This window comes from Cnephaeus nilssonii (genome assembly GCF_951640355.1).
Source record: "Cnephaeus nilssonii genome assembly, chromosome: 5".
NCBI lineage: Eukaryota > Metazoa > Chordata > Mammalia > Chiroptera > Vespertilionidae > Cnephaeus > Cnephaeus nilssonii.
The window spans coordinates 25,567,908-25,703,889 of NC_137076.1; the positions used below are offsets into that span (position 1 = coordinate 25,567,908).

General features: G+C 53.1%; 10 protein-coding genes and 1 pseudogene across 15 annotated transcripts; 7 read left to right on the forward strand and 4 right to left on the reverse strand.

Moving 5' to 3' along the window:
• The first annotated feature begins 4,476 nt into the window (after window positions 1-4,476).
• CDC37 (cell division cycle 37, HSP90 cochaperone) lies at window positions 4,477-15,029 on the forward strand. Its single transcript, XM_079773360.1, has 8 exons — window positions 4,477-4,677; window positions 10,618-10,899; window positions 11,235-11,343; window positions 11,435-11,550; window positions 11,635-11,757; window positions 12,820-13,002; window positions 13,111-13,182; window positions 14,481-15,029. Exons 1-8 carry the CDS (start codon window positions 4,576-4,578, stop codon window positions 14,628-14,630), a joined length of 1,137 nt encoding a protein of 378 aa, XP_079629486.1. The 5' UTR covers window positions 4,477-4,575; the 3' UTR covers window positions 14,631-15,029.
• Window positions 15,030-30,802: 15,773 nt separating this feature from the next.
• On the forward strand, window positions 30,803-50,760 carry TYK2 (tyrosine kinase 2). 4 transcript variants are annotated; one of them, XM_079771580.1, is made up of 26 exons: window positions 30,820-31,065; window positions 31,754-31,931; window positions 32,254-32,469; window positions 35,502-35,625; window positions 35,746-35,893; window positions 36,242-36,405; window positions 38,286-38,652; window positions 39,084-39,302; window positions 39,391-39,548; window positions 41,273-41,381; window positions 41,472-41,661; window positions 41,741-41,844; window positions 41,940-42,122; window positions 42,193-42,280; window positions 43,157-43,284; window positions 44,085-44,220; window positions 44,304-44,458; window positions 45,606-45,756; window positions 46,434-46,531; window positions 46,645-46,837; window positions 47,124-47,242; window positions 47,661-47,833; window positions 48,029-48,146; window positions 49,021-49,131; window positions 49,233-49,404; window positions 50,657-50,760. In XM_079771580.1, exons 3-25 carry the CDS (start codon window positions 32,274-32,276, stop codon window positions 49,365-49,367), a joined length of 3,567 nt encoding a protein of 1,188 aa, XP_079627706.1. In that variant the 5' UTR covers window positions 30,820-31,065; window positions 31,754-31,931; window positions 32,254-32,273; the 3' UTR covers window positions 49,368-49,404; window positions 50,657-50,760. The 4 variants fall into 4 exon arrangements, with proteins under 4 accessions (XP_079627704.1, XP_079627706.1, XP_079627705.1 ...); XM_079771579.1 differs by lacking the exon at window positions 50,657-50,760 and adding an exon at window positions 49,593-50,649; XM_079771578.1 differs by lacking the exon at window positions 50,657-50,760 and having other exon boundaries at window positions 30,803-30,919; window positions 49,233-50,649.
• A 624-nt stretch (window positions 50,761-51,384) lies between these two features.
• LOC307099706 (phosphoglycerate mutase 1-like) lies at window positions 51,385-52,921 on the forward strand (annotated as a pseudogene). Its single transcript has one exon. The product of its transcript is annotated as a phosphoglycerate mutase 1-like (transcript).
• A 5,163-nt stretch (window positions 52,922-58,084) lies between these two features.
• ICAM3 (intercellular adhesion molecule 3) lies at window positions 58,085-65,295 on the forward strand. The gene is made up of 7 exons (XM_079772844.1): window positions 58,085-58,357; window positions 58,987-59,250; window positions 62,915-63,220; window positions 63,549-63,836; window positions 64,150-64,425; window positions 64,538-64,786; window positions 64,872-65,295. The coding sequence occupies exons 1-7, from the start codon at window positions 58,276-58,278 to the stop codon at window positions 65,066-65,068; spliced, it is 1,662 nt and encodes a 553-aa protein (XP_079628970.1). The 5' UTR covers window positions 58,085-58,275; the 3' UTR covers window positions 65,069-65,295.
• Window positions 65,296-65,472: 177 nt separating this feature from the next.
• RAVER1 (ribonucleoprotein, PTB binding 1) lies at window positions 65,473-81,389 on the forward strand. Of its 2 annotated transcripts, none has more exons than XM_079772843.1 (13): window positions 65,473-65,873; window positions 67,462-67,528; window positions 70,461-70,930; window positions 74,176-74,367; window positions 74,542-74,671; window positions 75,009-75,103; window positions 76,038-76,122; window positions 76,434-76,645; window positions 76,740-77,048; window positions 78,862-78,936; window positions 79,390-79,530; window positions 79,936-80,019; window positions 80,109-81,389. In XM_079772843.1, exons 1-13 carry the CDS (start codon window positions 65,604-65,606, stop codon window positions 80,253-80,255), a joined length of 2,277 nt encoding a protein of 758 aa, XP_079628969.1. In that variant the 5' UTR covers window positions 65,473-65,603; the 3' UTR covers window positions 80,256-81,389. The 2 variants fall into 2 exon arrangements, with proteins under 2 accessions (XP_079628969.1, XP_079628968.1); XM_079772842.1 differs by having other exon boundaries at window positions 76,035-76,122; window positions 80,109-81,387.
• A 166-nt stretch (window positions 81,390-81,555) lies between these two features.
• Window positions 81,556-85,937, forward strand: FDX2 (ferredoxin 2). Its single transcript, XM_079772846.1, has 5 exons — window positions 81,556-81,804; window positions 81,900-81,954; window positions 82,141-82,247; window positions 85,158-85,245; window positions 85,523-85,937. The coding sequence occupies exons 1-5, from the start codon at window positions 81,660-81,662 to the stop codon at window positions 85,677-85,679; spliced, it is 552 nt and encodes a 183-aa protein (XP_079628972.1). The 5' UTR covers window positions 81,556-81,659; the 3' UTR covers window positions 85,680-85,937.
• Window positions 85,938-86,448: 511 nt separating this feature from the next.
• Window positions 86,449-88,898, forward strand: ZGLP1 (zinc finger GATA like protein 1; the record flags this gene model as incomplete). Its single annotated transcript, XM_079770333.1, has 5 exons — window positions 86,449-86,594; window positions 86,831-87,205; window positions 88,079-88,152; window positions 88,506-88,599; window positions 88,769-88,898. The coding sequence occupies 5 exons, from the start codon at window positions 86,449-86,451 to the stop codon at window positions 88,896-88,898; spliced, it is 819 nt and encodes a 272-aa protein (XP_079626459.1).
• Window positions 88,899-91,943: 3,045 nt separating this feature from the next.
• On the reverse strand, window positions 91,944-98,583 carry ICAM5 (intercellular adhesion molecule 5). The gene is made up of 11 exons (XM_079771590.1): window positions 98,023-98,583; window positions 96,832-97,101; window positions 96,336-96,656; window positions 95,902-96,189; window positions 95,376-95,630; window positions 94,974-95,222; window positions 94,245-94,487; window positions 93,877-94,155; window positions 93,558-93,797; window positions 92,909-93,175; window positions 91,944-92,304 (listed from the first exon to the last, which is right to left on the reverse strand). The coding sequence occupies exons 1-11, from the start codon at window positions 98,102-98,104 to the stop codon at window positions 92,030-92,032; spliced, it is 2,769 nt and encodes a 922-aa protein (XP_079627716.1). The 5' UTR covers window positions 98,105-98,583; the 3' UTR covers window positions 91,944-92,029.
• An 871-nt stretch (window positions 98,584-99,454) lies between these two features.
• On the reverse strand, window positions 99,455-100,833 carry ICAM4 (intercellular adhesion molecule 4 (Landsteiner-Wiener blood group)). The gene is made up of 3 exons (XM_079771589.1): window positions 100,362-100,833; window positions 99,938-100,243; window positions 99,455-99,796 (listed from the first exon to the last, which is right to left on the reverse strand). The coding sequence occupies exons 1-3, from the start codon at window positions 100,753-100,755 to the stop codon at window positions 99,678-99,680; spliced, it is 819 nt and encodes a 272-aa protein (XP_079627715.1). The 5' UTR covers window positions 100,756-100,833; the 3' UTR covers window positions 99,455-99,677.
• Window positions 100,834-101,031: 198 nt separating this feature from the next.
• On the reverse strand, window positions 101,032-112,139 carry ICAM1 (intercellular adhesion molecule 1). The gene is made up of 7 exons (XM_079771588.1): window positions 111,937-112,139; window positions 109,497-109,757; window positions 104,104-104,412; window positions 103,452-103,739; window positions 103,120-103,374; window positions 102,688-102,936; window positions 101,032-102,598 (listed from the first exon to the last, which is right to left on the reverse strand). Exons 1-7 carry the CDS (start codon window positions 112,001-112,003, stop codon window positions 102,429-102,431), a joined length of 1,599 nt encoding a protein of 532 aa, XP_079627714.1. The 5' UTR covers window positions 112,004-112,139; the 3' UTR covers window positions 101,032-102,428.
• Window positions 112,140-122,511: 10,372 nt separating this feature from the next.
• On the reverse strand, window positions 122,512-129,680 carry MRPL4 (mitochondrial ribosomal protein L4). The gene is made up of 9 exons (XM_079773275.1): window positions 129,415-129,680; window positions 129,264-129,330; window positions 129,027-129,177; window positions 127,228-127,279; window positions 125,982-126,099; window positions 124,935-125,041; window positions 124,723-124,832; window positions 124,570-124,646; window positions 122,512-123,470 (listed from the first exon to the last, which is right to left on the reverse strand). Exons 1-9 carry the CDS (start codon window positions 129,469-129,471, stop codon window positions 123,325-123,327), a joined length of 885 nt encoding a protein of 294 aa, XP_079629401.1. The 5' UTR covers window positions 129,472-129,680; the 3' UTR covers window positions 122,512-123,324.
• Window positions 129,681-135,982: the final 6,302 nt, after the last annotated feature.

Genomic DNA, 135,982 nt, shown 5'->3' on the forward strand with positions numbered 1-135,982 from the left:
AATCAATGGAAAAATACCCTCACAGGATTAACAACAAAAAAATAACTCTTGAATGAATGAATCCGGTTGACTCCATCTTCTTTGGGTCTCTGCTCAAAGTCATCTCCTTCCAGATCCTTCCCTGACATAGATGCCTCCCTCAAAACCATTGTTCTTTGCCTCTCACTCAGCCTTTTCTTCTTGGCGCTCATCATCCCTGACATATCTTTATGTTCCTGCTTTCCCCAACCCCTGAGTTTCATGAGGGCAGGGATTTTTTCTGTCTTGTTATAGCTTTATTGAATACCAATTCATGGACATGTAAACTGTGCTGTCCCACAAGGCCTTACAGTTAGAACGTTGAAGGCTCTGCTACCACCTTGAAATTCTTCATAATTTTGAACAGGGACCCTGCATTTTCATTTTTCCCTGGGCTCTGCAAATTTTTCAGCCAGTCCTGGAAATATCCCCAGTGCAAGGAACAGCCCATGGGAAGTGCTCAAGGACTTGTGGAATGAAGGAAGGAAAGGAGGAGTCACAGCCAGAGGAGCCGCACAGGCCAGGGAAGAGAGGCGAAGACACTCAGGCCACCATTGTCTGGATCCCTGTGCACATTTGAAGAAATCAGTCTTGGCAGAAAGCTGGACATGGGAGGCAGGGCATCAGCCTCTAAGCCTGCTTTCCCCTCCCCTGGGCAGCAGGCAGTGTGGGGATGGGGCGGGAGGGGGAGTCCAGATGGCAGAGCAGGCCACTCTGGGCAGCTGGCACCAGGCTCAGGCTGAGAGGCCTTTCCCCCCACCTGACTTGTCAGCGCCAATCAGCAGCAGTCCAGCCTGGGAGCCCCTGGCTGGGCCTGGAAGAAGAGAGCTGGCTTCACCCAGCCTGACATCCCACCCCCACCCCCACCCCCCTCCCTCAGAAGGATATGGGGATGGGTGGCCAACAAGAGGGAAGGCAGTGAGGATAAAGGCCTTGTCCAAACCTTAGCCGTGAGCATCCAGGCCTGACAAGCTCTATGCTTGGTGTTGAAGTGGGGCTGGGAAAAACTTAGAGGCTACGAGTATGTGTGTGCATGAGACTTCGTACACAGCAGTGCATGAGCAACTAGATGGGTGGGGTTTTTTACGAGTTTGAGTTTGTGTAGTTGAGACCAGACCATACCTGCAGGAGTGTATGTGACAAGGTGATACATCAGTCTATGTGGGCATGAGGTTGGATGTATATCTGTGTGATTGTGATGAGTGCATGTGTGTGGGGGTGGGGGGTTGGAGTTGGGGAGTACGTATATGTGGATACAACAGGAAGCAGCTTTTCACATTGGTTTGAAATATAGAATTAGGGTTCAAATCTTTGCTCAGCCACTCACTAGCTATGTGGCCTCAGGCACATTATTTAGGTTCCCAGTATAGGGTGTTAATATGACCTCGTTTGTCTGGATGTGTGTGTATTGTATAGAGTAATTCTACTCTAGGAGATCTTCATGGGTATCCAACCTAAAGGGGACTCTTTCATTTTTCTTTCCTGTCACAAGCTGTCCTAATCACAATTTGTTGTTATATGTTCATTTATTTCTGTTTCTCCCACTAAATGTGAGCTCCATAGAGGCAGGAAGTTTTGTTCTGTTCACTACTGTGTCCCAGCACCTGACATACAATAGGCGCTGAGTAATTGTTGAATGGATAAATGCAGGGCTGTGTCTGTGTAGTATGGAGAGAGAGGTGGATGCTGGCTGGGCATCATGGGTTTCTAGAAGGCCCTGTGCCCAAGTCTGATCTCTCTCTTCCTTTCTCAGCTATTGACAACCATTTCTTCAGCCACCCTCACTTTTATGGGAATGATGACGCTTCATTGCATCCCTATGTCAAAGGTATATCACCTTTGACAACATCTTTTCCTTCTCTGGGTCTTAGGGACTTCATTCACCTCATTTGTAAAATGGGAGGATGGATGGACTGGTTCATGATAAGCCTCCTTCCTGACCTAAATTGCTATGGAAATAGTCTTAACCTAATTTCCTCTTTAATTCATTCAACATTTATTGAGCACTGATCTGGAGCTGGCCCTGCCCTCATACACAGAGCTGAAGTGAAAAAGGAAAGAACATACAAACCAGAAATCTCATGCATCTCCAGCACCACCCCACCTCAGCCACTCTCTCTGCCTGATGGAATTTTAGTCTTCACAGTCTGAAATCATGGTGGGTATTGCTGTTTACACAGGATCTTGCTCCCTTACCAGTCTTGAGAATCAGCAGAGCAGGGACCCAGCTGGTCTCATTGTTACAGCCCCACAGCCTGATTGCAGTGCCCTGGCACATAGTAAGCACTTGGAAAATAGTTGTGAAATGAACTAATAATGATTGGGCAGGAGCAGGCTGGCATTCATGACCTAGCGGATGCCTCAATGCGTCATTACCCATTTTGTAGATGGGAAAACTGAGGCTCAGGAAGGCAAGCCATTTGGTGGGTCTCACTGCAGCTAAGAGTGTGTGGCTGTGGGATGCAGCAAAGGAAACTTGGATAGCCCAGAGGGGCATTCCCAATACCCCCCTCTCCGTCCCCCGTCCCCCCCCCCCCATCTTCCCTCACAGGTACAAGACACAGACCCCGGGGATGCGCTGACTGGGGGGGGGGCGGGGGGGGAAGGGGGCAGGACAGTGCAAAACACTATCTCCAGAGCTGGGGATGCTGAGTTGGCAGATTAGAAACAGCTTGGCGCTGATGGGGGAGCTTCCGGCGCCCGCTCCCCAATTATATGAGCAGGGGCTCCTGGGACCCTATTTTAACTGGGGCCAGTCAGCCTCTGAAGCCAGGGAGAGATCCCCGCACCTACCCGGAATCCCCAGCGTAAGGGGACCTCCCCACACACCTCCAGCCCGAAGGCAGGCCTGAAGCCCTAGAGGGCAGCGTACTGGAACCCTGACTTTCCGGTGGAACGGGGGAAACCCCCAACATCCTGGCCCCCTCCCTCGGGGCGCCTAGCGTCCCTCTCCGCCGCAGCACGCAGCGGGAAGCTTACCTTGTAGGAGGGGTCTGGGGAAGGGATGCCCGCCCTCTCCAGCCGGGAGGTGGGGTGGCGGGAGGGTAACGGGGATGTCCAGACCCTTTGTTTGCTGGCGTGTGTGTGTGTGTGTGTGTGTGTGTGTGTGTGTGTGTGTGAGAGAGAGAGAGAGAGAGAGAGAGAGAGAGAGATTTAGGAGACCCGCTGGGGTATGAGTCCGTGCGCGCGCGTGCCCGGGCGGTGACGGCCGCTGAGATGCTGGACTGCCCCAGCTGAGGGAGGAGGGGAAGGAGAGGGGGACTCCCGCGCCCGCCCTCCCACTCGCGTGTTTGAATGGAGCGCGAGGTGGAGGGGGGGTAGCTTTTGTCTGGATGGCCCCACCCCCTCCCGGGCCGGGGAATCCCCCCAATCTGGAGACCTTTACTCCATTCCCTCCAGCTTCCACGCTCCAAAAGCTCGATTTGGGGGAGTCTGGGAAGAGGCGCCTTGCATCCGAGGGGCTGGCGCTCCTCCCATCCTACCGGTCCCCACGAAGTGCCCTTTAATCTGAGATAATCCTGGCCTTAGGCTGCAACAGGACCTTCTATCCCGGTTTCAAAGCTTGGGTTGGGATTTACGAAAGTGTGCGGCCGAGGTCGCCCAAGCGCAGAGTAAGGGAGTCCTTAGAGCTCAGCCGAGGAAGAGGCCCCCAGACGAAAGCGGATAGGCTATGAGCATCCCTTGAGTACCACCACGAGGAAAAGCCCCATCCACACCTCCACAAATCCCCCCGCCCCATCACCACCCTGCGTGGGGCCTGGGGCACTGGCCGCTGGACAGACATTAGCGACACCCAGCGGCCGCACAGCGATAGGCCGCTGCGTACCCGCTCGGCAGACGCGCGGTGGGGTTGGGGGCGGGAGGGGTCCGGGTGATTCTAGAGTGGGTGTGTGCGCGAGTCCCCACTCATGAGTGGCAGAAGATAGGGATGGGACAAGGAGGCTCTGACCCGAACCGGGAAAATACCAGCCCCCAAAGCAGGGCCACATTGTGGCCAGCCAAGGGCAGGGTCCTACCCCTCCTCTACTTAGACCCTCCCATGGCAAGGTCCTGCACCCCTCAGGTTGGGAAGTCCCCTCAGATCACACCCCACCCCGATTCACAATGGATAGGGGGCAGGTCTCCTCGCCGAGGCCCCGCCCCTGCTGTGGGTTCAGGCTGTCACTGTGGCGTGGCTAGGAGGGTAATTCCCTCGCTCAGTCTCACCACCTGCCCCCCACCTGCGGCTGCCGTAAATTCCCACTGTGAGGCAGCGGGAGATGAGCGGGGCGCGAGGTTGGGGAGCCTGCAGGTATATCCCCCGGAGGTGCCTGGCGGGAACCCCGCGTCGGCTCCAGAGGCCGGAACACGCGCTCAAGTCCCTTTAAGACCAGCTCGGTCGCTAGCGCCGCCGCCGCAGTTACTAGGGATATGGCGTCACCTGCGGGTGGGGCTTACGCGCCAGACCGGAAGCGGAAGGGGCGGGGCTCCGCGGGCCCAAGTTCCAGTGCTGTCCCTGCCGCTGCCGCCACCTCCAGTGCCCCTTCGGAACCGGAGCTGGCTGGGCCACAGCGCAATATGGTGGACTACAGTGTGTGGGACCACATCGAGGTGTCTGACGATGAAGATGAGACGCACCCCAACATCGACACGGCCAGTCTCTTCCGCTGGCGGCACCAGGTAGAGCGCGCGTGCCCAGCCCCTTCCCCCCTCCCGGGACTCCGCTCCAGAGTTCTGATCCCTTATACCTCCAGGGACCCGCCATTGACACCTGGGATCCCACCGCACAGTCTGGGCTTTTAATATCTTCCGGGGCTCAACTCCGTGACCTCAGAACTGCCGGGACCCCTAGGGCATCTTCCTTATAGTCTAGACTCCCAAGACAAGCTTTGGGGGTGCCCCTAGTCCTGTCTGGGACCTTCGACTTATACCCAGAACTCTGCCACAGAGTCTGGACCCTGATCCTATTCGGGTACCCACTTCTGATCTTGGATATCCCATTCGCCCCTCCCCTCCCCTCCCCAGTTCCTAAAGTCCTTAATACTTGAATGAATCTATCCTACGATATGATTCCCTGGGTTTGAGGATGATTCCCATTCAGATCCCCAGATCCCACTCCCCCAAATAGAACAAGGAACTCTGCTTCCCCTGGGATTTCTGTTCCTGGCCTGGATGCCAACCCACACCCCGGACCCCTTCCCTATCATTAAGTCCTTTGCCCTACTGGGGTCCTCAGTCCCATCTAAGACCGGAGGTTTGGAACCCGGTTCCCCTCCAGACTAAATTACCAGCTCTACCCTGATGGAGCCTCCAATTCTGTCTGCTCTCCTTTAGTCTCACCTACTGTAGACCCCATATCCCATGACATCAGGAAACCCTACCTTAGCAGCTTCCCTCCCAGCCAGAGCCCCTGCTACTTACTTGGTATTGCAGACCCAGGCACCACCCACACCCCAAGACCAGCTCCCTGTAGAACCTCCACCAGCATTGGAACACCTCATCCAAACCCACCCTGTCTTCCTCCTAACCCCAGCCTGGCCTGCTGCTCTCAGACACCCAAATTGTCTCTATTCTCATCAGGAACCCTCTCCCAGCCTGATTCCAAATTCACTGCCCCTTTTATCTATTTTCCCCTAAACCCAGATCCCAGAATCCCAAGTCTGAGAGTACCCCTGCCTCTCTCCCTGTCCAACAGTGCTCACAGACCAATAGAATAGCTCTCATAAGACCTAATGTTCTAGCCCTAGCTGGTTTGGCTCAGTGGATAGAGCGTTGACCTGAGGACTGAAGGGTCCCAGATTTGATGCTGGTCAAGGGCACATGCCTGGTCGATCCCCAGTGGGGGGCGTGCAGGAGGCAGCCGATCCATGATTCTCTCTCATCATTGATGTTTCTCTCTCTCCCTCTCCCTCTCTGAAATCAATAAAAACATATTTAAAAAAATACCTAATGTTCTAACCTCCTGCTCCCCCATATCAGAGCAGCTGTATCCACATGCCTGTGCCTGTTATACTCTTAAACTGAGGGTGTGTACCTCTCAGAACCTTCCAGTTAGTAATGCTTCACCCCACCCTCCCTTATGGCAACTCCCAGTCATTTATTCAGAAACTCCTAGAAGGCCCTTTCCCATCTTGCCAAGGCATTATTAGTTCCTACATCTGGTTCCCAGTCCCATTTTCAGCCCATTCCTTTAAGCAGCTGTCTCTTATGGTGTATCTGCTGGGCAAGCCACTAGAGAGCAGGGGTGGGGAACGTCTGGCTTGCGGGCCATGTAAGGTCTGTGAAATCATTTGGTCTGGCCCTGCCAAGGCATTAGGGGTGAGTTAATTAAATGTTTGACCAAATATAGCAGGCTAATTTTTAAGTTGATAATTTTGAATGCCCCTCGACTGATGTTATAAATATCCAAATGGCCCTTGGCAGAAAAAAGGTTCCCCACCCCTGTCCTAGAGTGTAAGAAAGTTCTAGCACTTCCATTTCCTGTTGTGTGTAACATTTATTATTTTGAAATATTTAAGACCTCCACAGAGCTCTAAAGACAGTAAGCTTGGGAACACAAGTTTCTGTCACAGAAAGAGGTTAATTTATACTGCTTTATGGAGACCGATTTGGTCCCGCTGGGTGCCCCCCCCCCCCCCCCCCCCGATCCTGGAGCGGCTTCCTCCCGCCACGCCCTCCTCCCTCCTCCCACAGAACCGTTTCCTGTCCTGCCACAAGAGCCCTGAGGCTGTAGTGGACACAGGGGGCCTCAGTGTCCCCTGCACTAGGCAAGCCTGGGTTCTATCCCAGTCCATTAAAATGAGATTAGATCTGAAAAGAACTCGGCTCAGGCCCTGGGAGGAGAGGTGGGGTTGGTAGAATGGTAGCCTTGTGAGCTTCTGAACACAGACTTCCCACCTGGGTTCAAATCTTGGCTCCTGAATCACTAACTTGCTGCATGGCCTCCAGCAAAGTGTTTGCTCGCTCGGTGCCTCAGTTTCCCCAGTTGGGAATATTAATAGTATCCACCCCATAGGGTTGTTATTTACTTATCGTAATGTATGTAATGCTTTTGGGACAGCCCCTGGCATGTCATAGCTCTTTTTAAACTTTAGCCACTACTTTCATCATTATTATTTAGGTAATTCGCTCTCATGGTAAAAAAAACAAAAACAAAAAAACTTCCAAAGATTCCAGAAGGGGACAGGTGAGGCTCCCTTATCACCACTGGTTTCCTGCGGCTCCTTCCAGTGCGTTGTGCCACATTAAGATTCCATGAGCCTTGGTTTCCCTCTCTGGAAGGCGGGAGGGCAGCCCCACCCACTGCCGTGGCTTCTGCCCTGCCCAGCCCCTCATGGAGGTGGAAAGCCAGGCCTGGCAGGCAGCCACCCCTGCCAGTTCTGGGAGGCCTTTATTTAGCTTTGGCCTCCCTGGCGGCCACTCAAAGGACACTGGGGAAAGCTTGGTGGCTGCCCAGCAGAGACCAGTAGGTGGTAAGTTTCTGCTGCCACCCTAGGCCAGCCGTGATGCCCACCTGGGAGAGCCCCTCACAATTCAGCAAGAGGGCTCCAGCGGGACACAGGCGCTTGTGGAGAAAGGGAGGTTGCAGAGGCCAGGGCTGTGTTGTGTTTTGATCCCTCCATGAGGCAAGGGCCTTCTCGATCCCTATCCACATGGGGGAAAGTGAGGCTCAGGACTGGTGTGTCAACCCAGTGGAGCACCAGTCCTATAGAGGCCCAGGTCTCTCGATTCTCATCCCCTGTATGCCTGGCCCTGTGCTAGAACCTGGACAGACAGCCCCAGATAAGGCATAAAAGCGAGTTAACAGACTATTCTGGTGGTAGTAATTATGGCAGTGATGATAACAGTAAGATACTGAGTGCTGTGTGGCAAGCAGCTGCCATGGAATCATTTATTTTGTCCGCACAGCAACCCTGTGAGGCCTCATTTCACAGAGGGGAAAACCAAGGCAGGGAGCGGTTTAAGGGACTTGGCCAAGGACATGTCACCAGTAAGTGGCGGAGCTGGGTGCTGTGATGATGCAGTAACAACCATTCCCAGTTAATGAGCCCTAACTCAGGGGCAGAAATAAAACTGAGCACTCCAAGTGCATTTCCTTGTTTGAGCCCGAAAACGTTCCCCAGAGAGAGCGATTGTCCCCTTGGACAGACAGTAATGACAGTAACCAGTGTGGGGATGGTGCTTGCTGGGCACCCATGCCCTGGACCGTCTGCTTTAATTTATAACCTTTGCTTCTAGTGCAATCCCATGAGTTTGTGGTGATGTCTGCATTTTACAGCTGAGGAAACAGATTATGAGAGGTCAGGGGATCGGCCCCGGGGACACCCAGGCGGTACACAGTAACCATGGAATGTCACCCCAGTTCTGGGGCCTGAGGCTGCCCTCCAGCATCTTCTCACATTATCTGAGGATCACAGAGGGGCTTTTGGGACTCAGTGATGCTTAGGAAGACACTTGGGGAAGGCTCTGTTGAAACTGAGACTTGGCAAATCAAATGGAGTAAGAGGAAGAGAATTCCAGGTGGAAGGAACAGCATGTGCAGAAGCTAAGAGGCAGGAGAGACTGGTGTATTCAGGGAACCACAGGGCCAACATCTGCCTGGGACCCAGAGTTGGGAGAGGAGGGCAGGACCCAGCCCTACACAGGGCCTTGGTGCCCGGTTGGCAGCTTGGGGCAGGGTCAGAGGGTCCCATCTGAACCCACACACTAGGATGGAGTAGTGGGAAAAGCTGTATATGTTCCAAAGACTCCTCTGTCAGCTTCTGAGCCTGAATTTGAGAGAGCAGCAGTTGAAGGCAATGGCATCTCTTGGGATTTTGTCAATGGCTCTGGATTGAACGGGCACAGCCAGGAGCCAGGGAAGATGATGGTGGAGCCCAGCAGGGCTGGAGAGCAGACAGGGCCAAGCGATCTGATAGGGGTCTGAATGGGGGGACTGAGCGAGGGGGACGGTGAGATGGGCACCATCACTAAGCTTAGGGCACAGTGGAAGCGGACATTTGGGGTGAAGCTGGGGCTCAGGAGGGCATGCTGTCCAGAGACAGCTGAGGGGGCCTTGGCAGTGATCCAGGCTCAAAGACTCGCAGTGGAGTGAATTAGAGAATCATTTAACAGTGAAAAACCGTCAGGACTTGGTGCCAGAGCAGGAGGGCAGGGCAGGATCAGTGAGCAGGCCTCAACTGGGGGCAGGAGGTGGGGTAGGGGTGGCTTCATTGAGGGGGGACATGGCAGGAGTCTGGGTTTTGGGGGGTAAAATGGTGGGTTCGGTTTTGGACATGGAGTTGGAGATGCCTATGGGACACCCAGGCAGAGGGGGATTGAGAGGGTTGCTGGACAGAGGATGGGTTGCAAGACTCTGAGGAAGAAGGGGAGCCTATGACCTTGGTGAGGGATGTCTTTTTATTTTATTTCATTTTATTGTTAATCCTCACCCAAGGGTATTTTTTCCATTGATTTTTTAGAGAGAGTGGAAGAGAGGAGGGGGAGAGAGAGAGAGAGAGAGAAACATCAAGTGAGAGACACAGCAATTGGTTGTCTCCTGCACGCACCCGGACCAGGCCTAGGGATTGAACCTGCAACCCAGGCACATGGCTTTGACTGGGAATCAAACCTGAGACCCTTCGTTCTTTGGGCCGACACTCTATCCACTGAGCCACACAGGCCAGGGTAGGGGGTGTCTTGATTCATCCAGCAAGCAATTCCTTTTTTTAAAAAATATGTTTTGTTGATTTTTTACAGAGAGAGAGAGTTAGAAACATCGACGAGAGAGAAACATCGATCAGCTGCCTCCCGCACACCTCCCACTGGGGATGTGCCCGCAACCCAGGCACATGCCCCTGACTGGAATCGAACCTGGGACCCCTCAGTCCGCAGGCCAACGCTCTATCCACTGAGCCAAACCGGTTAGGGCCCAGCAAGCAATTCCTGAGCCCCTTCTATGTGCCAGTGTGTGTGTGACCCAGTAAACAGATGTATCCCCACTTCTGGGGAGCCAGTATCCTTGGAGAGGGACAGTGCCCAAAACATGATAAATGATTGTCACTGGATGTTAGCAGGTGACGTGCTGAGGAGGAAGATAATGCAGGACAGGAGTGAGGGGAGGTCCTGATCTTCAGTAAGGTGCTCAGGGAAGGCTTCACCTATAAGGCAACACATGAGCCAAGATCCTAAGGATGTGAGAGAGTAACCTGGGGGGAGGGGTGGTCCGGGCACAGAGCCTTCCAGGCCGAGGGAACAGCCAGTGCAAAGGCTCTGAGGTTTGGAGTGCATTCAAGAAAGGTTGAGGCAGCCAGTGTGGCTGTGGGGCAGGGGAGTTGGAGGAGGTGAAGGCACGGAGGTAATAGAGTGTGCAGGGCCTTGTGGACTATGGGGAGGAGTTGGGCTTCTGCTGTGAGTGAGGTGGGAGCCATGAGGAGTTCTGAGCAGAGGAGGGACCTGTCCTGACTCAAGTGTGTGTAGGTATCTCTGGGGGCGAGGGTGGAAGCTGGGCACCCAGGACACATGTTGGTGCAGACATTCCTTGTGACCCTCCCAGCTATATCCTGGAAGCCCTTGGCTGGGATGGGGCCAGGGTCAAGGGACAGACCATTCCCCAGAGTGATGGGCCATCCCTGCCCACAGGCCCGGGTGGAGCGCATGGAACAGTTCCAGAAGGAGAAGGAGGAGCTGGACAGGAGCTGCCGCGAGTGCAAGCGCAAGGTGGTCGAGTGTCAGCGGAAGCTGAAGGAGCTGGAGGTGGCTGAGGATGAGGGCAGCAAGGTGGAGCTGGAGCGGCTGCAGGCCGAGGCTCAGCAGCTGCGCAAGGAGGAGCGGAGCTGGGAGCAGAAGCTGGAGGAGATGCGCAAGAAGGAGAAGAGCATGCCCTGGAATGTGGACACGCTCAGCAAAGACGGCTTCAGCAAGGTATGCGGGGGCTGGCGGGGCACTCGCACCCCTGGTTGGGTTCCGTGGCCATTGGCAGGTTGCGGGGGGGGGGGGGGCATGGGTAAGGGCTGCACAGGTTGAGGGAGAGATGGATGGGGGCAATGGGGGGAACAGGGATGCCAAGTGGATGAAGCACCCCACTGGTCCCCTTCTGATCTGCCCGAAGGCCCTAGTCGGAGGCCACATTGATGTTCATGGCGCCATCACTGCCTCCACCGTGGATGGGATGGGCACTGCGGTCACGGCCCACTCGGCCATGTTCGAGGCACTCCGAGGCCTCACCCCAGCCCGCTCCCTCTCTCCCCACACCACAGAGCATGGTCAATACCAAGCCCGAGCAGGTGGAGGAGGAGTCAGAAGAGGTGAGAGAACAGAAACACAAGACCTTTGTGGAGAAGTATGAGAAACAGATAAAGCACTTTGGTGAGTTGGGTGCGGAGCGCCACCAGTGGGGGCCTGAGGGGCTGGCTCTGCCTCTGGGTCCTTCCAGCACCCTGTCAACACCTTGTCGTAGGCATGCTCCACCGCTGGGATGACAGTCAGAAGTACCTGTCAGACAACGCCCACCTGGTGTGCGAGGAGACAGCCAACTACCTGGTCATCTGGTGCATTGACCTAGAGGTGGAGGAGGTTAGTGGAGCATGCCCTGGGCTGGGGGAAGGCTCTACCCTGAGGCTGCCACTTGGTGACACGGTGCTGTTTCTCCTTGAGCAGAAATGTGCACTCATGGAGCAGGTGGCGCACCAGACCATTGTCATGCAGTTCATCCTGGAGCTGGCCAAGAGCCTGAAGGTGGATCCCCGTGCCTGCTTCCGGCAGTTCTTCACTAAGATCAAGGTGGGGGCCCTGAGCAGCTGGGGCGAGGTGGGGTGGTCCTCAGGGAGCCAGCCTATGGTCGTTGGTGGGAGGCAAATACATGTCCACGGGGGCCCAGGCCTCAATGATTAGAACCTTATACATCAGGAGAGGGCTGAGCCATGGAGGAGGTGAGAATTTGTTGGCTTCCAGACAGATTTTGGAAGAGGGTGAGGGACAGAGTCAAGGACACTTCCAGGTTTCTTACCCTGAGCATCTGGAAGAACAAAGCTCCATGTGCTGAGCTGGGGAGATTGAGGGCAAGGCAGATTTGGGGGCAGGGCCGCGTGATCCAGAGCTCAGGTGTGGCTGTGTTGAGTTTGAGGTGTCTAAGAAAATCCCCACAGGAGGACATCAAGGAATGGCTGTGGGGGTCTGTGGTGCAGGGGGGCATGCAGGCAGGTGGTCATTAGCATACAGGCACACTTCGTTTTATTGTACTTCACCTTATTGAACTTCGCAGGTGTTGTGTGTTTTTACAAATTGAAGGTTTTTGACAACCCTGTGCTAAAATCTATCGGCACCATTTTTCATGTCTCTGTGTCACATTTTGGTAATATTCTCAGTTTTTCAGACTTTTTCGTTATTACTATATTCATTATGGTGATCTGTGATCAGTGATCTTTGATGTTACTAGGGCAAGACCAGCAAAAAGATTACGACTCGCTGAAGGCTCAGATGATGGTTAGCATTTTTTAGCAATAAAGTATCTTTTAATTAAGGTATGTACATTTTTTAGACATAATGCTATTGCATACTTAGACTACAGTATATTGTAAACCTAACTTTTATATGCACTGAGGAACCAGATATTCGTGTGACTTGCTTTATTGCGATATTTGCTTTATTGCCGTGGTCTGGAACCGATCCGCAGTACCTTCGAGGTATGCCTGTATAGGTGGTAAAGTCTGAGCTTAGAGGCGGAGACTAGATGGAATAGAGAAGAGGCTCAAGCCCCAGGGTGTCTATGAGGACTGGCAGCAGGAGGGTCTTGGATTCCTCAGTGCTGCCTGGCAAACCCCTCTTGCTTCCTGCTCCCCACAGACAGCCGACCGCCAGTACATGGAGGGTTTCAACGATGAGCTGGAGGCCTTCAAGGAGCGCGTGCGGGGCCGCGCCAAGATACGCATCGAGAAGGCCATGAAGGAGTACGAGGAGGAGGAACGCAAGAAGCGGCTTGGCCCTGGTGGCCTGGACCCCGTGGAAGTCTATGAGTCTCTCCCTGAGGTGCGCAGCCCCAGCCCAGGCAGGAAGGCAGGCAGCAGGCAGGTAGCCAGCAGGACTCACGGAGTCCCGGGGACCCAAGCCCTGACCTCAGCCCCTCTGCCTCCGCAGGAACTCCAGAAATGCTTTGACGTGAAGGACGTGCAGATGCTCCAAGACGCCATTAGCAAGATGGACCCCAGTGTAAGTAACTGCACCCCAGGCCCACCCACTAGCCAGGCTGAGCGGCAGGCCAGCAGTGTGTCCCTCAGCTCCCCTGCCCCCAGCTCTCCCTGTTGCCGATAGAAGGGCCTCCTGGACTTCTGGGAGGAATAAGGGAGGCTGGGTCACTGTGTGGCCAGCACGTGAGGCAGCCAGGCTCTTGTACCACAAGCACCTACTGCGTCCTCGGCATCCAGACTGAGTATCACTGTCACGGTGGGCTGTTTATGAGCACAGCCAGCATACCCCACTGACCCCATCTTGCCAGTGATTCAAGGTGGTCCAAGGAGGGGGTTCCTCCTCAGTGTCAGTTACCCCATCAAACCACAGATTCTCTCTTTTTAAAAAAATATATTTTTAAAATCTACTTCAGAGAGGAAGGGACAGGGAGAGAAAGACAGAAACATCAATGAAGAGAGAATCACTGATCAGCCGCCTCCTGCACACCCCCCACTGGGTTTTGAGCCTGCAACCCTGGCATGTGCCCTTGACCGAAATCGAACCCGGAACCCTTCAGTCCATAGGCTAACGCTCTATCCACTGAGCCAAACCAGCTAGGAACACAAATTCTCTTTTGATATTAACTGGCCAAGTGCATGGGAAGGGCTGGGCACATGGTAGATGCTGGTAAATCTCAGTTGTCATTATTGTTAGGAGCAGTAGCAGTGCTGAGAGATGAGTCTGAATAGAGCTTGGTTTGACCCCATTCCTGACAGTGGCTTAATGGTTGGCCATACTGGTTTCCTCATATGTAAATTGGGTCCGTTCAGAGGATCTGTGCTGGGGTTTCTAGTTCTTCAAACTCCGGCTTGAGGTTCACTGCCTGTCTTTGATACACAGAGGTCATGCTTTTTTTTAATTTTTATTTTTTATTTTATTGATTTCAGAGAGGAAGGGAGGGATAGAAACATTAATGATGAGAGAAAATCATTGATTGGCTGCCTCCTGCATGCCGTGTATTGGGGATGGAGCCCACAACCTGGGCATGTGCCCTGACTGGGAATCGAACCATGACCTCCTGTGTCATAGGTCAACGCTCAACCATTGAGCCACACCAGCTGGGCTGCACTAGCCACATTTGACTTACTTGACGGCCACATGTGGCTGGTGGCCACCATGTTGGACAGCACAGATGATGGATCCTTTCCATCACTGCGGACAGTCCTTTTGGGTAGCTCTGCTCTAGAATGAGCAGTAAGCAGGCTTTAGGGTGTGCAGGAGACAGCTGGTCCTCCTGGGGGTGGCAGCTTGGCCTCACCTGTCTGTCTTTCTCCCCACAGGATGCAAAGTACCACATGCAGCGCTGCATCGATTCAGGCCTCTGGGTCCCCAACTCCAAGTCCAGTGAGGCCAAGGAGGGAGAGGAGGCAGGTCCCGGGGACCCTTTACTGGAAACTGTCAAGCCAGATGAGAAGGATGTCAGCGCGTGACCCGCCCCAGCTGCTGCCCGCCTGCCTGCAGGCTTCCGTGCCCCCCTTTTCAGAAAATGAAAATAGATGCCATTGCCCTAGCTCCTGGCTTCCTTCACTTCCCCCACCCTCCAGCCTGGAAGACCTGCCCCATGCCCTACCCCCCGCACTCATCCAAGTCTTGCTTTGAGTCAAGGGCCTGCACTGCCTGAGCTCCCCCATCAGCGTTATGCCAAAGGCCCTGGGGTCCAGGAAGGAGCAGAGGGGGTTAGGCCGATCCACAGGAGAGGGGAGGGTCCCCCGCCGAGGGGCTGCTCCAGTCACTGGGCTCTGTTTCCACTGTCAGCTGTCGAGTCTCCTGTGTGGTAAACAGCAGTGATCTCCCAATAAAGGATTTCAGATGCTCTGTGTGGCATTGCGCGGGCTGTTGGCACAGCTCTTCTGGGGGGTGGGAGTGGGGAGCCTGGTGAGTGTTGGTGACTAGACCTGTGAGTCCCCCGCTTTGCCCTCCATCTATCTGGGCAACTCTTGTGCTCACTCCAGACACACTGGTGCATTCTCTTCCATCAAAGTTCTCACCTGCCTCTCACCTCTCAGTCTTGGACTTGTCTTGTTCCTCTAAGTCTCCTGCACCATGTCTCACCTTCCATGTGGGCAGCTCTGCCTCCAGAACATCTTTTTATTCACATGGCCTCCACCCTGGTCCAGGTCCCCATCACCTCTGGCCTGGACACCGGCCCCACACCAGACCCCAACGGGCAGTGGCCAGAGAATGCACATGAACACGAGTCAGGGCACGCTCCTCCCTCGGAGCAGAGGCCAAAGCCCTCCCTAGGCTCACCAGGCCCAGAACCACTGCCCAGTCACCTCCCTGCCCTCATCTCGTGTCCCCTCACCTTGTGTCCTTTTGTCCACTCCCTCTATGCCTTGATGGTGTGAGAGCACTTGAAATTTTATATCAGTGTGAGTTTGGACAACTTACTAAGTCTCGGTGTCCCCATCTGTACAATGAGAATAATGGTGGTGCCTTCCTCCCACAGTTGTGAAAGGAGATAATGCTACTGGCAAACAGGTGCCTGGCACGTACTCAAGATGTGGCTTTGGTGCATGCCTGTCCCTTTGCCTGAGCACCCCTATAGTGTCCTCAAGTGGGGCTCCTTTTAAAAGGGAATGAAATATTTGGGCCCAGAAAGGGTTTTAAAGAACAGTACAATGAGCATGGACACATTAGCCTAAGAGATGAAATATCAAACGAGTGATGCCCGCCCCTCTTGGGGGATACCATCCCCCGCATGCTTGCCACTAAGACCAGAGCTCAGTGCCACCTCCCAGAGGCCCTCCACCAGCCCTCTGAGTTGCCCCTCCTGACCCCAGGCAGCTTGCCTCACCTGCCCAAGTGCCTGGCTTTGCTGACCTGTGTATTGTCTCTGTTCTGCTGTGAGCTCCACCAGGGCACAAAGGGAGCCTTTCCTGGTCCTGAGATATTCACAGCCACAAGGGGTCCTAGCATACGGACCCTCTAAGCAAACATTTGCCAAAGCTAAGGGCCCCAGAATGCTGTTGTGCACAAGCTGATCACCACCAGGGGGCAATAGTGAGCTGCATATCCTAATGCTTTTCATATAGATGAGAAAGGCAGGTGGTGGATCTGGAGGGCGGGGTGGGGGAAGGCATCCTAAGGCCCTGGATAAACTTCACTCATCCAGGGTTGTCAATTGCTTAATTCCTTCTTTAAAAAAAAAATATATATATATATATATTTTTTTTATTGATTTCCGAGAGGGAGAGAGAGAAACACATGATGAGAGAGAACTTTTGACTGGCTGTCTCCTGCACGCCCCCTACTGGAGAAAAAGCCGGAAAGCCAGGCATGTGCCCTTGACCGGAAGTGAACGGGGTTGGGGGAGGGCGGGCTCCATAGGCTGAGGTTCCATCCACTGAGTCACACCTGCTAGAGCAGTGGTCAGCAAACTCCTTAGTCAACAGAGCCAAATATCAACAGTACAACGATTGAAATTTCTTTTGAGAGCCAAATTTTTTAAACTTAAACTTCTAACGTCACTTCTTCAAAATAGACTTGCCCAGGCCATGGTATTTTGTGGAAGAGCCACACTCAAGGGGCCAAAGAGCCGCCTGTGGCTCGTGAGCCGCTGTTTGCCGACCGCTGTGCAAGGGCAACTTCTTAATTCTTTACTGTGAAAGCTTTCAAAGACAATCCATATTCCCTATTTTTCCTTTGGCCTCAGGCACTCTAATTCCTAAAATTTCGATATTTTGTTTAATGAACATTTTTTATGTTCATTGTGCTGTTTGAAAATATTGCACTAAAGTAAGTATTTGTCTTAGTTACAGAGTTTTTGTTTTGTTTCTTGTTAATCTTCACTCAAGTATATATTTTTTCCATTGATTTTTTTTTTTTTTTAGAGAGAGAGTGAAAAGGAGGGGGAGAGACAGAAAGAAACATTTGTGTAAGAGAGACACATTGATTGGTTGCCTTCTGCATGCACCCCTTCCAGGCCAGGGATCAAGCCTGCAACTGAGATATGTGCCCTTCACTGGAATCGAACCCATGGTCCTTCAGTCCGTGGGTCACTGCTCTAAGCCATTGTGAGCCAAGCCAGCTAGGGCAGTTACAGAGGGTTTTGCTTGTTTAATATATTTTTTAATTGATTTCAGAGAGGAAGGGAGAAGGAAAGAGGGATAGAAACATCAATGATGAGAGAGAACCATTGATCGGCTGCCTCCTGCACGCCCCACATTGGGAATCAAGCCTGTAACCTAGGTATGTGCCCTGACCGGGAATCAAACCCTGACCTCCTGGTTCATAGGTCGACGCTCAACTACTGAACCATGCTGGCCGGGCCACTTCCCCTTTTTTTTACGCAAAATGTAGCCTACTCTACAATCTGAAACGTCTTGCTTTTTTCAATGAACAATATGACCTGCAGATCTTAATAGTCCATCAGCACTTCCTCATTCTGTCTCCCCAGCCTGAAAAGCACCAATATGTGCACATCTCAGCAATTACTTCACCAGTCCTTTTTTGACAAACACTTGTGTTTTTTTTCTAATCTCCATTTATTCAAGCAATGCCTCAAGAAATACCCTTGTATACCATTTGCCATGAGTACAGGCTGCCCACCAGTGGGAAAAATTCCCAGGAGCAGGACTGCTTAGTGGGAAACACTAAGAATTCCACTCAAAAGAGTGGAGGAACTGGTATCAGTGATGTGAGTGGGGTTGGAAAACAAACACACATATGTTGAGTGTATTAGTTCTCTACAGCCGCTGTAACAAAGTGCCACAAACTCAGTAGCTACAGATGCATTATCTTCTAGTTCTGCAGGTCAGAAGTCTTACTGAAATGAAGACATTGGCCAGGCTGTGATCCTTCTGGAGGCTGTTCTGGGTGGGACCACTTCCTTGCCTTTTCCAGCTTCTCCAGCCTGCATGCCTTGGCTCATGGCCCCTTCCTCCATCTTCAAAGATGGTAAATATGAGTCCTTGAATCACATCACTCCTATCTCTTTTTCTTCCTCTCACTTCCACTTTTTAAAATAAAATTTTAAAAAATATTTTTATTGATTTCAGAGAGGAAGTGAGAAGGAGAGAGAAATGGAAGCATCAATAATGAGAGAATCATTGATCGGCTGCCTCCTGCATGCCCCCCCCCCCCACTGGGGATCGAGTCCACACCTGGGGCATGTGCCCTGACCGGGAATCGAACTATGACCTCCTGGGTCATAGGTCGACGCTAAACCACTGAGCCATGCCCCCCGGGCTCCCTTCCACTTCTAAGCACCCCTGTGATAACATTGAGCCCCCCAGACTCATCTCCCTATTTTAAGATGAGCTGATTAGCATCCTTTCCCCCTTTTATTGATTGATTGATTAGCACCCTTGATTTCATCTGCAACCTTAATTCTCCCTGTAGCATAACATATTCACAGGCTCTTTGGGGATGGGCATGTTATTCTGCCAAGGGAGGCGCCCCAGAACTAGCAGCATAAGAGAGCTATTAGTAAATCCAGGACTAAGGGGCGTGGGGAGGGAACTCCCTGCAGGATGTGTGGCCATAGAGAGACACAGCCACTGCCTGGACTGTGACTGAGTCAGGAGGTGGCCGGCGGGGGAGGCGGGGGAGGCGGGGGAGGCGGGGGAGGCGGGGGAGGCGGGGGACAGATACCCCTTGTTGCTTTGTCTCTCACCTCTGGTCCGCCAGGCTTCCCCACCCACAGAACCCAACAGAAACCAGGACTTGGAAGCTGGGCAACACATCTTGCTTATTTTGTGGCCACCAGAGGGAGCCCTCCATCCATAGCTACTCATATGCAACAACTATTTGGGACTCCTGCTGGGTGCCTGGAATGGTGCTGGGTGCATAGAACAGGTTAGACTCCGTACCCAATACCCCTTACGTGCCCAACTTCTTTCATTCATAGCACTTACAATCTTCCAACCCCATACCCTAAATCCCATTTCCTAGTATTTATTTGGTTTATGTCAGCTCCTCCAAGGCAGGAATTCCTGTGTTTTATTCATGGCCAGATCTCCAGGGCCTAGAACACAGCACACAGTAGAAATTGCATAAGTCTGTTTTGTTTTGTTTTTTAATATATTTTATTGATTGTTTTACAGAGAGGAAGGGAGAGGAATAGAGAGTTAGAAACATGGATGCACCAATCAATAATTCTCTATCATTGATGTTTCTATCTCTCCCTCTCCCTTCCTCTCTGAAATCAATAAAAATATATTTTTAAAAATAAGTGGAACAACAAATCCCTCTCTCTCTTTCTCTCTCTCTCTCTCTCTCTCTCTCTCTCTCTCTCTCTCTCTCTCCCCCCTCTCCATCCCTCCCCCACCCCACCTCTCAAAAAAAAAAAAAATCAAGCCCGGCCAGCGTGGCTCAGTGGTTGAGCATCGACTTATGAACTCAGTGGTTGAGCATCGACCTATGAACCAGGTTTGATTCTTGGTCAGGGCACATGCCCGGGTTGCAGGCTCCATCTCCAGTGGGGGGCATGCAGGAGGCAGCCGATCAATGATTCTCCCTCTCCCTTCTTCTCTGAAATCAATAAAAATATATTTTAAAAAATCAATAAAAAGATAATAGCACTCAGTTCACTTCTGGCTCTGTTCTAAACTCTTTATATGGTTTGGGACTCTGATTACCTCTGAGTTTGGGATTCTGATTAGCCCCATTTTGCAGAGGAGTAAACTGAGACACAGCAAGATTAAAGGACAGTCCAGGATCACACAGTGCTGAGCAGGGATTTGAACCCAGACCTCTGGCTCCAGTCTTCGTGTGTGTGATACCTCTGTTTCCTCCAGAAGACTTGGTTGGAAAGTTTGTAAGGAGGAAATTCTGACCTAGGGGGGTTGGCTGACGGCGGTCACTCCTAATTGTTCCTTGGCCTTTCCAAACAAGTCTGTATGCATGCAGACCCTTGGGTGTTTACCGGAATCTTTATGCTTCATCTTTAGACATCCTTGCTTAAAGGACACTGCAGACGCATGTATCGTCCCAAGAATGCTGACCCTACTGATGGTATCTAAAAGTTAAACTTTATCTCAAACTGCTGTTACAATAAAAGCCTGAAGCCCCAGCCGGTTTGGCTCAGTGGATAGAGCGTCGGCCTGCGGACTGAAGGGTCCCGGGTTCGATTCCGGTCAGGGGCACATGCCCTGGTTGTGGGCTCCATCCCTGGTGGGGGGTGTGCAGGAGGCATCACTGATGTTTCTCTATCTCTCTCCCTTTCCCTTCCTCTCTGAAATCAATAAAAAAATATATATATTTTTAAAAAAAGCCTGATGAGGCAGGCTATCGAGGCTGTCTGGTTCCTATAGCCAGGGAGTCCCTTAGCCCTCTCTTTCACAGAAGCGTGTGTCAGAGTGATCATTCATCGGTCACTCAAGGTCGGCTGGTCAGCCCTGGCACCTGAGACCAGCCCCAAATGTCCACGCTGGGCCTGCTTCTGGGAACTTCCCAGCGGTCCTGTGTTCACACGTGTGCCCACGTGCCCACAGGGTGTGGAACTTTCTTGGAAGGATTCCCAGCCAACCTCATGGCTGTTTTGGGGAGGGGCTGACTATTTCCTGAACCTTCCAATTCAAATGCTGCAAAGGGATTTTCTTTTTAATTCACCAACTCCTGGCTTTTCCCTGGTCTCCTGCGAGTTCTGGGGAAGCCACTTCCTGCAGGCCTCTGGAGTCCGGGGAATACCCTGATTCTAGCTTCCTCCTGGAAACCCACTGGGGAAGGGTGGCTAATTATCCTAGTTTGCCCAGTTGTCCCAATTTTAACCCCAAAGTCCCCTGTCTGGGAATCCCCTGCAGTCCTGGGCAAACCGGACAATTGTTGGGGTGACCTGTAGCCTTCCTGCTGGGCTCCACTCTGTGGTGTAGGGTGCAGCACACAAACCTTCCCAGCAGCCTCCATGACCTCTGTTTTCTTCAGCTGTCAGGTAGGGTGCTGGTCCCACTTTAAAAGAACTGGAAAGCTGGCTGGTGTGGCTCAATGGTTGAGCGTTGACCCATGCACTGCTTTGATGCCAGGTCAGGGTTCATGCCTGGGTTTCAGGCTCAATTCCCAGCAGGGGGCGTGCGGGAGACAGCTTATGGATGTTTCTCCCTTTCCCTTCCTCTCTCTAAAATCAATAAAAATAGCCCTAGCTGGTTTGCTCAGTGGTTGGAGCATTGGACTGAAGGGTCCCGGGTTCAATTCCAGTCAAGGGCATGTACATAGGTAGCAGGATGAATCCTGGTGCCCCTGGGGCGAGTGCAGGAGGCAACCAATCAATGTGTCTCTCTCACACATATAGATGTTTCTCTCTCTTTCTGTCTCTCCCCCTCCCTTCCACACTCTCTAAAAAAATCCTCGGTTGAGGAAAAAATATCCTCGGGTGAGGATTAATAATAAATAAATAAATTACTTAATTTATTAATTAAAAAATTTAGAATCCATAAAAACATATTTTTAAAAAGAAAGAAAGAACTGAAGAATTCTAAGCATCCAACCCTGGGGCCAGCATCCAGGCTGGGACAATTGAGCTATTATTAAAATTTATTATGATTACTGGGATTATTACCATTATTGTTATAATTATTAGTCACTTTATCATTTCCTGTCAGTCCCTCCTGAAGTAGTAGATACCGGGTCCCAGCTACATCCTGCCCTCTGTAGCGCAGCCTCCAGGCCCAGCAGAGGCCGCCCCACCCCCGCTGGGCTGGCTGTTAAAGAATCTGGCACCCTCAGCTTCCTGCTGCTGCACTCCCAGTGGCAGAGAGGAAGCTGAGGTCAGAAGGCCATGGCCAGCCCTTCAGAGCAGACAGGACAGTAGCTCAGTTCCATAGAGCTCCCCAGCCATTTACTCCACCAGCTTCATGTATGTGTGTGTGTGTGTGTGTGTGTGTGTGTGTGTATATATATATACATATATATATATATATATATATATATATATATATATATATATATGTATATATATAATAAAAGCATAATATGCTAATTAGAAATTAGACCAGACGTCCTTCTGTACTATTCTTCCAGACGAAGCCGGGGCTGTGAGGGAAGCCCAGGTCCCGGGTGCCAGAGGGAAGCCAGTGCTGGCAGCCGGGGGAAGGAAGGCCTACTCTTGCACATATTTCGTGCATTGGACCTCTAGTGTATATATATGTATATATATTTTATTGGTTTTTATTTATATTTCTTTCCTTCATATATATGTGTGTATGTATAATTTTAATTGATTTCAGAAAGGAAGGCGAGATAGAAACATCAATGATGAGAATCATTGATTGGGCTGCCTCCTGCAGAATAGAACCGTGCCCTCCTGGTTCATAGGTCGATGCTCAACCACTGGCACACACCGGCCAGGCATGTTTTTATTGGTTTTTAAATTGAGAGGAAGGGAGAGAGAGATAGAAACATCGCGCGTGGGTGCCCTGACTGGGAATTGAACCTGGGACCTCTTGGTCCAGGGGACGATGCTCAATCCCCTGAACCACACCAGCCCAGCTCTTTTTTTGTGTGTGTTTTTTTGTTGTTGTTGTGTCTATTTCTTTTTTTAAATTGAAGTTCCCTGACTCTTACTGGTCCTGCTTGCATGAGTGGCCACGACTAGGTAGAAAAGGGGAGGAGAACCAGGCAGCAGGGGGAGGGGTCATCTCCACAACATCCCATTTGTACACAGAACTAAACAGACACATGCAGAGTCATTATTGAGGTTAGAAGTTGGCAGCATGGGAAAGGGGAGAAACAGGTGGGGGTTTGGGGTGTCGTTAAAAAAGACAGGGCCCACCCTAGCCGGTTTAGCTCAGTGGATAGAGCGTCGGCCTGTGGACCGAAGGGTCTCAGGTTCGATTCTGGTCAAGGGCACATGCCTGGGTTGCAGGCTTGATCCCCAGAGGGAGGTGTGCAGGAGGCAGCTGATCAATGATCCTCTGTCATTATTAATGTTTCTATCTCTCTCTCCCTCTCCCTTCCTCTCTGAAATCCTCCTATGTAATAAAACCCAAATATGCAAATTGACCAAAGGGCTGAATGAACAGTTGCTATGATGCGCACTGACCACCAGGGGGCAGACACTAAACACAGGAGCTGCTGCCTGGTGGTCAGTGCGCTTCCACAGGGGGAGCTCCGCTCAGCCAGAAGCCCGGCTCACTGCTGGCAAGTGCAGCGGTAGTGGTGGTGGTGGCGGGAGCCTCTCCTGCCTCCGTGTAGGCAGGTGGTAAGGAGCGAGGGGTCCCAGGCTGCGAGAGCCCCGGCCTGTGAGAGAGATGTCTGACTGCCGGCTTAGGCCCCTGGGGGGATCAGGCCTAAGCCAACAGGTGGATATCCCCTGAGGGGGACACAGGCAGGGCTGAGGGACCCCCCACGTGCATGAATTTCATGCACCAGGCCTCTAGTCAATAGTAATAATAATAATAATAATTAAAAAAAAAAAAGACAGGTCCCCCCCAAACTGGGATGCCTGAGGGGAACTCGGTTTGCTTCCAACCCAAGAGGAATCAGAAAATCAAAATGGTTTGGGCCCTGGCCAGGTGGCTCAGTTGGTTGGCGCATCCTCCCATACACCAAAAGGTTTTGGTGTACGGTTAGGACACAGACCTAGGTTGCGGGTTTGATCCCAGGTTGGGATGAGTACAGGAGGCAACTGATTGATGTTTCTCTCTCACAGTGATGTGTTTTGTTTTTTTCTCTCTCTCTCCCCTCCTCTCTCTCTAAAATCAATAAACATATCCTCAGGTGAGGATTTAAAAAAAAAATCAGTTTGGGAAGGCCAAAATCGTCAGGGATGGGGGGAGGAGGAAGGTCCAGGGGGTGGGGTGGGGGGCTGTTTGGCAATTGGGTGAAGGCCCTCCCCCTGCTTCCACCAGCTTCTTGGTACCTATGAGGTGCCAGGCACAACTCCAGGTGCTGAGGACACAGTGGAGAACCAGACAGACCCCTCCTCCCTCGTGGAGCTGACATCCTAGAATAGAAGCCAGGCATTTAAGTCAGTGCTCAAAGAAACGGCCAGTGAAATGTCAGGTCGTCATAAAGGCCATGAAGGAAACCACAGCAGACCAAGGAACAGAGAGATGACTTCGCTGGTTCAGAATGAGGAGCGTCTGGGGAGTGGTGAGGGTTTGTTTCTTAGCCTGAGTAGTTGATTTTTCTTAAAACTGGGCCCACAAGTGAAGCCCATGAACGTGTTTTGCTTTTTGTAGTTGTGGTTTTTTTTTAAGATTTTTATTTATTTCAGAGAGGAAGAGAGTGATAGAGACATCAATGATGAAAGGGAATCATTGATTGGCTGCCTCCTGCACGTTGGACCGAGCCCGCAACCCAGGCATGTGCCCTTGACCGGAATCGAACCTGACCCTTCAGTCCACAGGCCGACGCTCTATCCACTGAGCCAAACCAGCTAGGGCAATGTGTTTTGTTTTTAATCCTCATCCAAGGATATTTTCCCATTGATTTTTTAATTTATTTACTTATTTATTTGCTTATTTATTTTCCCATTGATTTCTTAGAGAGTGGAAGAGAGAGGGAAAGACAGAGAGAAACATTGATGTGAGAGAAACACATTGATTGATTGCCTCCTGCACTCACCCTGACCAGGACCTGGGCTGGGGAGGAGCCTGCAACCCAGGTACCTGCCCTTGACTGGAGTCAAACCCGAGACCCTTTGGTCCGCAGGCCCACGCTCTATCTATCCACTGAGCCGAACGGGCTAGGGTGGAAGTTTTTTGGTTTGTTTGATTTTGTTAATCCTCACCTGAGGATTAATTTTTCCATTGATTTTTAGAGAGAATGGAAGGGAGGAAGAGAGAGAGAGAGAGAGAGAGAGAGAGAGAGAGAGAGAGAGGGAGAGAAACATTGATATTTGTAACAGAGACACATTGATTGTCTCCCACACTTGCCCCAGGGCCCCAAGGATTGATCCTGTAACCTAAGTACATGCCCTTGATCGGAATTGAACCGGGGACTCTTCAGTCCGAGGGCTGACGCTCTATCCACTGAGCCAAATAGGCTAGGGTGAAAGTTGTTTTTTTTGTTTCTGTTTTCTTTTGTTTTGATTTTTAAATATATTTTATTGATTTTTTACAGAGAGGAAGGGAGAGGGATAGCGAGTTAGAAACATCAATGAGAGAGAAACATCGACCAGCTGCCTCCTGCACACCCCCTAACTGGGGAAGTGCCCGCAACCAATGCACGTGCCCTTGACCGGAATCGAACCTGGGACCTTTCAGTCCGCTGGCCGACGCTCTATCCACTGAGCCAAAGCGGTTAGGGCTTGTTTTGTTTTTAATGCTTGGTCAAGGAAAACTGTTTCTGTACTCACAACACTTCTGACACCTAGTGTATGGGTTTTCCACACCAAGAGATTCTCCGGTTTTCTGTGGACACCACCTGGTGTCTTACAGTTCAGTTCAGTTCTGACACTAACTATCCAGACGTTAAGGACTCAGTCCCACAGGACTCCACCCCTCCCGCCCCACTTCAGCCTCCAATAGCAATCCCCATGGAGGGTTCCCACAGCCTCTTCCTCAGGTTCAATAATTTGCTATAATGGCTCGTGGAACTCAGGGGAACTTTACAGAGGTGTCCCAGTTGACTATAAAGGACATTATAAAGGATGCAGATGAACAGGGGCTGGGAGGGGCCTAGACACAGGCGCTTCTGTCCCCGTGGGGGAGGGGGGCATCACCCTCCCAGCACAGGGATGTGTTCACCAACCCAAACGCTCCCTGCATCCTGTTGTGTGGGGTTTTTGTGAAGGCTCCAGGATGTAGGCACGATTCATTAAGCCACTGGCTCTTGGTGATCAAATCCAATCTCCAGCCTTCCTCCTCTCCCTGGAGTGGAGATGGAGCTGAAAGTTCCAACCTTCTGGTCACATGGTTGGTTCCTCTGGAAGTAACAAGCGTTCTAGAAGCTCTGTGCCAGGAATCGGGGATAAAGACCAAATATACATGTCTTCTTATATCACAGTATCACACATGCAAAGGCCAAATTGTCTTCAGAGAAGGACTCCAAGTTCGCAGGATCATCTGTATCTGCTCACTATTCCCATTCGAAACCACTCCTCCCCACTCAGTGCCCTGACTTCAGCAGAAGCGTCCATCGGAACTGTGCGTTGAAATGGCTTTGCTGTTCTGTAACCCATACAACCAGGCCCTGGGCCTGATCACTTGCACCTGTAAAAGAGAAGAGACTCTGGAATGGTTTCCAAAAAGGAAAACAACCATATGTTCTCTCACACACAAGAATGTTTCTGGTGCCCTGACCGGTGTGATTCAGTTGTTTGGAGTATGTACCAAAAAGCTGGCCAGTTCAATTCCTGATCAGGCACCATACCTAAGTTGCTGGTTCAGTTCTCGGTTGGGTGCATGCAAGAGGCAGCCTATCACCCTGACTGGTTTGGCTCAGTGGGTAGAGCGTCAGCCTGTGGACTGAAGGGTCCCAGGTTCAATTCCGGTCAAGGGCATGTACCTTGGTTGCAGGCACATCCCCAGGTGGAGGTGTGCAGGAGGCAGCTGTTCAATGTTTCTCTCTCATTGATGTTTCTAACTCTCCCTCTCCCTTTCTCTCTGTAAAAAAATCAATAATATATATATTTTTAAAAAGAGGCAGCCTATTGATGTTCCTCTCTCACATTGATGTTTCTCTCTCTCCCTACCACATCCTCTCTCTAAAATAAATTTAAAAAAAGAAATGAACTCTGATCTCTCCCTTCTTATCTTAAAAAAGAAAAAGAAAAAGAAAAAAATGTTCCTCATAACAACAAAATTGGAAACCACAGGCCTTCACCAGGAGAATGGACAATTAAGTTTTGAGCTATGGCCCTGTATGTTGGAATATGATAAGGTAGAGAAAAGGAATGTCCTAGAACTATTTGCGTTAACATGGATGACTCTCAAGAATGTGTTATTGAGTAACTTAGAATAAAGTAACAGAACATGAACAGTAGGATATATTTTTATAAAGTTGAAAATCTTGCACAAAACAGCAATTTAGTATTTGAAGATCTAAGTAAAGCGAGGGGAAGAGTCATAAAAAATCTGAGGAAGTGTGTTCCAGGTAGAGGGAGCAGCCAGTGCAAAGGCCCGGAGGCCAGACAGTGCCTGGTGTGCTGGAGGAATTGTGAGGAGGCCCTTGTGGGTGAAGCAGAGTGAATGAGGGGGAGAGTGAGAGGAGGAGAGGGCAGAAGAGGCATGGGCAGGTTATGCAGGGCCTATGAGCACGGGAAGGCGTTGGCTTTTCCTCTGAGTGAGGTAGGAGCCAAGGAGGGTTCTGAGCAGAGGAGAGACATGGCCTGACTCAAGGGCTCACAGGGCCCCCTGGGCATGGAAGGGAGGACAGACTGTGAGGGGTGAGGCAGGAGCCCTTAAACAGACCAGAAGCAACTGCCTTGGTCCAGGTGTGTGATGACGGGGAACAGGGAAACAGCCCACTTTTGCTTATGAGCCAGAGGGGGGTGTGAGAGAAGTGGGGGAATCAAGAAGGACCCTAAGATTTCTCGTTCTGAGCTAACCAATATTTCCATTTTTCTCTTGAGTCCTTACATAGGTGGGCTGAGCAGGCACAATAAAAGACAATTGTTCGTTAGTAAATTGGCCCCCATACAGAGGGCAACGAGAGACCGCAGAAAGAGGCAGATCACTCCAGGTCAACAGGTGGCGGGTTTAATAAGCAAAGGAACTTACATGCGAGGCTTGTCTTGGACGACCACCAGATGAGTAGGTCCCCGCCCCTGCCCACCAGAATCTTAAAAGTTTACATAGAGGCCTTAACGGGGTCCAGTCGCGTATTCAAGCATGCTTGGGATGGTCTCAGCAACACCTTACTCTCCCAAGGCTGTGTCATTGGAACAGTTCCCACTGAGGGGACAGTAGGTAACACGTACATTCCAAAGACAGGGGAGAGGTGAGGAGCCTCCGAATGTCCAGGTCCAGCTTGAAGGTCAACTGGTAGTCATGTCCTCTTGATGATCTCCTCCAACAACAATACATCCCTTTTATTCCACTCCTTCTTAAACATAATATATTTTTATTGATTTCAGAAGGAGGAAGGAAGAGGGGGAGGGAGAGAGAGATAGAAACATCAATGATGAAAGAGAATTATTGATTGACTGCCTCCTGGACTCCCCCTACTGGGGATGGAGGCCACAACCCAGGCATGTGCCCTGACCGAGAATCATACTGTGACCTCCTGGTTCATAGGTTGATGCTCAACCACTGAGCCACGCTGGCTGGGCCCTCTCCTTTATTATAGACACTCTGGACGTGTCTCCATGTCAGTACAAGTCCCCCATTTCCCTCCAACTGCATATTATGCCCTCATCAGGATGAATCCCTCAGCCCCCAGTTTCCCGGGTACCAGGCTCAGTCTCTACTATTTCACACTGGATCTCCATAGCTGCCCTGTGAGGAAGAATCTATCTTTCCTCATATGTTCTCAGACTCAGAAAGGAGTAGCCATGTGCCCTTCGCCACAGCAGTTAGGGCTCTGACTCCAGAAACGAACCTGTCTCTGCCCTTTTGTGCCGTGACCTGAAAACGTTACTCAACCCCTGTAAAAGAAAAATAATTCTGACGCTTGTTAAAACGGCAAGGAAGACTTGATCCGGGTCTATGTGAAGTATGGTAGCAACCATACTTGGGTAAAAATTGCTTAATATTTTAACCTTGCTGTTTTGGGTTCTGTACTCATTTAAAAGTTATTTTGATTTTCTGAACTTATGTATGCTATCCCAATACTCCATTGATGATGGTTTGAATATCCCATTGATTGTGATCTCACTGGTTACTGAAGCACATTTTCCTGGGAACTAAGACGGATAACTGAGTTTCCGTTGACTCAGTGGTCCCGGCAGTAGCTACAAATAGTGCATTCCTGTTGACTCAGTGATTCCAGAATCTGGATAGCACAATTATTCTAAATTGTCCGGGTGGTCCCAGATAATGATAATGTGTTTCCGTTGATTCAGTGATTCGTAGATAACGAAGTTGCTCAGATTCTGTGTCTATGAAAATGCTTTTTCGAGAAACAGGTTCCTCATTCCAGACCCAAAGATGTAATCGATACTTTTGTGATATTCCGCCAATATAAGTCAGTGTGGCAAGCTGTTCGGGGCTGAGAGGTCTGGAGAGCTTTTGCTCCCTCGTATGTCACCGGCCGTTAATAAACGACTCCATAATTCAACTTTTTTTGAGGCGTCCTTTGTAAAATGGGGGCTACACCACAACATATGCAATAGGGGATTGTAACAGGGTTGAGAGATCAGGCTCAATTCTGAATACAGCAAAGACAGCTGGGGATCGTGAGCCAAGGGAGGGGGTTTTGTCTATGGATGGAAAATGACTAAGAGGAGACATCAAGGGTAGAGGGACTGAGAATTCTTGCTAAAGAGAGGCCAAGGACGTATATTCATCAAAGATGAGGGACGAGGAACTTGATCAGATATCAAGGGTGGTGGGATGACTTAGAACAGTGGCTCCCAACCTTTTTTTGGCCATGCCCCACTTAAGCATCTTTAAATCCTGATGCTCCCCCCTGTGACATATAATTCTTATTAATCAAATGTGGAGGAAGCCTAAAAGGCTATTAACTTGGTCTAAACAAGCTTCCAAAAAACATGGCATCCCTGCAAGAGAAAAATAAAAGAACGAAAAAAAACAGTTGAAGTACTGAGGAAGAAATCACTAAGAAATTGTTTTTTAAAATAATATGAAATGATATGAAAAAATAGCAAATAAAGTTTTAAAACATATAAGAGAACTGAAATGCGTAAATATGTCACTATATATTTATATACTGTGTATGAGGCCCCTAGAACCATAAGAAATGCAGAAAATTCACTGTTAATAACTCATTCTCGAATTGCCCTCCTTAAAAATCAAATTGCCCCCCCCCCCCCCCGGGGGGGCGTGTGCTCCACGTTGGGAATCACTAACTTAGAAGGAGTCTTTGCTCAGACTGGACTGGACAAAGACAGAACATAGGTCAAGGTCGAAGGCTAGTGGAAAAGATGGCTCAGAAGACTACATTTTGGTTAAGGAAAGAGTCTGTGGCACCCTCTGTGCCTGTTTCTCTCCCTGAGAAATGGGTGTAAGAGCCGTCACTCAGGACTGCTGCCAGGATTTCCTTCTCTGTCAAGGACAGCAACTCGCTGTGCGGTTCGGATTAGAACTCGAATCAGGAGGACATCCACGCTGCTACTGACAGCAAGGGGGCCTCAGAGGACAGGGGTGAAAGAGATGTGAGCGAGCGGGAGGGAAATGCCTCCTGCATTCGAGGAGGGGCTCTCAGCCAGCGAGGTGGGTTGGCCAGGCAGACACAAGGCAGGGTGGACCTCGGAGTCACAAGGCAGGGGGTTGGAGGGTTGAGTGGCGCGCGGCCGCAGCCTTGACCTCGGAAAAGAGGATACGGGGCTCACACCGGGGTCAGGTCCGGAAGTCGAAGATAAACAGAGCCCTTAAGAACGCCGAGTCCCCAGAAAACCACACTCTTCCGCCCGCTGGTGCGGACTACTCTCTGCGTCTTCTCACCTCCAGTCGTCAGCCAATCGCTGACGCTGTGGCACTTCCGGCAGCCGATCGAGCCAATCGCGGTTGAGCGAAAGGCGAACCAGGGACCAATGGGAGTGCCTCTGGTGCAGCGAAAGGACCAATGCCTACGTTTGACGGAAAGGGAGGCAGCCAATGAGTGTGCCCTTTTCAGGTGGCCCCTAGAGGAGGCGGCATCTCGGCGGCGATCAGTCGGCGGCTGCCTGTTGTGGCAGGACCGGGTCCCGGGTTCGAACCGGAGTCCCCCGGAAAGGGTGAGTGTGGAGGAGGCCACGGAAAGGGTGCCCCCCGCCCCGCGGAGGTCATCTGGAAGGATGCGGCCGGCGGCCGGCGCGGGACCGGCCGCGCTCTGCAGGAGGTGGATGGAAGCACCCGCTGCCTCCGGACTGGTCGATGCCCGGTGGGTGCTCAGCACATTTCCTGCCCAGCAGGGTTTGGAGGCTTGGATGTGTGGTGTGCAGGCTTCCCGAGTGCAGACCCCATCCCGACCCCATCTTCAAAGCTGGGTCTGGGCTCAGTGGGGACGAAGAAGGATGGGCACCCCCAAAGCCCCATCCCCACGATCTTATTTTAAACGTTAATAGACAATAATAGTAGACATTTATCAAGGGCCCAGGCCCTCTGCACAGCCTTTTCCCTGCCTCATCTCAGTGTATCCTCCCCGCGTCTTTGAGGGAGAGACCTTTATATGCCCGTTTTCCAAATGAGGAAACAGGCTCAGAGAGAGAAGCTGATTCCCGGGGAATCCGACATTATGCTATTACAACATTCTCCTCTTCCCACCACCGTTTGTCTTAAATCAATAAGATCAGTGGGGTCGCTGACAGTCCCTCCCTGGAGGTACAGGGGACCTCAGGAGGCCTGGGTCCTGGGCCTGGCTTCAAAAAGTCTGGGAGCTAGTTTGGGAGGAGAGAGCTGAACTAAACCCCTCCTAGGCTTGGGCAAGTCACAAGGGCCAGAGGTCACTCATGGGGGTGGATGTGGGAGGCAAGGAATCTTGGCTTGAAAGAGAAAAAGCCATCACAAGGATGAAACCAATAATAATGATGTTACTCTTGTGTTTGTCATACTTGTGTGTTTTTTTCAAGCCTATATCAAGGTCTGTGCTGAACATATGAACATGCAGAATTGTGTTGAAACGGCACGACCATCTTCTGATGGCAACGGTCTCAGCATCTCCATTCTCCAGATGGGGAAACTGAGGCCCGGGAGTAGCTAAGTGACTTACTTGAGTTGACACAGGGAGCGCCCAGATTCACCCCCCAGGTTCGTTTGACCACACCTGCCTGCCTGGTTATTTTGGGAATAATGTGTTGAGAACAGATTTTTGTATTGGTGCTAGTTAGTCCAGTAGAGAGGTTGGATGTTGTTATTGTTCATGACAGGTCTAAAAGGTGGGGATGCATACCCCAACTCCATCAAACCTGTGGAAACTGAGGCTCAGGGAGGGGAATTGGGTGCTTGAGGTTGCACAGCAAGGGGAGTTCAGAATATTCCCTCGGGCCTCAGTCTAAAGGGGCAGCAGGTTGAGGTGCTAACAGGAGCCTCTAGGCTGAGGCCTGCGGACTAATGGGCTGTCCTTTCCCAGCCAAGCCAGCTGTCAGGAGCATGCCTCTGTGCCATGGCGGGGCCACCGCCAGGGGCAGCAAGCCCGATGGGGACGAAGCTCCGCTCGCAGCCATCACAGGAGGCCTGAAGGTGTTCCTGCACTGGGCAGGCCCTGGCAGCAGGGAGCCCTGGGTCACTTTCAGCGAGGCCACACTGACCGCAGAGGAGGTCTGCATTCACATCGCACACAAAGTCGGTGAGTCCCATGGCAGGGGTGGAGGTTTTGGCAACAGCTGAAGCCCATCCATCGTCTGCCTGTTCGTTCAGAAGACACTGAGTGAGTGCCTATTATGTGTCAGCCCCAAATCACCGCCTTTGTAGCACTGATATTCTCATAGGGAAATCATAATAAATAAGAAAACTGTGTAGGAGGGCAGAGATAGATCATAGGGGCAATTTAAAACTTAAGGAGATAAGAGAGGGAGCCACGGGGATATCTGGGAGGAGATGATGAGTACCAGGCTCAGGGAACAGCATGTGCAAAGGCCCTGAGGTGGGAACTTGTCGGCAACAGCTAGATCTGAGTGAGAGGAGACAGGAGTAAGTGAAGGAAAGGAGGTGAACAGTGCAGGTCATGCAGGGCCTGGTGGGCCTCAGGGAGGACTTTGGATTTTACTCCAAGTGAGGTGTGACTGTGAGCAAAGGAGAGACCTGACTGGACTCAGGTGTTCACAGGTATTCTCTGGTTGCTGTAGGGGGAACATACTAGTGGGTGAGGGTGGGAGTAGGGAAGCCATGGCAGAGGTGATTTCCAGGTGGGAGGTTATGGGGGAGAGGTCAGTCAGGGCCAGATCTTACAATGCCTTAAACGCCAGAGGGAGGAATTGCGAGTTTGGGCTTTTTCTTGAGAGCAGTAAGGAACCAGAGAATAGCTGGAAGAGCCTGTAATAGATGTGCTCAAACCTACACTTCCTTCTGCCAGAGGAGGAGGAGGTCGCTCCAAGGGGGCTTTGCTTACATGCCCCTTCCTCCAGGAAGTCCTCTCAAACTCCCTCCCCCATAACCGGATGGGGGCCTTCTGGTGGATTTCTACAACACCTTGTACCAGGGGTCCTCAAACTTTTTAAACAGGGGGCCAGTTCACTGTCCTTCAGACCGTTGGAGGGCCGGACTATAGTTTTAAAAAAAACCTATGAACAAATTCCTATGCACACTGCTAAATTGGCTGCTAAGCAGGACAGGCAGCGGCGGCAAAAACACCCGGCGGGCTGGATAAATGTCCTTGGCGGGCCGCATGTGGCCCGCGGGCCGTAGTTTGAGGACCCCTGCCTTGTACTTTTCAACCAGCGGCTGATCTCTTAAAAGAACTCAGATGGATGTGCTGGGTGATGTGAAACATGTCTGTCAGAGGGAATAGCATGTGAGGAGAGCCTGCTCAATTTGAGGAAGCAAAAGTAAGAGTAACTGGAGTGTCAGTTTCAAGAATTTGGAAGGGGAAGGAGGAATTGAAAGCAGAGAATGAAGCAGTCACATGGGCTCTTCAGGAAGTTGTCTCACAGGGAGGCATGCTGCTTCCGCGGAGGCAGTACCCTGGGTGCAGTGACCTCGCCATTTGGCATCATCCAACCCGGCTGGAAGGATGATGCCACACAGCTCTACTCCTGGATATTCACCATACAGACACTCAGCTCATGTGTTCCAGGAGACGCATCTGAGGATGCTTAGAGCTGCCTCATGTATCTTAGTGAAAAGTGGGAGGCCATCTTAAAGTCCCTCTATCTTAAAGTCCCTCTGCAGGAGAATGCACAAGCAAACAGCCGTATGGTTGAACACTGGAATACTATATAGCCACGAAAAGGGAATTTAACCAAGGTAAATTCCCACGAAAAGGGAATTTCCCATCAGGCAGCATGGGAAAGCAAGTTGCGGGGTACCAGTGGTATAATACCACATTTTCAGTTTATAATATTCAAGACTAGATCATAGAGAATATGAAAATAATAAATTCTACTTCAGGAATATGGTTACCTCTTTGTGGGAGGAAAAAGGAAGTGGATGTAGGTGGGGGCTTCCATTGTACTTTCTAAGTTTTACTTCTTTATCTGGTGGCTGGTACTTAGGTGATTATGAATTATTCTGAAAGGACTATTTTATATTACAAAATTAAGCGCTGTGTCTTTTAAAAATGCCTCGGGTGACCATTGTGGGGAATGACCACAAGTCTGGAGGCTGGACTTGGCCTGGGCTTTGGATTTGAAGGAAGTGGGTGGATCCTAGAGAGATGGTGGATATAGAAAGAGCAGGACTTTTACCCATCCCAAGTGAAGAGGGTGGGAGGAGTTGAGAACAAGGACCAAGTCCTAGCTTAAGGAACTGGACAGAGGCCCTGGCTGGTGTGGCTCAGGTGGTTGAGTGTTGTCCTGGGCACTGAAAGGTTGCTGGTTTGATTCCCAGTCAGGGCATGGGGGAGATTATGGAGGAGATTATGGTGCCCAGGTTGTGGGCTTGATCCATGGTCCAGGTGGGTCGGGGTGCATGCAGAAGGCAGCTGGTCAATGATTTTCTCTCTCCCTCTCTCTCTCTTTCTCCTCCTCCCTCTCTCCCTCTCCCTCTCCTTTCCTCTCTCTCTAAAAAAAAGTCAATAAAAACATATTTTAAAAAGAACTGGGCACAAGAGGGGCAGGTGTGGGGAGCTTGGATGAGATCTGTTTTAAACAAGCACCTCTAAGGGAGCTTGTGACATTCAGGAGGAGGCAGCCAGGAGGTAGGTAGGTATGTTTTCCCGGCTGCAGTTCAGAGATCAGAATAGAGTTGTGTTAGTCAGTCTAGGATAGGTTTAGCTGCAGTAACAAGCAAACCCCCCCCCCCCCCCCCCGCCCAAACCTCTGATTTTCCTGGGTTAAAACAATAAAGGTACCTAAAATCAAATGTAGGTCAGATGGTTCACCTCTATCTTATGCTTCACCACCTAGCACAAAGAGTCTCCAACATCCTTGGGGCAGGAAAGATGACAGGAGAGTTTATTTCCAGGCCTGAAAGTATGCGTATCTGTCTGCTCACATCCCATTGGCCAGAAACCAATCAATCCACTGGCCCCATCCAAGCTGCAAGGGAGGCTGGAAAATGTGGTCTGCTGTGAGGCCACAGCATGGTCAACATATTGCATTATCCTCTGTCAGCAGGGGAGGAGGCCTAGGGAAGGCTTGTGAAGGGAGACAGCGGGTCTGGGGGCCCATAGGATCATGGCAACAGATGCTGACTCCGGATGTTGTTTCTTCCCTCTTCCAGGCATCACTCCACCCTGTTTCAATCTCTTTGCCCTCTTTGATGCCCAGGCCCAGGTCTGGCTGCCCCCAAACCACATTCTTGAGGTCTCCAGAGACACAAACTTGACGCTGCACTTCCGCATGAGGTGGGTGAAGGCCTGTGGGAAGGCTTGTCCCCTTTTGTTCTGTCTCTTCTCTCCCCTGAATCCCATCTTCCTGGAGCTGAATTGATGCTCAGCCCTCGCTGTGCCTTTCCCTTCCTGTAGGTTTTATTTCCGGAACTGGCATGGCACAAACCCTCAGGAGCCAGCTGTGTGTCGCTGCAGGCCCCCGGGGGCCAAGGCTTCGCCAGAACAGGCAGAGCAGGGGATACAACTCCTGGACCCAGCCTCCTTTGAGTACCTCTTTGAGCAGGTAGGAGCAGGGCTGGGAAGTGGGGTTATTTCAGGGGGACTGAGGGGCAGCTGAGGCGCCCCCTACTCTTTCTACAATTATAGCTAGCAGGTTTCAACTCATGCAACCTGGGGTCCTTTTTCTACGTGAACCAAAGGGTTCTGAGAATCTTAGGACTGCATGGGAAAGATTAGTGCTGTGATCGATTAGTGATGTCTGCCACAGGCATGGTCAGAGGAGGCATGCATGCTCTATATTCAGCCTTTGCAGAAAATGGAAAGTCCCTCCTTCCCCGCCCAAAGTGGCCAGAAGCTGAGGAGTGAACAGGTTTTTCAGGCCTCCCTTTCTATCTGATTTCCCCACCCCTAGGGCAAGCATGAGTTTGTGAATGATGTGGCATCGCTGTGGGAGCTGTCGAGTGAGGAGGAGATCCACCACTTTAAGAACGAGAGCCTGGGCATGGCCTTTCTGCACCTCTGTCACCTTGCTCTCTGCCGCGGTGTTCCCCTGGAGAAGGTGGCCAAGAAGATCAGGTGCCTGGGAATGGGGCAGAGACACTGTGGAGGTGGATGGATAGACGTGGGCATCCGGGGGCCAAGGCAGAGACCTTGTATATTGCCATGCCTACATTTATTGAGCATCTACTGTATGCTGACACTAGTTGTGGTTGTTGAAGGACACACTAGTGAACAAGTCAGACAAAAACCCCTGCCCTCTTGGCTCTCACATCAGGTGAAAAAGACAGGCAATAAAAAAAATACAAAAGTAAAATGTATAGTGTTATAGATGGTGATAAAGTGCAATGGGGGGAAATTAACTAGGAAAAGAGAAAGAAGGGGAATGTCAGGGAATGAGGGGTATATAATTTAAAATTGAGTCGTTGGGGAATTTCTCACTGAGCAGGTGATGGTCACATTCAATGATTTGAAGGAAGTAAAAGAGGAAGCCAATATGGATATCTGGGAGAAGAGAATTCTATACAGAGGGACCAGCCAGTGCAAAGGCCCTGAGGCTGGACTCTGCCTGATATGTTGGAGGAGGTGTGGCTAGAGTAGGGTGAGCTTAGAGAACTCCCTAGAATTCAAGGGAAGGAAGGAGTTAGCTGTTTTTACCTCCATTGCCAAGGGCTGGATTAATCAGGGCACACTGGCTGGATGAGGCAGCAGGAAAGCTGGGTCTTTCAGGATAAGCTGTTCTTCTTTAAAGCACATATTTTCCAGTCCCTGTCCTGGAGGACTAGGGCTGTGACAGCAAACGAAGCCCAGGGTGCTAGCAAACCCAGAGGAGGCAGCCTATCCAGCCTGGAGACCAGAGAGCACTTCCCAGGGGAGGTGATATTTCTGCTCAGACCTAAAGGCTGAGCCCTAGCCGGTTTGGCTCAGTGGATAGAGCGTTGGTCTGCAGACTGAAGGGTCCCAGGTTCAATTCAGGTCAAGGGCACATGCCCGGGTTGTGGGCTCAATCCCCAGTGGAGGGCGTGCAGGAGGCAGCCAATCAATGGTTCTCTCTCAACATTGATGTTTCTATCTCTTTCTCCCTCTCCCTTCCTCTCTGAAATCAATAATAATATATTTTTTAAAAAATTAAAAAAGACCTAAAGGTTGAGTCTTCTTTATCCAGATATGGACTGTCTTGGCAAAGCGTTCAGGCAAATGGAATAGCATATACAAAGGCCCAGAGGCAGAAGATGGCAAAAGCCTATTTCCAGGGGAACTGGATGTAGAATGTGATTGCTCAGGTGCAGGAGTTGGCAAGACACTAGTCAGGGGCCTTTTCCCCAGGGCAGCAGGGAGCCCTTGGAAGTGGGGGCGGAAGGTAGCTAGAACCTCAAGCTTTAGGATCCCTCTGGTCAAGCGGGGGGTGGGGGGTGGAGGGGTGGGGAGAAGGCTAAGGACATAGAGACTGAGGCTTGGAAACCTGTAATCTAGGGGAGCTATACTGGTAGGTGATGGGTAGATGCGTTAGTGGGGCAGGCTTTGTGAAGAGCAGAGGGGCCCCCAGAGCTGTGCCTTTATGATCATAATATTAATGATAAATACCATAGCGACTTCAGTAATAATAACAGCTGACACTGACATAGTCCTTCTTATTCTGTCGTCAGCCCTGTAGGTGGGCACTGTTTGCACCCATTTTTCAGGTGAGCAGACACAGGCTTAGAGAGCTTACGTTAGTTATCCACGAACTGGGATTTCAGCCCCACAGTCCCCTCCTGCGTCCTGTGCCCTGGTCCCCGCCACCATCCAGCCTCCCTGTGCTGGCCCTTTATCGTACCCTCTCTTTCCACCTCACGACAGCCTGCCTGTTTTCCGAACGAGGCAGCTGTGGTTCAGAGGAGTTACGTCATTTGCCACATGTCATCCAGCCAGGCCTGCACCCCAGGCCCCTCACCAGCCCCTCTTGGTCATTCCCACAGCTTCAAGGACTGTATCCCGCGCTCCTTCCGGCAACAGATCCGGCAGTACGATGCGTTCACACGGCTACGCCTGCGGATCATCTTCCGCAGGTTCCTGCACGCCTTCCAGCCGGGCAGCCTTTCCCAGCACGTCGTCATGGTCAAGTACCTGGCCACACTCGAGCGGCTGGCACCCCGCTTCGGCACGGAGCGTGTGCCTGTGTGCCGCCTAGAGCTGCTGGCCCAGGCCGAGGGGGAGCCCTGCTATATCCAGGACAGTGCGCAGGCCCCTGGAGACCCCAAGCTCAAGTCTGCGGTCGAACCGCCCACCCACGAGGTGCTGGTGACCGGCACTGGCGGCATCCAGTGGCGGCCAATACAGACAGAGGTGAGCAGGGTGCCTCTTCCATCTGGGGGTCCAGGTGGGGTCGGGCGGGAGCTCCTGTTCAACCTTGGCCATGGTCTCTGAGGGGGACTATGGTGAGCCCTTTCCCCTCGTGGCTCTGGGGTATGTCCTTCTGTTCCCTGGGGTCTGTGTCCTCTGCCTGCCCCCTGGGGACCTGATTTCTGGGGTCTGTACCTCTGGGAACCCCTTTGGACTTGGGGGATGAGAGGGGTAGGATCCTCCTCTCTGCCCTCCCTGAGGTTCTGCTTCTGGCATGTGTCTCTCTTGGGGGTGGGTCCCCGGTCCCACCTGTGACACTCGTGACTTAGGAAGAGATACTTGAGACTTCCTGGTCCCTCCAGCTCCAGGCTACCCCCATGGGGAATGTGTGGGGGACTAAACAGGCATAGCCCTGCTCAAATCAACCTCCCTAGGTGCGGGGTTTCCAGAGTCCCCATGGTGGTGACGGTGGCAGCAGCAGGAATTCTCATGCTGGCTTATCTTGGAAGAAAGCCAAGGCCCAGCAGCTGGGCGGCCCACCTGTGGACAGGCCGCGGGAGGCGCCCTGGGCCTACTTCTGTGACTTCCAGGACATCACCCACGTGGTGCTGAGAGAATGCCATGTCAGCATCCACTGTCAGGACAAGCGCCTGGTGGGGCCCGAGACGGGGCTGGGCTGAGGGCCGGGCTGCGGGGCACCCCCAGCCTGTGACGCCTGCCTGACATCCCCGTGGCCTATAGGAGCTGACCCTGCCTTCCCCGGCCATGGCCCTGTCCTTGGTGTCGCTGGTGGATGGCTATTTCCGCCTGACGGCTGACTCGAACCACTACCTGTGCCACGAGGTGGCTCCTCCACGGCTGGTGATGAGCATCCAGGACGGTGTCCACGGACCCCTGCTGTGAGTGCCCAGAAGGAGGCTGGGCGGCACGGACCGTGGTGGTGGCAGCTGCCAACTGGACCCTGAGTTCTGAAGGACTGTGGGGCTCAAATGAGATGTTTGTGTGCGTGTACTTGTGTGAGCATGTGTGTGCAAGCATTTGTGTCTGGTCTGTACCTGTGAATGTGAGCACGTGTTTGCCTGCGTGAGCATGCATTATGTGTTTAAGTATTCACTCATACCACCGTGTGCATCCATTCATATCTGTGAGTGCATATGTGTGCTCACTCATGTATGCTTATGTGCAAGTGCACCCACATGTGTGCTTGTCTGTGTGCATGCATGCGAGTGTGCATTTGTGTGTGCATGCATGCAAGTGTGCACCAGGGATTATAGAGGGGGTGAGAACACGTGCAGTGGGTCGGGCGGCATGTCGTGCTGAGGGGGCCTGGGTTTGGGACTGTCGCTGTGCATGTCTGGATGTTGGACAGCCCGTGTGGTGTGCGGCAGTGTGACTGCTCCAGTGACTGCACATAAAATTGTCATCACACATTTTCACATGCGATGTGATGGGTGATTTCAGGGGGCTGTGTTGTACAAGTATCGGTGGCCATTCAGAAACGTGTGGGTGTGTACAGCCCCACAGATGTGTGTTGTCCTGGTAATGGTGGGTCACTGAGCGATTCTGTTTGGACTTGCGGGGTAGAGGCTATGAAGTGCCCGTGCTTATGCGGCAATCAGATGCCAGTGTGGCCGTCCTGCATGCTGCCAGGTCGTGGTTAGTGACTGTCAGCTTATCTGGTCATTGGCCTTGTGCCTGCGTGTCCTCTGTCCTCTCTGTAGCCCTGGGACTTGCCCCTGAGGGTTTCTAAGCGGTCTGAGCCTAGTCTATACACCAGAGGCGGGTGAAGTGGCCGTTTTCCCTCCTGAGAGCTGTGCCCTGTCACGGCTAGGTGCGTGCCCCTCATACAGTCTGTGGCCACGTCAGTGTGTCTTAGTCTGTGCGGGTTGCTCTAACAGACTACCATAGACCAGCTGGCTTAGAAACAACAGACATTTATTTCTCACAGTTCTGAAGGCCAGGAGTCCAAGTTCAAGGTACCAGTACACCCAGTGTCTGGTGAGGGCCCTAGTTCAAGACAGCTTTCTCCTTCCCGTGTCCTTAAATGGTGGGAAGGGGCACGGAGCTCTTTGGGGTCCATTTTATGAGGCATTAATCCCATTCACGAGAGCTCCATCATCATGACATAATCACCCTGCAAAGTCCCCACCTCCCATACCATCACCTTGGGGGTTAGGGCTTCAACATGGGAACTTTAGGGGGGGCACCAACATTCAGTCCGTAGCAGCGTGCGCGCCACACGTGCAGGCGTCTGGGCCTGTGTAGCGGTGTCACTTGTCAGTCCGTGCTCATGACGGGCGTCACCTCTGGGTCTGGGCTGTGGAGGCCCTGCATTGCCTTGTTACGCTGGGAAAGCAGCTGTGTCTAGGGTCAGCTGTGTGACAGGCGGTTCGTTGTGTGTCAGCCTGTGAGTGTATGGCTGGGTGTGTGCCCATCAGCATTTGACAGCTGATTCCTATCTGTGTGTGTGTGTGTCACTGTGTCAGTGATGGTGTCTGACAGGCACGCACACATGTGCCTGTTCTTGTGCCTGTGTCTGTGTGTGAGTTTGTCGTGTGTGTGTACCTCTCTGGGCGGGTGGGGCCCAGAGGTGCCCCCTGACGCTGCCCCTGGTCCTCCACAGGGATCCCTTTGTGCTGGCCAAGATGCAGCGGGAGGAGGGCCTCTATCTTATCCACTGGAGCACCAGCCACTTCAACCGCCTCATCCTCACGGTGGCCCAGCGGGACCAGGTGGGCCTGGGGCGGGGGTTCTGGGCTGGGCTTGGGTGTACTCCCTGCCTAGACCCCTGCCCACCGCCCTTGTCCTGCCACCCACCCCAGGCACCCGGCACGCCGTGTTTGCGCCTGTGGAAGTTCCCCATTGAGCTGTGTGAGGGCACCTTCCGGCTGCAGAGCTGGGACCGGTCCTTCCCCAGCGTGCGGGAGCTGCGGGCTGCCCTGCAGGGCTGCTCACTGCGGGCCGGCGACCACTGCTTCTCCCTGCGCCGCTGCTGCCTGCCGCAGCCAGGAGGTGTGATGACAGGGGCCCACAGGGTGGGAGGGTGGCTCCCCCCACGCCAGCCCTCAGTGACTCTGCTCCCGCCCCCCAGAGATCTCCAACCTCATCATCATGCGGGGGCCTCAAGCCAGCACCAGGTCTCTCAACCTCAGCCAGCTCAGCTTCCACCGGGTCTGCCAGGATGACCTCACCCAGGTGTGTGCGGGTGTGGGGCCCCTGGGGCACAGGGGGAACGGGGAGGGCAGTCACCAGCTGTTGTCATGGAGATGTTCCCTGCCATGTTCCCCCAGCTGTCCCACTTGGGCCAGGGCACGAGGACCAATGTGTATGAGGGCCTCTTGAGAGTTGGGGGCGGAGGCCCTGAGGAGGACCAAGCATATGATGGGGACCCCACCTTGCCCGGCGGGGGCCATGGGCAGGAGCTGCGAGTAGTGCTGAAGGTGTTAGACACTAGTCACTATGACATCACCCTGGTAAGTGAGTGTGATGGGGGCAGGGAGAGCGGCAGGGTATGCGGCCACCTGACCTGACCTGCCCTCACAGGCTTTCTACGAGACGGCCAGCCTCATGAGCCAGGTGTCCCACGTGCACCTGACCTTCGTCCACGGTGTCTGCGTGCATGGCTCTAAAAGTGAGTGGACCCCAACACACATGCCCTGCCATTTATAGGCCCACTCCCCCCACTTGTACCCACTACCAGGGCTGTACCCCAACCCTTGACCTGCATCCCGATCCCTGACTACACACTGACCCTTGACCAAAATCCTGACTATCCTGCAATCTGTGACTGCCCAATGCTCACCTGTACCCCAACCCCTGACTATATGCCAACCCATTGCAGCTCAGCCTCTGACTATACTGTGGCCATTACCTGCACCCCAACCCTGAACCACACCCTGACTGCTGACTGCATCCCATCCTTCATCCACCAACCAGATGCCTCTACAGACCAGCCCCCATCTGCCCTCTGACCTCAGCAGAACTGTGACCCCATGCAGACCCCAGCCATGTTGGGCACTCCAATCCTCCAAGACCTCAGCCCTTGCCCCACCCCTGTGTAACTCAAACTCCTTGCACAGGGCGACCACAGAACCTGAACCCCATGTGTCCATCTCTCTTGCTCTCCCCCAACACCAGCCTGCACCCGATTCTACATACTTTCCACCCCGAGCACTTCCACCCTGTGGGATCCTAGCATCACTGATGCCCCAATCTCAAGCTCTCTACCTCCACTCGTCTGCACCCACCTCCAGGTCCTCAGGCCCATCCTCACCTTTCTCACTGACATGCAGCTGTTCTCTAGCCAGACTCTCCCTGGACCCAAATGACACCCTTCGCCTCTGCCTCACCCTGCACCCACCTCAGCCTATGCTCCATCCTGCAATTCTTCTCTCCCCGAAGTCACTCCCAAGCCCCAGACCCCCACAGTCGCAGCCCCCATGTTCCTTCCCCGGCGCCCCGGAGGGGGGCGGCGGTGGGCAGCCCCTGCAGCAGCTGGCCTTTGCAGATATCATGGTGACAGAGTTCGTGGAGCATGGACCCCTGGACGTGTGGCTGCGGCGGGAGAGGGGCCGTGTGCCTGTGGCCTGGAAGGTGGCAGTGGCCCAGCAGCTGGCCAGTGCCCTCAGCTACCTGGTGTGTGGCCTGTGGGCGGGGCCTGGGTCAGCAGGGTGGGCCAGTTCTGGGTGGCGAGGCCTCATCAGTCCACACACTGGCCCCAGGAGGTCTTTCCACAAACCTCCTCTGCTCACATACCCCTGTGGCTCCCTTCTCCCCTGAGAGAACACCTAACTCCTCTACTTGGTGTCCGGTGAGGCCTGGCCTCGGCCGCCTCTGTCACTCTCTCTTGCCATTCATCCCCAGCCATGCCTGGTTCTCTGACCCTGGTTTCCAGAGCACCCACCGTGTGCCAGGCTCTGCCATAGGCCTTGGGAACACACAACAAACCAGACAGAAGCCTCTATCCTTTGGGGAGCCAGTGTTTTTAGTTAGAAAGATAAACAAGAAATAATACTTAAGTGTGTTACATAATATGTTAGGAAGTAGTAAGCACCGTTCTGGGAGAGTAGGGGTGGAGTTACGGAGGTGCTCCAAGTTGGGGGAGAGGTGAAGTTTTAAATAGATGGGATGGAGAAGGATTCCCCAGGTGCGTCCCAGGCAGAAGGAGCAGCAGTGCAGAGGCGTGCCTGGCGTGGGTCTGAGGACAGCAGTGGGGTCCTCTGGCCTTTTGTTCCAGGCCAAGAGTCTTACCCACCGGCTCTGGGAGGACAGGAAGGACCCACTGGGCACCCAGTGGTGTCCGGGCACAATGACATGCATTGGGATCCCACTAATGACCCTGATTGTCTTTTTCACACGGGCTGTCCCTGTGGGATGGGGTGGGGACAGGGTCTAGAGGCCCCTAGTGGTCATGCCCCCTCTCCTTCCTACCCCAGGAGGACAAGCGCCTGGCTCATGGTAACGTGTGTGGCCGGAACATCCTGCTGGCACGTCTAGGGCTGGCGGAGGGCACCAGCCCATTCATCAAACTGAGCGACCCTGGCATGGGCCTGGGTGCCCTCTCCAGGGAGGGTGAGGACTGGGACAGGGCTGGGCATGGGGACTGGTTTACCCCACTCTTTTCACCCTTGGTGACCTCTGGCCCTGGCCCCCAGAGCGGGTAGAGCGGATCCCCTGGATCGCCCCCGAGTGCCTGTTTGGTGGGGCTAACAGCCTAAGCACCGCCGCTGACAAGTGGGGCTTTGGTGCCACCCTCCTGGAGATCTGCTTCGATGGGGAGGCCCCCCTGCAGGACCGCAGCCCCTCCGAGGTACAATGTGGGTGACCCTTGGGCCCTTCTCACAAAGGGGCCAGCACCCCCAAGGAGTCTAGTGGTCTGGGTCCAGAGCTGCCCCGCTCTGGCCTGTGGCCTTACATATGCTGCCTCATCTCTTGGAGGCTCCATCAGGTTATCTGTCAGTTGGGGTTATCTATAGTCCCGACCTCAAAGGTCATTGTGGCACACAGCAAATCAGGGACTGCTGCCCTGGCCGGTTTGCTCAGTGGTTAGAGTGTCAGTCAGCTCAAGGATTCAAGGGTCCAGGGTTCGATTCCTGATCAAGGACACGTACCTCAGTTGCAGGCTCAATCCCCCAGCCCTGATCAGTGTGCAGGAGGCATCCAGTTGATGTGTCTCTCACGTCGATGTTTCTCTCTCTGTCTCTCCCCCTCCCTTCCACTCTCTAAAAATCAATGGAAAAATATATTTGTGTGAGAATAAAAAATAATAAAAAGTAAGTGACTGCTTCAGTTTTAGATGCAGTGACCAGGCCAGTGATGGGAAGTGCAGGATGTGGGGAGGTGCCAGAGGGTACCCCTGACCTAGCTGAGGCATCCAGCAAGACTTCCCAGAGGAAGGTGTGTGTGGTTTTTTTTGAAGGGAGAGGAGACAGAGAAACATCAGTTTGTTGTTCTGCATCCATTGGTTGATTCTTGTATGTGCTCTGACCAGAGATCAAACCTGCAACTTTGGCTTATCGGATGATGCTCTAACCAACTGAGCTGCCCGGCCAGGGCCAGGAAGTTTTAATCTCAGTACAGAAATACCGCAGTGGCCCAGGCTAGGGAAGGGTCGCCTCAGCACAACTTATCCAGAGACCCAGAGGCTTTGGTGCATTCTGGGAGCTGCGTCTGCAGAGCTGGGAGCAAAGGTGGGTGGCAGCCAAGACAGGAAGGGACAAGTGTGAGGTGCTCCACAGAACAGAGTCTGCTGGACTTGGGTTCAAGTCCGCTCTCTGCTGTGGCAGGCAAGTCGGCTTCCCCTTGCCGAGGCTCAGTTGCCTCATCTGTAAAATGGGGATGACGGAACAAGGACCTGGCTGGCCTAGCCCTGCCGCTCTGGAGATTTAACTCTGCCTCTTGGGTAAGGGGCCTTGGGCGGGTGGGGTCACTGACTCTTCAGGTCCCCTTCTCCACAGAAAGAGTACTTCTACCAGAAGCAGCACCCCCTGCCTGAACCCTCATGCCCGGAGCTAGCCACACTCACCAGCCAGTGCCTGACCTATGAGCCGGCTCAGCGGCCTTCCTTCCGCACCATCCTTCGTGACCTCACTCACCTTCAGCCCCAAAGTGAGCCCCAAACCAGTGCTGGGACCTTGGGGAGGGGGAGGGGCTAGGAACCCTGTTGACACAGGCTCAGTGCGCCCTGGGTCTCTGTACAGTGGCTCAGGCTGGATTCTAAGTCACTTAAGGGGGTGATGAGAATGACCCAAGTTCTTAATGTTTTATTTGGGGACAGCCACAAATTTTTTGGATGAGTTAGACCCTCAAAAATATTTTTTGGTTTTGCTTTCTCTCTTTAAAAATTTTTTTTTCTTTATTTCAGAGAGGAAGGGAGAGGGAAAGAGAGATAGAAACATCGATGATGAAAGAGAATCATGGGTCGGCTGCCTCCTGCATGCCCCACACTGGGGACTGAGCCCTCAACTCAGGCATGTGCCCTGACCGGCAATCGAACCGTGATCTCCTGGTTCATAAGTTGACGCTCAGCCACGCTGGTCGGGCTTGCTTTCTCTCTTGATGAAAAGTTTGTGCCCTTTACGCAGTCATAGAACATCCCAGGTGTCAGTTTGATGCAGCCAACTCTGCATTTTGGACTAGAAGTGGAATTTTCCAGCTGTTGCAAAAGCTTTCCTGATCTCCGGGTTGGATGCTGGGGGAAGCAGTCACTTGCTCTCTGTGCCCCGGAGTGTGGGCCTGCTGGGTAAAGGGTCAGGGTCCGGCCTCACCCACTGTGGCTCTTTCAGATCTTGTTGAAATCTTGTATGTGAATCCAACCTCGCCAGCATCAGACCCCACTGTTTTCCACAAGCGCTACTTGAAAAAGATCCGGGATCTGGGTGAGGTAAGGCCCAGCGGAGGGGTCTGGCTGTTAGAAAGAGACCCGCATGTTGGCAAAGCCGCGGGTAGGGGTGGGGCTGGGGCAGTGGGGCGCTGACTGTCCTGCGTCTTGGCCAGGGTCACTTCGGCAAGGTCAGCCTGTACTGCTATGACCCGACCAACGAAGGCACTGGCGAGATGGTGGCCGTGAAGGCTCTCAAGGCGGACTGCGGCCCTCAGCTCCGCACTGGCTGGAGGCGGGAGATCGACATCCTGCGCACGCTCTACCACGAGCACATCGTCAAGTACAAGGGCTGCTGTGAGGACCAAGGTGGGCGGCCGGGCGGCCATGAGGGCCTGGCCAATTGGAGCCTCAGTCCCAGGCTGGAGGACGCAGTTCGTAGGCGTAGGGGCGGGGGGGGGGGTGGGGGCGGCTTCCTTTCCACCCCCCAGCTTTGCTCCCTCCCTCGATGGCGGAGATGGCGTTCAGGATGGATCCATTCTTCCTGAGGACGAGGCCTAGTGTGGGCAGGTGTTGGCTTTCCCTCCCCACCTTGGGGTGGGGAGCTGCAGGGTTCCGGGGAGCGGCCCCCAGCCCCTGCCTCTGTCCCCCTTAGGCGAGAAATCGGTCCAGCTGGTCATGGAGTACGTGCCTCTGGGCAGCCTCCGAGACTACCTGCCCCGGCACCACGTAGGGCTGGCCCAGCTGCTGCTGTTCGCCCAGCAGATCTGCGAGGTGGGCCCCCCACCCCTGCCCACAGAGCTGCCCTTCCTCTTTGGCCTGGCCTGAGGGTCCCAGCCCTTTGCTTGCCAGGCTCCGCCCCTGGGCGCCCCTGGGCCGGCTCGCTCTCTACTTAGCCCTTCGCCCCATCACCTGGCCACAACCCCAGTGGCTGGGTCTCCAACCCGCCTAGTTTCCACTTTGGAGATTCCCTTTGCTCACTGGGCCACGCCTGGCAGCCCAGCCCCCTCCCAACCCGCCCCCTCTGTGGCCCTGCCCCTGCCGTCCTGTGGGCTCCACCTGCCATACTGCCCGCTTTTGCTCCAGGGCCCTGCAAGCCCGTCCTGACTGTCCCCCGCCATCCTGGTCCCAGCTCCTCAGGCCCCACCTTGCCCCCCTGGGCATGACCCGCCCTGCCCCGCCTCACCCCCAGGGCATGGCCTACCTGCACACCCAGCACTACGTCCACCGAGACCTGGCTGCCCGCAACGTGCTGCTGGACAACGACAGGCTGGTCAAGATCGGGGACTTTGGCCTGGCCAAGGCCGTGCCCGAAGGCTACGAGTACTACCGTGTGCGCGAGGATGGCGACAGCCCCGTGTTCTGGTGACCAGGCGAGACCCAGCCAGAGGGGGGTGCCAGGGTGGAGGTGGAGGCTGGGGTCTCAGACGACAAGGCCTTATCTCAGTGAAACTGCTCTCTCTTAAGGAAGGGGCCCTAACTGGGGCCAAGAGGCTCCCAAGCCCCAGATAAGGACTCCATCCTGGTCTGGCCCAAGGCTTGACTGCCCTCTCCCCGCAGGTATGCTCCTGAGTGCCTGAAGGAGTGTAAGTTCTACTATGCATCTGATGTCTGGTCCTTTGGAGTCACCATGTATGAGCTGCTGACCTACTGTGACTCCAGCCAAAGCCCCCCCTCGGTGAGAGCCAGGCCCACACCGCCACCTGCTACCAGAGGAGTTAGAGAGCCATGCATTCAATTCCCAACTCCCCCAGCTTAGCAAGTGCTTAATCCACCAGAGCCTCACAGTCCCAATCTGTAAAATGGGACTGTGAGGCTTTGCTTGTGACAGAAACCCCACTCAAATAGGAACAGCTTCTTCTGCTGTTTGCACTCGAGGGAAGAGTTGGGGCACAGCTATTCTAGACCCTCATGTCATCATGAATCTCATTTTCTCCATCTCTGAGCTCTGCTGTTCTCTGTGGTAGCATCTCTTAGGCAGGCCCTCTCTCTTGTGGCAACAGCTCCCCACCCCACCCTGCCTTCCAGGCACCCATTTCCCTCAGGTGAGGGGGGAAAGGGCTCCTCTTTCCAGCTTAATTCTCAGGACTATCTGATTGGCCCAGCTTGGCTCATGTGTCCTCCAGGGAGCCAATCACTGTGTATCCATGGGCCATAACAATTGGCCAGGACTGGGCTAGGGAGGAGACAAGAGTATGTTAGATGTTTATTCCCAAAGTCAATCATAGTGCCTATGTAGGAAGGGTAAATAAAGATCCTGTCCGGGCAAAAACAACTTGCTGGGAGGTTTAATAACAATGCAACCACCTGACTCAGACTTACTGTATGAATATGAGTTTATTTAACTTGCCCAATCACCCCAGGTAGTTGATGTTTTTACCCCATTTTACAGATGGGAAAACTGAAGCCTAAAGAAGTGAGATCCTGTCCAAAGTTATGCAGTTGAGAAGTGGTAGAGACAGGACTAGGACCCCTGTAGTCCCACTGAAATCTCCTGGCCTCTGCTTAGGCAGTCCTGCCTGTTGAGAGGACTTGTCTTGTTTCTTCTGTAGAAATTCATCGAGCTCATAGGCCTCACCCAGGGGCAGATGACAGTACTGAGGCTCACTGAGCTGCTGGAACGAGGGGAGAGGCTGCCGCGGCCAGAGAAATGTCCCCATGAGGTGAGGCCTCCCCACGCTCCTCCCTCCCCCACTTTTCCCCTGTCCCTGTCACCAGACTGTGGACAGAGCAGCGACCACAGCCCCAGTGTTTCCTCCCCCAGATCTATGTCCTCATGAAGAACTGCTGGGAGGCAGAGGCCTCATTTCGCCCGACCTTCCAGAACCTCATACCCATCCTGAAAACGGTCCACGAGAAATACCGGGGCCAGGCCCCCTCCGTGTTCAGTGTCGGCTAAAACCTGCCAGGAGCTCTGCTTCCGGGAGTCGGAGCAGGTAGTACTCACGGAGAGGGCCTCCCTCCCGCTTCTGCCCAGGGAGAATTTGGCTTCACCCACTGCCGGTGCATTACCCCGGAGACCCCAGGTCTGTGACCTGACCCTCCTTGTCTTCATCCATCCATGCTGTTATAACAATGCCATGGGCCGGGTGGCCTGTAAACAACAGAAATTTATTTCTCACAGTTCTGGTCTCTGGGAAGTCAACGATCAAGATGCCAGCATTGCTACACGCGGGCGAAGGCCCTCCTCCTGGTTCCTAGCCTGCGCCTTCAAACTGCGCCTTCTCCAGGTGGGAGGGGGCGAGGGATCTTTCTGGAGCCTGTTGTATATGGGCACTAATCCCGTTCCTGAGGGACCCACGCACCTCCCGAAGGCCCGCCTCCTAATACCATCACATCGGGCACTTGGGTTTCAACGTCTGAATCTTGAAGGGACTTAAACATTCAAGCCATAGCATCCTCCACAGCCATAGCCTTACACAGGCTCCGGAGAGACCCAGGACCAGCAAGGAGCTAATCCGTCCCTTGCATCCAATCCTCCTGCCTCCCCCCAGCCCCGCCCTGGGAGCCCCCCATCTCCACTAGCGAGTAATAAACTCCTGTCTCCTCTGCCGGAGGCTCTGGTCTCTGGGTCCTTCTTCAGCAAGTGCCTGCTCTTCTGGGGACTGTAGCTGCAGCAAGATACTACGGGAGAAGCCACATGCAACTATTCAACCTTTGCTCACTCACCTCTAAATCCCCAGTGCCAGGAACACAGAAGGCGCTCAGTGACTACTGGTTATATATCCCAACAAAGGATTTGGGGGGCCACATGCCACGTTGGTAAGACTGCCAGTTTCACCCTTTCCTCCCTGTGCGACCTCAGGTGAGCGACTTTCCTTATCTGGGCCTCAGTTCTCAACGGTGAACTGGGGATGGTCATGCGTGCTGTCTCGGAGGACGAATGTAAAGAGATTGTGTATGTCAAGTGCTTAGCTGAGAGAGCTGCAAACAACTACTTAATAAACATTTGACCTTGTTAACCTGGTGTTTGCCAAAGTGTTTCTCCTTCAGAGGAATACTGGAGGCGGGTTCTGTGTCAGCCACACTGGGAAAAGCATTTGAATAATTTGCTTTCCCATAGGACTTCTCAACACATGCCCTCAAGCTCTCCTGAGTGGACAATTACACATGATTCTAGTGGCATTTGCTTTTTATAACAGTTTTCAAAGTTAAATATTCATTGTAATTATTTTTTTTCCCCGATAGGTGATACTGACATAAGCAGTGACATGTCTCCCTCCTGCCCATCAGCCACCACTATCACCTCTCTGGAAGCAACTGGTGCCATCTGGTTTCCTGTTTTTGCTTCCAGAAATGTTTCATCCGAATGCAAGGAAATCCGTACCCATATGATACTTTCCTATCTTTTGCAAAAATGGTAGCATGTGCAAGGATACACAACTCTAGTCTGTATTCTTGCTTCTTTTTCCCCCTTTGTAATAGGTCTCGGGGGTGGTCCCATATATCCAGGCCTACAGTATTTCCTTGCACTATTTGTGATTGTATTATAGTTCTTGCTGGGGTTCATGTCGTTATCGCTAAGCCTTTGCTCTCCATGTAGTTATGTCGAATCCTTTGCTGTGTCCGTGACACGGCTGCAGTGAGCAGCCATGGGTGCATATTGCTCCACCCACATTCAAGGGTATCTGTAGGGCAAATTCCCAACAGGAATAGCTGCTTGCAGGATCTAGCCTGGTAATTGGGAAAGACGTTGCCACTAGAATATGTTTTGATATTTGATAGGATCGATCTCCTTTTTTTTCTTCTTCAGAATTATCTTGGCCTATTTTTGTGCAGCTGCTTTTTTTTAAAAAAATTTTTATATGATATGTAATACTTTCACCAATAAAGAATTATTTTTTAAAAAAACTTTTATATGGACAATTTAAAGCATATGCAAAGCAAGGGAGAATAATGCAGTAAACAGGCAGCACCAACAGTATATATATATCTCAAAAAGGCGTAACCACAAACAATCACTACAATATCATCACCACACCTGAAAAGTTTAACAATTCCTGAGTCTGCGCTGCACTCAGAACCGCCACCATGGCTGCCTACAAGCTGGTGCTGATGGCGAGAGCGCATGGAACCTGGAGAACCGCTTCAGCAGCTGGTACGACGCCGACTTGAGCCCGGCTGGTTATGAGAAGGCAAAGCGTGGCTGGTAGGCGCTGCGAGATGCCGGCTATGAGTTTGACATCTGCTTCACCTCAGTGCAGAAGAGAGCAATTCAGACCCTCTGGACGGTGCTGGATGCCTTAGACCACACGTGGCTGCCTGTAGCGAGGACTTGGCGTCTCAGTGAGCGGCACTATGGGGGTCTGACTGGCCTTAACAAAGCAGAAACTGCTGCCAAGCATGGCGAGGCCCAGGTAAACATCTGGAGGCGCTCTTATGATATCCCACCACCACCGATGGAGCCCAACCATCCCTCCTGCAGCAACATCAGTAAGGACCGCAGGTACGCAGACCTCACTGAAGACCAGCTGCCCTCCGGTGAGAGTCTGAAGGACACTATTGCCAGAGCTCTGCCCTTTTGCAATGAAGAAACAGTGCCCCAGATGAAGAAGGGGAAACGGGTACTGATTGCACCCACGGCAGCAGCCTTCGGGGCATTGTCAAACATCTGGAGGGTCCTTCTGAAGAGGCTCTCATGGAGCTGAACCTGCCGACTGGTATTCCCATTGTCTATGAATTGGACAAGATCGTGAAGCCCATGGAGCCCATGCAGTCCCTGGGGGGTGAAGAGACCGTGCATAAAGCCACGGAGGCTGTGGCTGCCCAGGGCAAGGCCAAGGGAAGGCGAGCAGGCAGACGACTTTCCCAAGGACACCCTCCCTCCCATCCCACTCCTCTGCATCTCTCCTGTGCACATGTCACACTGACCACATCTGTAGGCATCTTAGGTTGCAGCTACAGATCGGGACGGGTGGCTCCCAATTTTCTTTTAGCCATTTTGTCTCCTGCACCCACTCCCTTCATGCAATCTAGTCAGAATGGCACCTCTGGGGCATGGGTCCTCTGTCCAAGCCGAGGGGGACTCTGACGTAAGAGAGTCCAGAGGTAATAACTCTGTTTTTTTTTGCTAGTGTTTTGTTTATTACTGAGGACCTGCTTGAAAGTAGGGAGATAAGGAGGAGCCATGTTAAAGCATAACCAATGAGGAGAGGCAAGAGAGCCTATCTGTGTTCCTGAGAGCAGTCCTGTGCTATCCTGCAGTCGGGTGAACTGACTGGGGGCTCTGGTCATTCCAGTGGCAGATGAACGCCTGTGATTCAAACAAACATTTCCTCCTTGACCCCAGAAAAGCTGGCTCCAGAAGATTGGGATCAATCCTGCATGTTTACGTGTTGCATTTACTTTTGAAAAAAGAAAGGATATCTATATAAAATAATACAAATCAAACATGCTTCTGGGGTTTTTAGTGGCGGTTGAACTCTTCCCACGTGTGGTCATCACCAAATAAGCCATTCCTCACACCACGGTGGGGCGAGCTCCTTGACCTGCAGGAGTCATCCTGCTGTTTTAGAATCCCTCCCCGGCCTTATTGTCTCAATGGCAGTGAAATGTCACTTGATCATGTCCAGGTGTGTCTTTCACTGTGTGAGTTCTGAATCATGTTCCAGTTGCTGGCCCTGCCACTTGGGCCCAGGAAGTATTTTGAGCATAACTACTAAATCTTTTTCAGATCAGTATAATAGAGGAGTGATGTGCAATTAAAAAAAAAAAAGTTTAACAATTCCTTGAAATCATTGGGTAGCCTGTGAGATTTCCCCAATTGTCTCTCAAACATTTGGTATTCGTTAGTTCAGATAAAAATCCAAACAAGGTCACACACTGCATTTGGCTTGGGGCTGGTTTCTCTTCCTCTTTTTTCCCCCTTGCAACATATTCGTGGAGGAAATGAGGTTGTCTTTTAGACTTTACCAGTCTGATGTCACCCTTGTGGTGTGGTTTCAGTGCATTTCTCTATCCACATCTTGACCAACAGATGAGCCAGTTCAGCTTCCTTTTAAAAAAAAAATGTTTTCGCCCTAACTCAGTGGTCGGCAAACTCATTAGTCAACAGAGCCCAATATCAACAGTACAACGATTAAAATTTCGTTTGAGAGCTGAAAACCAACTTCTGCTTACGGGCCACGAAGTTTCAATCGCACTGTACGTTCGCGCCCGCCCGTGGTATTTTGTGGAAGAGCCACACTCAAGGGGCCAAAGAGCTGCATGTGGCTCGCGAGCCGCAGTTTGCCGACGACTGCCCTAACTGGTTTGGCTCAGTGAATAGAGCCTTTGCCTGCAGACTGAAGGGTCCCAGGTTCGATTCCGGTCAAGGGCATGTACCTTGGTTGTGGGCACATCCCCAGTTGGGGGTGTGCAGGAGGCAGCTGATTGATGTTTCTCTCTCATCGATGTTTCTAATTCTCTATCCCTCTCCCTTCCTCTCTGTAAAAATCAATAAAATATATATTTTTAAATGTTTTCATTGATGTTCTTTTTTAGAGAGAGAGGAAGGGAGAGGGATTAGAGAGATAGACACATCAATGATAGATATCTATTGGCTGCCTTCTGTATGCACTCAACTAGGGATTGAGCCTGCAACCCAGGCATGTGCCCTGACCTGGAATCAAACTGGGGACCTCTTGGTTCATGGGTGGATGCTCAGCCACTGAGTCACACCAGCTGGGCCAGTTTCCATTTTTTTGGCAAGTCTTTCATAGAGGCCATTGTGCCCTCTTAGCAGGAGATACTCAGGGTCTGCTTGTCCCTCCTTTTGTGACCTGAATAGCCACCTAGACCCATCAGGGATGCAGTTTTTATTTCATTCTGAACAATTGCAAACATACAGAAAAGTTGTAAGAATGGTACAGTGAACACCCCTAGATTCCACAATTGCCATGTTGTTAAATTTACTTTATCATACTGTATCTATTCATCTATTTATTCATTCCTGGACCATCAATCCATCTCATGTTTTGGATACAAATCAAAATAAGTAAATGCTCTGTGTGTGTGTATATGTATGTATGTGTGTGTGTGTGTGTGTTGAAATATACATAAATTTTACCATTTTAACCATTTTTAAGTATAGGATTCAGTGACATTAAATACATTCACAATGTTGTATAACCAACTCCACTATGGATTTACAGAACGTTTTCATTTTTCCAAACAGAAACTGCCGCCATTCCACACTAACTCCCCATTTCCCTCCTCCCCCAGCCCCTGGTAACCATCACTCTACCTTCTCTATGAATCTTTCTCTTTTAGGGACCTCGGATAAGTGGAATATTTGTTTTGTTGCGTCTGGCTTATTTCACTTAGCATAATGTTTTCAAAGTTCACCCATGTTGTAGCATGTATCAAAATTTCCCTTTTTAAATTTATTTTTTGTTGACAGTAGTATAGATGTCTCCCCATTTCCCCCTGCTTTGCCCCCCTCCACCCAGCCCCCAGGCCTTCACCACACTATTTCTGTGTCCATAGACTGGGAATCAAACCAGCAACCTCTCAGTGCATGGGTCAACACCCAACCACTGAGCCACACCAGCGGGTGAATTTTCTTTCCTTTTAAGGATTAATAATATTCCATCGAGCCCTAACCGGTTTGGCTCAGTGGATAGAGCGTGGGCCTGCGGACTGAAAGGTCCCAGGTTTGATTTCAGTCAAGGGCATGCACCTTGGTTGCGGGCACATCCCCAGTAGGAGGTGTGCAGGAAGCAGCTGATCAATGTTTCTCTCTCATTGATGTTTCTAACTCTCTATCCCTCTCTCTTCCTCTCTGTAAAATATCAATAAAATATATTAAAAATAAGTAAACAAATAAATAATATCCCATTGTATGTATACAACACAGTTTGTTTATCCATTCATCTGTTGGTGGAATCTGGGTTGTTTCCACCTTTGGGCTATTGTGAATAATGCTGCTATGAATATTGGTGTGTAAGTAACTATTTGAGTCCCAGCTCTTCTTTCATTTTAATTTTTATTTATTCTTGAGAAAGAGGGAGACATCGGTGTACTGTTCCACTTATTTATGCATTCATTGGTTGATCCTTGTGTGTGCCCTGACTGAGGACCAAACTCCCAGCCTTGACATATCGGGATGATGCTCTAACTGAGCTACTGAGCCAGGGTCTGAGTGCCTGCTTTCAATTCTTTTAGGAGAGGGATTGCTGGATCATTCTGTTTAGCTTGTGGAGGAACAAAGTTTTATATTCCTACCAGCCAAGTGTGTGTGTGTTCCAGTTTCTGCACATCTTCATGAACACTTGCTACTTCCTGTGGGTGTTTTTTTGTTTTGTTTTTTTTATGGGAGCCATCCTAACAGGTGTGAAGCACTCTCTCATTGTGGTTTTGATTTGCATTTCCCTAATCACTAATGATGTTGAGCACCTTTTCATTTATTTATTGGTCATTTGAATAGCTTCTTTGGAGAAATATCTATTCAACTTTGACCATTTATTAAAAATATATATTTCACTGATTTTCTACAGAGAGTAAGGGAAGAACAGAGAGTAAGAAGCATCGATGAGAGAGAAACATCGGTCAGCTGCCTCCTGCCACACCCCCGCTGGGGACGTGCCCGCAACCAAGACACATGCCCCCGACTGGAATTGAACCTGAGACCCTTCAGTCTGCAGGCTGACGCTCTATCCACTGTGCCAAACCAGCCAGGGCAACTTTGCCCATTTTCGAATTGGGTTTTGGCTGCTGTTGTTGAGTTGTAAGAATTGTTTATAATCTGGATATAATCCCTTATCAGAGATATTATTTACAAATACTTTTGAGTTTTAGTTGCCCTCTCAGCACCATCTGGGAACTAGATGCGGGAGCAGGGCAGCAGAGGAGACCCCTGATTGGAGGGAGTGGTGCCCCAGGTGAGAGAGGAGAGGGCATGACCTCAGTGGTGGGGAGAGTGGATGCTAGGTACTATCAAGGCCCTCAACAAGGTCCCTCACTGGCGCTCAGATCAGAGGAACAAGAGGTGGACTGGAGGCCTGAGAGATGGAGCAGATGGAGGTGGGAGCGGCCACCTGACCCCAGGTCCGATCTCTTGGGATGAAAAGACCAACTGCCTGGAGGGGCAGGCAAGGGAGAGATGAGGCTGGGGCAAGGCCAAGTTACAAGCAGCATCCTTGCCCTGGCCAGTGTGGCTCCAGTGCTGTCCCGTAACTAAAAGGTGGCCAGTTAGATTCCCGCTCAGAGCTCATGCCAGGGCTGCTAGCATGTAGGAGGCAGCTGATTAAGCACAGTTTCTCTCTCTCTCTCTCTCTCTCACTATTCCTTCCTCTCTCTCTCTAAAAATCAATTTTAAAAGTTAAACAAAAACAAGTAGCATCGTCAACAGATGGTGGCTCAGGATTCAACTGCCCCCTAACAATTCCACCTCAGCACTGTGCATAGGGAGTTCGGGGATCTCCCAAAACCTCCAAAGGTGGCAGGACCCCCCCGCCCCCAGTCTTCAAAGGCGGCTTCCCCTCTACAGGAGCACTCCAGTGGCCAACACAGAGCCTGGTACAAGAGCCCAATAAATGTGGGCTCTGTTCATTTCCATGGCTTTAACTCATCTTAGGGGACCCCTCTTTATCACCTCCAAATCTCTTATTTGTCCCCTAAGAATGTTGAGGTCTCACACTAATCCCTGAGGCCCTGCCCAGAAGTCCCTCATTGTTCTCTTGAAATGTTGCCTTGAAATCCCACCTTATCACTTCAAGGACACAGGCAGGGGGTCTCCCATTACCTTTTAAAAATATATATATTTTTATTGATTTCTGGGAGGAAGGGAGAGAGAGAGATAGAAACATCAGCCCTAACCAGGAATTGAACCATAACCTCCTGGTTCATGGGTTGACACTCAACCACTGAGCCACGCCAGCCGGGCTCCCATTACCTTTCTCTCTAGGAACAGAACACCTTCCCCTTTGTTACTAAACTAAAGGAGTTTGGTCACCTGCTGGCATCAAAAGCAAAAGGTTTACTAAGGGAATGGTGCTACACCTGGAGCTTGTGTGCAGAGAGCTGGCTCCTCGATGGCTTCTTGGGGACGGGTGACAGAGGGGACTATTGATGGGTGGGCTGGGTAAGGAAGGGGTAGTTGATCATTGCATCTGGTCCTGATGTCAGCCATGGCTCCATTCTGTCTGGTTTTGCAAGGATTGGGTGGGTGGGATGGGTTCATTTTCTTGGGTCCGGAGCTGAAACACAACTGAGGCCTCGATGTTATCTTCCTCTGTGGTCACTAGACCTGAGGCTTTGTTCTTAAGATTATGTGATGCCGACCAGAACCTCATTGTCCTGAAGGCTTAGTGATTAAGGGAGTGGACCAGCAAGGGAGAGGTGAAAGAGTCAGAGTGTGGGATGAGGCCAATTTGATCACAAGGAAAGAAAGGAGAAAAGGTCCTATCAAAGAAATGAAGTTTCTGCGTTTACCTAAGTTCAGCAGGAAGGTGGTTTCTCGCCCCCCCTCCATCTCTCCCTCCCCCCGCCCCCCCCCCACCCCCCGCCAGTACCGAGAACAAAGGAAGACGATTGTGTTCTCATTTCCTGTGTGAATGCATTTGGGATCCAGAGTGTAACTGAGGCCCACCCAGTGAGAGATTCATTAGTGCCCTCCACCTCCCTGGACCCAAGCTGGGTTCCCCACTCTGGACCTCTGGGGCCACAGAACATCCCGCCCCCCTGACCTTCCCCAGGCCTGGGCAAGGTGCCGCCCCTGGACTTCTGCAATCTTAACCGCTGTGGCTGTGCTTCCTGGGCGGCCCGCCTGCACCCCTCTGCCCGGCCCAGTGCCACATTAAGGCGCTGTCCTCCATAGGCCGGCCACCATGGTGCCTTTGGGGCCACTGCCCAGGGCCTGCTGGACTCCGCTCATCTCTCTGCTTCTGGTCTGCTGCCTGCTGCCTCCAGGTGAGGCCGTTCAACTTGGGGAGGGCTAGAATTGGGGGCTGGTAGAGAGAATGGGGGACCGGAGAAAGCAAAACTCACCACATCCTGCTGCAAACACTTCCTTAAACTCAGATCTGACTGGGGGCTCACCAGGGTCCTGGAGAGAAAGTTGTGGGACCTTAACTCAGCCAGGGCTTCCTGAGGCCCAGTCCCTGCATGTGATTGTGTGATTTGTCCTCCCTACCCACCTCTCTCCTCTCTCCTCTCTCTCTCTCCCCCCCTCTCTCTCGGTTTCTGTCACTCTCAGCTCCATCTGTACCTTTGACTTCTGCCTACACTCTTCCTTCTGCCAGGATCACGCTTCCCTTTCACTCGGCTGACTCCTACTTGCCCTTTAAAACTGTCCGTACGTGTCTGGTCCGGGAAGCTTCCCTGATTCACTTCCTCCTACAGGCTCCATCCTATAGGCCTCCCCGGGCTCCCTCTGAGCTCTCCTGTCTCTAACCCATCACCTGTCTTCCCCACGGAATTGGCGGCACCATGAAGGCAAAGACCGCATCTCAGGCTGAGGAGGTGTCGGATGGTAGGGCCTCAAGATGCTTAGGCTTGGGGGCACTGGCTCAATCAGCAGAGCTTCCCTGTTCCCGCAGGTGCCCAGGGGGAGTTCCTGCTTCGGATGGTGCCCCGGAACCCGGTGGTGCCTGCTGGAGGGTCCCTTTTGGTAAACTGCAGCACAGATTGCCCCCAACATGAACTCATCAGCCTGGAGACATCCCTATTGAAGGAGGAAGTGGGCACAGGCCGGGGCTGGAAGGCCTTCCAGCTCAGCAATGTGACCAGTGACAGTAAGATCTTCTGCTCCGCCATCTGCAACGGCTCGCAGATGTCAGACTCCTCTGACCTCACAGTGTACGGTGAGTAGATGTGCCTGAAGGTGGGACTGGCCTCAGGCAGTGGTGGGGAGCAGCCCGGAGTTTGCAGGAATGGACCAGGACTCTGACCCAGAGTTTGGACCTGGACGTGTTGTTATAAACGTGTGTGTGCGTGCGTGCGTGCGTGCGTGTGTGCGTGTGTGCGTGTGTGTGTGTGTGTGTGTGTGTGTGTGAAAGAGACAGAGATGCATCTCAACCACATGACAGGGCAGCAATGTAAAATCAATTTATTTGGGTCCCAGCAAGCATTTAAAATGATAGTACATGTCTTTTATTTATTATATATTTTATGGAAGGTAATAAATTAATGGGGTTGCAAAATAAAAAAAGTATAAAAACATATAAATGTCAAATCTCCATTTACCGCCGAAACCGGTTTGGCTCAGTGGATAGAGCATCGGCCTGCGGACTCAAGGGTCCCGGGTTCGATTCCGGTCAAGGGCATGTACCTTGGTTGCGGGCACATCCTCAGTAGGGGGTGTGCAAGAGGCAGCTGATCGATGTTTCTCTCTCATCGATGTTTCTAACTCTCTAACCCTCTCTCTTCCTCTCTGTAAAAAATCAATAAAATATATATTTTTAAAAATCTCCATTTCCCTAGCACTGCTGGCAGTGACCACCATTGTAAGTGTCTATACCACTTTAGCCTTCATTCAATCCTTACAAAGACCCCAGGGCGAGGGGTGGGGGGAGCGCTGCACTTAGGAGCCTCATTTCACAGCCAAGGAAGCAGGTTCAGTGGGCGGAGTCACATGCAGGGTTCACAGCCCTGGAGCTGGCAGTCTGCCTCCCAAGCGTTATTGACAGGTGAAGTCTTCCTCTCCAGACTGTGAGGCCCCCTGGTACTAGTTTCTTGTGGATCCTCCCAAGAGATTCTCTGCATTTAGTTATTTGTTTACTTATTTAGAACAGTTTCTTGCCCTACCCGGTGTTCAGTGGTTAGAGCGCCAGCCTGCGGACTGAAGATGTCAGGCTCAATTCCAGCCAAGGGCATGTATGTACCTTGGTTGCAAACTGGGTCCTGGCCAGTCAGGGTGTGTGCGGGAGGCAACCAATGGATGTGTCTCTCTCATGCTGATGTTTCTCTCTCTCTCTGTCTCTCCCCCTCCCTTCCATTCTCTCTAAAAATCAATGGAGAGCCAGCCAGCATGGCTCAGTGGTTGAGTGTGGACCCGTGGACCCATGAACCAGGAGGTCCTGGTTCGATCTCCGGTCAGGGCACATGACCTGGTTGTGGGCTTGTTCCCCAGTAGGGGGGCGTACAGGAGGCAGCAGATTGGTGTTTCTATCTCTCCCTCTCTCTTCCTCTCTCTGAAATCAATAAAAACATATTTTTTAAAAAGGCATACAACAGACTAGATCACTCATGGTGCCTACTGTTTTGTGAAGCCTTCATGGATAAGTAGAGTAACCATGTGTATGCTCTTGTGTGGGTGCCAGTGTCTATATGTATTTGTGTACCTACATGTGTGTCCATGAGCATAGGTATCTGTTATTGTCTATGTTTGTAGGAGTGTACATGTGTGTGTTTGTCTGTATGTATCTCCTGTGTGTATCTATATCTCCATGTGTGACTGTTTGTATTATTGTGTGTGTGGGCAAGTATGTTTGTTTCAATATCTGTGTGTCTGTGGATGTCTGTGTCAATATGTGTCTACATATATGTTTGTATCCACATATATTTCTGTGTAATATGTACATCTGCATGTGTCTACGTACCTGTATGTATCTGTGTGTCTGTGAGGTGCCTCTGGCCAGTGCTGTGTGGGAGCTGGTTGTTCCTGGCTCCTGAGGTCTGACTGTGCTCATCTCTTCCCAACTCTACCTCACATTGGGTAGCTTGATATCAGCCACGGTGGGAGTATTTACACTACAGAAATTGGCAAATACTCCTTGTCCAGGCTCTCCCATCCCAACCCCGAGAGCCCAAGCATAACCAGAATTTACCAGCATAACACTATCCATGACCAGTGGTGCCCGAGATTAAGATGGAGGCCTCCTTGTCAGATATTCGAAAATTGTAGTAAGATGTTACATTTTTTCATAGCAGCCAGTCCATGGGCCTCTCTGACAGCTTGAGATCCAAACTCGAGTTGTCAAAGGTGAGCATAAGTTGCTTCCCAAGGAGGTTAAGGATATGGTTTGTGTGCCTGAGAAAGGCATTGCGGCTGTGTCTGGGAGAGGACCCAGCCTAGAGGGCTCCGGTCCCCATGATTGTGCCAGAGCACCTTGAGAGGCTGCCCCAGGCAAGTAGGCTGTGAGAGTCTTGAGCACCTAGGACTGACTGGGAAGGGTTGGACCAAGCTCTTAGAGAGGCCAAGGCCAGAGTCCAGGCCAGAAGCTGGGAGGAGGGCCAGGGGAATCCCTAGATGTGACATCAAAGAGGCAGGTGGACACACAGGTCTAAAGTTTGGGAGACCCACGTTCTGACCCGGGTTCTGCCCCTTCCTGATGTGCCTCTTGGGGCAGATCACCTCTCTGGGCTTGTTTCTCCATCTGTAAAAAGAATAATAGAGCCGAATCCGGTTTGGCTCAGTGGATAGAGCGTCGGCCTGCGGACTGAAAGGTCCCAGGTTCGATTCCGGTCAAGGGCATGTACCTTGGTTGTGGGCACATCCCCAGTAGGGGTGCAAGAGGCAGCTGATCGATGTTTCTCTATCATCGATGTTTCTAACTCTCTATCCCTCTCTCTTCCTCTCTGTGAAAAATCAATAAAATATATTAAAAAAAAAAAAGAATAATAGAGAACATTTTACTCAGCTGCAATGTGAATGAAGGTGGATGCCTGGATGACATTTGCAAAATCTCAGGAAAGCTCTAGGCATTAGTACCTTCCCCCTCCCCTTTTTTTTAAAAAAAAAAAAAAAACAAAAAACTTCACCCTGAGGATATTTTTTTCCATTGATTTTCAGAGTGAAAGGGAAGGAGGAGGGAGGGAGAGCGAAAGAAGCATCAATGTGAGAGAGACACATTGATGGATTGCCTCTCGCACACTCCCTAATTGAACTTTCAGAACTTGCAACGGCGGTAGGTGCCCTTGACCTGGGATCAACTGGAGACCCTTCAGTCCATTAAGCAAAACGTGCCAGGGCTCCTTTTCTTTCTTTCTTTCTTTCTTTCTTTCTTTCTTTCTTTCTTTCTTTCTTTCTTTCTTTCTTTCTTTTTTTACTGTGAGGTTCTTGTAAATAGCAAATCTTTTATTTCACTGCCTGACAAAACAGGAAATAATAATCTTTTTAAAAATACATTTTATTGATTTTTTACAGAGAGGAAGGAAGAGGGATAGAGAGTTAGAAACATCGATGAGAGAGAAACATCAATCAGCTGCCTCCTGCACACTCCCTACTGGGGATGTGCCTGCAACCAAGGTACATGCCCCTGACCGGAATCGAACCTGGGACCCTTGAGTCTGCAGGCCAACGCTCTATCCACTGAGCCAAATCGTTTCGGGCAGAAATAATAATCTTGATGCTAATGACAATAGCAAACACTTCCACTAGCACATTTCTAAGGCCTCTAGGTTTATCAACTCAAAGTTCACAGTTCTGCACTGGGCTACCCTCGGGTCCTCTCCACTCCCTGGGGTGGGGGTTGCAAGGCTGATTGGTAAGTTCTGTTCTCCCCTCCCTCTACCACCCACCCGCAGAGTTTCCGGAGCGTGTGGAGCTGGTACCCATGCCCCCCTGGAATCCTGTGGGCAAAAACCTCACCTTGCGCTGCAAGGTGGCAGGCGGGGCACCCCGGACCAACCTCTCCGTGTTGTTGCTCCGTGGGGAGGAGGTGCTGAGCCAGCAGCTGGCGGTTGGAGAGCCTGCAGAAGTCACCACCACGGTGTTAGCCAGCAGAAACGATCATGGTGCCAAATTCTCTTGCCGCTGGGAACTGGACCTGCGGTCCCAAGGGCTGGGACTGTTCCAGAACAGCTCAGTCCCCAGGCAGCTCCGAACCTTCGGTGAGGAAAGGGACTGCAGATTGTGGGTGATGAGATGAGCCAAAGCAGGGATGCCCTGGCCCTGAGGTTCCTGAGAATGGGGTGGCCTGGACCTCAAGGGCTTCTGGGAAGGCCTGCCCTTGGCCATTGGACGGTTGGCCTCAAAAATTCCCATGGTGGCAGGAATTTTTGAGAAGTATGTGCAGATAGATGTGTCCTAGGAAGGGGGTGATCCAAGTTACAGGGTATCCTGAGAAAGAAGAACCCTGGTTGGGGGGGGGGGTGTCACAGGGAAAGGGGTGTCCACGGCTGTGTGAGACCTCCAGCTCACTCCCACTCTTCTCCCCAGTCCTGCCAGTGACGCCTCCGCGTCTCTTCGTTCCCCGGTTCTTGGAGGTGGGAACATCCCAGGCCGTGACCTGCATCCTGGACGGGCTGTTTCCGGCCTCAGAGGCCCAGGTCCAACTGGCGCTGGGGGACCAGATGCTGAATGCCACAGTCGTGAGCTACGGTGACAGGCTGAAGGCCACAGCCACAGCCACAGCGAGCGCGGAGCTGGAGGGGGCTCAGGAGATTGTCTGCAATGTGACCCTGGGGGGCGAGAGCCGGAAGACTCAGGAGAACTTGACCATCTATAGTAAGAGGGGGCGGGGTCAAAACTGCTGCAGAGGTGAGGGCAAGGGGGTGAGCTTCATTAGCCCAAAGGGCAAGGCACCGGAGAAGTCTAGCCAGAAAGGCAGGGCCTGAGCCGCCAAAGTGGGAGGAGTTGCCGCGTGGGCGGGGCCTGGGTCTTCATTACAGTATGGCCTGAGTGCCCCAACTTAGGTGGGGCCACAGAGTAGCTAAAAGGCAAGGCCTGCATACCCTGAGGGGGAAATTCGGGTGGAGGGCTGGGCTTAGTGGATGTGAGGGAGTAGATAGCAAACTCCAAGGCAATGCTACTCCTTTAGGCTTCTGGGGGCCTGTCATGAACGTGAGAGGGACCATCAGGAACACGAGCCAGCCCACCGTCCATCAGGGCACCACAGTGAATGTGACTTGCGCTGCTGGAGCCCGAGTCCAGGTCACGTTGGACGGAGTTCCCGCTGCAGCCCCGGGACAGCCCGCCCTGCTTCAGCTAAACGCCACTGAGAGGGACGACAGACGCAGCTTCTTCTGCAGTGCCGCCCTCGAGGTGGATGGGGTGGTCTTGCATAGGAACAGGAGCGTCCAGCTGCATGTACTGTGTGAGTAGGTCACTCTGACCTTTTAATTCCTTGCTCTCCTGATTTGGAGAGACTTGATTCTCTCTTTCCCCATTGTACCTTGGGTTTGTCTGATCATTTGGCGGTCCCACAGATGGTCCCAAGATTGACCCAGCCAAATGTCCTCAGCACTTGATGTGGAAAGAAAGAACGATCCAAATCCTTCAGTGCCAAGCCCAGGGCAACCCAGATCCCCAGCTACAGTGTTTGCATGAAGACTCCATGGCCCAGGTCCCCATCGGGATCCCATTCCGTGTCAGGTTAAACTATAGTGGTACCTACTATTGCCGGGCGGCCAGCTCACAGGGTGAACATACTTTCATTGTGGTGATGAATGTTCAAGGTGAGCCTAGGCGGGTCTGGGGGTCTAAATGGGCAAGCCTAGGAGGGCAGGGGTACGAGTATTTACTCCTTGCTTCTCTGCACAGAGCGGAACCCCCTCACCGTTACCATCATCATGGCGGTGTTGACCATCTTGGGCTTTGTGGCTGCCATCCTGGCCTCAATTTACGTCTTCGGGGTGCACAAGCGTAGAGACATCTACCATGTGAATCAGGGAAACCATCAGGAAAACGCCGGCTTTCCCCTCACATCTGGAAGGCCTGAGGGGGAGCCACCATCTTGAGCCTCCAGCCATTGGGGTAATGGGCCAAAGTCGACAGGGGTTTGTCTTTATCATCAGGTTCCACAACAATAAAGGGCTCAAAATCCGGAGTCTGTGGCTTTTTAAAATATATATATATTTTTTACTGATTTCAGAGAGGAAGGTAGAGAAATAGAAACATCCAAGATGAGCGAGAATCATTGATTGGCTGCCTCCTGCATACCCCCTACTGGGGATCGAGCCTGAAACCGGGGCATGTACCCTGACGGGGAATCGAACTGTAACCTCCTGGTTCATAGGTCCATGCTCAACCACTGAACCACACCAGCCCGGCCGGAGTCTAAGGCTGGATTCCACCTGCGCTAAGGGGATCTCCCACCACGCTGAGCGTCTATCGGGTGACATCTCCGCGGTGGAAAGGGGCGGAGGCTGTGCGCCCAGATGGGGCGTGAACTCTGGGAGGCGGGCTGCGCCCTAGCCAATGGGCTGAGATATTTGAAGAGAAGAGGCGGGGCTTATTTCGGCCAATAGGCAGACGCGCCCTGGTTGCCGCTCTATGCCGCTCCGCCCTGGCTCGCTGGTCCCAGAAGGCGCCGGGTTTCCCAAGATGGCGGCCGACGTGTCCGTTACTCACCGGCCCCCGCTGAGCCCGGAGCCTGGGGCCGAGGCTGAAGCTGACGATGCCCCAGAGCGCCGGTCGCCCGAAGAAGAACTGCAGCCGCTAGATCCAGAGGAGATCAGGAAACGCTTGGAACACACCGAGCGCCAGTTCCGTAACCGCCGCAAGATACTGATCCGGGGCCTCCCGGGGGACGTGACCAACCAGGTATGGGGGGGCGGTGTGGAAGCGTGGCGGGAAATACCACCGTGCGCGTGCGCGGGGGGAACCAGGCAACACCGACGCTCGCGTGCTCGGGTGTAGGGGGCGTCGGCGGGAGAGTCCAAACGCAGGATCCTTGAGGGTTTGGGAGAGACCAAGGGCGGATTTTTTGCGGGGGGGGGCGGTGATGGAGGGAGAAACCAACTTTGGACTGAGGGAGGATCTTGTTAAGGGCGACCACAGGCTTGGAAGAGAACTAGTGATTGAAGTGGGCAGGCAGCTTTGGCCAAGTTGGGGGATTGTGAATGGGCAGCTAGACTGGGACTGTGGGAACAGAGACGCCAGTTGCTCCCTGCTCTGATTGTGTTTATCCTCATTCCCCTCGACCATGAGGTGGCGAGACCTCATAGCCAGAAAAGTTCAGGGTTGGCTAGAGCACGGTTTATTAACTCCTCTTAGAGATAGATCGGAAGTTGTAGCAGCTCCTGAGATCTTTCTTCTCGCAAAGCCCCGGAATTTATTTGGAAAAAGGGGTCTCCTGCTCCCAGCCCACAGACCTTCAAGAAAGGAGGGGCCACAGTGTTCTGGCCAGGGGTGCTCTTCTCTTGGGGCCTCCCGGTGCAGGGCTTTCCATTGCTCTTTGGACCCAAGGAGATTGCATCTGGTATGCCCTGCCCTGTGGTGGTGGAATGGGCACTCTCTTCCTGTTGCTCAGAATCCCTCCTTTCTGGGCCACCAACACATCTGCCACTGGCTCACCCTCACTGTAGGTGGGCACATGGCTGGTAGGGCCACCAAAGTGTTGGGAGGGCGTTTCTGGGGGACAGACCTGGGGCAAGCACCACTAAGCATGGTCTGGTTTATTTCTAGAGTCAGCCCTTCTCCTAGCACCTGCCATCTCTTAGCTGGGAACACACTGTCTTTCCTGCAGGGTGCACAGTGTATCTGGCACAAGTAGGCCACAGAGCCTCGCCCCCGCAGCTGGCTTACAAGAAGGCGGCAGTGTCAGCAGGAGGGAATTGGGAAGCACGTGCAGCCACCCAGTGTGGGCTTCAAGTATACAGGGTCCGCAGTCAGGTGCCCCTGGGTGGCATTCCTGCTGCTGTCTTGACCTTCACCTCTCTGAGGCTGTTTCCTCATCTGCAAAATGGGTTTGTTAATACCTAATTTGTAATGTTGTTGAAAAGAGTCAGGCTTCCAATTGAGGGTCAGACAGGTTAAACCAGTTGTTGCCAACCTTTTGGACCTCACAGACCACCAGAGGTCCACGGACCACCGGTTGACGACCACTGGGTTAAACAACTTCCCTAAAGGCATAAGGCAGAGCGAGGTCTTGAACTCAGACCCAACTGACTCTCTAAGAGTATTTTGTGTTGGTTAAGAACATGGGATCTGCAATTAGACTTTGAATCCCGGCTCTGCCAGGTGTGGCCTCAATGGCTTTGGGCAAGTAACTGCTCTGAGTTCAGTTTCCTCCTTTGCTAAATGGGGACTATAATTGACCGGCTTTTGTAGCTGTTCCATGTGAAGGTTGCACTGGATTGCTTCCTTCAGCCCCTGGTGACTCCCTGTCCTTTGGCTTCTATCTTCGCAGGAAGTGCACGACCTGCTCAGCGACTATGAGCTCAAGTACTGTTTTGTGGACAGATACAAAGGGACAGGTTTGTGGGGCTGTGGGGCGGGCTAGCAGCAAGGGGTGACAGTCCCTGCAGCTGGGTGCTTTCAGGCCTGGCATCTCCTCTCCTGAATTTTGGGCTCAACATCCCGTAGGCCAGCACAAGACAGACTGTTGCCCCAATCTTTTCTGAGAGTTCATTATGGAGCAGTCTTGATATTCCTGTTCTTCCTCCAGGCTGCTCAGCCAGATACCTGAGCATTGGGCTTCCCCACTTCCCACACCATACCCCCAGCCGCAGTCACCTAGGCCTGTCTGGTCTTTTCCAAGACCTCCAGAACAATTGGTGCCCCTCCATCTCTGTCAAAATGGCAGTCTCCCTCTGCTCTCTCCCACTTGCCATCTCCCAGGGAGCCAGGATCTATCAAATTTGATCAGTTGATTGCAAATCTGATCAAACCTAATTCTAGCCCTCCGGTGGGCTCAGTGGTTGAGCATTGACCCATGAACCAAGAGTTCAATTCCTGGTCAGGGCACATGTCCGGTTGCTAACCAGTAGGGGGTGTGCAGGAGGCAGCCGATCAATGATTCTCTCTCATCATTGATGTTTCTATTTCTCTCTCTCTCTGAAATGAATTTTAAAAATCAAACATATAAAAACAAAACAAAAAAACCTAACCCTAACCTGATTGTTTTTCTCTCCTCAAAACCTGTCTGAAGCTCCTCTTGGACACTATCTTGCAAGGATGTGCCCCAGCCTTGCCACCTCCTCAGTGGCAAGCTTCCAGGCGTTCCCTCTGCCACTGTTCTTAGCTGTCCCCTCTTCTATCCAGGTGGAGGCAGGCAGCTCCTCAACAGAGCCCTGAGTGCCTCTCCCCATCACTCTGGGCTGTTACTGCTGGCTCACTCACCTGCCTCCTGCACTGAGTGGTCATCTCCATGAAAGCAGGGACAAGTCTTGTTAGCCTTGCACCCCCCACCTTGTGGGAGACCCTCGGTGGGTGACTGTGTCCTCTAGGCCTTGTGCTTGCAATCTGTAACTTGGGGGAGAAACAGGTGAGGACGGGGACCCTGGAGACCTACCTGGTGGGCTAGGGTAGTGGTTAAGATCTTGGGTCCTGGAGACAAATAGACCTGGGTTCGAGTCCTGGTCTGTCCTCACTTGGAGGCCATAGGTAAGTGATTCACCCTTCCTGAGCCTCAGTTTTCTCACCAACAAATTGGGCATGACCTGCTTGGGTTAGCCACAGGTAAAACATATTAAAATACCTAAAAAGGCTGTGGGTATCTGGCACCCAGAAGATACTTAGTAAACACTGGCAAGGGCAACAAGTCAGAACTGTTTACTAAGTACCTCTTATGTGTATATGCCAGGTATTGAGGTTCCAGAGGTTAAGTGACTCTCATTAATAGGGTTTTTCAATAAATGTTTATTGGGCACCAGTATATGCTGGGACACAGGACACAGCTGTGAACCAAACAGTGATGGTCTAGTCTGGGGGGAAGATGTCATTCACACAACTGCAGGCGTAGAGTCTAAGACAATAGGAAAACACAGCCTTGAGCAACTCATGCAGGTGTCTTCTACCTCCAGGAGGCCTGCTGGTCATAGGACTAGAAGCTACTGGGTGCTGTGGGAGCCCAGAGCTGTGATCTGAAACAGGAGCAGTCAGGGAAGGCTTCATGGGGGAAGTGATGTTTGCAGTCAGATTGAAGGGTGGATCAGGGTTACCAGGTGAAGAAGGGGGGGGATCAGTGTTCCAGGGAAATGCAGACGCAAAGGCCTGAGCGGGCATGTGCCTGGCATCCAGGAAGTAGCGGCAAGAGATGGGAGAGGAGGTTAGCAAAGCCATGGGGTCAGGCCACATAGGCTCCCTTGTCCCCTGCAGTGAGAAGCCCCTGGATAAGGCATGGCACATTCTGATAATCATTTTGAAAAGCTAGCTACTGGCTGGACAGCAAACCAGGAGTGGCAGCAGGACTAAGGCTTAGGCCAGGGCTCAGACATGAGAGGTAGAGAGGTGTTGGCCTAGAAAGGTGGCGAGGACGGGGTGCAGAGTGGGGCTGTGGAGCCTGTCTGCTTGGGTTCAAGTCCGGTCTCCTCCCCTCTGTTCAGGGTGCCGCTGCTCTGCACTTATTTCCTTGCTGGCACGATGGTGGTTATGAGGAGTAAGTTATACCCATTTAACAGATGGGGAAACTGAGACCCCCACAGCCACTTAGGCTGGAGTTGAAACCAGGCTCTAGTGACCACATGCTTGACCACTACTCTGTGTGTCACCCAAGTTACTCACCTATTCCTTTTGTGTCACCTAGCCAGGTGCACAGTACATAAGAGGACAGGTGAGCTCATGAGTAGGTTGAGAACAGGGCTAGAGGGTGAGGGCAGGAAGCAGGCCTCCTGGAGGTAGAAGACACCTGCATGAGTTGCTCAAGGCTGGCAACTATCTAGTCCACTGGGGCCTGAGGTGTCTTAGTTGGTCAGTATTCTGAGATCACACACGCAGTGGTTCTCAACCTTTATCATGCCGCGACCCTTTAATACAGTTCCTCCTGTTGTGGTGACCCCCAACCATAAAATTATCTTCGTTGCTACTTCATAACTATAATTTTGCTACTGTTAATGAATCGTAATGTAAATATCTGTGTTTTCCTATTGTCTTAGACTCTACAGCAGTGGTTCTCAACCTGTGGGTCGCGACCCACAGGTTGAGAACCGCTAGCAGGGTCGCCTAAGACCATCGGAAAACACAGATATTTACGTTATGATTCATAACAGTAGCAAAATTACAGTTATGAAGTAGCAACGAAAATAATTTTATGGTTGGGGGTCACCACAACATTAGGAACTGTATTAAAGGGTTGCGGCATTAGAAAGGTTGAGAACCCATGGTTTAGTGAGAAGTAAGGGCGGGCAGCCATGGGGTCGAGGGGCAGGCCCTCCAGGACCCCACTGACCCACTCCCCCTCCTGCGCAGCCTTTGTGACCCTGCTGAACGGGGAGCAGGCCGAGGCCGCCATCAGCACCTTCCACCAGAGCTGCCTGCGGGAGCGCGAGCTATCTGTGCAGCTGCAGCCCACTGATGCCTTGCTCTGCGTGGCCAACCTGCCCCCCAGCCTCACTCAGCAGCAGTTCGAGGAGCTGGTGCGGCCCTTCGGCAGCCTGGAGCGCTGCTTCCTGGTCTATAGCGAGCGCACTGGCCATTCCAAGGGGTATGGCTTTGCCGAGTACATGAAGAAGGACTCGGCTGCCCGTGCCAAATCGGACCTGCTGGGCAAGCCGCTGGGCACGCGCACGCTCTATGTGCACTGGACAGATGCAGGACAGCTGACACCCGCCCTGCTCCACTCCCGCTGCCTGTGTGTTGACCGCCTGCCCCCTGGCTTCAGTGATGTGGACGCCCTGCGCCGGGCTCTGTCGGCTGTCCACACACCAACCTTCTGCCAGGTGAGCTTATGCCTGGAGTGGGAACCTGGGGAGCAGATGCCAGGCCTGGAGCACCTGGGAGGGGTCCTTTGGGTTCACCTGCCCTCCCCAATCTCCTGGATTCCTTTTCAGTAAAGTGTTGACGTTGCTATTTTGAATGGGGTTCTCGTTAGGCCATTTGGTGGAGCTCAGATAGGAGCCAAATGACTGGGGTTCAAATCCCTGCACTCCCCCTAGTGACTGGTTTAACCTCGCTGGCCTCTCCCCATGTGAAGTGCAAGTGAGGCTGCCTTTGTAAAAGCTTGGCCAAAAGCTTGTTCGCCCTCATTCACTTTCACTCCTGCACTCATTAGCTACCTCTTGAACACCTGCTGGGTCCCAGGCCCAGCACTGAGGGGACTGCTCTGGAGGAGCCCACAGTCTGTTTAGCTTGAGGTTAGAAAATGGATTGACCAGATTCATTCTGAGATTCAATGTTCACACATTGGTTAACAAAACAGTCCTTGGTTCATCCAAATCACATTTGTCAGGCACTTCTGTATGTGTGCCCGTGACAAGCACAGTGGGGTGAGAATAGGCCAGGCCCAGCCCTGGCAGAGCCCCAGATGGTCTTGCCCCCCCAGCCTCCCAACACCCAAAGGCAGATGTTCCTTTAGCACTCACTGGATTCTGAGCACGTTATTGCAGTCCCTTTAGCCTGTAACAGGTATTATCCCCATTTTCAGGTGGGGACACTGAGGCACAGAGGGGTCAGGTTATGCAGCCAGGACATGGTAGAACCAGGATTGGAACACTGCAGCCTGACTGCAGAGCCCCAGGCAGCCTAGAGGGAGCTGATACCTGACTCAGACCCTAGCTCTGTGGCGTTAGGTGGGGCCCACTCCTCTGTATGAATGGATTCTAGGACCTGGGGAATGGGACATCTGTAGGAACTCCTCTCCTTGCTCTCTCAGCATTCATTCATGCTCCTGCACCTACTGTGTGTTAGGTCCTGGGTGGGGCTCAGGACATAGATGAATTAGTTCAATGGCCACTTCCTCATGTGGAGGTTGAGGTTGGCAAGAACTACAAGTTCTCTCTTTGAGCCTCAGTTTCCCCATCTGGTTGCCCTTTAACCCTCTGAGTCTCTAGTCATCTGTGATTGTGAGAAGATGTGTGTCCCGACCTTGGTCTGGGGTCTGGCCAGAGATGGGCTGATAGCCAGAGGCTACCCTGCCTGGCACACAAAGCAGGTGCTGGGCCCCAGCTGACAGCCTCCCTGAGCTACTATGCCTGGAGTGGGACCCTTGTTGAACATCTTATTGAATCCCTACAACTACCCTTTGAGGTAGATACAGTAGCTGCCCCACCTTACAGATGAGAAAACCGAGGTCCAGGGATGGGCGTTTGCAGGGACCTGCCCAGGCCAGCTAGCCAGTTGGAGGTGGGCTGGGAGTCAAGGTCAGGCAGCTGACTCCAGGGCCTGTGCTCTTAACTGGGTGCCCTTGCCTCCCAAGATGGCTGGTGCCACTCTGGGAATCTGCTGTCGGCCTGGGGATGGGGGCTTTATTCTCAACATAATCAAGATGAGACCAAGGTCCCATAGCAACTCACTCTAATGCACTTTGTCATTTATTCACAGGCCAATTTACATATTATAGTTGCTTTATTTCATTACAGAGTTGCTTAAAAATACTTGAGTGTTATAAATATGTATAAAGCATGTTTCACAAGACCTTGTAAAAAAAAGCCTTTTCCACTTACTTGCTTTTCTGAAAGGGCAGCCCATCACATTTGGAAATTCAGCACATTGTGTGGTAAAGGCTCCCTCCCGGCCCCCCAGCACTTTTTCCTGCAGAGCCCCTGCTTGTACCAGTTTGTTGTGTCCTTCCAGCGAGATTTTATTAAGCATTTTCAACAAATGTGTTTATATGTTCCTGCATTCCTCTCTTCTTGATCCATTCATTGCTGTGCCTGCGTTGGTTTGGTTTTTCCACTCATTCTGTCTTGGGCATCTTTCTGTGTTCAGACGGAGTTTTCTCATTCCCTTTGCAGCGGTGCCATATTCCATTTTATGGACTCTGTACCATTCCCTACTGGTGGGCATTGGGTTGGTCCCAAACCACACTACATCAGTCAGAACCCAGAGAAATGATATTAGCTCTTGGGACAGCCATCGCCATGCTGAGGTGGCCAGTCCTGTTAAGGGTATCAGCTTTGCCTTGCTTGATCCCAGCTCCAGCTCTATGGCCTGGGCAAGGGACTGCCCCTCTCTGAGCCTCAGTTTTCTCATCTGCAAAGTGGGCATGCTGACAGTGCCTGTATCTGGACACAGTGAAGAGCCCAGCTGAGTGCTCTCACCCAGTATCTGCTTTCCCTGGCATAGTCCCCATCCACAATCCAGCACTCGAAATACCCTGAAAACCAAGAGGCCTGGCAGCAGAGAACTACTGTGGGGTGTCTGTGGCCTTTCTCTTTGTGTCTTGATGCAGAGCTATTTGCATTTGATTTTCCGGGTGCCCTGGACCCTACTGGAGTGACTGATATGTAATATGTAATATATGTGGTATTCTTTCTTTCTGATTTCTTAAAAATTCTCAGTCTGGGAACACATCTGGCCCAGGGGCCTGGAGGAGGAGCTGTAAGCCTAAAGTACCAAATGGCTGCAATCAAGGATGGTGGACAGGCCTCCCTGGTTTGCCCTGATGACACCTCTGTTCCCTGTGGCTCACTGGCTGTTACCTTTCACCACCAGCCTGAGCTCGGAGGCCACCTGCTTTGCCCCCAGGCTCTGTGCCTTCCCAGCCCTGGCTGCAGTGTCCTTGGCCTGAGGCTCCTGATTTGATGGTGCTCCAAAGCCACCCACCTGCCTCTTTTCCAGCCAGCCCCTCCTCCCAGCCCTGCAACCTCAGCTTGCTTCCTATGCTCGGGAATCTCAAAGTCCCAACGTGACACTGGCAGGAAGCCCAAGGAAGTTGATCCCTGTGAGACGGGTCCCAGTGTTGTCCTCTCACCAGCTGTGTGACTTGGAGCATACTGACTTCTCTGAGCCTCAGTTGCCACCTCTGAAAAATGGATAGGATGCAGCTTCTCCCCGCCATGGAGAAGATTCAATGAGCTAATGAGGAACAGGGCTCAGAACAGTGCCAGGCCCCAAAATCTACCCTATCTGGCGGGGTGGGGGGTCTCTCTTAATCGGGATCCATGCCTGGTCACAGTTGTCACTCCACGTGAGAGTGGTCACTGCCCCCCCTGGCACTCACATCCACCTCCCCCACCCTCACCAGCTGGCGTACGGCCAGGATGGGCAGCTGAAGGGCTTCGCTGTGCTGGAGTATGAGACTGCCGAGATGGCTGAAGAGGTGCAGCAGGAGGCAGACGGCCTGGCCCTGGGGGGCAGCCACCTGCGCATTTCCTTCTGTGCCCCAGGGCCCCCTGGCCGCAGCATGCTGGCTGCGCTCATCGCTGCCCAGGCCACGGTGAGTGTGTGCCCAAGGAGTGGGAATGGGAAACTGGGGAGGCCAGGCTCTCCTCCCTTGAGAAATCAGGGCTCTTGGCGGTCACCACTCAGGTTCTGGGGGCAATAAGGAAGGATGAGGCCTCACCTCTGTGGCCTGGCAGGGCTCTGAACCACCATCTTTTTCTTTCCTCAGGCCCTCAATCGGGGCAAAGGGCTCCTGCCTGAACCCAGTATCCTGCAGCTGCTCAACAACCTGGGGCCTTCCGCCTCCCTCCAGCTGCTGCTCAATCCCCTGCTTCACAGCAACTCGGGAGGCAAGCAGGGTAAGGCGTGTCAAGTGAACAGTGGGTGGGGACCAGGTCCCCAGCCTCTCAGAGCCAGGCATCTCCCAGGGACTGTTCCCATCTGAGCTCCCTGTGACCAGAGCCCCATGTGCAAGAGCTGGGTTAAGAACGGAGGTCACCTGCATGGGGTCAGAGGTGGGAGCATTGCAGCCTGCAGTGAGGCAAGGTGATGGGAAAGGGGCCATCCTTTCCCAGGGCAGACTCCCTTCCCAGGCCCTTCCTCTGGGCTGTTCACTTGCTCTCTCATGGCTTCAGGCGCAGGGCTGCCTCTAATTGCAGAGGGGGGCTTCCATCCATTTCCCTGGTCTCCCTCCAGGTCTCCTGGGTGCCCCCCCAGCCATGCCACTGCTCAATGGGCCTGCTCTGTCCACGGCGCTGCTGCAGCTGGCCCTGCAAACCCAGGGTCAGAAGGTAACATGGGTGTGGGCCCTGGGTTCCCTCCTCACTCACACGTCCTGCCACAGCCCTTTCCCTTTCAGTTTCAAACACTACTCATATCTGGGGCTCGCCTTCGGGGTTATGGGCCATCTGGCTGTGTCCCTGGTGCTTAATATGGGGCCTGACCTGTCACAGGTGCTCAGGACTCAGTTTGGGGAAGAAAGACCTGGCCCCACCAGGGACTAGAATGGCCTTTCACCCCTACTGCCTCATGCAAAGACACAAAAATAGACACGTACACACAAATATACACACCATACCACCTCAGTGCACACACGGAGACACATGCACACATGCAAAAACTGATATACATGGAGACACATACACACACAAAAATAGACACACAGATACCACACCTGAGAGCACAGAGATGTGTGTGTGCACACACACACACACCACACATAGATGGATGCAAATAGAACACACATGTACAACCCTGTCTGGTTTGATTCACTGGGGCCGTGTCAGTGGCATGAGTATGTCTGACAATAGCTGACAGTGTGAAGTTGTGGGTTTGGACTTTTGTGTGCCTAAGAGACTGAATCCATGTGTAGCTAAGAATGACTCCTTCCGTGATAATCGGCCGGGAGGCTGGGTGTGGGATGGTGGGTGCCTAAGGATTGTCCCGGTGTGTGTGTGTGATACTAACACTGGAGTGGTAGGCCCTGACTACTGAATGTATGGTCCATGTTCCCTGGGTCTCAGGTGGGTCTTGGCTTGCAGGAGGTCCTTGGGCACCACTAGCTGGCCAGATGGATGATGGCCAGGGTGTCACAGACATTGGGGGACCCGTGAATGCGTGGGCTAGAATCTGGGTGTGCTGGGCATTGAGACCCTTGGCAATACCTGTCTGCTGCTAAGGCCACACTGCCCCCATCACCAGCTGATTGTGCTCTGTCCCCAGAAGCCCGGGATCCTGGGAGACTCTCCCTTGGGCACCCTGCAGGCTGGTGCCCAGTCGGCCAACCACCTCCTTGGGGAGCTGTCTGCAGGTAACAGACCCTTCCCCTTGTCATCTCGCTGGGCCCATCCTGCTTCCCCTTTCCTTATTGGGTGCTAAATTTCCAGTTGCATGGCCTTGGGCAAGTGCCCTAACCTTTCTGGGTCCCAGTGTCTGTCAGCTGGGCGCCCTCCTTGTGGGAGAACCCTTGAGCATTCTGGGAGTTGGTATACTCAGAGGGCTTGCTCAGTGCCCAGCACATAGTTGTTCCTCGGCAGTTCACCCTGGTCCAAGAAAATGCTTTAGGACCCTGGGGAGGAAGGGTCCTGTATGTTGGGGCCACTGACATTCTTCTCTCTGTAGGAGGGGGCCTGCCCCCAGAGCTGCCACCCCGGCGAGGGAAGCCACCACCCCTGCTACCGCCACTGCTTGGTCCTTCCGGAGGTGACCGAGAACCCATGGGCCTGGGTCCCCCAGCAGCCCAGCTCACTACACCCCCTGCCCCTGCGGGACTCCTAGGCACTGGCCTCAGAGGCCTGCAGAAAGATGGTGGGCCTCTGCCAGCACCGCCCGGGGTAAGGTCCTGTCCTGGGCCCAGCACTGTTCCAGTCTCCTGCCCTGCGATGTTTCCCGTCAGGAACCCTCTCGAATCCAGCCCTCTCGCCACAGGTCTCACTGTTGGGGGAGCCCCCCAAGGACTTCCGGATCCCCCTGAACCCTTACCTGAACCTACACAGCCTGCTCCCTGCCAGCAATCTGGCGAGTAAGGAGGCCCGGGGCTGGGGAGGCGCTGGGAGAAGCCGCCGCCCAGCTGAGGGCCCCCTGCCTAACCCCCCAGTCCCCAGAGGTGGAGGTGGTGGAGGCGGTGGCAGCAGCAAAGCCTTCCAGCTCAAGTCCCGCCTGCTCAGCCCCCTCACCAGCACGCGCCTGCCCCCCGAACCAGGGCTTCCTGACAGCTATGGCTTCGACTACCCTTCGGTGAGTATCGTTCTGCCCTGTTGTCAGCCCTCCTGAGGGCTGGCTATGGTGGCCCTTTGTCCCCTGGGAGCAAGTCATTCTCCAAACCAATATTTCTCTAGTACTGACTGTGCCAGGCCAAGCACTGTGCGGTGGGGAACATGCCAGACACAGTCCTTGCCCTTCAGTCTCTTGTCTGTATCTGCACATCAGACATTGCTTCCTGTCTGTCTTTCTCTCCCAAGAGGCTGTAGGCTGTACTTCTGCAACTCCTTAGAGACAGGGCTTAGCTTCCTGTCTCTGCCCTTCTCTCTCCTCTCCCCTCTGAGATTCCTGTCTCTGTCCCTGGGGAACTGTTCTTTCTATGACTCCAACGTCTTCCAGGTCAGATGTTGCAGACTGGCCACTTGCAGGCCACCTGTGTTATGTTTGACCCACACTGTATTATAGAAAAATTAATGGCCTGGTGCATGGATTCGTGCACATTGAATGAAAATTAGAAAAAATAGTTTAATATCGCTATTTGCCCTTTCTCTATAATAGAAGTGTCAGAGATGAAAGAAAATTAGTAAAATGTATATGAAAATAATATATAAATTGATTAATAAATAAACAATAACAACATGACATAACAACAACAAAGACATGACATAAAAACAACAAAAACATGATATAAAAACAAAAACAATACAAAAAAACCCTAAAACACAATATAAAAACAATGACTGATAAATTGATTAAACTTATTCTAATATCTCCCTGTATACCACCTTAAGAGTAAAAACACTTTCGGAGTGCTCGACTAATTTCCCTGGGGTTGAAGTATTTACAACTTTAACATCACGCATTCTTGGAACTTGAGAGAAAGCAACATAACTGACCATGTCCGAAAACGGGTTCAGGTAGGAATATTCCTACTCTGTCTAGATTGGTGCCAACGAGTGCTTTATATGTATTGCACATGCACAAGGCAACATATTGATTTTTTACAGAGAGGAAAGGAGAGGGATAGAGAGTTAGAAACATCGATGAGAGAGAAACATCGCTTCAGCTGCCTCTTGCACACTACCTACTGGGGATGTGCCTGCAACCAAGGTACATGCCCTTGACCAGAATCGAACCTTGGACCCTTCAGTCTGAGAGCTGACGCTCTATCCACTGAGCCAAACCCGTCAGGGCTGTGGTCGGCAAACTGCGGCTCATGAGCCACATGCGGCTCTTTGGCCCCTTGAGTGTGGCTCTTCCACAAAATACCATGGCCTGGGCGAGTCTATTTTGAAGAAGTGGCGTTAGAAGAAGTTTAAGTTTAAAAAATTTGGCTCTCAAAATAAATTTCAGTCGTACTGTTGATATTTGGCTCTGTTGACTAATGAGTTTGCCGACCACTGGGTTAGGGCAACATTTATTTTTAAATTGCCAGTGGGCAATTTACCAGATGGTTGGATGGACGTATGGTCGGTCACTTAGCCTTTTATATATAAAAGAATAACAATTGATAGTGAAGTCTATTTTTAAAAAAAAACTGAAATAAACACCGATACCAACATATAAAAACTGCAAGCATTCACACAACTCTGATGCCCAGCTTGCCTCGAAAACTCCAAACACCTGGCTCCAGTGGGGCCACCTGACTTCGTAGCAGTCATCTCTGGGTCTTAGGTGGAGCCAGCCCTGGGACAGAGCACATTCCGTCCCACTGCCCCACTCTACAGGTCGAGTTTCCCCTCTGCTGGAAGGGGCAAACTTCCCTAATGACATCTGTGCTGGAGAATTCAGCTAAGAGTGAGGTTGGTGCAGATCCCAACTCAACACACTTTCTCCCACTTCCATTCAGGACATGGGACCTAGGCGGCTCTTCTCCCACCCAAGGGAGCCAGCCCTCGGGCCTCACGGACACAGCCGACACAAAGTAAGAGCTGCCCTGTGAATCCCACCTTTCAGGTGTATCAGTTAGCTTTTGCTGCACAACAAATGGTCCTACCACATGTGGCTTAGAACAGCAAACATTTTATTATTTCACACCATTCTGTGGGATGGTGGGTGGGTGGTTCTCTACACTCACCTTGCAGCTCAGCTGAGGCTTAACAGTTTACAGGGGCCTTAGTCATATGCCTGGTGGTCAGTAGGCTGGTAAATGGGCCTTGTCTAGGGGCCTCAGCTGGTGAGCTCCACGTGGAACTCGCCCTCCAGCCGGCCAGCCTGTGCACATACACCTGGTGGTAATCCCAGGATTCCCTAGAGGCAGGAGGGAAGGCAGGCACCTCTGCTTGTTGGCCAAAGTCCAGAGTCATTTAGGAGTGGTTTACAAAAGTGGGTGGATACTGCAGTAGTCTGTCTCACTCAGCCTTACCCCTCTCTGCAGATGTCCCCTCCACCCAGTGGCTTCAGCGAACGGAGTGGTGGAGGCGGTGGGGGATCCTTCTCTCACTTTTATTCGGGCTCGCCCACTTCCTACTTCACCAGCGGCCTGCAGGCTGGCCTCAAGCAAAGCCACCTTAACAAGGTGAGGAGCCTCCCCCAGCCGAGCACAGGTTCCCAGGGACAACCAGGATGCAAGGGATCTCTGTGACCTTCGGTGCCTAGGTCAAGGCTAGGGTGGTGGCAGGGATCCGTTTTGCTTAGAGCCAAGGTGAATTAGAACAGCCTTCCTGCACCTGTGTGTGTAGCACCTGGTGCTGCCCAGCCTTCTGAGCCTCCACTTAGTTTCCCAGAAGCCAGGGGTTGGATGGTATTAGCCCCAGCTGACAGATGAAAAAACTGAAGCTCAGAGACAGAGCTAATTTGTCCCCCCGCCCCCACCACCACCACCAGTCATGGCTAGTAAGCAGCAGAGGCATGATTTGAACCTGAAGTCCTGACCTTTGCTCTGGGGGATGTTTTTTTTTATCCCATTTCCCATTTCTGCCAGGCGGTTGGTTCCTCTCCACTGGGCTCCGGAGAAGGGCTCCTGGGCCTGGGCCCTGGGCCCAATGGCCATAGCCACCTACTGAAGGTACGGGCAGGGGTTGAGGGCACACAGAGCTGGGGAATGGCGACCCCCAGGTGGCCCCTGACTTGCTACCCCCTCTCCTCTGTTTCTAGACACCACTGGGTGGCCAGAAACGCAGCTTTGCCCACCTGCTGCCCTCGCCAGAGCCCAGCCCAGAAGGCAGCTATGTGGGACAGCACTCCCAAGGCCTTGGTGGCCATTATGCAGATTCGTACCTGAAGCGCAAGAGGATTTTCTAAGGGGCTAGTGCCAGAGATGCTCCAGGGCCTGCACCAAATCGCTTTTGGGTTTTCTGGTGTTTTGTGTTTTTGTTTGTTTTTTCCTTTCAGTAATAGAAAATCTCTGAAAGACTTTGCTGACCAACCAGCTGGAGCCCAAGGAGTGTGGGAGAGTCTGGGGGCTACTCTGCATCTCTGGTCTGCTCCTAGCATGGAAACCCTGCAGCCTTAAGAGAGAGAGCAGGCTGGGCCCCTTTCTGCCCTCCCTGTGTCCGCCGGCATCTGCCTCTCGGGGAGCCTTCTCCTGCCTCGTCGCTCCTGTTCTTGGCCTTTCGAGTGCCTTGGAGGTTTCCCTGACCTCCCGTGAGGATCAGAGACTATCCCCCTTTTTTAACTTTGACAATTGACTTTTGTTTCCTTTTCTAATTTTTATTATTTTTTAAATAATCCAGAACGACCCCCAGGTCTTATACCTGCAAGTTTCAACTTGTCTGTGCCTCCATTCCACACTCTTCAGTTTGAAATGGCTCAGCTCTTTTCTCTTTCTCCCATGTCTGTTGCAGGCATGGCTGCCTCCTGCCCCTGCCTGCCCAGTCTGGCCTGTACTCCAGCTCTGGGTGCCCTGCTCCCTGCCACAGTCCCCTTGCCTTCTGATGCCTTAAAGCGGGACCCCAAACCCCACTGGCCAGAGCCTTTCAGACGTCAAGCTCTGGAAGCTTGACTCGGGACCAAACAGCTCTGGCCTGGGGATTGGATCCCTCTACCCAGGGTCCCCACCCTGGGGACAGTAGAAGGCCAAAGCCTTGGTCTTAGCAAACCAACTCCACCATTCCTCTGCCCAGGCCTAGGTGCAGCGACAGGCTTTCTCTGCCCGCTGAAACCAGCCCCCCTGCTCTTTGTCTATGGGAGTCCGGCACTGTGCACCTCACTGACCCTCTGCTGACTCCCCCCATGTTGAAGATGAACTTCACCTCCACCCTGGCCAGGTCACTTGGAGCTGGCCTCCCCTTGGACCATTGCTGGAATCACACAACTCCATGCAGATAAACTCTGCCCCTGCCCACCAGCAGGACCTGTTGGCCTGAAGTGACCCTGGGCCCCGCCCCTGGCCAGCTAGGCCACAGCTTCCTTTTTACTCTGGGGGTCCCCCTCCTCTCACAAAGACATTTGCTCAATTAAAGTTTGTAAGTAAATGGTTTTAAAGAAAGCAGAGCTGACTGGTTCTTGAGACAATGGGCCTGGGTGGGAGGTCTGGGGTGGCCCCTACAGGTCTTGGTGTGCCAGATCCGGTCGCTGCCCCTTCCCCTCAACTCCAGCTGTTCCGTGCCCTGCGCCGACATCGGCGCTTATATTGGGGTAATTAGGAGTCCGTCTCGCTTGTGCGCTACAGCGCATGCTCCATTTCCGGGTCACGTGACGCCTGTCATGGCCGCCTCCGTGGCCCGGGGCGGCGTGAATGCTGGGTTCTTGCTGCGGGTGGCCAAAGGTCGCTGGTGGAGCCGTTCTGGGGGCTTTTGGGGATCCGGGGAGGCGGCGTCACCAGCGACAGCCAGAAAATTCCGGGTGACAGGTACCTGCGGCGCCTCGGGTTCGGGGGTAGGGCAGCATTAACCCGTCCAAAGCCCGCAGGGCGCTGCGCGTGGCTCACCCAACTGTGTTTTCCAGGCTCGCGCTCGGCGGGGGAGGAAGAACCGAGCGGCCCGGAGCGGCCCGGGGACGTGTGAGTGGGGGTGGGAGGAGGCCCCCATTCCTCATCCCACGAGGTTTTTCTAGTCCCCACCATACCCCGCAGCCTCATCGTTAGAGTCCCCCTACGCTTTGTCCTGTTTCCCTGTCCTAAGCCTAGATTCCACCTGAACCCTGAGCCATCGTCCAGTACGGCATCTGCATTCCCATCTGTCCTCAGGGTGAACGTGGTGTTCGTAGACCGGTCAGGCCAACGGATTCCGGTGAGAGGCAGAGTCGGGGATAATGTTCTCCACCTGGCCCAGCGCCATGGTGTGGACCTGGAAGGTGGGAGCCAGGCACAGGGAATTTCCGAGGCCCTTATCATTCGTTGAAAAAAACAACACACAAATTAGTTATCTCTCTGCTGATTAACCCTCCATGGCTTCCCACCAGTCCTGGGATAAATCTACACTCCTCAGCACTGCCTCATCCCCTGCCCAGGTAGCTCTTAAGGTTCGTTCCCCCAGCGTAATTGACATTTACTAGAGGCCATGAAAACTCCTGCCCCTGGGAGCTTGTGTTCTTCCTCCTTCCTTCCTCTGTTCTAGCCACACTGGCTTTCTTGCTATTCCTCAAACTGCCTAATTCACTCATGCCTCAGGACCTTTGCATTTGCTACCCCCAGGGTCTGAAGTGATTTTCCATCAGATCTTCTGGTTTCTTCTCATCCTTCAAGTCTCAGCGTAAATGTCATCTTCCTGACAGTAGCATCCCCTTCAGTGGACCTAAAGTGCACATGGCCCAGCCTCTTAGGTTACTGTGTTTTATTGTCCTCATATCTCTTCTCACCATTTTGTTTCCTTCTTTGTCATCTCTCCCCAGAATGAGATCAGAAACCTTGTTTGCCTTGTTTACACATATCTGTTGCCTCTCATGGTATTTAGACACAACAGGTATTAAATCAGTATTTGTTGAAGGAAAGATAGTAATAGCAGACATTACTTTAAGCATGTTGACACTTATTAACTGACTTTTCATGACAACTTTATGCCATAGGGGAGATTATCTCATTTTATTTATTTTTGTTTTCAAATATGTTTTTATTGATTTCAGAGAGGAAGGGAGAGGGAGATAGGAACATCAATGATGAGAGAGAACCATCAATCAGCTGCCTCCTACACTCCCTCTACTGGGGAGTAAACATGCAACCCTAGCCTGTGTCCTGACCAGGAATGGAACCGTGACCTGGATCATGGGTTGATGCTCAACCACTGAGCAAGACAGATTATCACATTTTATAGGTGAAGAAATTGAGCCCCAGGTTATGTAGACCTGGTCCAAGGTGAAGTAGCAAAATTAGATTCAAACCCAACAATTTTAGCCACTAAACCTGTGCCGCTTTTCTGTGAATATTGAACACTAGTGTGTGCCAAGCAACCATGTACTAAAATAGGTAAGGCTCCTGTCATTTCACACCAATTTCAACCTAATAGGGAGTAAACATGTAATTATATCATCAACTGGAAAGGGTGGTCTGGAAAAAAAATGTACAGGGTTGTTTGTTGGGTGAATGTAATAGGGAGGCTGATTTAATCATTAGAGGGTTGGCGATGTTGGGGGTGGAGTGGGGGTTATGGCAGGCCTTCCTCAAGTTTTTTCTGGAATCCAGTAGCTGGCAGTCTAGGACATAGATTGAAATATGAATTTTAGAGGCAAGTGGCCTGTTTTCAGCTGTGTGACCCTGAGCAAGGTACTTAGCATCTTTGGGCTTCTGTTTTCTCATTTATAAAATAGGATAACTTAGTTCCCTCTTGCTTGGGTTGCTACAGAAGATTAAACAGATGTCATGTGTAATGCTTAATACTTGGCACATGGTTAGTGTGTAGTGACTAATTGGGACATTTATATTAGACTAGAGGCCCGATGCATGAAGATTCGTGCAAGAATAGGCCTTCCTTCCCCTGGCTGCCAGCACCCGAGGCCCCGAGCGGCCAGGGTGGGGCAGAACGCCATCTTTGTCCTGTCAATTTGCATATTCCCTCTTTATTGGCTGTGGGCACTGCCATCTTTGTCTCGAAGTGATGGTCAATTTGCATATTCTGTCTTTTATTAGATAGGCTAATCTTGATCTCAGGGATGAGGATGCTAACAAGGTGGGAAACGGTTAAGGAAGAGATGCTAGGGACTACTTGGAGTTTCAAGGCCTAGTTTCTCCCCGTTATACAGGGAGGATCAGGAGGCTGCCTTGCTTCTCTACTCTCATTATCCGACATGTCTGGAAGAGAAAGGAGAATTCTGTCCTGTCATTCACTTGTAACAGATGTCTCTTAAGCATCTACAACATGCTAGGCTCAGTACCAAGTACAGAGAGAGGAAGACAGGTTGACAGGGTGTGATAAATGCTGTACAGAAATTAATAAATTAACAAGGGGGAAGGACAAGAAACAGGCAAGGGGGACTTGGAGGACAGTTGAGTTGAGTTCTTGAATACAAGATCTGGCCATGGAAAGAGTGGCGAGAAGAGCATTCCAGGCCAAAGGTATAGCAGTGCAAAGGTCCTGTGGTGGTGGCGCTGAGCCCAGGGAGCCATTGTGGTTGATGTCGAGTGAGTGAGGGGTAAGGGGACCACCAGGACTGAGTGGAGGAGTTTGGATTTTATTCTGGCTCTGAAGACCCTTTGGACGGTTTTAGCCCAAGAGGGGCATTATCCGCAAGCACAGTTCTCAGGTATCAGTCAGAAGACTGGGAATGTGTCCAGGGACAATCAAAAAACCCCAGCTTCTGCATCTCAACCTTTATTTCCTGTCTCCTTCCCCTACTGCACCGGTGCTGAGTGAGCCAGTCCCTCCTTCAGGAGCAGAAAGGAGGCAGGAACACATTTGCCCCGCACAGGGACAGGATCACAGCAAGGGAATTCAAAGGCTACTGGGAACCTGCCTGGCCTTTCCCTCTCAGCTACACTGAGGTCAAGTCCATGCTCATTAATGGTTCCCCGTACCCAGCCTGGCCCTCAGCTGGCTGGGAAGTCCTTGGGAAATGCGGCACCTTGGACATCCCTTTGCAAAACCTATCCACAGCTCAGGAACAGCGGGCTGAGTAGAGGACAGGGGGGAGGGCTCCCACAGGGCATACAGGCGGGAGGGAAAGATTAGGGGCACGTGGTGAAACAAAAGGCTTCTCCCTTATGTCTCTCACTGGATGACACCCGCCTGATCGTGCCACTTACCTAAACTCCCTTCACTTGCTGCCCTCCAGGGGCCTGTGAAGCTTCCCTGGCGTGCTCTACCTGCCATGTGTATGTGAGCGAGGACCACCTGGACTTTCTGCCTTCTCCTGATGAGAGGTGAGCGGGCAGCCCCCTTCCAGCTCGGAGCTGCAGGGTTGGCTGTTGAACCTTCTCCTTCCCAGTGTCCAGAGGTCCACTGGGCAGCAGCTGAGGGCAGCCCCAGCTTTTCTCCCCCTCCAGCTGCTGGCAGCGGCACTGCCCTCTAACCACTTCCCCTGGATCAGTCAGCCTGCCCCTCCCTGGCCCGAAAGGTGATCTCTCTCTCTGCTTCTCTGGGCCCTCCTCACCAGCTGCACCAACGTGCCCACTGCTAACCACTGCCTCCCTCGCCCAGGGAGGATGACATGCTGGACATGGCCCCCCTCCTCCAGGAGAACTCCCGGCTGGGCTGCCAGATCATCCTGACACCTGAGCTGGAAGGGGCTGAATTCACCCTGCCCAAGATCACCAGGAACTTCTACGTGGATGGTCACGTCCCCAAGCCGCACTGATAATGGGCAGCGGGACCATCCCGGACACCCATGGCCCAAGGGCCAGGACTGGAGAAATAGCCACGTTGCCAGCCCAGCCCAGAGCATGGACAGACCCGAGAGAGATGTCAGAAGCACCAAGAAGGCCAAATGCTTCAGAGAGATCCCATGTCCAGGCTCTGGTGGAGACAGGGCCCCTACTGGGGCAGCCTCTCCAAGCCCCGGAGAATCCGAGTGTGGAAAGGGTTGGAATCTAATTAGAGTGACAATAAACCCATCTTACAGAACTCCAGCATCCCGAGTGTCCTTGGTGGGGAAGTGGGGGGCAGCCCCGCCCAGCAACTACACCTTCATCTTCCAGGCCCTCAACTCTGCCTCTCACAGCTGCGAGGGGGCCAGCGGGGAAACTGAGGTAGAGGCCGGAATTGGGCCTGGAAGCTTGAGGGCCTACGTATGCGTCAGCATGGCAAGGCCCCGCCCCTGCAGCCGCGGAGGGATTTGAAGGGGCCCAGGCCACGAGGGGTGTACAGGCACCCAGCAGAGTCCTAGAGTAGGAAGGGAAAGGGGCCGGGCCTGGCCTAAAGCGGGGGGGGGGGGGGGGGGGGGGGGGGGCTAGGAAGCAGGCGTCTGGCAGCGCCCCGCCCCGCCCCACCCAGGTGGGGCTCATTGCCCCCTCTGCCTGGAGCGCATGCACCACGCACACACCGCACACTCCGCTTCACCCAGGTGGCGCTCATCCGTGGGCCCGAGGGGGCGGGGCAAGATTAGGGGAGGGGGGCTGGGCTGGGGCATGATGGAGGCTGAGCCAGCGCCAGACCTCTCCATGATGCTGCTGCGAGAATTGCTGGCGCCATCATGTCTGGACCCCGAGCCGCTCCCCGGACCCCCCGCCCAACAGGCGCCAAGGACCCCAAGATGCCTCAGACCCAGTAGCAGGTGCGTTAAGGAGCCGCCCCTTCTCCCAAATTGGCCCAGTGGCCAAGGGGTCATGACTCCTGGTTCCTGGGGTTATTTAGGAGTCACCGTGTTAGTTACTGGTACTTACAAAGAAGAGGTTCTGGTCCTCAGGGATACGTGGGGTCCCGTGTAGTCAAGGCCATGCAGTTGCCCTTGCTGAGGCCTGTGTAGGGCTGCCCAGGAAAGGGGGTGACCACACTGCCCCTTGTCCCCAGTTCCTTCTGGCCTGCACGTCAGGACTCCGTCACCAGCCTGCACTTCCTCCAAGAGACAGCGGAGGGGCTGGCCCAGCCCCCTGCCCAAGACCCCCAGGCCCTGGCCCCCAGCTGGGAGCTGAAGGCCCTGGGGTGTGTGGAACCTCCACCTCTGGCCAGGGATCCCAGGGCCATGCTGACCCCAATTTGTCAGCGAGGAGGCAGCCTGGGGCCTCCTGAGATTTCCCCAGCCCCTTCGGCCCCACCTCAGAGGAGACCTCGGAAGCAGTCAAACCCGCACCAGGGCGCCGAGAAAGTGGACCCTGGGTTCGAGGGAGTGACCCTGACGTTTCAGATAAAGCCGGATTCCAGCCTTCAGATCACACACAGCTACAGGTAGGAGCTGGCCGCCGGGAGGGCACCCTCCGTGCCGTTAATGATAACGATGAGGACAGAGGCCTGTGGTGAGGCGCCTCCAGGCCTGGGCTCTCAAAGGGCCAAGCGAGACGTGCCAGCCACTGCCCTGCTGCCATCGCCAGTCACATCCCCGGCTGAGCCTGGGTCTCCTCTTTCTGAGACCGGCCTGACCGCACTGCAGGCTGCTGCTACCATTGTTTTTTCCAGTAATGATAATAGCTACCACTTGTCAGGAGCAACAGTTAAGAGGTAACATGTAGCCCTTGATGTATATGGGTTCATTGAAGCCTTGTAAAGCCCATTTTATGGATTCGGAAACTGAAGCACAGAGGGGAGACATCACTTTTCCAAGGTCACACAAGGACACAGCAAGGGCAGAGAGAAGTGGGATTTCACCCTAACAGGTTGGCCCCAAGCATACTATCTCTTCAAATAATAATAATAATTATTATTATTGTTATTACTATTCCTAATGAGAGACAAAGCCAGGCCTTTCAGACATCAGATGCCTCCTGAGGGATGCCTGATACCATTTTTTAAAAAATATATATTTTATTGATTTTAGAGAGGAAGGGAGAGGGAGAGAGAGAGATAGAAACATCAGTGATGAGAGAGAATCATTGATTGGCTGCCTCCTGCATGCCCCCTGCTGGGGATCGAGCCCGCAACCCAGGCATGTGCCCTTGGCAGGAATAGAACCTGGGACCCTTCAGTCCACAGGCTGACGCTCTATCCATTGAGCCAAACCAGCTAGGGCAAATGCCTGTTATCTTGATAGTAAATCTTTATTTTGGGAGGCTTTCTGGGACAGGGTACAGATCCCCCAATACTAATGCCTTGTCTGCCCCCCAGCCTGACCAGCAGCAGCCGCTCTCCGGCTCCCCCTACAGGCCCTGAGGCCAACCCAGGAGGCAGCGAGGCCCTGGGTGAGTCCTGGAGACATGAGAGCTATAAATAAAGGGAGGGGGGGGAGCGCCTTCTATCTCCCCTGTCTTACTCCCCACCCTGCTTCCCCATTTAGACCCATCCAGGATGAGTCTCAGTGCCCCCCTTCACTCTGCTGAGTCACCCCCACCCCCGGCTTCCTCCTCTGCCAAGCTTTGCCATCTGTCTCCCTTCCTGACTTTCCCTTTGTCTCAGATATGGCAACACCCGGGGACGGGCCCAGAGCCCAGTGGGGCCTTCACAGAGATCCTCCCAGATTTCCCCACCCCACACGAGCCTCCTGAGCCTGGACGCTTGGCCTCTGACTCCTGCCCTTTGGCCTCTGCCTTTTCAGGGGCCAGGCGCTGTGCTTCTTGTAGGACCCAGAGAACCCCACTCTGGAGAGATGCCGAAGATGGGACACCTCTCTGCAATGCCTGTGGTATCAGGTCTGCAGACTGGAGGAGGGAGTTGGGGCAGGGTCCCCAGTCAGCCTGTACCTAGCTAGCATGGGGTGTTGGGAAGGGGAAATAACCACCCTTGGGAAGTGGTTTCCCGGTGGTGGTTTCTGTGTCCCTGGTGCATCCTGAATGTTGGATTTTTGTACCCCCATCCCAGGTACAAGAAGTATGGCACCCGGTGCTCCAGCTGCTGGCTGGTGCCCAGGAAGAATGTGCAGCCCAAGAAGTTATGTGGCAGATGCGGGATGTTCCTGGGCCCCAACCAAGGCCCACCCCAGGAAGGGTAAGGCCTTCCTCGCCCAGCCAAGCCTGTCCTGCCTCAGTTTCTCTAGGGGGAGAGTGGGAAGAAGCCCTCCTAAGAGGAAAGGGGGAAACGCTTGGGTCTTGAGGGCTCCAGCCTGCCTTGCCTCTGCCCTCTCCCCATTCAGGGACCCCAGGCAGAAGATCCAGGCCTCAGGCCCTAGAGCCCCTGTCTCAGAGGCTCACTGGCCTCTTCCTTGGCCCCTGCTGCAGTCAGGCTTGGCTGAGCTCCCCCTCGGGAAGTGTTCGCAGTAGGAACTCGTGCTGTTTGTGAATAGAATGGACAATAAAGAGCAGAACTCCTCAGAGAAGCAGTGCTGTGACTTCGGGGTCCCACCTCCTGTGCCTCACCTGCCACTCTCCCAGTCCCAGAACGTGGGGCAGCATTTTCTCATTGGGTTTGCGAGGGACACGCACATAATCATATATATAAAGGCACCAGCCCCCATAGAGGATTAGCCACATGCATCACAACGTCCACACAGGGAAACGGCACCAAACACAGAGACAACACAGACAAAAGATAGACACACACAAGACAGACACATGCATTAACACACACACAAGACACACATATAGAGACAGACTACACACAAGATTGAAAGATACATGGGTTGACAGACACATGTCCAAAGATACACGATAGACACACATGTCCATAGACACACAACAGATATACATATACAATACAGACACACACACACACAGATGACACATTGGTGCACAGTGATACAGACACAGTGGGCCCTTTACCTGTCAGCTCTCTGCCCCCTCCCCGCCCCCCCCCCCCCGCTTGCAGAATGTCACCTATTGCATCCTTACAGGCACCAGTCCCCGCTGTGTCCCCCTCCCCCTTTCAAGATCTCTCTGACCCCTCCAAGAGGTGTCCCCAGTCTGAAGCCAAAAGCCATGTGGGAAAGCAAGCCCTGGGCAGAGTTCAGCCCTGCCACCGTCACCAGGGCACACTGACTGCCAGTGCTCACTTGGAGGGGAGGGCGGGCTGGGAGTCAAGGATGGGTGGGATGCCGGGAGGGCAGAGGTGGTCCCTGCCTTGGGGGTGACTGAGGCTTGCCTGGCCACATGCCCCCGAAAGACAGGCCCATGCAAAGGCCCTCTTTGTCTCTCCTGGGTGGGCTTGTGCAGAAGGCCTGGGCCCACATTCAGCCCTTCTACCCCTGACTCGTGTGGGCTCACCCTTCCTTGGTGCAGAACACCCTCCCCCCGGGACTCCCATGGCACCACCTTCTCACTACTTGGGGAGGAGAGGCTCAGCCTTCAGAGAAGCCCCCTTGACAGCCCTGAATAAAACAGGCCCCTCATGCGGACTGAAGGGTCCCAAGTTCAATTCTGGTCAAGGGCATGTACCTTGGTTGCAGGCACATCCCCAGTAGGGGGTGTGCAAGAGGCAGCTGATCGATGTTTCTCTCTCATCGATGTTTCTGACTCTATCCCTCTCTCTTCCTCTCTGTGAAAAATCAATAAAATATATATATTAAAAAAAAAACAAAAAAACAGGCCCCTCACCCCACCCATGTCAGGCTCCACTTCAGCTCCTGGCTGGTCTCCTGCTGAGAACTTACCAGAATTTTCAGTGCTCTACTTCTCCAGGGTCATTTCTTTACATTCCTCTCCCCCATTGGACCCTGACTTTGAAGGTGCAAGGTTCCCACCCCAGGGTCCAGCACGGAGAACCTCTTCAGGAATACGCGAAGGTGTCAGACTGTGTATGTACAAACTCCAGGCTGCTTTGAGCCATTTAGTCAACATTTTTTTCAGCAACTACTGTGTGCTAGGCCCCAATGGGGACACTGAATTGAACAAAGATCCCTCCTCTAGTGCGGCCAATTTTCCAGTGCCAGTAAAGCAATATTTAGTTACGTGACTAATAGAATGTCAAGTGCTACAGAGAAATAAACGTATAGAAGGAGATAAGGAGTTGGGGGGGAGGGGGGTGCTATCTTAGCCCTGGTTCTCCGGAAGGCCTCTCTGGGGAGGTGACATTTGCATAGAGACCTTGGAATCAGGAACTAGCTATGGGATTATTTGGGGTGCTGACACTCCAAGCAGATAGAATGGCAAGAGCAAAGGCCCGGAGCAGGCAGAACGTTGTGGGGTTCAAGAAAGGTGGGTGGGAGTGAAGAGAAGGACGGAGGGAGGGAGGTGGGACAGCAGGAGCCGCACCACCCTTGGGCCTTGTTGCCTCCCGTACTCGGCACCCAGCACGGGCTTGGCCTCTGGCGCCCGGTTTCCTGCTCTCACCTTTGTTCATGAAATGCTTGCATGGGCAGCGGATGAAGCTGGAGCTGTCTAGACCTGCATCTGTGTTCCTGCTTTTGAGACAGGAGAAGACTGAGGCGGGGGTAGGAACCCAGCTGTTCTCTCCTTATTCTGTGGGGAGTGAGGGGCATAGTGGTGTGCTGCGGGGGTTGTGGCTGATACCCTGTGTGTCCATACTGAATCATGATGGGCCAAACCCAAAGGCAGGTTGGGGGTAAACTGAGGCACTGAATGAAGGAAGCATTGAGAGTGGGGCAGGGACATCCTGGGGGCTGGCACCATAGCTGCAGCCACTGCCTTTACTATCCAGACGAGGCCTCAGGGCAGGGTCCCCACACCCACACCCCTGGGAGGGAGGTCCATCCATCGTGGGAAGGCAGGCTCAGCTCTGTCCGGAACCAGGCCTGGGGAAGCACCTAGCTCCCACCCCCAAAAGTTAGCTCAACTGGAGGGCAGTTCTAGGCCAACGAAGAAGCAGCAGGGAGAGGGAGGAAGGAGTGTGGTCCCCACCCTGGCTCAGGGGTCCAGTGAGAACAGGAAATGGGCAATGGAGAGAAGTTCCAGGTCACACCATGCAAAGACGTCCTCAACTGTGCCCAGCACATAGTAGGCCCTCAAAATCAAAACAGATTTATGAATGAATAACCTATGGGCTGCTTCCACATCACGGAGACACCGACACAGACCCAGTGTCCTTTATAAAAACTTTATTGGGAGGGTTAGAAAATGGGGGTGACATCCTGGAGTTGAATACATAAATAAATGAATAAATAGAACAATAAATAAGCCCCCATATGTGTCTGGGGGGCATCCCCCGGCCTGCGGGGAGAGGGTAGTGGGCTCACGCTGATGTCAGCTGGATGGAGAAGACCTCGCCCCCCGCAGGCGTCTCTGCGGTACCATCAGGTTCTGTATCACCTTGGGCGCTGGCGTTTCCACCTGTGCCACCACCCGCACCGTTGAGACAGACAGCCTCGCCCGAGCTCTCGGCCTCCTGCACGTTATACTCGCCCTTCTTGCAGGCGGTGGACTGCACGTAGAAGGCCAGGCCAGCCCCCGTGGCCAGCAGCGCTGCGCCCCCCACCGCACCGCCCACGGCGACCCACAGCCACGGACCTGCGGGGTGGAGCCCCTCAAAGAGGGTGGACGAGCTTGGGATTCCCCCCACCCTGACGAGATGCCACGCCTGAGCCATCCCCAGTGCTGGTGCGACCCATGATCCATTTCACATGCCACCCAGCACGTGGGGATATAAGCCCCTGGCTGAGCAGAGATACCCAGAAATCAACTCGCCTCACCCCCCCAAATCATGAGGGTGGGGTGGGGGGAACCGTGTCACTCCTCTATCTCAGAAAGAACCAAGTCTCAGAGTGAGACGAAGTGGGGGAAAGGATCTAGTTAGGGCCCCCACTCCCATCCTTTGCCCTTGGTCCCTCTCCAAATCCTCTTCTGTACAGCCACACAGTGGAGGGTGCATTGGACCAAGTCTCCACCAGGCAGGAAACCTCCCCCCACGTTAATAAGCCCCTCCCCACAGCAGTCACAGCCCCGGAGGGTTTCCCTCTCCCTCCACCTCACACCCCCAACCGGCCATTAAAGCCTCACACACGAAAGGTTGCCCTTGACTTCTACCCTGGCCTCCTTCAACCTCATCTGTGGGGATGGAGAGGGAGGACAGGTGTCCCAAGGCTCAGGCCACGCCCCGGCCGGTACCACTTACCAGTTACACGCACGGTGATGCGCCGCGCGTGGCGCCCGTGTGCATTGGTGGCCGCGCACTCGTACTCTCCTCCGTGGCTACCCAGGGCGCCTGCCACGCTCAGCGTGCTGTTGTTGCTGGACAGGCCTATGTTGAGCGCCCCTGGGGGGGCGCGCCAGCTGATCTGGGCGGGGGGCCAGGCCTCAGCGCGGCAGGTCAATGTGAAGTTCCCACCTGGCCGCACACCTCCTGGAGGCGAGGCGGCCAGCTCGGCCACCACTGGTCGGTCTGCAGGGGACAGGAGGTTGGACTGGGGCTCAGCGCCAGCCCTGAGGATGACCAAGTTCCCTGCTTCAACCCACCACCGTCTGACACCATCCCTGCTGGGATGCACAGGTGAGGATCCTGCCTCCTATCAGAGCCCCTTCCCCCTACAGGCTGGCTGTGGTAGGTACTAAAATCCTGGGCCCTGCTTCACTGAATGCAAGGAGGTAGGAACCCAGGATTTGAGGCGGGGCAGGCTCCTGCTCCCTAGAGTTTTCATTGCTCTCAGCTCTGGGTCCCTTCCCTTGTCCCCGAGAGTGGAACTGGGGGAGGTGCCCTTGAACTCCCCGGTGCAAGTCCCTGTTCTGGGGACTGAGGGCCCTCTCTCTGGTGCTGCCCCACTCACATTCCACGCCCACGGTGATGGTCCGGGTGTCAGTGCCATGCGCGTTGGTGGCTAAGCAGAGGTAAGTGCCCGCATCCTGTCGGGACACGCGTATCCGCTGAGGCCAGGGGCCACCCTCCCGGGAGCAGCTCACTTGTGGGGAGGGGCGGCCCAGGGCCGCGCAGGCCGGCCCAACAGCCTCAGCCCCTTCCAGCCATGTCTGGTGACTCGGACAGGTGGACTCATCCATTTTCGGAGGCGCTGCAAAGCAGCCACGGGGGCGTCAGGGAGGGGCCGCACTGGGGCGCACCCTGCTCCCACCCGCCTGGGCCCCGCTCACACTCCACGCTCACGGCCACCATCTTGACCATGGAGCCGTGCTGGTTGGTGGCATTGCAGGTGTAGATACCAGAGGCAGGTTCGCTAGGGATGCTGGGAGCTCTGGGACTAGGGTCTGGGGGTGCCAGCGGGAGCAGCACCCTCTCAGTGGTGCCCCTGGAGCCAATGCACTCCACTCTTGGCTGCGGCTTCCCATCAACCTCACAAGAAAACAGCCGTCCAGAGCCTTCCACCCATGTCCAATTGCTGGGGCAGCTCAGCTCCTCAAAACTGGGGCCATCTGGGGAGCAGAGAGTCACGCAAGGACTGAAAGTCAGGCCAGAGTTACCCAAACATACCCTCCCTTGCCCCTTGCTGCCCCCAACTCACATTCCACCGTGATGGCCACCTCTTTGGCCGCAGAGCCTCGAGAATTGGTGGCTTCACAGCGGTAGGTGCCTGCGTGCTCGCGGGCCACAAGCAGCAAGCCCTCGATGACCTCGGCCTCCCCAGAGCGCACACAGCTCACGTTGGGTGGCGGCACCCCATGTGCCACGCAGCTCAGCGAGGCCTCTGTTCCTTCCAGCCACGTAATACGTTCCGGGCAGCTCACACTGTCCAGCGCTGGTGCGTCTGGAGCGGGGAGTGTGGTTGGGGTTGGGCGTCGTCCGAATGTCCCTAGACCCTCTTTTCTGTTCCAAGGCCACCACGTAGGGTTGGGCAGGCTATGCCCAGCACAGGGACACTGAACCAAAGGCGTTTCACGCCAGTCACGCCATGCATTGTTTTGGGGCTTCATAAGCTACGAAGGGGCACATTTTACTGATTCCTGCAAAGCGCCCACAGGACCCTGCTCCAACCTTCAGCCTAAAAATTGTTAGATGGCTTGGAGCTCACACTTTTCCCAGGTTCCGCCCAAAAGCCACGCCCACACACTCCTATAGATACGCCAACCTTTTCTCATCCAAGATCTTCCCCTAATCCCAAACACCAGCCTATTCCCTTTCCCAGAATCCTATCCAAAGGCATCCCTGAGACCTTCCTCCTGCTCGTCCCAGAAAGGTGGCCACCCCTAGACCCTGAGAATCAGAGAGATGCACCCTGGGCACCCCCACTCACACTCCACTGTCAGAGTCACGTCCTTGACCGCCTCGCCCTGGACATTGGCCGCGGTGCACCGGTAAGTGCCGGCTAGTGCGCGAGTGATGGGACCCAGCAGGCCCAGCGCCAGCACAGCCCCGCCGTCGGGCCGGGCGCAGTGCACGGAGGGCGCTGGGTTTCCACGGGCCTCACAACGCAGCGTCTGCTCTGGGCCCTCGGGCCACGTCCAGTTCCTGGGACAGTCCGAATCGTCCAGCCGGGGAGCGTCTGCGGGCAGGGATGTGGGATAGAGAAGGCTACACGTGGACCGTGAGGAAGGCTCCACTTCCACGAACGGCCAGGGACTGGGCAGGTCCTTGGAGATCACGGGGGGGGCGGGGGGCGCGGCGGGTGGAAGAGGGAGGCGAGAGCTCAACTCACATAGGACCCGCAGTTCGGTGCTCTCTTTCTTGCTCAGGATCTCCCCGTCCACCTCGAGGGTGGCGTCGCAGGAGAAGCTGCGTCTATCATCGTTCACAGTGGCGTTTAGCTGGAGCTGGACGGGCTGTCCCGGGACTGCGGCTGGAACTCCGTCCAGAGCGACCAGAGCTCGGGCCCCAGCAGCGCAGGTTACTGTCACCGTCTCCCCCTCGGGGACGCTGGGCTCGCTCAGGGTCAGGAGGGGCGCCGGGAAGCCTAGGGGTGGAGCAGTTGCTCGGAGTCAACTGACCACACCCCTTACCTGCGGGAACTATTGGTGGATACGAGGCCCCGCCCCTCCTCATCCCACCACTTGGAGGCGGTCAATCCACATCCCCTCCCCCCCCCCGCCTCTCTTGTTATTCGGTTTGCCTTCCGTGGGCCCCGCCCATTCCGATATTAAGACCCCCGCGCACTCTTTGTCCCGCCTTCGCGTTCCTCTGGCTCCACCCCTAAGCCAAAGAGGCCTGGCCGCGCTCCCTCTTACTGTAGACCGTCACGTTCTCCCAGGTGTCGCGGCTCTCGCCCCCCAGGGTCACGCTGCAGACCAGCTCCCTGGCGCCCTCCTGCTCTGCGCTCGCTGTGGCGGTGGCCGTGGCCCTGAGCGCGTCCCCCTCGAGGATGATGTCCGGACTCAGCCTCTGGTCCCCCAGCGCCAGGTAGACCCGGGCTTCCGAGGCTGGAAACAGCCCGTCCAGGGAACAGCTCACAGGTCTTTCCGAGCCCACTTCCAAGAGCCGGGGGGCAGCGAGGCGCGGGGGTTCCGGAGACAGTGCTGAGAGTCGGAGAGAGGAAAATGGCTTTCAGCTGGTGAGGGTTGGCGTGAGGATTATAATTCAGATTCCTCTGCCGCCTCCAAACTCCTTAAGCACCTGGCCAACCCCTCTGCGTCCCCCCCGTCACTTCCCCACACCCACTCACCGAAGGTGCGGAGCATTCTGGGGGCCGAACGGTTTTCAAACAACCCCAGGCCGTGGGGCCGCAGGTCCAGCTCGGCGCGGCACGAGAAATTGGCCCCATGGTCCTCCCTCCTCGCCAGTACTGCGGCCGTGAGCACCGCGCCCCGTGCTCGGGGCGACTCTCCGGAGAAGCTACGGTGGACCAGCTCCCGGGCGCCCCGCAGCAAGGTCACCGTGAGGCTCCCACGGGGCCCAGCGCCAGGGACCCTACAGCTCAGGGTGAAGTTCTGGCCTACAGGCTGCCAGGCAGGCAGGGGCATCAGCTCTACACGATCAGGCCGCTCTGCAAGGGAGGAACCCAGGTTCTTGGAAACCTGTAGTGGTACCCAAGGGCCCAAGAGGTGTGGGTTTGGGGATCCAGAAAAAGGAGCCTGAAGGGGAGGACCTCATGACCCAGGGGGCGGGGCCAGGAAGGGAGGGAAGGTAGTGGGGTAAGAGCGTGGCTGCTGAGAACTCACGAAAAGTACGAATGAGCCCACGAGCCTGCAGTGTGCGCCGGGCGCAGCGGAAGAAGCAGACGGGCTGGGTCTCTGGCTCTCGGATGTCCACCAGCTGACGCGCCAGCCAGCGCAAACCCCTCTGGGTCCCATTCCGGCGCAGCGAGGTCTCCAGGCCACCGCGCTCGGGCCGTGGGCAGTTGGTGCTGCAATTCAGCCACAGCGATCCCCCGCGCTCCACGAGCGCCACGCGGGGCTGCAGGTCCGCCCAGAGAGGCTCCTGCGCGACCGCTGCCCGGGGAAATGCTGGCTCAGCCTGGGGGACCCACTCTCGGGCATCTTAGCGCCCCGATGCTGAGTCAGGCATTCCCGGGGAAGGAGCCGAGGCCGGAGTAAGAAAAGAACTCGAGTCCAGCGTCTTGCTCCGGCCTCAGGTTTGGAGGCGTGCTCCCAGGGCACAAACCTATAGGGAGCCTCTGGGACATGGCAGCGGAGAGCCCTGGTCTGCAAGGTGCCAACTGGGTGGTGGGAAAGCATGGGAGGGATGGGGGAAGGTGAGAGGAAAGATGGGATCTTCGCCATACCCAAGCAACCCTGGGAGGAGGGGACCCCAGGTGGGGGAAGGGGAACCCACTGGTTCTCAGGGTTATCACCGAGAGAAGGGGAGACTGAGGCTGAGGTGAGGGCCAAGGAAAAATGAAGCTGAATCAAGGAGGAGGAAGGACTCTAAACCCGGGTGAAGAACACGAAAAGAGGTCGCGGGGTTAGGCTCAAGAAAGGAACCGCGGAAACATCGAGGAACTCGGTTGCCAGGCCTAGGGTGGGGCGGGAACAGAGCCTCTGAGTGACGGCAGATGGAGGGATCGGGTCTTCGCGGGCCGCCAGTGGGTAAGATGCCAATCCGTGGACCATGGTGCATAGCAGAGCATGAGGAGGTCCCCGGCGACACCGGGTCTCCGAGGTGCAAGGTTGGGTGCAGAAGAGAACCCAGGATCTCGAAGGGGGCAAGGTAGAGATCTGGGCGAGCGAGGAGTCGAGAAGCTGTGTCTCCAGTGTGTGTTGGAGGGAGAAATATAAAGAAAGCCCAAGGCTCAAGGTGGGGGCAGAAGCGTGGGAGCGAGGCGAGGGCGGAGCCGGGAGGGGCATGTGGCCTCTTCTCCGGTCCGGAACTCCGCCCCCGCCCTGTCCACCCGGACCCGGACGGGCTCTTACCTGAGAGGCCGATGAGCCCCAGGCCCAGGGCAGCCCAGAGGCCGAGCAGCGCCCGGAGCAGCCCTGGCAAGGGCCCTGGCATCGCCGCCGCGGGGAAAGTACAGGAGGAGCGGGGAGCTCGAGCGCTGGGCTGAGCTCGAGGACAGCGCGGCGCGGCGGGTGGGGTGTGGAGGAGGTAGAGTTGCGCTCAGGGATTGGTTTAACGTTGGTAACTTGGTTTCCAAGGAGGGGGAGGCGGCAGAGGCGACGGGGAGGCGGGAGGGCGAGCGTGCGCCAGGCTCCCGGCCTCGGTTAAGGTGTGCGGGCAGGAGCTAGCGACCCCCGGGGCCTGCGTGGAAGCCGACCCCATCGCCCAGAGCCTTCTGGGGGCGGCCTTGAGCTCACGTCATCCCCGGAGGCGACGCGGAGGTCGCGGGGGGGAAATGCTGGATTGACCATCTCCAACCCCCATCCCACCCCTAGCTTAGATGCTGTGAAAATGAGCTGGACTCCGAGCTCCGCCCCCATATTTTGCCCTTCCCACCAACGCCCCTTGGTGCCGGAATTGGTTTATGGGGTAGGAGACGTTCGGGAAGCGCAGGATAAGGTAGGCACAGTTCTAGAGGCGGGTGTGGAATGCCTTCCTCCTAGATCCTTCTCCTTTTGACCCCGGGGAGTTGAGGATTACAGCCAAGCCCCTAGTACTCTTCCGGCTGCGCCCCCGCAAGCGACAGAGGGGGCGGAGACCAAAGTGCCAGCGAGTCAGGAGCACGTGTTCGTGCGCAGCAGCGTTCGCGGGCGTCTAAATTAGGGTTGGCTCGGCTCCGGGTCTGTATTTACCCAGAGTGCAGCGGGCACGTGTCTATTCGGCGGCGTGTGCGAGCACGCGCTGCGCAAGAGCACCCCTGAATTCTCTTTCCGCGTGGCGGCCAGAGCCCTGGACCGCAGGGCCCTGCCAGGCATCCAGTGCAGACTCGGATTGTGTCCACGCGAGACCAAGAGACAAACTATTGATACTTTTTTTAAAACTATTGATACTTTTGATCCGCATCCGGGCCTCCAGGCCCTGTGACTATCAGGAGGTGGCCAGAACGCGAGTCTGTGCCACCCCCACGTGGACCATCTGATTGCTCCTTCCCAGCAGTCAACGCATGGGTACCTTTTCTGCATATCCACGTCCCTCAATGTGTATATGTGAAGCCCGCCCATTTGTGCTCTTGTCCGAAGAGCTAACAAGTGAACTATGGGAATCAGTTGTAGATCCCCTCTGGTCCTCCAGAAAAGTACGGGATCCAAGTGAAAAGGGGGAGGAGGGAGAGGAGGAAACAAAACATCCAATCAGAGCTGTCGCGTGGTAGTGGCGGAGCCAGTCAGCAAAAGCCCGCCCACAGCCCAAGGCCCTCCAGCGCCTAGGCTTTGCCCGTCTGCACCGCACTGATAATGCCCGCAGGAGATGTGTTTACTACGCCGGCTGGAAAAGCAGAAGGATGGAGGACCCCCGGGTACCTTCAGGGGGATAAGGAACTTGGAGAAAGTGATTGTGACAAGGCCAAAAAGACCACTTCTCTGAGGCGGTGCCGAGGGGCAGGCTGACTGAGGAAGGCTTTATTGATTTAGGAGGGGTCTCCAAATTGTCCCAGATTCTGCTCCGACTCAGCCAGCATGGACCACCCCTTCTATGCCAGGGACTGCATCAGTAGGTACTTTCGCAGATAGACGGCCCCCAGGACGAGAAGAATCCCCACAAAGGCTGCGATGGAAGTGGAAGCCAAGGCTTTGGACGCAGGGCTCCAAGCTGGGGGCCGGAGGTGAGAATTAGGAATGGAGCGCTTGGAGGCGTGATGACCCACGCGGAGCTCAAGCTTGGCCAGTGCCCCCTCCTGGGGTCATAACCCTTCTCCACCCCTCAAGTCCCAGGATTACAAGGATGCCTCACCCAAGAATGTCAGCGTCACGGGTGCTGAGCTGCTGCCGACCACCAGGCCGTCGAGATTGAGGCGCGCGTGGCAGGTCACGGGCTTCCAGAGATCGTGGGGCCTAGCCTGGAACTCGTAAGTCAGCGTCACGTTGGCCAGATCCAGGCCCGTGAAGCGTTCCAGGCTCTCGTAGTAGATGACCCGGCCGCCACGCTGCAGAGTTACCACCAGGAAGCCCACGGGGAACACGTGCGTCACGTGGCAGCGCAGAATGTATTCACGGCCCTCCAAGACCGGAGGCTCCAGGATCACGCTGTGAGGTCGTTCTAAAGCAAGAGGGGGCCGCTGAGCAAGGTCCGCGGGCGCCCCCTAGCGCGACTGTCAACTGCCCCATCTCTGTCCCCCTCCCGTCTTCCCAGCAGGGCCTAAACCCTTGTCCCTCACTGTAGGCGTTGATCCTGGCCGTGGCCCCCCGCGTTACTCCTGCGCAGGTGAGGAAGCAGTGCACGTCGGAGCTCCAGGCCCTGACATCCAGGAGCTGGAAGGAGATCCAGCTGGGCCCGCTGAGCTTCTGGCCCCGCCGCAGCCCAGTATGGAGGGTGGAACCCTCCAATAGGGGGCAGCTGCTGCTGCAGTTGAGCCACACCGAACTCCCCGGCGGCACGGCTATGAACTTGGGGCTAATGCGCATCCAGAACGGCGCTGTAGTCGCGGAGGGCGCGGGAGAGCTGCCTCCGGGGCTTTGCGCCCGCGCAGCCCAGCACCTCCGCGCGCTCCTGCCTCCCGGGTAGGCTACCGCCAGCAAAACCAGAAGTGAGAGCGGGAGCAGAAACCCCATGGCAAAGAGCCCGTAGTGAGAGACCCCGCGCCAGGAAGCCAGGCTGGCTCTGTAGATAAGAAAGCCCAAAGCCCCGCCTTCTCAGCCCCACCCGGAGAGACAGAGGCTCCTAGAGGGCCAGGAGCCCTGCGATATATACCCCCCTCCCTCCACTCAAGAACGGGATTCCAGACCCCATTTTAAATCAAACGTGTGTGGGTGTTTGTTTGTTTTTTTCCAGAGAGACGTCTTTAATTTTCCCTAGAGTCTCAAAAGTTACAAATACACCCAGATTTGGTTTAGGGCCTCAGGGATGGGCCTTGAGCATCAGCCTTTCCTTGGGAGGAAGTAGGGCAGGGCTGTGGTAGGACAGCGAGGAAGAACTCCAGCTGGACAGGGCACATCCCCTCAACTCACGAGAGGCTGGGCCTGTGAAAAAGGCTTTAACACGAGGGAGAGGCTTCAGGAAGAGCCGGAAATCAGCCCCACCCCAACTGTCTGCAGGGCCCGCAGGAATTTGGAGCTGCCAGAGTTCTGTTCTTAACATGGTCCCAATGAGATGGAAGCAGGTAGGACAAAGCAGGGACACGCGGGTTGGGCATCGTTTCATGGGATCCTATGGTTCAGCTAACAAAGAGTGGACACTCGTGTTTAAGCATGTCGCCAGGTGTCACTGTGAGCACTAGCAGAGGCGCGTGTGGGTGGAGGTGGCTAACAGAGGTCAGCACCCGTGGGTCGTCCTGTCACCAGCTAAACCATGTTGGTTTCCCTGCTGGGGGGAAGCAGTTTGGCCAAGGGAGTGGGAAATTCCACCCCACTTGGTCTCTGTGTAAGGCACTCTTGTGCAGTGCACAGCCAATCCATCCATACCTGGTGGCCCTGAATGAGATTAGACGGAGCTGCCTGAGGGCAGGAACTTCTGTTCCTCTTGTTTACCATTCTACCACACATAGAAGGCACTAATAAATATCTGGTAACTAGTCCAGCCGGTGTGGCTCATTGGATTGAGCGTTGTCCCACCCACCAGGAGGTTACTGGTTCCATTCAGGTCAGGGCACACCTCAGGGTTACGGCTGGGTCCTAGTGGGGGGTGAGGAGGTGGGGACGTGCAGGAGGCAGCAGATCTCATCTCTCTCCCTTCCTCTCTCAGTGAAAAATCAATTTAAAAACCCCCACTACTATTTACAAATATATATATATATCTGGTAAAAGAACAAATGAATAAATATGTCATCATCCAGCGCCGGGACCAGTCAGTAGACAGCACTGTCAGAGCTGTCTGAGGAGGTGTGGGAATTTGTTTCGATGCTGCCTGTGTCTGGGCAGGGCTACTTCTCTCTTAGGACTGTAGGGCCTGGGCACAGGCAGGAGGGTGAGTTTCCCTATTTCCCAGATGGGTGTCCCCATGGCAGAGGTGTGTCTCCGTCACACCCCTCTGGCCAGGCCAGCCTTTGACATCCCTCACAGTCATGCCCATAGTCTTGCCCCTGAAGCTTGGCTCAGTCCTGTGGCTGCAGGTCAGGCGTGCCTCCTGTGTGCAGGTGCCATGGCCCTGCACGCTGCCTGTATTCTGGCTGAGGCCTCTATCCTGTCTCCTGGCATTCTAGGAAGGTGGGTGCTGCTGAATGGCATACGTCTGCCACTGTCCCATGCAACACTGCTGCCACCGGTGGAGGCCCTGTCCAGGGACAGGCTCAGGGTGGCGAGTTCAGCTTCATGGCGGCTTCCTCCTGGGCCTTCTGTAGCTTGTACTTCCGGATCTTCCGCTGGCGGTTATAGAGGTAAGCGGCCAGACCCACTGTGCTCGCAATGCCCAAAATGAGAGCTGCCACTGCAATGATGGTGACCAAGTTACTCTGGTGATCTGTAGGGAGAACAATAAGGGGAGATGGGGGTTGAGCCAGGCTCGCTGACCCTGCCCAACCCAGCCCAGTCCCCAGCACTGGCACTCACAGATCACGTTCACCATCACTTCACGGGTGACCGCACCGCGACTGCTGGTGGCCTGACACACGTAGGTGCCCGCAATACCCCGCGTGACAGGCCTCAGGTCCCCGATGGGCAGCAAAGCCCCATCCCCTTTCCGGTGACAGTCCAGCTTGGGGATTGGGTTCCCCAAGGCCTGGCAACTGAGGTTCTGCAGGGTGCCTTCCTCCCAAGTCCAGTTTCCTGGGCAAGTATCCTTGTTCAGTCGGGGGCCATCTAGAGAAACACAGCAAGATGAGGGACGGGTCAGGGACCAGAACCCTCTCACCACCCAGGTCTGGAGGAGTTCGGTAGGGAACCCAGGGCAGGGTCGTCGGGAGACTCCAGAGACATGAGCTCATGGAGTCATAGGGCCTGGGCCTTGGAGGTTAGGGGCCATTGTCCAGCAGCCCTACTCACACAAGACAGAGAGCGTCTGGGTCTCGTTTTTGTGCAGCACTTTCCCGGCCACCACCAGGGCAGCAGAACACAAAAAGACACGCCCGTTGTCCTCAGCAGTGGCATTCAGCTTGGTTTGGGGACTCGACAATGGAGACCCAGCTTTGTCCCAGCTCAGCGTCACCACAGCTCCAGCATGGGCCTTGCACTCCACGCTCACCTCAGTCTCCTCCGGGACTTCAGATTCACTCAGGGTCAAGTTGGGAGCTGGGAAACCTGGGGGAGGAGCACACCGTGAGCCCCACCCCTAGGTCTGGCCCCCCACGTCCAAGCTCTGCCCTGTCTCCACTTACTGTAGATGGTAACATTCTCCCGGGTCCTCCGACTCTGGTTTCCCAGGGTCACTGCACAGGTCAGCGGATGGATGCCTTCCTCCCCCGGGGTCCCCTCCACCACGGCGGTGGCCAAGAGGGAGTCCTTGCTGTACTTGATTGTGGGTTTCAGCCTCTGGTCCTCCAGTGCCAAGTGAACCTGGGCCTCTGAGACCGGGAACAGCCCATCCAGGGCGCAGTTCACGGACCCCTGTGTGCCCACTTCCAGGATCCGGGGAGTACCAAGGTGTGGGCGGAGCTTTGGCAGGACTGGCCAAGAGAAGGAGGGTGTGAACAGCGGGGAACTGAAGCCCTTTCCTGCAGCATTTTCATTCTGTCACCTGGAACTCCTCCGCCCCGGGAGACTCTGGGGCTTGGCCATCTATGACTCAGGACACTCGTACCCCCTTACCCTGGGTCACAGCCTTCTCAGAAGATCCTGTGGCCCAGGCAGCCCATCCCCCAACACCCCACCCCAGTGGCCAAGAACATGCTCTTCCCAGAAGCCTTTGCAATCTAGGTCACTATCTTCTCCATACCCTCAAAGCCAGGAGCCCCGCCTTCCCAGGAACCCCGCACCCCAAGCAGGAACACTGCCTGAGCCTGTCCTCCTGCAAACTTCCCAATGCCTCACCGAAGGTTCGGAGCTGTCTGGGGGCTGAGCTGTTCTGGAATAGTCCCAGCCCTTGGGGCCGAAGGTCCAGTTCTGTGCGGCAAGAGAAATTGGTGCCATGGTCGTCTCTGCGTGCCAACACTGTGGCCGTGACCTCAGCCACAGGCGTCCCCACCGCAGGCTGCCGGCTCAGCAACTTCTCCCCTTGGAGCAGCATCACGGAGAGGTGTGTCCGGGGCGCCCCTCCCTCCACCTGGCAATGGAGGGTGAGGTTTTCGCCCACAGGCTGCCATTGGGGAAGGGGTGCCAGCTCCACACGCTCTGGGAACCCTGGGGGAGAGGAGAGGAAGGAGTGTCCTGTGAGCTGGACAGGATACCCACCAGCAGGGGGCACAGGGGCACCACACCTGGCCAGGGAGCCTCACACTCCACCCCCCCCCCGCCCTCTCCACCCCCCCCCCCCCCCCCCCCGCCAACATACCCCAAGGCTGTCTAATCCCAAGCCACCTAAGTCATACAGGAATGTTAAGAAGTTCAGGGGAAACCAGTGAGAAATCCCCAAGTGGTTGCGAAAGGGCAAAACGTTTTTTTATTCACTGCAGCTTCTAGGCGTGAAAAGTGGGAAAAAACCTGAGTCTGTCACCAGGTGTCTGGTGAAATACACACAGTATTTCAGCTGCCCAGTCCAGTGAAGACTGCTTTTAAAAAGACCTCTGCTCTTCAAACAAAAAATTAAAAAAAGAAAAAGAAGTTTAAAACAATAAAAATTGTTTAAAAAGAAAACTAAACAACCAAACAAAAAAAAAAAGACAGAATGAACGAGAGAGAGAGAGAGAGAGAGAGAGAGAGAGAGAGAGAGAGAGAAAGACCTCTGCTCCCCCTTCTATCGTGGCTTTATTTTTCTCTGTAGCACCCATTCACCCTCTGACACACAAGATCATCTACTCAGTGAACTTGTTTCTCCTCGATTTCCTCCCATGAAATGTCAGCCCAGGAGGCAGGATCTTTGTCTGCTCTGCCCCCTCATGTTGTTTGTTGGCACACAGTAGGCACTCTATATTTATAGAAAGAATAAGGTTGCACCACACACACTGATTGGAGGCCTTTCAGGAGCCCACTTTCAAGAGAAAGAAGTTCTGGCCCTGACTGCACAGCTCAGTGGCTGAGCCTCCACTTACGAACCAGGAGGTCACCTTTGGATTCCCAGTCAGGGCACATGCCTGGTTTGCTCAGTGCGGGGCATACAGGAGGCAGCCGAACAATGATTCTCTCTCATCATTGATGTTTCTAGCTCTCACTCCCTCTCCCTTCCTCTCTGAAGTCAATTTTAAAAAATACTTAAAAAAAAAAAAAAGAGCAAGAAAGAAGTTCCTGAATGTGCTGTATGACCCTCTGAAATGTTAAAAATGTAAGAACCCACAGACACTCAAAATACAACTCTGAACAGCCCCTGAAGATACAACTTGTGGGCTCGGTTTTCACAGGCCAGGGTTTCCATTTCGCACCAGGTGACAGAATTCTGAGCCTGAATTGCCCGTGAACGTTTATAGCAGAGCTCTGCTGAGCTGTGACAGCACTGAGACCCGCCGAGCTCCCCGGGGAGAGGTCTTGAGGGCTCCGGGTCACTGTTCCCTTCTCAGGAGGCCCAGAAATATCACTTGGCAGTGCTGCTGAAGTGTCAGGGGCCTGGGTTTGGTTCCTAGCTTTTCTGCTTCTTTGCTATGGGCTGTGAGTGAGCGACTTTACCTCTGGCACAGTCCCAGCCCTCAGGGCTACAGAAACGGAGCCTCAGTTTCCTGAGCTGTAAAGTGGGCCTACTGGAGGTAGGACTATTATTAATCCATTTAAGAAGTTGAAAGAGTGTCAATGGGCATAGGGTTTCCTTTTTAGGGTAATGAAAATGTTCTTAAATTAGATTGCAGTGATGGTTGTACAACTCTATAAACACTAAAATTCATTGACTTACTTCAAATCTGTTAAAAAAAAAAAAAAAAAAAAAAAGGCCCAGAGCTGTAGCCGGTTTGGCTCAGTGAATAGAGAGTTGGCCTGTGAACTGAAGGGTCCCAGGTTCGATTCTGGTCAAGAGCACATGCCCGGGTTGCAGACTCGATCCCCAGTAGGGGGCAAGCAGGAGGCATCTGATCAATGATTCTCATCATTGATGTTCCTATCTCTCTCTCCCTCTCCCTTCCTCTCTGAAATCATTAAAAAAAAAAAAAATCTTTAAAGGCCCAGAAAACCCTCAGGCCTCCAGTTCTGATATCTAATCATCTACTGTAAACCACAATTTGCAGAGAGGCCTCCTTAAACCTCAGCCCCCACATCTCCAAACTCGGCTCTTTGGCCTGCAAGCCAGACTGCCGGAAGAGGTCTGTCTTGCCTGTACCTCTCCTTGACACCCCCCCCGCCCCCACCCACCTTCAGTCCCTCACCAAGTCCTGGTCACCCTGCTCTTCAAATATTTGCCTGCCCTTCCTTTCCTGTAAGCAGCCACTGCCCACAAAGCGTGTGACCTGGACGAGGCCCCCAGCCAACAGTCCTCTGGCTTCTCCTGAGTCTGGCCTTCTGCTATCTAGATTCCTGGCCGGCTCTCACACTTCTGAAGTGTGGCTCCCTATCGCCCTGGGGAGAAGGCCCCGACTTCCCAGCCTGGCATTTGAGGACCTGCCAGCCTCGCTAATCTGTTGATGTTCAGCGCCTCCTGCCCTCCCAACCCCGGATCAGCACGCTTCCCACTCCAAACCTCTGCCAAGGCTGTTCTCTCTGCCCAGCATGCCTGTCTACCAGCTCCTAGGCACCCTTCAAGGCCTAGTTAGGGGTCACTTCCGGCAAATCACCACTCCCACCTTTCTGGAGAAAGCTTAGTCACCCAGGGAAGTGCCTCATCTTCACACTGAGGGCAGGGCAGGCCCAAGCCAGCATGTCTCCGAGCTGACGCCCCTGCTGTGTGCCAGCTATCTGCTCCATTTCACAGAGGGGGAAACGGAGGCAAAGTCTGGTGTCCAGAGTCACAGAGGGAGCAGGTGGCAGAGCCAGGAACTCACACCTGACGTGTTGGGCTTTCAGCTACCCGGCTGAGCTGTGGAAGGGCCTTCCAGGGGGTTCCCTGGGGTTTTCAGCGGCCCCTGGGAATGTTTGGGGACTCCCCTCACCTGGCCAGCATCTGCTCAAACATCCTCCATATCAGAAGCAAAACTGACATTCGCCCAAAGGCTTCCTCGCCCGGACACCGTGACGATGGGATGTCCTTCATGCCTTACTGTATCCATCCCAGGAGGTCTCATGTGACAGTCAACCAAGGAGCCAGGTCCCCCACAGTCGCACAGTTAGTAAGGGCCATGATGGGACTGGAACCCCAGGATGTCTAATCCCAAAGCCAGTTTCCTTCCTTCCTCCCTTCCTCCCTCCCTTCCTTCCTTCTTTCCTTTCTTCCTTCCTTTTTGGTTTGTTTTGTTCTAATTTGACTTTTATTTATTGCCTATGGTCATAGTCACTCATTCTCACAGTTCAAAAATGCCCAAAGGTAAAAAAAAAAGGCACAAGGGAAAAAAAACTCGTTCCTGCCTTCTCCTGGAGCCCTCCACCCGCCCCCCCCCGCCCCCTCCCCCCGCCCCGTGCCCCTGCCTTCCACAGCTAATATGGTCATTTCTTTCAGTAAACACAACCTCCCTCACCCCACCCCACCACTCCCTAACACACAGAATGGCATGCCACTCATTCTGGGCATATTCTGGGCATACCTGACTCCTTTTGAGTTTGACTGCAGCTTCCAAGAGTGTGCAGCATCTAGCACACTCTCTTTTAGGAACACAAGGAACTTCCTCATTCTTGGACACAGTTTCATACTATTCCATTGTATAGCCAAACCACAGTTCTCTCCCAGCCCCAACATTTGAGTGGCTTGTAAACTTTTGCCCTTACAAACAAAGCTGCAGTGAACAATCCCACCCCCAGTTCCCCTGAGCAGGGACACATGTAAGCCCAATTCCCAGGAGTCGGGTTTCTGTATCATGTTTCTGACATGTGCCCATGTCATTGGGAGAACTGAGGCCCCTTCCTTGCCTGGGGTTGTGCTTCCTTATGCCCCCACCCCGTCAGCAACGTCCCAGGACCGCCTGCTGGCTGGCAGGCTTGTCAGCACAGCTGTTACCAATTCTTTCCATTGTTGTCAATAAGTGAAAAAAAAACCAATTCAGGGCTAGTTTTAATTTGCATCTTTTAAAAAAGAGTCAGCTGGTCCTAGCTGGTCTGGCTCAGTGGATAGAGCATCCGCCTTCGGACTGAAGGGTCCCAGGTTTGATTCCAGTCAGGGCACATGCCTGGGTGGCGGGCTCGATCCCCAGTGTGGGATGTGCAGGACCCAGCTGATCAATGATTCTCTCTCATCATTGATATTTCTATCTCTTTCTCCCTCTCCCTTCCTCTCTGAAATCAATAAAAATATATATTAAAAATAATAAAAATAAATAAATAAAAGTCAGCTTGCCTGGCTGGTGTGGCTCAGTGGCTGAATGTCAACCTATGAACAAGGAGGTCATGGTTCGATTCCCGGTCAGGGCATATGCCGGGGTTGCAGGCTCCATCCCCAGTAGGGGGTGTGTAGGAGACAGCCAATCAATGATTCTCATCATTGATGTTTCTATCTCTCCCTCTCCCTTCTCTCTGGAATCAATTATATATATATCCAAATCAATGATATATATATCCTATATAATAAAAGCCTAATATGCAAATTGTTCAACCAGGAGTTCCACTGCTCACTATGATGTGCACTGACCACCAGGGGGCCTCATGGAACATGGTGGGCATCAGCGACACTGGGCTGGCAGTGGAGGCACTGCCGGCCCAATGGGCCCTGTGGAGAGCAGCACGGGACCGCGGTGGGATGGTGGAGCAGGTGAGCAGGTGGCGCCAGGCCAAGGCAGGTGCGAGCGGAGGGGGGGGGGGAGGCCAATTGCCCTGCTGATCGCCCCACCGATGGTGAAGCAGATGAGGGGGCAGCATCGGCCACAGCAGGTTGCCAGGCGTGGCTGCGGGGCTTCCAGGCTGGGGGTGTGAGCTGGGACCCAGTCCCCGCAGGCTACCCCTGAGGGGCTCCACCCATGCACGAATTCGTGCACCGGGCCTCTAGTATTTATATAAAAGAGTCAGATCTAGGGCCTCGTCAGAGGTCTAGAGAGCCAGTTTTCAAATGTGCTGAATCCCTGTGGACACTCTTAAGGGCACCCAAGGAAGTTCAAGGAGGGGTTTCAAATGACAAGGAGGCTTTCCGAAGACGTGACCACCTGCCCTTCAGTGAGACCCTCCCTGGCCCCATCACCCAACTCCAAAGGCAGTCCCAGCCCACTCTGGACTCCCTTGCCCACCTCCCCCACCCAGCAGGCCTAGTCCAGCCCCGGGGCCCCACCACTCACAGTACACAGCGAGGGACATTGTAGCTTTCGTCTGGTTGTTGTGGCAGGTTGAGTAGCAGAAGGGAGTGGTGTCTTCTTGTATGTTACTAAGTTCATAGGTCTCCCAGTTGGACCCCCTGGCCACTTCTTTCTTATTCAAATGAGTCTCCAGACCCAAGAGGGTATGCTGATCACAGGAGGTGCTGCAGTTCACCAACACGGAACCTCCCCGGGGTATGGTGACTTCTTTGGGGTCCACTGATGTTTGGGCACCTCCAGGCCCTGGAACAAAAGTGTGAAGAGGAGAAAGGCATTGCAAATTGGGTTCATCGATATTCCTGGGTCCCCAGCCTGTGCTAGGGGCACAGCCTTGAATAAGACAGAACTCTCTGCCATCCGTGTGGGAGACAGAAAAATTCACGAGCAAACAAGATAATGAATAACTGATGTTAATAAGAACTCTGACAAAAACACACACACACACACACACAACAACAACAACAATACTGGGTGATAGGACAGTGACTTGATGACAGGGTTAAGTGTGAGCACAGATATGGATGATGAGAAGGGCCATCCAGAGAAAAGGGAAATGAGTCCCAAGTGCAAAGGTCCTGGGGCAGGGTGTCTGCAGCCAAGTCAGCAAGGGGGAAGAGTTGGGGGAAATGAGGTCAGGAAGATCACGAAGGCCCTGGAAGCCATGCCAAGGATGTGTTTTTCATTCTGAAGGCCATGGGGAGCCATTGGGGGATTTCAGCGGAGGAGGAACATAGCACCAGTGTCCTCACTCCCAAGAGGTCAGGGGGTGGGGGCAGCCCTTTGGGGATGGAGGGATTCTAATCAGGTTGGTTCCTCCCTCTCTTTGACAAGTGAGCTCCCTTTTCCTGTCTCAGTTTCCCCATCTGTAAGTATAGTCCTCCGAACCCTGTTATTGAAAGTAACTCCTAGGACAGGGCAGGGAGCAAGTAGACACAGATGAGAGGGATTGTGTTAGCTCCTTCAGACCCTGGTGCCTCCAAAGCTGAAAAAATGTCTGTCTGAGCCCCTCCCTCCTACCCCACCCTCAGAGATTCCTGCCCTCAGCTTTGGGCCCACTGAGTATCTCCAAGGATGATCCTGGGCTCATTCCCACTTCGCAGAGGGCAATGGTGAGGCCCGGAGAGGGGAGGTCAGTCAGCCAGAAAGTGGTAGAATCTGGACTGCAGTCTGCATTAGAACGTTCTATGGAGCTGGTAACCATGGTGTCCATCTTCCTCTCTCCTGCTCCCCAACCCTGATCACCCTTTCCTTTGAGACTCTCTGTTCCCCTTCTCCCCTCCCTCTGGAGTTGGTGGAGGGGTGCTGGGGAATCTCACTTCTCAGCCTCTGGTCCTTGGGCGAGCCAGGCTTGGAATTCCCCTGAGCAGAAGCAGGTCTGGACTTCCCCAAGGGCAGGAAAGGAGGAACAAAATGTGCTTGCTGCGTGGGGGGTCCCCAGCCTGCTCAGAGGGCGACCACGTCCCATATCACATGACTGCCTTCTGGGGGCAGAAGCTGTGCCGGGTCAAGAACAACCAAGGCGAAGTGTGAGCGCTGACATTACATTCTCCATTTACTGTGAAAAACAGGCTCCAGAGGCTCAGCCAAGAGCCCCAGGCCACACATTGAGGTGCAGGGTCTGGATTTGAACTCAGGGCGGTTGATTTTCTTTCTTTTTACAAAATATTTTTATTGATTTCAGAGAGGAAGGCAGAGGGAGAGAGAGATAGAAACATCAATGATGGGAGAGAATCATTGACCGGCTGCCTCCTGCACGCCCCACACTGGGGATCGAGCCCGCAACCTGGGAATCTAGTTCATAGGTCAATGCTCAGCCACTGAGCCACACAGGCTGGGCTTGACTTTCTTTTAAATTAAAAAAAAACATATTTTATTGATTTTTTTACAGAGAGGAAGGGAGAGGGATAGAGAGCTAGAAACGTCAATGAGAGAGGAACATCGATCAGCTGCCTCCTGCACACCTTCTACTGGGGATGTGCCTGCAACCAAGGTATGTTCCCTTGACCAGAATCAAACCTGGGACCCTTCAGTCGCAGGCTGACACTCTATCCACTGAGCCAAACCGGTTAGGGCTTAAATGTTAATTTATTGATATTTAGAGAGAGAAGAAAGGAGAGAGACAGATTTTTTGTTCCGCTTATCTATCTTTTCATTGATTGATTATTGAATGTGCCCTGACCAGGGATTCAACCACAACCCTGGTGTATCAGGACGATGCTCTAACCAACTGAGCTACCTGCCCAGAGCCTGCCGGCGGACTTTCAGCGGGTGGCCCTAGCCCCAACTTCCCCTAAACAACTACCTAAATACGACTGGGGAGCCCGTCCTCCCCCCCGCGCCCAGGGCGCAGCCCCATCCCCCGCGCTGGAGCGCTTGCCAGACTCCGGCGCCGGCCAGACGACAGCCCCGGTCCTCCACTCACCTGGGAGCAGAGCCCCGAGCAGGGCCAGGAGCGCGGGCAGCGGGGACCGGGCGGCGACGGGAAGCATAGCCACCGAGGTGAGGCGAGCAGGGGACCTGGAGCTGAGGAGTCAGCTGTGCGGAGTGGCCGCCAGCGGCGCGGGTTTTATAGCGGCCCGGCGTGGGGGAGCGGGGGCGGTGCTGCCTTCCCGGAAACCCCGCGCCTTCTCCTCGGGAAGGAGGGCTTTGGCATTTCCGGATTGACGGTGCCCCTCGCTGGCCGCTGGAGCGCCGGAATTTCCTAAATGAAGCAAAGGGACCACAGAGGCGGTGGCGACCGGAGGGCTGCCCCGGGCCTGGGGGTCCGGTCCTGGGGCTGGGTCCATCTCCATGCCGCGATTACGCTGCGCTGAGAGCTCCCAGCTGCTCTTGGGTATTAGGAATTGTTACTGTGCCCATTCCAGAGAGGGGTGAACTGGGGCTCTGAGCGGCGAGGGGATTTGACTCCCCAGCGCCAGCAGGTCCCTTGAACCGAGTGGACGATCCCTCAATGGGGTGGGGTCCCGGGACCCTCCATCAAGGGTGTCCCTCCCCCCAAAGGGCACGACTCCGCCCAGCAGGCACGAGATTTCCGAGAAGCGGCCGGAGCGGGCCCAGGCACCTCCAGACCCCGTGTGCCACGGGGGTGAGGACTCGCGGCGGCGTCACTCCCAGGATCCGCTTTCCCCCACCGATGGGCGCCCCCGGCCCCGAGGCCTCGCTTCCCCTTTCTGCCTTGGCCGTGGGGGCGTCTTTACAGCTTCCAGAAAGGGGAAGGAAGTCACGTGGTCCTAGCGTGCCGCGCTCCCCGCTGCCGTTCCCAGGCTCCGCGGGGAAACTGAGGCAGCCCCTGGCTCTGAAGTGGGGCGGGGAGAGGGGACGCTCAAACTCCTGCCCATCCTGAAACTCGAACCCGGGGGCCTAGCACTAAATGTGGGCAGGAATGTGTCCGGCTGGTTCCATGAGGGCGATGGGGGTGCTGTGAAGCCCGTGCGTGTGACCTCAAGACTCATCATTCACCCCGCGGAGGCTAGGAGGGTCTCCGGGCGCGCTAACAGCGCCGCCCCAGGCTTCCTGTTGTGCGGCGCGTGCCGCGTCACCATGGAGACCTCCGAGGGGCCACAGGTTCGCCTAGCAGAAGGGGAAGGGAGGGGGGCCCGATGGATGCCTCCGCCCTTCCTCCGAGAGATGGTGCTTCGAGTCACCATCATCCAGAAATGCGTCCCTCTTCCCACACCCTGATGGTTCCTAAGGGATTTCCACGGGGATCTTTCTTACTGGGGGGTGGAGGATGCAAAAGTCCACCCCCAGAATGGCCTGGGGTCCGAGTCCCTCGGGAGAGTCTGGGAAAACCCTGCGCGGGGTGTTATTTTCCGGAGGCTTTTTCTCAGGCTCGCATTATTGGGTCCCTTGGCCTTGAATCCAAGTGCACAGGCCGCTAGCTCCCCCTCGCGGCCCAGGTACCCCCTGCAGCCAGGAAAGCGTTCTTCCTTCTCCACGCCGTTGAGCAGTGTTGATTGAGCGCCAATTCTCTATGAGGCATCATTCCAGATGCTGGGGACACACAATAAACAGAACAGACAAAAATCTCTGCCATCGTACTGAGATGGTCTTAGTGGGGGCAACAGGCAAGAAACAAAAATAAAATAGATGAAGTGTTAGGTTGTTATTAGTGCTAAGCAGAAAAATAAAACGGGGAAGGGAGAGGAAATATGAGGGTTAATGTACTTTTAGATAGAGTATTCTGGGGAAAACTGAGAATGTGACATTTGAGCAAAGACCAGAGGGAGGTGAGGAGGGAGCAGTGACAATACTAAGAAGGTAGTGTATCAGACAAAGAACACGGAACGTGCAAAGGCCCTGTGGTAGGAACTGCCTTAAGGAACGGTCAGGAGGCCAGTGTGGCTAGAGTGCAGTGAGGAAGGAGGAGAGTTGGAGGGAAGGAGGGCAGAGAGGGGGTGGGGCAGAGGATGCCTGCGCTTTCAGGTTGGGTGGGGGAGCGGGGACTTGGGCTTTTCCTCTGAGTGAGGTGGGAGCCATGGAGGGTTCTGAGCAGAGGAGGTACAGGCCAGCCCTGACTCAGGTGTATACAGGCACCCTCCTGAGACTGCAGGAGTGCCAGTCAGGGAGCGGGAGGACAGGGGAGAAGACAAATGGGAGAGGAGGTGACTGTCTCATTCGGGCGAGTGATGGCTGCACGGTGGCGACGGAGAAGTAGTTGGATTTGGCATCTGTTTTGGCGGCAGGGCCGACTGGACTTGCTAAAACATGAGGGCAGGCCCGAGTCAAGGATGACTCCTTGGGGTCCTGCTCTGAGACGCCGAGGGCCATTTCCGGAGTGAGAATGGGATGGTAATGGGGACAGGTTGGCAGGAGGAGCATGCGCCTCCCCATCTTGCACTCCTTTGTGTATTTTCAAGGAAAAGGAAAGCACATGGCCCCCAATCCTTTGCTTCTGACGCCAGGAAAGGCAGGGCTTCCTCTGGGGATGCCAGGCAGTCTCGGGCAGACCAAGAAACAAGCCCAAGGCAGCTCCATGGCATTACACTGGCTCTTCCCTCACTCTGAGCTCCGGTGTGGCCACCTTGCAGTTTCCTCAGCTTGAAATGCTTTTTCCTCAACCCTGACGCGGCCTGCCCCTATTTTCTTATGGCCCGAGTCTCCCCCCAAAACTTTCCTGGGTGCCCCCACCCCCGATTCTAAGCCACACCTTGTTCACTCCCTGTTCCTTGCCCTAATGGGCTCAATACTGAAACTTTATTCACTTGCTGAAATTCTTTCGATTTATTTGATTGTCTGTGACCTCCATTTCTGTGAACTCCAGAAGGACAGGGACCCTGTCCTTCCCAGAACCTGAATCAATGAGTGGTCATTTTAGCAGGTGATCAACGCATACTAGTTGAATAAATAAACTTCTCTGATCTCTGAGCATTCTGCACATGCTGTTCCTCTAGCCTAGAATTCCCTTCCCACCCCTTTTACAAAAGGTTCCCAGAGCATTTCACTCACAAGGTTGTCCTGCAGGTAGTTCATCTGGGAGGTGATCCCAGGAGACACCTGGGCAGAGGAAGTCGGGGAAAGGAGACCACAAAGATGAGCATTAGTGATTTCCCTTTTGGGGGAAACTGGAGTGCATTTCACTCGGGAACTTTGGTTATGGGCAGACTCCACCAATCTGTGCCTCATTGGGTAAAGGCTGCTCCAGGAATGTCAACTCCCCAATACTTTATATTGAAGTCATTGTTAGGGTCGCCAAAGGAGGAACACACGAGGCTTATTAGGTCATCTGGAGACCAGATAGGCTGAGCCCCCAAATGGCGCCAGCCCCCAAAGACAGGAAGTCAGGGTTTTTTAAAGGACTCTAGGCGGGCTTTTTCTGGGCAGAGAATTCTCTGTGCAGGTCCGGATTCTGGGAAACTCCGGAGGGGAGAGATAATGGTCTTAGCAAGGGGAACGTGGTCTAAGCAAGTGGAAAGTCCATTGTGAAGTGGCCCAAAGGTCAGTTTCCAGGGGAGGGGGTATCTGTACAATTATTTGATCAGACCTGACTGTCACTATACTGTATATTATAGCTCCGGGACTTAGCTTTAAAAAAAATTTGTCCTGATTGGCATGACTCAGTGGTTGAGTGTCGACCTACGAACCAGGAAATCATGGTTCAATCCCTGGTCAGGGCATGTGTCCAGGTTGTGGACTCGATCCCCAGTGTGGGGTGTTCAGGAGGCAGTCGATCAATTATTCTCACTCATCATTGAGGTTTCTATATTTCTCTCCCTCTCCTTTCATCTCTGAAATCAATAAAAATATATTTTAAAAATTTAAAATTGATCTGAGAGAGAGAGAAACATCAATTTGTAGTTCCACTTACTTATGTATTCATTAGTTGATTCTTGTATGAGCCCTGACTGGAGATAAAGCCCACAACCTTGGTGTACTAGGATGGCACTCTAACCAACTGAAGTACCTGGCCAGGGCTAGGATTTATTTATCCTGTAACTGGAAGCTTACACCTTTTGACCCCCTTTATTCATTTCCCTACCCCATCATCCCCACCTCCTCACCCCCACCTCGAACAACCACCAATTTGCGCTCCATCTCTGTAAGTTGTTTTTTTTAAGAGTCCACAGATAAGTGAAATTGTACAGTATTGTCTTTTGTCTGACTTACTTCACTTGAGATAATGCCAAGGCCCATATATGTTGCCATAAGTAGCAAGAGTTCCCCCCTTTTCATGGCTGAATAACATTCCATTGTGTATATACGAACCACGTCCTTATTTTATTTTTTAAAATATTTTTTTATTGACCTAGCCATTTTGGCTCAGTGGATAGAGCATCGGCCTGCGGACTAAAGGGTCCCGGGTTCAATTCCAGTCAAGGGCACATGCCCAGGTTGAGGGCTTGATCCCCAGTGGGGGGCATGCAGGAGGCAGCCGATCAATGATTATCTCTCATCATTGATGTTTCTATCTCTCCCTCTCCCTTCCTCTCTGAAATCAATAAAAATATATTTAAATATGTATATACTAGAAGCCCGGTGCACGAAATTCGTGCACGGAGGGGAGTTGTCCCTCAGCCCAGCCTGTACCCTCTCCAATCTGGGACTCCTGGAGGGATGTCTGACTGCCCGTTTAGGCCCGATCCTGGACATCCCTCTCACAATCCAGGACTGCTGGCTCCCAACTGCTTGCCTGCCTGCCTTCCTGATTGCCCCTAACCACTTCTGCCTGCCAGCCTGATCACCCCCTAACCACTCCGCTGCCAGCCTGGTTGATGCTTAACTGCTCCCCTGCCAGCCTGTTTGCCCCCAACTTCCCTCCTCTGCCGGCCTGGTCACCCCTAACTGCCCTCTCCTGCAGGGTTGATCACCTCCAACTGCCCTCCCTTGCAAGCCTGGTCCCTCTCAACTGCCCTCCCTTGCAGGCCTGGTCCCTCTCAACTGCCCTCCCTTGCAGGCTGGGTGCCTCCCAACTGCCCTCCCCTGCTGGCCATCTTGTAGTGGCCATCTTGTGTCCACATGGGGGCAGGATCTTTGACCACATGGGGGCAGACATATTGTGTGTTGGAGTGATGGTCAATCTGCATATTACTCTTTTATTAGATAGGATTTTATTGATCTCAGAGAGGAAGGGAGAGGGAGAGATGGAAACATTAATGATGAGGGACAATTATGGATCTGCTGCCTCCTGCACGCCACCCCCACTGGGGACAGAGCCTGAAACCCAACATGTGCCCCAACCAGGACTCGAACCATGACCTCCTGGTTCATAGGTCAATGCTCAACCACTGAACCATGCCAGCCAGGCATGAACCACATCTTTAAAATTTGTTTTTAATTTATTTATTGACTTTAGAGAGGGAGCAAGGAGGAGAGAGAGAGAGGGAGATGAGAGAAATCCATTGATCAGTTGCCTCCCATATGTGCCCCAACCTGGGATTGAACCCACAACCAGTGGACACTTAGCCTGTTCCCATGTCTTGGCGACTGTAAATAATGAACATGGTGTTGCAGATATCTTTTCCAGGTAGTGATAGTTTCCTTCAGATAAATACCAAAAGTGGAATTGCTGGATCATATCATAATTCTCTCTCTCTCTCTCTCTCTCTCTCTCTCTCTCTCTCTCTCTCTCTCTCTCTTCTCTCTCTCATAAGTAGAATCAGCCCTAGCTAGTTTGGCTCAGTGGATAGAGTGTTGGCCTGCTATCTGAAAGGTCCCAGGTTCAATTCCGGTCAAGGGCACATGCCCGGGTTGCGGGCTCGATCCCCAGTGTGGGATGTGCAGGAGGCAGCCAATCAATGGTTCTTTCTCATCACAGATGTTCCTCTCTCTCTCACTCTCAGAAATCAGCAAAAATATATTAGAAAAATAAAATAAAATCAATGGGATCAAACAATATGTGGTCTTTGTGTCTGACCTCTTTCACTCAGCATGATACTCAGAATATTTATATAAAGATTCATCTATATCATAGTATGCATCAGTATTTCTTTCCCTTTTTGGCTGAATAATATTCCAGTGTAAGGCTATATATCATTCTGTTTATCCATTCATCTATAGATCAACGTTTAGGCTCTTTTCATTTTTGGCTATTGTGAATAATGCTGCCATGAACATTGGCATACAAGCATTTGTTAGAGTCCCTGTATCCTCCTCTGGGTATACTTCATTCCTGTTTATAGTTGAACTAGTGGCCCGGTGCACGAAATTTGTGCATGGGTGGGGGGGGGGTCCCTCAGCCTAGCCTGCACCCTCTCCAATCTAGGACCCCTTTGGAGATGTCCGACTGCCAGTTTAGGCCCAATCCCAGGCCTAAACCAGGAGTTGGACATCCCTCTTGCAATCCAGGACCGCTGGCTCCTAACCGCTCACTTGTCTGCCTGCTTGATTGCCCTAACCACTCTGCCTGCCGGCCTGATCACTCCCAACTACCCCCATTCCAGCCAGTCTGATCACCCCTAACTGCCCCCGCCTGCCGGCCTGCTTGCCCCAACTGCCCCTGCCTGCCGACCTGCTTGCTCCCAACTGCACCCCCTTCCGGCCTTCTCACACCCAACTGCCCCCCCCACCAGCCTGCTCACCCCCAACTGCCCCCCCTGCTGGCCTGCTCACCCCCAACTGGCCCCCCTGCCAGCCTGATCGCCCCCACCTGCCCCCCCGCCAGCCTGCTCACCCGCAACTGCCCTCCCCCACTGGCCTGCTCGCCCCTAACCACCTCTGCATCAGCCCTGCCACCATGGCTTTGTCCAGAAGGATGTCCAGAAGGTCTCCTGGTCTAATTAGTATATTACCCTTTTATTAGTATAAATAATATTCCTTTCCATGGACATATCACATTTTGTTCATCCACTCATTAATCAATAGAAATTTGGGTTGTTTCCATCTTTAGGCCATTGTGGATCATGCTACTCTGAATATTCATGTATAAGTCTTTGTATGAACATGTTGTAGGATCTTTTGGGTCTATACCTGGAAGTGGAATTTGGGGTCATATGGTAATTCCATGTTTAACTTTTTGAGGGACTGCCAGACTTTGCCACAGTGGCTGCACCATTTTACATTCCCGCCAGCAATGGACAATGGTTCAAGGGTTCCCATTTCCCCACATCCTTGTCAACACTTATTTTTTATTATTATTAACATTGCCATCCTAATAGGTGGAAGTAGTATCTCATTGTGGTTCCCCAGTCCTTCTGACTTTCCGGTGTACAAGCCCAGCATAGGAAGCTGGGAGCGTGCCTGGGACAGCTGGTGCCAAGGGGATGTGGTTGTTCACAGTGCTCAGAGTCCCGGTCACACGCTGTGACCTTTAGCAAGCCACTTCCCCTGGTTGCACCTTAATGGCTTCAGCTGTAGAACTTGGAAACACATATCTCAAAGGGTGGATGTGAGAACAGAGAGTAGTACTTACTGCTTGTCTGTTTCTGTAGGACTCGCTCTGAGAATCCATCTCACACTCCCTAGGCAGAAATGCATGCTTCGTCCTCTGGATTCCCACAGATCTTGTTCATACTGCACTACAGCTCCCCTAGTGGTCCTAGGGTGTAGAGCGAAAATTCATGCAGTTGGATGTCATCAAAACAACGTTTCCCTCCACCGCTTTATTCTGTAGTGGAATCTTGCTCTACCCTGGCTGAGAATTCCCACTGGGACGCAGGCCCAGATCAGCATTACATTCAAGTCTCTAAACTTGACTTGGTGTCTGATGGGAGCCCGGGATCAGGCCTCTTCAGAATAGAGGCCTCACTGGGGAAGAAGGGCTTGGTCCCTTTGCCACTGACTTTCTCTCTGTCCACCCTTCCCCCTCTCACCAGCCTTTGGGTCCCTTCTGCCTAGACACAGGGAGGAGGGGACAGGGCAGTTCCTCCTTGGCTAATGGCTTTGCCCTGTTTGGATGACCCAGTAGTGTATTCAAGTGGCACCCCCTGGTGGATTTGGTGGATATGTGATTTGAGGCTTTCTCTTTCCTGGGGACCCCTTCGCTGGGTTGGGGAATCTGATCCTGCTTCCAGGTCAACTGAGCACCAATAGCAGACCCTCTGGCTCCACCATCAGAGCTGCCTCTTGCCTTCCAGGTTTCCCAGGAGCCAGGTCCCAGCTTTCCTCGCCTGAGTCAGCCTACGTCCTGGGCAGCCTTTACAAAGGACACTTCTCAAAAGCTGTGAAGTCCTCTCCCTCTCTGGGCTCTGGGTTAGCCCCTGTCCCAAGAGGGTGGGATGGGGACTTGCAGGTAGCAACAGCCCCCCCCTGAAGAAATGTTTTCACCCATCTCTCTCTCCCTCCCTCTCTCTCTCTCTTTTTAAAAAAGGCTTTTTATTATAGAGGTTTTCAAACATAGGCAACAGCAGAAAGGACATATGATGAAGCCACATGTGCCAACTTCCACAGTCCTCACAGCCCATCTTCTTGCTCCATCTCTCCCCTTACATACTGTCATAGGCTCAACTGTTTCTCCTCCCTGCAAAATAATAATAATAATAATAAATTAAAAAGAAAAAGAGAAACTCCTCTTACTTCCAGTACCAGTTAATATGACTTTATTTAGAGATACGGTCTTTGAGGATGATGAAGTCGAGAAGAGGTCTTAGGGTGGACCCTAACCCAACGTGACTGGTGTCCTTATAAAAAGGATAAATTTGGACACACACACACACACACACACACGCGCGCGCGCGCGCGCATGCACACGGGGATGCCATTTGAAGATGAAGGCAGAAATTGGGGTGATATGTCTACAAGCCAAGGGACACCAAGGATTGCCGGCAGACCACCAGAAGCCAGGGGAGAGGGATGGGACAGATTCTTCCACAGACTCGGCGGCCAACCCTGCTGACACCTTGATCTTGGACTCTGGCCTCCAGAGTTGTGAGCTTTTACATTTGTTGTTGAAGCCTCCCCCGCCCCCCCATCTGAGGTACTTTGTTATGGCAGTTTGAGCGCACACTCCCCGCCCCCCCCCACACACACACACCAATTATTTAAAAGCATATTCTAGCCATTGGACCTTTTTTAAAAAATATATATTTTATTGATTTTTTACAGAGAGGAAGGGAGAGAGGAGAGAGAGAGTTAGAAACATCGATCAGCTGCCTCCTGTGCAACCAAGGTACATGCCCTTGACCGGAATCGAACCTGGGACCCTTCAGTCCGCAGGCCGACGCTCTATCCACTGAGCCAAACCGGTTTTGGCTGGACCTTTTTTAAAAATATATATATATTTTATTGATTTTTTACAGAGAGGAAGGGAGAGGGATAGAGAGTTAGAAACATCGATGAGAAACATCAATCAGCTGCCTCCTGCACACCCCCTACTGGAACCCTTGAGTCCGCAGGCCAACGCCCTATCCACTGAGCCAAACCGATCAGGGCTGGACCTTATTTTTTTTTTTTTACTAGCTCACTTTTTTACATTTAAATTCTTTATTGTTTACAGTATTACATGTCTTTTTACTCCATTGACCTCTTCCCAGCCGCTTCCACCCCTTTTTTCCATTTTTTAATTTTTATTAATTTCAGAGAGCAAGGGAGTGGGAGAGATGAATGATGAGAATCATTGATTGGCTGCCTCCTACACACCCACACTGGGGATCCAGCCCACAATGTGGGCATGCGCCCTGATGGAGAATTGAACCGTGACCTCCTAACTCATAGGTCAACGCTTAACCACAAAGCCACACTGGCTGGACCCTTTTTTCATTCTGATCTGGCTGAGGGACTCCAGTACAGGGAAACATGTTCTGACCCATTTTTTGAAAATCTATTGGGCAGGGGCTGATCATTCGGTTTCCTGATGACTGTGCTGTAGAGAATTGAGCCGTATTACTTCCAGTTATGACTATCTAGACTAGGCGAGGTGCTATCAGGACAACAGCTGGGTCTTATTTTAGGCCTTGATGCCTCACAGCGTCGGTCAGAGGCACAGGGAAAAGGGGGCAAGTCTGTCTCAAGCCCACACAGCACTTCCTGCCCAGCCTCTGCACCCACCCTTCTTACTACTGGCTCCAAATGATTTTTTTTTTTTACTTAGTCAAATCCGGTGCTTTAAGGGTCAAACTTTATGTTCATTGAGAATTTTCAAAGAATGTGTTTCAAGTTCTGAAGTCATTCCCAAGAGAAGCATTTCAGAGATGTTTTTGGTGAGGGACTGCCCAGCTGGTGGGTGGTCACTGTGGCTGCCTGGCCTGGCCGGGCCTGCACACACAGACGACAGTTCTGGGTGACTTAAAAAAAATCAGCCACATTATTTTATAGTCTGTATTATGATGATTATCTTTTATTATTTTTTTTATTAAATGATGATTATCTTTAAAAATATTTTTTTATTGATTCCAGAGAGGAAGGGAGAGAGAGAGATAAAAACAGCAATGTTGAGAGAAAACCATTCAGCGACTGCCTTTTGCACATTCCACACTGGGGATCAAGCCCATAACTCAAGCATGTGCCCTGATTCATAGGTCAACATTCAACCACTGAGCCATGCCTGCTGGGCTGTATTATGATTATTTTAAAAATTAACTTGGAGGGCAAACAACATCAGCAGACTCAAGAATTGGGATACTGGTTTGGTGTTTTAAAAAATGTATTTATTCTCTCTTTTATTGACCACAGTGATTCTGATTCTGCGCTCAGGGGAAATCATTGGGATGGAAGCATATGGCACCTACTAGTGGAATCAAGCCCGCACATCGGGCTGAAGGGCCATAACAAATGGGACCCAGAGCCGGTTAGGAAAGCAGGTGTACAGCACTATGAACAACCACATGCCCTCGGCACTAGCTGTCCCAGGCACGCTCCCAGCTTCCTGTGGTCGGTACCCATGCTCTCCTAACAGGGTCTGGGTGCCCGAGAGCCAGGAGGTGCCAGGAGCAGGTTCCCAGGAAAGGGCAGTGCTCCAACCCTCTGTCCCTGGAGCTGGCTCACCCAGGGAAGCTACCTCTGAGACATTCCTATAAACAGCACTGAGGTCGCCCCTTGAGGAGAGGGACTGGCGGTGCCCAGCACCGAGGAAAGAGCCCAACTTGCCAGATGGAATTATTCACAACATGGCAATGAGCTGTTCTGATTCTCCTCTGTAATTAAAAATAAAGCTTATCTTTAAAACAGAAAAGAGAGAATTGGACGGGAGCTTGATTGGGCTCTCTGCCGAGCTGCCCCTTCCTGGCCATGACTGTGACGCCGGCCTGGCCCGCCCAGCCGCTCTTCACGGCCTCAGCTTCCTACTGGGACGGCGGAGCCTGGATAGTGCTGCCCTCGCAGGGTGGGCGCAAGGCCCCCAAACCGCCAGGGTCTCGGCGTGGCTCAGAGCAGGCACCTGGCATGGAGAGCGCTGCAGGAAGGAAGGCAGCTGGTGGGCCCTGGGGCGCAGGGTCGGGGCTCAGGGGAAGTCGCAGTAGGGCAGGCGGAAGGGGTAGAGGGCCGTGTAACGTGAGTCCTGCCAGAGCAACTTCTCCTCCAGAAAGGCAACAGTCTGCAGGGTCAGGACCAGCGTCTGGTGCTTCAGCATGCTGTGCACGTTCAAGCCTGGGGAGGCAGGGAGTGTAGTCAGGGCAGGAGTGTAGTCAGAGTGGGGTTGTACCCATCTGCAGCCCCTTTCCCTCCTCCCGGGAGCACTTCCCCTTATAGAGATACCATGGTCTGGCATGGGGTCAAGAGCCCTGCGGCCTGGATTCAAACCCTGGCTCAGCAGCTCACCATGGGGAACCCTGGGCAAGGGACTGTCAACCCATCAGCTTCTGACTGAGAGCCTCCCATGTGCCTGGCTCTGCCCTCTGCTTGGCCATGATTCCCATGGATGGGTACCGACCACAGACAGAGCAGATGAAGAAAAACAATGTACCAAGGGTACCCAGTGGGGCTGCAGTTAATAAGGGAGGAGAGAGGGCAGGGATGGGACAAGGCAGGTCATGCAGGATCTGGTGGGTCTTGGGAAGAACTTGGGCTCCCCCCCACCCCCGAGTGCAGTGGGAGCCATGCAGAGCTGGAGGCAACAGAGGGATATGCGCAGACTCAGGTGCTCACAGGTTGTCGTCTGGCAGCTGGGGTGGGGGGACAGACAGTGGGGATGAGGGCAGAGGGGGCTGTGCTGATCAAGGCAGGGGGCTGGCCCAGGGTGGCAAGAAGCAGTCAGATTCTGGATATGTTTAAAGACAGAGCCAACCGTGTGAGCTGACTCATTGGAGTGGAGGGTGACGGCGTGGTGTGGGGCCCAAGCCACTGGAAGGAAGGAGATGCCTAGGAGACCCCCTTGTGCAGCTAACCAGGAGGCAGCAGGAATGCACTCAGGAGACTGGGAGAGAGCTCTGGGAATCAGTCGACACGGTGAAAGCTGTGATGTGCTCAGGACAGACCTGATCCAGCCTCTCTGCCTCTCTGAGCGAGGAGCCAGGTCGGGACAGCCAGTGGCCCTCGCACTCACTCCACACCCAGCACTGTGAGCGCAGGTGGGCAATGTGGTATCAGAGCATTTAAGAAAGACATCATTCTCCCAGGATTGGGGGGCGGGGGGGGGGGGGGAGAGTTACTGTCCAAGGCCACTCAGTGATTGAGAGGCAGATCCAGGACTTAAACCGGCCCCGGCACTCCCTGGAGACCTGGGAGTGGACCCGTGCCCTTCACTCACCCACAGCTGGGATCAGGTTGAAGGTCTTAAGCCCCGTTGTGGCTGCCACAATGTTCTGAGGCATGTCCTCGTGTACTCTGAAAGAGAGGCCAGGAGGTGAGGCCTGCAGAGGATGGAGCTCAGCCCCCACCCCACTCTGCCCTGAATCCTCACAAGTCCACCAGGAGCACGGAGTCCCCCCAGCGGCGGAAGCAGGCCAGCTCCGTCAGGTATTGAGGGTCTGCAGTGGGCATCTCCAGGGAGTCCACGATGTGCAGGTTGTCCTGATGGGAGAAAGGACAGAGGTCTGCGCTACCATCTCTCCCAGGCCCTCACAGCCCACACACCAAATACCCCAGTGGCTCCCAATGGGATCGGGGCTGTACCTGAGCCAGCTTGATGGTCAGCGCCACTTTGAGGCCTTGCACCCGCATTTTCATGGGCAGCATGTAGTAGTAGCTTGTGGGGCCCCGGGGGCCATGGGCAACACCTCCTGTGGGGACAGAGGTGTGTAAACAGGTGAGGGCCCCAGCTGGAACTGGATGTAAAACATTAGCCCCAGGGGTAGGTGTGAGGGTGGGGGTGGGTAGGCTGCCAGCTGTCAGGCTCAACTCCAGCAAAGAGGGCAGGGCCTCAGGTAAGGATGGAGAGGGGAGGCCTGATTGGGCATCACCTGAGACTAGTAACTTCCCTTCTCTGGGCCTGTTTCTTCAGCCATCAAACCCTGAGTGAGGACTGTCTACCTGTATGTCCACCCTCCCACTGGGCTCTGGGAATACAGCACAGAACAAGATGGAAGGATCCCTGCCCTCACGCCATTCATATTCATACAGAGGCTTGATTACGGAGGGAATCGGGGCTGGGCATGGGAGCCGAGGAGTTTGGGAGTGGGCGTGGATGGACAGGGAACCCAAAGGTCAGGGAGGGCTTCCTGGAGGAGTATGGCCCCAACACACCAGAAGGATGAGCAGAGTTGACCAGACAAAGGGAAGATGGCTAAGTCAAGAGCTATCTGGGCAGAAAGGGTGTGAAGGGGACATGGGGAGGGTCCAGTGCCTGGAATGGCAAGGTAAGGAGCTCATGCAAAGGCCGCAGAAGCTGGGCGGTTTAGGAAGATCCTCTGAGTGTTGTGTGACGTGTGGGCCAGGAGAGATGAGATGTGAGGTAGGGCCAAAAGGGGCTGTGGCCATAGTCTGATGAGAGGCCAAGGCCGGAGGTGGCTGAAGGTGGGGGAGTTGGGGAGAATCGGGGGATGGGGAAAAGTGAACGACCCTCAGATCTCTGCCTGCATGTGGGCGGTGAGGTGTGTGGGTCTGAGTCTTGCTGTCCCTGCCCCAGGTGGGGTAGAGGGAATGGGACCAACAAGACATCATGCCAGATGTGTATAAAGAAACATCCAGACCCCGAGCCTCCTCCCCGCCCTGCCCACTTGCCTCCTCGCCAGATTGGGGAGCGGATACTGCCATGCCTTGCACGCCCACTGCCTTTCTGTGGCCAGGGCTTCCGGCCACCACCCCGCACCTCAGCTCTAGTCTTGGTCTTGGCATAGCTCTGTGGACACAAAGTGAGGAGGGGTCAGGTTCATGAGACAGATGTCACTGCAGCCAAAAGGCACCAAGCCCAGGAATATAGCAGCGACCTGGATGGACTGGGCCTGCCACTGGGGAGCCAGAGAGGAGACACAGAGAATGGGGCTCTATCAGGACAAGCACAGATCACTTTCAGAGGGAGGAAGGACAAGGAAATCAAGAGTTCCCTCCTGCACTCCCGAATGACAGTCTAGAAAGGCAGGGACTCTACTGCCTGGCATCAGTAGTTGCTCAGTATTTTTTGGAATAATTCCAATGTGGCTGCAACTGAAAGGAAGGTGGAGCGTGGGGAAAGGCACGGAGAATCGCTAACCACTTCATTCCTAGAGCAACAAGGAGCCAGGGAGGGTGTGGGCAGGGGGAGAACTCGCTAGACTTCGGAGGTGGGCAGATGGAAGGCAGAGATCCTGACTGATAATGGCTTCTTCAATCTTGGCATAAAATCCAAGGTCTTCACCATGACTCCTGCTGACCTCTAAGCTCCACTGGGCTGTTTTTGGCCCCTGCCACAGGGCATTTGCATATGCTGTCCCCACTACCTCCACCCCAGCCCCACTATCCCCTTCTCCTAGTTACTTTTAAAAATATATTTATTTTATTGATTTCAGAAAAGGGAGAGGGATAGAGAGCTAGAAACATCAATGATAAGAGAGCATCACTGATCAGCTGCCTCCTACACACCCACACTGGGGATTGAGCCCACAACCCGGACATGTGCCCTGACTGGGAATCCTGGTTCCTAGGTCGACGTTCAACCACTGAGCCATGTCGGCTGGGCTCACCTAGTTACTCTTACTGCAGACCTGAGGTTCAATATCCCTTTCTGTGGGATAACTTCCCTAACCATACATTTACAGGGATCACTACTTGATTCATGTTCACCTCTCCAACTAAACTGTGAGCTTCATGAGGGCAGGAATCTCTCCTGTCCCATCCTCTAGCACCAGGCCCAGTACACAGTGGGTGTTCAGAAAATGCCTGGCAAATGACCCACCAGCGAATGGTCAGGACAGAGAGGAGGGCCCAAGCCCAGTAGTCAGAGACAACACACCAAGGGGCTTCCACACCTCACCCCACGCAGGACACTCACAATTCTCTTGAAGTTCTTCTGCCACATGGCGACCTGGTGCAGGATATCCAGCCTGTGGAGGAAGGAGACACGAGAGGTCTCCCTCAACTTAAAACCTTCCCACCGTCCCCACCCCGTTAGATGAAAACCCAGGCTCCTCTCTTCCCCCGCCAGGGCTCTGTGTGATCTGCCTCAGCCTTTCTTTGACTCCAGGTCTTGCCACCTTCACACTGCCCTCCATTCCATTCTGTGAAATGGAGTCTGGCCTCCAGGTCTTTGCATTTGCTGTTCCCTCTGCCCGAAATGCTCTTCCCCTGACCGGTTCCTTCTCAGCCTACAGGTCTCAGCCCAAATGTTATCACCCAGAGAAGCTCCCTTGCAAAAAAGAGAGCTACACCTTCCTCCTTTCCTACCATTACAGCTTACTTAATGCCACCTTCTCTGTGAACTGGTTTGACTCTTTAACCCTGCGCTGTCCCACACAGTAGACACTGGCCACGTGTGGCTACTGAACATCTAAAATGTGGGCAGCGCCACATGTTAAAATGACAATATTTTAGCTACATCAGGTTAAATAAATTATATTATTGAAAGCAATCTCACTTGTTTCTTCCCGTTGTTGTAAAATATGTGGCTACCAGCAGAATTTAAATTGCACAATATGTGGCTCACATTATGTGGCTACCCTGGACACAGCTGCCAGGGTAATAGTATGCCAGGGGTTGGAAAACTATGGCTAATAGCCAAATCTGGCCTGCTGCCTCTTTTTGTAAATATGTTTTACTGGAACACAGCCAGGATCATTTGCTTATGTATCATCTATGGCTGCTTTTTGCACTACATTGCTAGAGATCAATAGTTGCCATGGAGATGTTAGTCTGCAAAACCTAAAGTATTTACTATCTGACCCTTTACCGAAAACGTTTGCTGACCCTTCCTCTAGATTGTAAGCAACATCAGTGTTCATTCACTACACCTAGAATGGAATCTGGCATACAATAGGTGCTTCGTAAATATTTACAGAACAAAATATGTTGTTTTAAAATTTCTTTGTCACCCTCTATTAGATTAGGACTCTGTACAGGCAGGGGCAAACCATACCAATAACAGTAAGAGGAATGAATTAATAGCATCCATTATGGTACCAGACACCATGCACATGAGGAGCATCATACACCTGGGCAAGCAATAACCCAGCCCTGGGAGTTGGCCCACATAAGATTGAGATCCTGGCTTTAAAGCTTACAAGCTGTGTGACCTTGGGCAAATTTCTTAATCTGTCTGTGCTCAGTTTCCTTATGTACAAAACAAGGATAACAGAACCCCTTCCTAGTGCTGCTATGAGATCTAGTTAACTAAAATGCAAATAGGCTGTACCAGGCACGCAGAAAGGATTGAGACACTGTTAGTAACCGATTTTTGCAAACACCAGTAACAGCAACAATAATCAACATTTATCTCATCTAATAATCACGGCAGCCTCTTGATGTTTGAAACAATGAAGGAAGGCAGGATTTGAAAAAGGTTTTGCATCCCTAACCCCTGCAAACTCCGGAGTTCTGCATCCTTAGAGGCTGTTACCTCTCAGCTCTCAACCTCACCACTCTGCAGCAGGAAAAATCATCATCCCCCCGGTCCCCCCCCGCCCCCAATTCGCAATAATCGCGCCTCGGATAAACCTCATTGCCAATGCGCAAAGCTATCATCATCCCCTTTTGACAAGTGGAGAAACTGAGGCTCCAGCCCAGGTCAACCTGATTCCTAAACCCGCGCTCATTGTCCCTTTGCCACCCAATTCACCATTTCAGCTCTCAGTTCACCTGGGCGCCGTGGAGAAAACATCGGGGTGCAGCTCGGCCAGACCTACGCGCTCCTGCTCGAAGCCCCGCAGGGACTCGACCCAGGCCTGCACCGGACGCCGGTGTGAGGGTAAGGGGAGCTCGCATTTTCGCAGTACCGGTGCCTGGGGACCTGAAGCAATTGGTAAGTCAGGGGTCTGGGGAAAGGGTTCGAGCTCCCTGTTGACGCCCCTCTTGGGGAGACCCCAGCAATCTCACCCGGGCTCGCCACCGGCTCCGGCTTCTCCGGTGGCTGCGCTGCCTCTTCCGCCAGCACGTTCAGCCGCTGTAAACGGTGGGCGAGAATGAGACACGACCCCTGCACCCTCCAACCTTGGTCCTTCGACCCCGCTCCCAGTCCCGGCCTCACCTGGCAGCGGGTGGGCGGAAGCCAGGCCCGCGCCCCGGCCCGGACTAGCCGCAGCATCGCCAAGCCGCTCCGCACGCCCCGAGGTCAAGGCTCCCGCTGGGCGCGCGGCGCCTAGTGATGACGTCACGTCCGCGCCGCCGCCGGCTCCGCCCGCGTTCGGGGCCGAAAAGTAGAGCGTACGGGGGTGAAGACGCCGAGACCCCACCGCCATCCCAGGACCCCCATTTTCATTCCTGGCCTAAAGGGCCCTCTGCGACACCTGGGAACGGGACCCCACAGCATGGAGCCCCCCAGGCCACCCCTCCCCCTCGAAGAGCCTGTGCTCGTTCAGCCAATGAGCGTTAAGTCTGGAAAAGTGGCCCGCCCATGGCTGGGCGGCTCTGGGAGGGCACCTAAGGGAGGGTGACCAGTAACTGTGACGCTTCTGGTGGAAGCCACGGCCTCCCGGCCCGCCCCCCTTTAGCCTCCTAGACTCCCCGATGGTTTTTCAGTAAGAGGTTTTGCTTGTTAGTTTATTTGCGGGGTCTTACTTTCTACAGAAAGCCCGCAGGATTGAGCCTGCAGGGCAGTGCCTATCCGCTTAGATTCCCCAGGGATGGGCTGTGTCTCTCTCCCCCCCACCCCGACCCCCGCAACGCCCCCCAATCCCCTCAGATTAGGTCTGTGTCTCCCGCACGCCCTAGGCCAGGTTCCTGTCCCGTCAGAGCACTGTCAGGGTTCTCCAAGGGGACAGCAAAGTGGAGAGTCCAGAGATCCCGGATTGCCTTTCTTGGGGTCCACCCTCTCAACAGGAATCCAAATGCTCATTTGTAAGTTCTCTGCCACGTTCCCCGCTCGACCTCCAGGGGCGCTACGAGCCCATAGCAGCCTTCCCTTCCTGGTCAGGCCTGATCACCAGGGAGTCAGCGTGGTCTGGACCGACCTCAGTCAGTTTTCCTATCTGGAAAACGGGGCGGTTGTAGGGCTTTAATGAAATAAATGGAGGTAAAGCGTGCCATGCTTGTCACAAGGTGAAAACTTAATACATCGCATTATTATCATTATTTTTTAAAAATATATTTTATTGATTTTTTACAGAGAGGAAGAGAGAGGGATAGAGAGTTAGAAACATCAATGAGAGAGAAACATCGATCAGCTGCCTCCTGCACACCCCCTACTGGGGATGTGCCCGCAACCAAGGTACATGCCCTTGACCGGAATCGAACCTGGGACCTTTCAGTCCACAGGCCGAAGCTCTATCCACTGAGCCAAACCAGTTTCGGCTATTATCATTATTATTAAAGGCGAATTTTGTCATCAAAGTGAGGCAAGAGCCAAGGAAGGGATGAGGGTGGACCCTGGAGGATTTGAATGACGTGCTAAAGATATAGGCTTTTTTTTTCTTTTGCATCTGATATATAACATATGAATATTTGTATGAAGTGTAAATTAAAACTTACAGTGTATTTCATTGTGTACTCTATCCCTGCAAGAATAAATGTGAATGTGTGTTTAAAATTCCACATTCTTTGCAGTTTACAAAAGCCTTTTAGTCCTTTGTTTTGTAGAATTTTATTTATTCATTTTATGTTTGTGTCGGTAATTTGCACCTGGTAAAGAAAATTTCAAAAACTACAAAAAAGGTAACTAGCACGAAAAAATCTGTTTTCACTAACCTCTGTCCCCTGACCCCAACTCAGTTCCCTTCCCAGAAGTCACCACCACAAACAGCTGTGTGTCTCCTCTCAGAACCAGTTTGATTTTACAGGCAGATTGCCAGGGAGTTAAGATTTTTTGTGATGAATGATGGAATGGCACTTAGTTGCTTAATGATTGTATTAGGCACCTACTGCATACCACTGGAGTAAATCCAGTAGACACCCTTGAGATATAGTCCAGCGGAGGAGGCTGAGGGATTGGAATTGGGGGGAGGGGTCTTCAGGGTCTGTGGGATGAGGTCTCAGAGTTGGCTTCTCTGAAGCTGTAACCTGGGAGTTAAGGGTTGAGGGTCCAATGGCAGTTTGTCCAGAGAAGAAAAGGTCTTCCAGGCTGAGGGAACAGAATTTACTAAGCCCGGAAATGAGTGGAGTGTGAGAGGGCTGGGAGCTGAACCTTCCGATGGCCACATGCTTTGGTTGTCAACTCCTTCACTTATGTTGAACCCACTTCAGGGTCTTTGCAAGAATCTCCCTGGAAGAATAATTGTGGCCAAAACCGGTTTGGCTCAGTGGATAGAGCGTCAGCCTGCGGACTGAAGGGTCCCAGGTTCGATTCCGGTTAAGGGCATGTACCTTGGTTGCAGGCACATCCCCAGTAGGAGGTGTGCATGAGGCAGCTGATCAATGTTTCTCTCTCATCAATGTTTATAACTCTCTGTCTCTCTTCCTTCTTCTCTGTAAAAAATCAATAAAATATATTTTTTTTAAAAAAGAGTAATTGTGGATGTGCATTTAACATTCCACACTATTCCTTCTGCTTAGAGCATACTTTTCCCAGAGCTCCTCATGGCTTGATCCCTCACTTCCTTGGATTCTTTTCTCAGAGGTCACCTCTAGCAAGAAACCTGTCTTGACCACCCTATTTTTTGTCTTTTTCTATTGACCACCCTTTTTATTTTATTTTTTAAATATATTTTTATTGATTTCACAGAGGAAAAGAGAGATAGAAACACCAATGATGAAAATCATTGATCGGCTGCCTCCTGCACGCCCCACACTGGGGATCGAGCCCACAACCCGGGCATGTGCCATTGACCAGAATCGAACCCAGGACCCTTCAGTCTACAGGCTGACACTCTATCTACTGAGCCAAACCGGCTAGGGCTGACCACCCTTTTTAAAATTGCAGTCCCACCCCTTGCCCTTTTGACTCCCTTATCTTGCCCCATTTTTTCCCATCAGTATTTACTAGTATGTTCTAACATCCTACATAATCCTCCCCTTTTTATTTATTTTTTAAAATATATTTTTATTGATTTCAGAGAGGAAGGAAGAGGGAGAGAGAGATAGAAACATCAATGATGAGAGAGAATCATTGATTGGCTGCTTCCACTGGGGATCAAGCCTGCAACCTGGGCATGTGCCCTTGACCGGAATTGAACCCTTCAGTCCCCAGGCCGATGCTCTATCCAGCGATCCAAACTGGCTAGGGCAATCCTCCCCTTTTTAAATGCTTTTTGTCTGTTTTCCCTATTAGAGTATAAACTACTCCAGGGTAGAAATTTTTTATATATATACATGTATTTATATATATATATTTATATATTATATATATACTAGAGGCCCGATGCACAAAATTCGTGCAAGAGTAGGCCTTTGCAGCCTACAGATTCGTGCACTGATGGGGTCCCTTGGCCTGACCTGCGCCCTCTTGCAACCCGGGACCCCTTAGGGGATGTCGGATAGCCAGTTTCAGCCTGATCCCCGCAGGCCTGATCCAGACAGGAGGGAGCCCAATCCTATGCATTGAGCATCTGTCTCCTGGTGGTCAGTACGCATCATAGCAACCAGTCAACCTGTCGTTTGGTCATTTGGTCATTGGGTCGCTTAGGCTTTTATATATATAGATATTGATTTCATAGAGGAAAGGAGAGTGAGAGAGAGACAGAAACATCAATGATGGAGAGAATCATTGATTGGATGCTTCCTGCACGCCTTCCACTGAGGATCAAGCCAGCAACTCTGGCATGTGCCCTGACCGGGAATCGAACCGCAACCTCCTGGTTCATAAGTTGATGCTCAACCACTGAGCCATGCCAGCCAGGTTCCAAGGCAGAAAGAAATTTTGCTTCCTTTTGTTCCCTGCTATAGCCCAGCATGCCGCCTAGTACCTGTAACACAGTAGGGGCTCAATACACGTTTCTTAAGTGAATTCCTTCTCATTGCCCTGTTGCTGAGGTAACAGAGAAAGCACTCCCATTGTATTAAGGTCTATATCCCCCTGAAGTCACAGGCACATAAGGTACCCAGTAAATGATAATTTACCCATTGGCACTGGAGTCACATAGACATGGGTTCAAATCCAGGGGCTGCTGCTAATTGGCCACATGTTTATGGGCAAGTGAAGGTCTAATTAGTAAGTGTGGCACACACAAACCTTTCCCCGCTGAGCTGTGTGGAGGATCAGAGTTCTCTTTCCTTCCATTTACACTCCCCACAGTCCTTTTTCTCCTAAGAGGGAACCTATAAACAGGAATCAGATCACATCCCTCCTCTGCTCAGGACCCTCTTACTTCCCATTTCCCTTAGAGCCAAAGCCAAAGTCCTCACTGCGTCCCACAAGGCCCTTCAGGACTTGTCCTCACTGCCTCCTACCCTCCTCTATCACTCTTTGGTCTCTGGCCACAATGGTCTTATCACCAGACCTGTCAATCCCACTCGAGTCTCGGGGCCCTTTCATCTGTCATTCCTTCTGCCTGGACCCCTGTCCCCTGAATGTCTGACTTCATGGCTCACTCCCTCATCTCCTTAAGGTCTTTGCTTAAATGTCACCTTCTCAGCTGACACTGGGTCTAAAATCACTGTTCCCTTCCTACCTTACATCCTGCTGCCTTCCCAGGTGTCATGTGTTTCCAGAATTGTCACCACATCATGTTCTTATTTTCCTGATGCTGGTCTGTCTCCCCCTCTAGAATGTCAGCTCCTAGATGGCAGGGTTCTTTGTTTCTTTCCCTACTGGACGCCACTGCCGAGAAGGGCACCCAGTATGTTCTCCATACAGAGTAACTCAACAAATAGAACGTAGAGAAAGCACTTTGCCCAGGGCTCCGCGCCTCCCCCCACTGCCCCCTTCCCTCTGCCCCGCAGCCTATTGATTTTGAGCCTTAATGAAAGAGAAGTAATGACCTTGAGACCTGCATACTGCAAGGCTCAAAGTTTGACCATTTTGGCCTGAGCCTTGGTGGAGGTCAAAGGTCAACATGTCCAGCTCACCCCTGTGGATCAAAGGCTCAACTGCAGGTAACCTCTGTCTCCAATATCAGCCTTGTGACTCTGCTGGCCACAAGCACAATAGCAATTTAGGGAACACACATCATAAACTGGAGGGCCCCCCAACATCTGGTCTTTCCTAGCGCCCACTCCCCCACCCCCCAATCACAGTGCAAGGGTTTTCACAAAAGCCAGTGGTCAAGGCTGCAATATTGAGGGCAGCCCTCAGGAGTTGCAGAGCATGGGTGCAGGCTTGATGGGGGGATCTGACCTACTGGGGGGAGCTGTCTAAAGTGCCCCCTCACCACCTGCCAAAACATCTGCTGTGTGTTTGCAGCTCAGTTTGTGGGTAACTGCCAAACCCTGGAGGAGGAGTCTCCCGTTGAGTCAGCCCTCCACCCCCAGGACGGGCCTGATTTGCATAGTCATTTCCATGCCTGTTTAGTTACCTTCAGTTTAACCGCAATAGGAATTTGGAACAAAAAAAAAAAAAAAAGCACAGAACCAGCAGGTCTTGGCAGAAATTCAGACCCTCCTCAGGGCTTGAAACCCTGGGTAGGGCACAGTGGCTCAATGGGTCTCAATTTCCTCCTCTGTAAAATTAGGTGTAATTGACCCTACTTCACGTGGTTTGTGCCCAGCTTGAGCCTGTGTACCCTCAGACACCCACTTCCCCCGCTGACCCTGTCCCATGGCTAGGGGCTGACCCCTGCACACAACATTTCCTTGTCCATTGCTTTCTGTCTAGATTTTGCCAATGGCAGGCACTGAGGGTAGATTGGAAGGCAGGAGGATGGGAGAAGCCAGAATATTTCTTCCCAACTGCTCTTGGCAACATCTCCCACTGGACAAGGCCTACCTAAGTGCTAATTTCTTTTTCTTTTCTTTTCTTTTTTTTTTTTTTTATACATTTTTATTGATTTCTGAGAGGAAGGGAGAGGGAGAGAGAGATAGAAACATCAATGATGAGAGAGAATCATTGATTGGCTGCCTCCTGTACACGCCCACACTGGGGATCGAGCCCATAACCCGGACATGTGCCCTGACCGGAAATTGAACCATGACCTCCTAATTCATAGGTCAACGCTCAGCCACTGAGCCACATTGGCCAGGCTCTATGTGCTAATTTCTAGTCTCACCCTGTTTACACTTTGGTTTCTTATCTATGTAACCAACTGCTGTATTAAATCCCCTCTGTTTGAGATATTTCTATTTTTCTGATGTAAGGCAGCTGTGAAGGATTTTGTTTTTGTTTTAAGATACAATTTAGATACAATAAGTCTTCCCTTATCAGTGTACAGTTCTGCAAGTTTCCACAGACATATATAGTCATGTAACCACCACCACAATGAAGACATAAAATGGTTCCATTACCAAAAAAGTTCCCTTTCTGTAGTCAAATCCTCCCTAACCCCCAGGCCCTGCCAGTTACTGGTCTGTTCATAGTCCCTATAGTTTGGCCTCTTCTAGAATGTCATAGAAATGGAGTCATACAGCCTTGTAGCCTTTGGTGTAGGGCTTCTTTCCCTTCTTATCATGCATTTGAGATTCACCCACGTTATTTATAACTAGTTCCTTCCTTTTGGAACTGGTGGTTCCAAATATATTCCTGAGTGACCTGTGTAAGGATGGACTGCAGTTCGTCTACATTCCCTAGTTAG

Bases quoted from the DNA above. Each gene is read 5' to 3' on its own strand.
- CDC37 (XM_079773360.1), top strand. From the start codon at position 4,576: ATGGTGGACTACAGTGTGTGGGACCACATCGAGGTGTCTGACGATGAA. The intron at 10,900-11,234 runs GTATGCGGGGGC...CCCACACCACAG, and splicing joins GCAAAGACGGCTTCAGCAAG to AGCATGGTCAATACCAAGCC. The intron at 13,003-13,110 runs GTGCGCAGCCCC...CTGCCTCCGCAG, and splicing joins TCTATGAGTCTCTCCCTGAG to GAACTCCAGAAATGCTTTGA.
- TYK2 (XM_079771578.1), top strand. From the start codon at position 32,274: ATGCCTCTGTGCCATGGCGGGGCCACCGCCAGGGGCAGCAAGCCCGAT. The intron at 36,406-38,285 runs GTGCCTGGGAAT...TCATTCCCACAG, and splicing joins AAGGTGGCCAAGAAGATCAG to CTTCAAGGACTGTATCCCGC. The intron at 42,123-42,192 runs GTAAGTGAGTGT...CTGCCCTCACAG, and splicing joins GTCACTATGACATCACCCTG to GCTTTCTACGAGACGGCCAG.
- ICAM3 (XM_079772844.1), top strand. From the start codon at position 58,276: ATGGTGCCTTTGGGGCCACTGCCCAGGGCCTGCTGGACTCCGCTCATC. The intron at 58,358-58,986 runs GTGAGGCCGTTC...CTGTTCCCGCAG, and splicing joins CTGCTGCCTGCTGCCTCCAG to GTGCCCAGGGGGAGTTCCTG. The intron at 64,787-64,871 runs GTGAGCCTAGGC...TTCTCTGCACAG, and splicing joins TGTGGTGATGAATGTTCAAG to AGCGGAACCCCCTCACCGTT.
- RAVER1 (XM_079772842.1), top strand. From the start codon at position 65,604: ATGCCGCTCCGCCCTGGCTCGCTGGTCCCAGAAGGCGCCGGGTTTCCC. The intron at 74,368-74,541 runs GTGAGTGTGTGC...TTCTTTCCTCAG, and splicing joins TCATCGCTGCCCAGGCCACG to GCCCTCAATCGGGGCAAAGG. The intron at 79,531-79,935 runs GTGAGGAGCCTC...CATTTCTGCCAG, and splicing joins AGCAAAGCCACCTTAACAAG to GCGGTTGGTTCCTCTCCACT.
- FDX2 (XM_079772846.1), top strand. From the start codon at position 81,660: ATGGCCGCCTCCGTGGCCCGGGGCGGCGTGAATGCTGGGTTCTTGCTG. The intron at 82,248-85,157 runs GTGGGAGCCAGG...GCTGCCCTCCAG, and splicing joins CCATGGTGTGGACCTGGAAG to GGGCCTGTGAAGCTTCCCTG. The intron at 85,246-85,522 runs GTGAGCGGGCAG...TCCCTCGCCCAG, and splicing joins CTGCCTTCTCCTGATGAGAG to GGAGGATGACATGCTGGACA.
- ICAM5 (XM_079771590.1), bottom strand. From the start codon at position 98,104: ATGCCAGGGCCCTTGCCAGGGCTGCTCCGGGCGCTGCTCGGCCTCTGG. The intron at 93,176-93,557 runs GTGAGTGGGGCA...TGTCCCCTGCAG, and splicing joins CATCACCGTGGGCGTGGAAT to ACCGACCAGTGGTGGCCGAG. The intron at 92,305-92,908 runs GTAAGTGGTACC...TCCACCCCGCAG, and splicing joins CATCACCGTGCGTGTAACTG to GTCCGTGGCTGTGGGTCGCC.
- ICAM4 (XM_079771589.1), bottom strand. From the start codon at position 100,755: ATGGGGTTTCTGCTCCCGCTCTCACTTCTGGTTTTGCTGGCGGTAGCC. The intron at 100,244-100,361 runs GTGAGGGACAAG...CTCTTGCTTTAG, and splicing joins GGCCAGGATCAACGCCTACA to AACGACCTCACAGCGTGATC. The intron at 99,797-99,937 runs GTGAGGCATCCT...TCCGGCCCCCAG, and splicing joins CGTGACGCTGACATTCTTGG to CTTGGAGCCCTGCGTCCAAA.
- ICAM1 (XM_079771588.1), bottom strand. From the start codon at position 112,003: ATGCTTCCCGTCGCCGCCCGGTCCCCGCTGCCCGCGCTCCTGGCCCTG. The intron at 109,758-111,936 runs GTGAGTGGAGGA...CTTTTGTTCCAG, and splicing joins GCTCGGGGCTCTGCTCCCAG to GGCCTGGAGGTGCCCAAACA. The intron at 103,740-104,103 runs GTGAGGCATTGG...TCTCTTGGCCAG, and splicing joins CAGACAGCTCCGAACCTTCG to TCCTGCCAAAGCTCCGCCCA.
- MRPL4 (XM_079773275.1), bottom strand. From the start codon at position 129,471: ATGCTGCGGCTAGTCCGGGCCGGGGCGCGGGCCTGGCTTCCGCCCACC. The intron at 129,331-129,414 runs GTGAGGCCGGGA...CACCGTTTACAG, and splicing joins TTCCGCCCACCCGCTGCCAG to CGGCTGAACGTGCTGGCGGA. The intron at 129,178-129,263 runs GTGAGATTGCTG...CAATTGCTTCAG, and splicing joins GGAGCCGGTGGCGAGCCCGG to GTCCCCAGGCACCGGTACTG.